The sequence below is a fragment of the Bradysia coprophila genome, unplaced genomic scaffold (genome assembly GCF_014529535.1).
Source record: "Bradysia coprophila strain Holo2 unplaced genomic scaffold, BU_Bcop_v1 contig_70, whole genome shotgun sequence".
NCBI classification, from domain to species: domain Eukaryota; kingdom Metazoa; phylum Arthropoda; class Insecta; order Diptera; family Sciaridae; genus Bradysia; species Bradysia coprophila.
In genome coordinates this window covers 1421876-1565114 of record NW_023503941.1, presented here as the reverse complement: position 1 = coordinate 1565114, position 143239 = coordinate 1421876, and the positions used below count along the sequence as shown (strand labels likewise).

General features: G+C 37.9%; 10 protein-coding genes and 2 long non-coding RNA genes across 20 annotated transcripts in view; 8 read left to right on the top strand and 4 right to left on the bottom strand.

The window, feature by feature from the left end:
* The window catches only part of LOC119083705 (putative tRNA (cytidine(32)/guanosine(34)-2'-O)-methyltransferase), a 4406-nt gene extending 1987 nt beyond the window's left edge, over window positions 1–2419 (bottom strand). Inside the window, exons 1-4 of the mRNA XM_037193493.1 lie at window positions 2209–2419; window positions 2008–2148; window positions 1626–1946; window positions 1382–1566 (exon numbers count right to left, since the gene is read on the bottom strand). Of these exons, the coding sequence (XP_037049388.1) occupies window positions 1382–1566; window positions 1626–1946; window positions 2008–2148; window positions 2209–2329 (768 nt within the window). The 5' untranslated portion in view covers window positions 2330–2419. The remainder of the gene's footprint in view (window positions 1–1381; window positions 1567–1625; window positions 1947–2007; window positions 2149–2208) is intronic.
* Window positions 2420–5900: 3481 nt separating this feature from the next.
* LOC119083641 (3-hydroxyacyl-CoA dehydrogenase type-2) lies at window positions 5901–7137 on the top strand. The gene is made up of 3 exons (XM_037193382.1): window positions 5901–6074; window positions 6205–6534; window positions 6593–7137. The coding sequence occupies exons 1-3, from the start codon at window positions 6066–6068 to the stop codon at window positions 7019–7021; spliced, it is 768 nt and encodes a 255-aa protein (XP_037049277.1). The 5' UTR covers window positions 5901–6065; the 3' UTR covers window positions 7022–7137.
* A 3150-nt stretch (window positions 7138–10287) lies between these two features.
* On the top strand, window positions 10288–11413 carry LOC119083640 (cold shock domain-containing protein CG9705). Its single transcript, XM_037193381.1, has 3 exons — window positions 10288–10502; window positions 10670–10792; window positions 10866–11413. Exons 1-3 carry the CDS (start codon window positions 10396–10398, stop codon window positions 11032–11034), a joined length of 399 nt encoding a protein of 132 aa, XP_037049276.1. The 5' UTR covers window positions 10288–10395; the 3' UTR covers window positions 11035–11413.
* An 8883-nt stretch (window positions 11414–20296) lies between these two features.
* On the bottom strand, window positions 20297–43570 carry LOC119083639 (glutamine--fructose-6-phosphate aminotransferase [isomerizing] 2-like). Of its 4 annotated transcripts, XM_037193376.1 has the most exons (10): window positions 42578–43570; window positions 29580–29777; window positions 29189–29505; window positions 28962–29103; window positions 28012–28032; window positions 25533–25556; window positions 22161–22318; window positions 21210–22049; window positions 20887–21150; window positions 20297–20808 (listed from the first exon to the last, which is right to left on the bottom strand). In XM_037193376.1, the coding sequence occupies exons 1-10, from the start codon at window positions 42582–42584 to the stop codon at window positions 20698–20700; spliced, it is 2082 nt and encodes a 693-aa protein (XP_037049271.1). In that variant the 5' UTR covers window positions 42585–43570; the 3' UTR covers window positions 20297–20697. The 4 variants fall into 4 exon arrangements, with proteins under 4 accessions (XP_037049271.1, XP_037049273.1, XP_037049272.1 ...); XM_037193378.1 differs by lacking the exons at window positions 25533–25556; window positions 28012–28032 and adding an exon at window positions 24120–24143; XM_037193377.1 differs by lacking the exon at window positions 28012–28032 and having other exon boundaries at window positions 42578–43022.
* Window positions 43571–58913: 15343 nt separating this feature from the next.
* Window positions 58914–59687, bottom strand: LOC119083637. Its single transcript, XM_037193375.1, has 2 exons — window positions 59366–59687; window positions 58914–59299 (listed from the first exon to the last, which is right to left on the bottom strand). Exons 1-2 carry the CDS (start codon window positions 59651–59653, stop codon window positions 58964–58966), a joined length of 624 nt encoding a protein of 207 aa, XP_037049270.1. The 5' UTR covers window positions 59654–59687; the 3' UTR covers window positions 58914–58963.
* Window positions 59688–64141: 4454 nt separating this feature from the next.
* On the top strand, window positions 64142–92356 carry LOC119083636. Its single transcript, XR_005088910.1, has 3 exons — window positions 64142–64153; window positions 68289–68294; window positions 91938–92356. It is a non-coding gene; the product is annotated as an uncharacterized LOC119083636 (long non-coding RNA).
* On the top strand, window positions 65771–90253 carry LOC119083635. 5 transcript variants are annotated; one of them, XM_037193373.1, is made up of 13 exons: window positions 65771–66457; window positions 66568–66878; window positions 80276–82598; window positions 82678–82840; window positions 82908–83027; window positions 83111–83271; window positions 83378–83668; window positions 87803–87953; window positions 88014–88296; window positions 88363–88500; window positions 88779–88961; window positions 89027–89457; window positions 89527–90253. In XM_037193373.1, exons 3-13 carry the CDS (start codon window positions 80436–80438, stop codon window positions 90084–90086), a joined length of 4644 nt encoding a protein of 1547 aa, XP_037049268.1. In that variant the 5' UTR covers window positions 65771–66457; window positions 66568–66878; window positions 80276–80435; the 3' UTR covers window positions 90087–90253. The 5 variants fall into 5 exon arrangements, with proteins under 5 accessions (XP_037049268.1, XP_037049267.1, XP_037049266.1 ...); XM_037193372.1 differs by lacking the exons at window positions 65771–66457; window positions 66568–66878 and adding an exon at window positions 71090–71115; XM_037193371.1 differs by lacking the exons at window positions 65771–66457; window positions 66568–66878 and adding an exon at window positions 71092–71115 and having other exon boundaries at window positions 79909–82598.
* A 3184-nt stretch (window positions 92357–95540) lies between the features above and the next one.
* On the top strand, window positions 95541–109212 carry LOC119083631 (calcium homeostasis endoplasmic reticulum protein). 2 transcript variants are annotated; one of them, XM_037193365.1, is made up of 16 exons: window positions 95541–95720; window positions 95854–96018; window positions 97831–98102; window positions 98572–98734; window positions 103044–103116; window positions 103600–103674; window positions 106132–106208; window positions 106282–106480; window positions 106550–106925; window positions 106992–107189; window positions 107273–107421; window positions 107486–107653; window positions 107722–107940; window positions 107998–108163; window positions 108229–108329; window positions 109027–109212. In XM_037193365.1, exons 1-16 carry the CDS (start codon window positions 95696–95698, stop codon window positions 109052–109054), a joined length of 2454 nt encoding a protein of 817 aa, XP_037049260.1. In that variant the 5' UTR covers window positions 95541–95695; the 3' UTR covers window positions 109055–109212. The 2 variants fall into 2 exon arrangements, with proteins under 2 accessions (XP_037049260.1, XP_037049261.1); XM_037193366.1 differs by having other exon boundaries at window positions 97860–98102; window positions 109027–109190.
* LOC119083632 (trimethyllysine dioxygenase, mitochondrial) lies at window positions 109201–120091 on the bottom strand. Its single transcript, XM_037193367.1, has 4 exons — window positions 119093–120091; window positions 110427–110630; window positions 109572–110202; window positions 109201–109513 (listed from the first exon to the last, which is right to left on the bottom strand). The coding sequence occupies exons 1-4, from the start codon at window positions 119904–119906 to the stop codon at window positions 109243–109245; spliced, it is 1920 nt and encodes a 639-aa protein (XP_037049262.1). The 5' UTR covers window positions 119907–120091; the 3' UTR covers window positions 109201–109242.
* Window positions 119037–135727, top strand: LOC119083634. The gene is made up of 4 exons (XR_005088909.1): window positions 119037–119048; window positions 121003–121007; window positions 125779–125783; window positions 135495–135727. It is a non-coding gene; the product is annotated as an uncharacterized LOC119083634 (long non-coding RNA).
* Window positions 124349–125219, top strand: LOC119083633 (CCAAT/enhancer-binding protein gamma). The gene is made up of 3 exons (XM_037193369.1): window positions 124349–124554; window positions 124638–124845; window positions 124914–125219. Exons 1-3 carry the CDS (start codon window positions 124474–124476, stop codon window positions 124964–124966), a joined length of 342 nt encoding a protein of 113 aa, XP_037049264.1. The 5' UTR covers window positions 124349–124473; the 3' UTR covers window positions 124967–125219.
* Window positions 135728–141174: 5447 nt separating the features above from the next.
* On the top strand, window positions 141175–142908 carry LOC119083629 (aldo-keto reductase family 1 member B1-like). Its single transcript, XM_037193364.1, has 4 exons — window positions 141175–141342; window positions 141449–141591; window positions 142030–142447; window positions 142511–142908. The coding sequence occupies exons 1-4, from the start codon at window positions 141259–141261 to the stop codon at window positions 142712–142714; spliced, it is 849 nt and encodes a 282-aa protein (XP_037049259.1). The 5' UTR covers window positions 141175–141258; the 3' UTR covers window positions 142715–142908.
* Window positions 142909–143239: the final 331 nt, after the last annotated feature.

Genomic DNA, 143239 nt, shown 5'->3' with positions numbered 1-143239 from the left:
GCTTTGTTGAGTGGAACCCACAGTTAATTTTCATATTTTAAAAATAAAAAAATTGTTTGAAAGGCTTTTATGCGTTGTAGGTCAGATGATAAAAGCCCCGTGGAAATGCTCTGTAAACAAATTCGAAAATTCGACTAAACTTTCACAAAATTTCACCAACTTTCACTCAATTTCGTTAAGTTTCGTTTAATTTCTCAAAAAAAAAAACGTTTTCTAATATTAGACACTGGAAGATTGTCTGTTGAAACATGAAATAAATTAGCCTCGAAATTGGACTGTACATTTTTCTTTTCGTGGTAAATTAGGAACTCAGGGCGCCCATTCTCGTGAATTTAAGAATTCGTAACTTGACAGTTAAGGGTCCATACGATTTTCAACTTTGAAGTATGATGTCCACTCAACAAAAAGTAATATCTGAGCGAGCCGTGAGAGAGCTAGCTGTCAAGTAAACAAAACAAAAATTGAAAAAAAAAAACAATTTTATCTCTCTTACTTTTTTGATAAGTGGAAATCAAGCACTAAGGTGACAACTGTCAAGTTAGGAATTCTTAAATTCACTGGAACCGGCGCCCTGACTAACGAATTGATATCTCTACTGATTTTTCATCACTTTAAATAAGCCAGGAAAGAAGAGAAATATTGAAATTTGGTGAAAAATGGTGAAAATGAGAGAAATTAGTGAAATTTAAAGAATCAATGAACATTTGTGAAATTTGGATAATTTATGAAATTTATATCAAATATAAGGCCCTGTTGACATGTCAGAGAACGGCCATCTATCGTAGATAGGGTATGAGATTACCTTTCCAAAAACTCTACATTCATCAAAATTGATTAGTAAGTGGCCAGGGAAATGAGTCTCAAAGTTAGCGGTATTTTAAGACCTTTTTCCGGGAATCCTCGCTAACCCGGGCTATTCTGGTCCTGGAACTTATTCTATGAGTTTTAGTAATTGAATCAAACTTTCAAAATCGGTCAAGATCATCAAAAATTATTAAGATTTGACGGAGATATTGGAGTTGTAGGTTTTACCGAAAAACCGATTTTTATCTGTTATTACCGGTTCATGAGCCCCGAAAAAAGAATTCATTCGGAAACTTTGATTCCCCAGTCAAAATATATTAAAACTCCCTAGCGAGCTCGACGAAGTTTTTTGACAAGCAGCCCGGACTATATCGCAACCATTTGAATTTCTGAGAATTTTTGTCTTTGAATTTGTAAAGCGAATGGTAAACCTGATGTTCAAGTAATAGATCTTCTATCATTCGCATGCAAATACTCAGTTCGAAGTGACACACTCGACAAATATGCTGGTGAAAGGTCAAGACACCTTGGAGACGGGCGATTCGTTTCAAGTAAAAAGGAAGAAACGTAAACTTACCGCCAAACTGTAAGACATATCCGAATCATATCCCCGCAAGTCACCGCACACCACAAACGGAATAATTTGTTTATTGACCGGCGACTCTGTTTCACCAACAATCACCTTCACATCAGCCAAGGGATTTATCATTTGCGGAACGTAACCATCCGGTGGATGGTAATTTTGGCATACGACAAACGCCTCTGGAAAGACAAGACACATCGTGAATCTTTTCGAAAGAGCATGGTGTCTGCACAATTACCAATGCTCGAGTTCCGCGAACTGGCCGGTTTTGTGATGGAAACTTTTCGGAAAAAGATCTTCAACTGTGAGTACAGCAGCGTGGTGTCCTTTCCGCGAAATATTTTCGCTACAAATGTGCCGCCCAGTTCGAGGACATGTGTCGTGATACTGAGTGCAGCCAGAAGTAGTTGCGATTGAATGTATTCGTCGATGTCGTGGAGTCCGGTGACGTCTGGTGCTCCGTCGCAGATGACAAGTTGAGCTTTTGCGTTATCAAAGTAGTCGATAATCTCGCGGGCCGTACTGATTTTCGTTATGTCGCCTTGCAGTTGTTTGACTCCTAAAAGTACCCTCGGACGTTCTCAATAATGATAGAATGTGAAAGGAAAGGCGACACTCACCCGGTAATGGTGCCATTGCCTGAAGATCGACAGCAACGATTTTAACATCATCCGGACTCGAACTGCCCTCGTACAATTTCTTCGATAAAACTTGACTCCAGCTACCCGGTGCCGCACACAAATCAACCACTCGAGTCACTCCTAAAACGACGTTACCGTTTGTACACAAACACTCAAGTGACAACATTGCTCTCTTCTCACCGTCCAAAATATGAAACACCTGATCGATGTGAATCAATTTGAATGCACTTCTTGCTCGCCAACCCTCTTCTTTTGCCAATCGGTAGTATATGTCGCGTTTGTCTTTCGATGTTTTGCCCATTTTCTTTGAATATGGATAACTAGACGGAGCTCGAAGAAGTGACACTCAGGCCAAAGGTGGAAACGTCATCGGATCCTCGTGTAAATATTTTTGTAAACAAATATGGAATTCTACGTTCACGGATTGCTCTAGGTCTCGTGTTACCATATGGTCTGCATTGTGGGTTTTTAAAGCTCGATTTTGAGTAGTACATGACTAGGGATAAAAAGATGAAAAGTACAGTTTTCGTGTGAATTTTGTTGATCCGAGGCGTAGCCGAGGTCAATAAACACACGAAAACGAGAATTTTCATCTTTTTATCCCCAGTTATGTAATGGGTTTTACATGCTGAGGGCGCCGAAAGTAGGACTTGAAACTCGGCTTCGCCTCGGATCAACAAAATTCACACGAAAACTCTACTTTTCATCTTTTTATCCCTTAGTCATGTAATAGTACATTTTTCGTACCTAGTACTAAAAGTCTTTTTTAGCGTGTGAGAAGTTTCCAGACAAAGCCGAAGGCTCTGGAATCGAATACGCTAAAAAAGACTTTTAGTCCTAGGTACGAATAGTATTTTCCATATTGGACGGAGAAAAAGTGCGACGAAGTCCTTCGGCTCTGTCTGGAAACTTCTCACACGCTAAAAAAGACTTTTAGTCCTAGGTACGAAATGTACTATTACATGCTTTTGTTTTCCCAAAGGTCGTAAGTGGTTTATTACATACCCAGGGCAAACAAGAAAATTGGCTTAGGTTTCAAAACGATGTAATAGTAGATTACGTTGGATGCTGCGAAAGTAATTCATTACACAAGGACACAATTTTGTGGTACGAGCAAACTCACGAGTAAGTTTTTGAGCAACAAGCTTCGGTAACTGTTTTCGAGGCAAGTGTAGGGTTTGCATATCCGAGCCGAAGGCGAGGTATGCCACTACACTTGTCGAGAAAACAGTTACCGAAGCTTGTTGCTCAAAAACACGAGTGAGTTTGTGAGTTCTACAAAATTGTGTCCGAGAGCAATGAATTACGTCGCAGCATCCAACGTATTCTGGTTTATTGCCTGCTCATGCGAAAATTGACTATTACACGGCTGTTCTGCAGAAATTCTACATAAATTCAGTATCTCAATAAACCAACATCAACAAAACAAAAATAAATCTGTTCTTCCGATAAAACGTTTACAAACAAATCTAGTGTATTGACGAAATCAGCTCACACGCTACACGTCTCCTAAAAAATTGATCCCGAAAACAGCACTCGTGTTACATTAGTATTGTCGCAACAGTAGTTACAATTGCGTTGGTGACATGTTGATATTGAATAGTTTTTCGCAGTTAGTATCGATGAAGACGCATTGTTTGTGCAATTGTTTTGTTAGTCCTTTTTAATGTTTTCAAAGAAATGTGCAACAAAGTGCAGTGTTTGTAAGCAAAAGCCTTTAGTGTTACAAGTGAAAAATACAACGAAATGTGTGGCCATAAAGTGTTACTTCGGAACATCAAAATTATTGTTACAATAAATATGGCCGACAATTCTGTGTGTTGCGAATTCTTCTAAAAGTATGTTGTAACCAGATTACTTGCGTAACAAGTTTTTCTGAAATAACTGTTCATCGATCAATATTTCTATCAAAAAAATGTTATTTTACCGACATTTCTTACATTCTTTTTCGATCGATCGATTCATTCAACAAAAAAGATAAAATGAAAGCAAGACAAATTTTACTTGAAAGAACTGTCAACTTGAAATAAACCCCAAATATCCCTAGTGTAATGGATCACTTTCGCAGTGGATAAACAGCCGTGTAATAGTCAATTTTCGCATGGGGCAGGCAATAAAATCCATTACAAAACTCGGAATAAAAGTTGAAAAGTCTCGTTTTCGTGTGATTGTTGACCTCGGCTTCGTCCCGGATCAACAAGAAACATTGCGTCTGAAAGGTGGTAACAGTCAGTGGAAACGGTTCGTCGCGAACAGCTCAGGTTAGTCAAATGAACCACAACAATTAAGTTCCAAACAAAAAGTTTTTATATTTTTTATCGATTGAGAACGTTATTACAAGAGACTTTGTTCAGTATCATATGACAAAAAAAGTCAAATCTTTTTTAACAAATCATTTTGAAAGTCAACTGAAAATGCAAAATTTGTGATGTACGCTACATCATTTGTCTTGATTTATGTATCGTTGACACGGCATGATTTTGACGACGAGCAAGTCTTACTGCAAAAGGTCGTTGTGGTTACAGATCAGATATACGTTTGTCTCGCCTCGAATGGCGAAAGAATATGCATTATCAAATCCGTTGAGGGTTCAGATTGACTGGCCATTCGAATAGGCAAATTTAAATGTGGAATTTATCGACAGCGGAATTGATTGTAGAGAATAAACCGATTAGAAGAAAACGCTTTCAACGTGACTTTTATACTGGAGTAAATTAAGTGGATTCGTCAAACATAACGAGCCTAGTCTGCCTTCTGAATTATAATATTTCTGGACCGAAAACACGGGTTCACATGTCATATATGTTTCTCAGCAAGAACTATTTACGATAAAGATTTTGCATCGAGGTCGGGCTACTAGCGTCTAATTGTCTTCGGAGAGTTATCAGACGTATAATGTTTGCTTATGTTTGCTTATACAAACATGAAAATAGAAATTTCGTTTACCATTGCCCAAAATTTGCTAGTAGCCCGACCTCGATTCAAAATCTTTATCGTAAATAGTTCTTGCTGAGAAACATATATGGCATGTTTGGTATCATTGGAAAGCTTAGACTTCATTCAGGCTATATTTAACAAGGTATGTTGTGTTGAAATATGTCAACTGGCAAAAGTTATGGAAATAGCCCAAGTTCACCGAGGGTAGCAAAAAAGTGTCTTTTTCGAAAATGTACCAAACGAGACCACTTTCGAAATTTTGTTATTGCCATTCGAAAGAGCACATTAAGTTCGTCTAGAATCGCTGTTACAGTGCTACGTTGGGCGCTTTGTCGTGGAGTCATCACCCCTTGAAGTAGGTAAAATTGCGACTTTCAGCTTCTATTGCTCTGCGACCAAGTTACCGAGAGAAATAATTTTTACATGGTTGATCCTAGAATTTGTCCCCCTACCGATTCCAGTTTCATCCACTGGTCCAGCAACTTCCACGGGACCAGGCGACGATATTCCTAGTTCTCAGAAACGGCTCAGCGGTTGCGCCTGAAACATGTGCCGTTGGATAGTACATGCCTACCCTAACTCAGCTATGAAAAGAACCAAGATGGAAGTTGACATGTTTATTTAAAATTCGTTTAGCCCCACCGTGGTAAACAAGAATTTTCACTGGCCGAACGAATACGATTTCATCCATAGAGATCGGTTCTCATATAAAATATTGATGAGGTTGTGTCTCTATGAATGACATTTGACAATTCGTTTGGCCTTGGAACCATCTTACTGATGTTCCCGGTTCGACCCATTCTACTTACACAGACTTGACCTTACATTTCATATTCGTATTCATCGACTTTTCATCAGTAGTTGCTTCAGCGCCACCTTACTCTATTTTTGTTTTTTTTTACATTTTTGGTTTTCTTATCATCCGAAATTGTACAAGATTTTCACCGGCTACTGTTTTCAGTAGAAACCTTGTGTCACTTCGCACACATCGTCCCGAGTTTTTTTTTTAGACTACAGTTCATCAATAGTGCGGCTTAAAAACATTGCAACATTTTAATATCTTATTGCATTTGCGTTGATTTAATTATCCGAGCCAAATTATGTTTAAGGTAATGTGCACCAATTTCATTAAAATGGAACCAAAAGGGTCGTCTGTTGGTTCATCATGACGAAGCAGTTGAACTTTGTGCTCTTTCATGTGACAACCAAAAGCCAATAATCCAATACGTTTGCCATTAGGGTGCTGTAGCGCTTGTGACTGGTGGTGCTAGCGGTCTAGGCCGGGCAACTGCCGAACGATTCGCTCAGAATGGAGCCAGAGTCATTCTCTGCGATCTACCATCATCGAACGGCGGCGATGTGGCCAAATCACTCGGAGACAATGTTGTATTTGTTCCAGTTGATGTGACGTCAGAAACGGATGTCGCTACTGCCATTGAAACTGCAAAATCAAAGTTTGGACGACTGAATGTTTCGGTCAATTGTGCTGGAACGGCTGTCGCGTGTAGAGCATACAATTTTAAAAAGAACGTGCCCCACAAACTGGCAGATTTTAGCCGTGTCTTGACGGTACCGTTTGGGTCAATTTGTTAGTCCGATCATATGAAAAGACAGCTTTGAGTTGCAGGTGAACACTGTTGGTACATTTAACGTAATCCGTTTATCAGCTGGACTTATGGGACAGAACGAACCAAATGGTGATGGTCAACGTGGTGTCATTATCAACACAGCCTCAGTGGCAGCATACGATGGTCAAATTGGCCAAGCTGCCTATTCGGCTTCGAAAGCGGCCGTCGTTGGCATGACATTACCTATTGCTAGAGACTTTTCCACGATTGGCATTCGAGTTGTGACAATTGCGCCCGGTTTATTCGATACGCCAATGTTGTCATCACTTCCTGCCGACGTTCGACGCGGATTAGCCGAAACAGTACCGTTCCCGAAACGTCTGGGCAATCCCGCAGAATACGCACAATTGGTCGAGGCGATTGTGAACAATCCGTTGATAAATGGTGAGACAATTCGCCTTGACGGAGCGCTGAGAATGCAACCGTAAATCGGAAAATATCTTTTCTTCCGCTCGTTTTACATTTGGAGGTGGCTTTCCGGTGATGCATTTAAAAATGGTGATTTAATGAGAGAGAAATAAAAATGTTAATAGGAAACGTTAGAGCGGTCGCTTTTACTTGTTAAAATTGGTGCTGATTGTGGGTTCGCCCAGGTGACGACGGCCTATAAAGTATAATTGCTACGAAATCAAAATACAAAAAAATCGTACTGGGTGAGTAGGGTATACGAGTCACATGTCGACTACTAGTCACCGAAAACGTAATTAGGACAATAGTTGGGAAAGGAACCGGAATAAAAAACACCGACTCGCCGACAGCGACAGTACTGAGAAATATTGCTCAAATCCACACTCTACAGCACATTACTGTGGATTCACAACAACGATGCGAAATTTTTCTTTTGTCCTTATGTCAAAGGACAAAAGAAAAATTTCGCATCTGTCACTTTCGCGTCGATGGGTGTAGGCACAGTTAGAAGTATCACAGAAACAACTGATGGAAGAACAAGTAAACTAAGTGTAGTGATACATTGCAGAGGAACCGGTAAAAGCTCGCCGAAATAGCTAAATTTTTCCCCAAATATTTTCAACTAATCATTTCTCAGTGTAGTTGAATTTTAATCTGCCCCAAAAGTACTTTCAATTACTTTTCCAATGACATTCTGCTCGACTACGTAGTTTCTTTTTAAATTAAAAATAGCTGTCCTAACATCACTAGTAGCTGGAAAGAACTTTACTTGCCGTACCCTGCGAAATAGTACATTTCGTACCTAGCAGGCATGAGCGCCGACGGAGAAACCTCGGCGGCGGCTAGCCGAAAAAAATTTCACGGCGGCGGCGAAAAAGTCGGCTTTAGCCGGCTTAAAACGGCTCGGCTGGAGGTTCCTTTTACCTTTTTTTTTAAATAAAAACGTTTCGATAAATTCATGGAAAATGAACTAGTAAGCATGAAAATGAAATTGTACGGAAAGCGAAAATGTAGGTAGATTAGGTTGTTCAAAGTGCAAGTGGAACTGGTCTTGTTACAAGCAAGTCTCTAAGTCTAAGGTTCACTAACACGTCAAGTTTTATTGCCTCAAAACTTGAACTAAATGGAAAATCATGCTCCGGTACAATCATTTAACTCATTAAGAAAATGGTTTTCGAGAAGAAATCGAAAGCTCACGAAAATCAAGTAAAAATCCTTTTAAATAACTTACATTATCCACTCTTTGCCTTGTTATCATATACAAATAAATTGCCGGAGGCAATATAGACAGCCCCGTACGAAGACAAATTTCATAAATTCCTATTTAAACAGCTATATACCGCTATATTTACCTATATTTCACTGTAAATAAACATTTCACAGAGGAATATGCTATTATATAGCTCTATATGCCTGTATATAGCTCAATATAGCTGTATATAGGTATATATAGATGTCCATATATGGAATCCCTGAAACCCCTCACACTTAACACATTATTTCCATGTTAACAGAAACTATCTAAGCATCATTTTTCCCACTTTATATCACTTTTAATAAAATCCAATATGGCCGCCGGCAGCCATTTTGTTAGGAAACCGAAAATAGTACCGACGCTTTACATTCGTTAATACCTTTCAAACAAAAAAAAATTCATGAAATTCGGTCAAAATTTACTCGAGATATTGTCAAAATACACCACGTTCACTGTACTTCCGAGTAGCCAGATAAGAGCTCACTCCAAGAGACCTAGCTCACGCTCCGGACAACATAATTTCATAAAATTCCATAAAATCATAACCCTGATTGGTACAGTCAATACCTATCTAATAAAGCTAAAACAGACGAAATATGTTCAAATGTGGCCGACCTACAAGCAAAAACTGCTTGCCGCCCTGTGCCTGTTCCACACCAAGGGATCTAACTCACGAGTCGGTCATCCGATTTCCATAAACTTTTTTTTTGTCGATCGGTATTGTAAATGCCTTTTATTTGACGTATCACTTACAAGTTTAACGTTTAAATGTCCGGAGATATCTTCGAAAAACCGTAAAGCACTTATTGGGCCACAGCTCGGGAGGGGTCGATCCAAAATCACTCATCTTCGAACTTAGCCTGTCTTTTGACATTACCAAACGGGAAAAAAAAGAATTTTCAAAATCGGATGCGTTTTACTCAAGTTATCGTGCAGACAGACAGACGGACAGACGGACAGACAGACGGACATTTTTTTTTCGCGGATTTGGCATCTCTAGACAACCACAATAGGTTTCCCCTTACTCAGGGAGTCCAATTCGACGTGTTACAAACGTATGCGTAAACCTATAAGACCCCAGTACTTCGTACGGGTCTAAAAAATCGAGAAAATTCGCAAAGATCGAAAAAGTTTTCTCAAATTTGTGAATTAACTGATTGTGCGCCTTCGGCTCGTTCCGCAAAGGTCATACTTGCCAAAACAACAAACTTAGAAGCGAGGACGTAATATACCATTCTGGAAAATTCATGAAAATTCAAGAAAATTTTCAAAATTTTCTTAATTTTGTAAAAAAAATTCAAAAAGTACTTGAGCTGCTTAGGATCAACAGGAATCGCGGTTTTCAAAATTATTTCACCCATTCACCTTTCGAAATCTTTATTTCATTTTCCCGCCGTTTCAAGCCGGCTTGAGCCGTGTTTTTGGCACCGGCTCGGCTGCGGCGCAGCTTGCTCAAAAATGGCCGGCGGCGGCTTATCGACGGCTTATTTTCGGCGGCGCTCATGCCTGGTACCTAGGACTAAACGTCTTTTTTAGCGTGTTAAAAATGTGACGTACAGCCAGGTACCAAAAACAAAGGTTAACTTTACTCTGTCGTGGTACTATTATAAATTGAATTCATGTTACTTTTCGTAAGTTTCGTTTATTTGTTCGATCTACATCGCTCCACAACCAAAGAAGCGTAAAGAGAGTCGTTTCACTCACACATACTTGTAGAATTGAAGAAACAAAACGACAAACGCTACTGTGTGATGGAATGCAAGTGGAACGAAAGAAAAACGAAACCCATGAAAAGTAATGCCTTATGTTGAGGTTAGTTTAAGGAACGTGCATGTTTTCGGTTTTTGATCATCTATCTAGGAATTGTTTTGATGGTAGTTTTTGCTTCTACAGACCAGTCATTTAGAGAACCCTTGAAAAACATAGAAACAAAAAACCCGCCAAATTCACAAAGTTTTTAGAGTCTCCCTCTGTTAGTGTAGTAAGAGAAAACATTTGTAAATGCATTGCCGCCAACGTAAGATGTTCCATACGTTTCAACTTCTCCTTCAATCAAAACATAAACGCAGTTTCTGTATACCGAAAGAAAAGTTTCTTCTTCGCATTTTTGTTTAATTTAAGAAAATTCAATCCCAAACAATGTCCTCAAATTCACCGTCACCATCCGAATCGCCCAATCGAAGTTCCAATATTAATTTATCACTTCCCAGTCCAATAATAACCAGACGAACACGAACATCTAGCACGTAAGTAACATGCAAATCAGAAATGAATAATGTTACATGACCCACTGTTTGGTTTCAATAACAAAATTGAGGTTATGTGTACTTTTGTACGACCACTGATCGAAGCGGCTGACGTATGGACATCTGGCAAATAATTTCAAAAAATAAATCAAAAATCTTACTTCCAGATCGGCTCGGGCACTCGAGAACCCCGTCGAGAAGGGAATGATAAAAATATTTTGTCGATCAAAAGGTCATGGTTTCATTACTCCACATAGCGGCGGTGACGACATTTTCGTTCATATTTCCGAGTGAGTTCAGGATTCATAAATGCTTTGGTTGCGTCAGTGACTAATCCTTTGAATTTTGGAATCTTCGTTACAGTATCGAAGGTGAATATGTGCCAATGCCGGGCGATGAAGTGAAATACCGTCTGTGCATCATTCCGCCGAAATACGAAAAACATCAAGCGGTCCACTGTCAAATTATCAATTTCTGTGAAACGAAACACAAGAAATGGGAGGACCAGTACTACGAAAGCGGCAACAAATAATTTCCCAACAATTTTCCGTTTTTCCTAAAAAATCTCCTTTCATGCGTGCTGCAAATGCTCGACTGTTGAATAGTTTTTTTTTTGTTTTGAATGAATGAACGAAGAGAAACCGTTAATCGATCTAAGTTAAGCATAAAATTGATAGAAATTATTAACAACAACAACTCCAATGACTATAGTGGTATTCTATAGTAGGGAACAGGGAAAAAAAGTATTTTGAAATTGTCATTCCGCGTTCGATAAATTGATTAATAGAAAAAAAAAACGTTTTTGCATTAAAGTCGCTACTGTAGCAGTGTTACCGGCGCCAAATTCACATTTTTGTTTTTGTATTTGTTAAATAAACCGGTTAAATTTGACATATGCCAAATCAGGTAAAGCAGAGCGTTTTTGTCACCAGACTTGTGCATTTACATCTGTTTTTTTTGAGCTCTTGTCTGGACACAAGAAATGGATCTCTAGGTCTCTAGACGTCATTGTTCAGTTTCACGAACTTACTTGTATCCAGACAAGAACTCAAAAAACAGATGGAAATGTTTGTCGTCCTTGATTTCCAGATCAGGGAAGAAGATGGACCCTTAAGAACGATGGAATTCAAGAAACTAGCCTCTAGATCAGACTGGAGAGCCGCCAAATTTCAGCCGCCGAAAAACGGCGGCTAGACCCAAAACGACCCGCCGCCGCCGCCGGAGATTTTGGTCGGCTAATTGCAGCTAGCCGTCGTAAGCCGCCGCCAGAGGTTTAGGTCGGCTAACTCAGCGGCTGGTGCATATTTTATCCAAAAAAGACAAAAAGACGACACAAACCAACAAAATTAAATTCGTTTTTTGGGACAGTACCGTCACTTGAGAATGTACCCCTACTTTTAATGTCCCTTGCGATGTCTATCTTTAAGATATTTACACTATGATTTTCGTAAGTTTTTTATTTTTTCTTCAAAACAACATTCCAAGAAAAATTGAGAAATTTAAGAAAATTTTCAAGAATTTGTAGAAAATATTGTCGATGGACATGGTCTTTTGCTTGTGAAAATCCTAAATTTTATGAAAATCGTAAAAATTCGTAAAAATTGCGAAAATTCGATTCGTAAAAGATTTAAAATTTCATGAAATGCGCAAAAATTCGTTAAAAGCGCGAAAATTTGTGAACAGAGCGAAAATTCGTGAAAAGCGTGAAAATTTGTTTAAAAAAATCGCAAAAATCGTGAAAATTACAAAAATTTGTCATCCAGCCGCCGCCAGCCGACCTTTTTGGTCGGCGGCTAGGCCCAGTCGCCGCCTGAACTTTTTTAACGGCTAAGCCGTACTTAGCCGCCGCCGCCACACCTTTTTTGGACGGCTAGACGCCGCCGACGCACAGTGTTCTAAAACGTTACTAACTCATTCATAAATCTATTTTTGACATCAGTTCGTCACTTTGCGACCCCTTTATGTACCGAATTACCCTACAGTAACAGTAGACTTTCGAAAAACCAAGAAAAATTTTTCTCGGTTTTTTGGGTTTTGGAGCCCATTTTCCCCTTGAGGGGTTTGTAAATTTTCCTTGTTAAATATAAAAATCCTAAGGACGTTGCAATTTGCATTGAGACACCTCAAGCATACACCTTATGGTATTGTCTATGTTCCCGAACCAACCTGCTCACCAATCGCTGTAAAACAGATCTCTTATTCCACACTTTCATCAATAACCAAAAAATGTCAAAAAAGCCTCATGAAATAAAATCGTTGTCTCTAACATTTCTGCAGCAGTAAGTGAAGGCGAGAGGCAGGGGAACATAGAAAATACCATAAGGAATATGCTTGAGGTGTCTCAATGCAAGTTGCAACGTCCTTAGGATTTTTATATTTAACAAGGAAAATTTACAAAACCCTCAAGGGGAAAATGGGTTCCAAAACCCAAAAAACCAAGAAAAAATTTTCTTGGTTTTTCGAAATTCTACTGTTACTGTAGGGTAATTCAGTACATAAAGAGGTCACAAAGTGACGTAATGATGTCAAAAATAGATTTATGAATGTGGCAGTAACGTTTTGGAACACTGTGCGACGTTTATTTTTCGGCTCTCCACTCTGCTCTAGATACCTCAAAAATTTCCAAAATCCAGGAGAAAGTTCAAAAAAAAACTGATGGAAGTGCTTGATATCCTTGAGTTCTAGAACTGGGAAGAAGTTGGACCTTCTGCAGTGATGGAATTATTTTTCATGAAGCGTTAGCTTCTCGGAAAACACTCTACATCGAGTTTATCAACGGGCGCGAAATTCCTAGCAGACGTAGAAGAAGAAATTCAGGTTGAGTTCACAGATGGATAACATTGGAGTATTGAATTGTTTATTAAAAAGCGAAAAAAAAGGTTGCAAGGCGTAACCAGTAACAAAAGATCTTTTCAAAAACAAATAAATAAAATTCATCAGCTCTATTACGTCCCAAAGTCCCCAAAATGCAACTAGCGTCCCTCCGTTGAATTGCTCTAGAAACCTTTTGTAATAGGTAATCCATTGAGCGTGGTTCACCAGAAGCTTTTTGCGTTAATGAACCCAATTTCTTAAAAAATGTACTTGTTCCGGGACCCATGCAATCTAGTGATTCGAAAGCAGTGGATGTAAGATTTTTTGGATGATTGATTTATATAAGATGAAGGTAGTGTGTCTCTAACGTTAGTGAAGGGCCGTGACGCAAGTCCGTTCACACTGAAAAATTTGACAAAAAAAATTTTCCGCAGGACTGAGGACACGAACTTTTTGACTTTTCCCCCTTTGCTCCTACTACCCCAAAGTATTTTATTCGTAACCCAGCTATCACACACCTCAAAAGGTAAAGATTTGGCCGAGATATTAAATTGCAAAACTTAGAAATTTGTAGAAATGTGTATGAAGAAATGGATTTTCATACATTTTGAAATTGATGAATTTTACCAACCTTTTGTCACTTTGTTGCTTTGTTACAACGAAATTTTTGAATTTACCGGCGGATTTGGCTGAAATTTCCAGGGTATGTCAAGGACGTAATTCTAAGAAACTAATTTGAAGGAATTTGCATGAAAGCTTATAATTTCGGAGCTATGAGCGTTATAAGCTATTGAATTATAGGACCAATAACTCTTTTACCGTCGTCTCTAGAGTCGCCCGAAGGTTGTAGCAGATTCGGAAAACGTGCAGAGGAAAATGTATGAGAAAAGATTTTATTAACTTCATCATGTTCTGGAATCCATCCTCCGCTTTTATTGCAAGATAGACCGTGTAAGCCATCCTTCGTAACCTTCTTTCCACGAATACATTTATGTTCTTCGCATAATTAGCTAGTAAGGCTAACTAACTGGATGGAACCACCTGCAGCCACTTTGAAGACTCTTTAGTTGATGACGCAAGTAGTCGAGCACGAACAGTCGGCTCACTCGAATCAAACATTTCCGAAAATCTACCTTTGTTCCTTGGGAGATCCCAATTCTTTTGCTCTATCCTAAGGATATCATTGTCTGGAATATAATCTTGAGGGATTGCCTCAATCATACGCAAAATGTCGTCATCAATTATTTGTAAATTAAATTTCTGAAGTAATTCATTGGAGTAGCGACAGTTATTTCATCAATTTCTTCTATGTTACCTCGTTTCGTAAAACAGAAGAAATAGAAGTTTCCTGACTGGAAATTCATTTCCAAAAGACGGAAGATAACACGAGGGCGAAACTATGCGAGGAAATACTGGTACAGCTGCTATTTGCTATCGGTGACTTTGGTAGTCAACTACCACTTTGGTAGTCAACTACCACTTTGGTAGTCAACTACCACTTTGGTAGTCAACTACTACTTTGGTTAGCAACTACCACTTTGATAGTCAACTACCAAATACTCTATTTACAAATAGACCAGCAGGCAGAATAATTTCATCAGTCGGTGTGCATCTTTCGAGGAAGAAACATCTTTGCTGCAAAATATTTTGGGGGTCCAACTACCAACAACTACCAAACTTTCAAGTTGCAATGTCTGCTATGAGCGATCGGTTACCAGATAACAAATAATAATTGATTTGCCTGGTGTTGGTTTGCTCATAGTAGCTTTGCAATTTACTACCGTGGTAGTCAACTACCAAATATTTGAGTTATAAATAGACAAGCAGGCAGAATAATTTCGTCATTCGGTGCGTAGCTCTCAAACGGTAAACGTCTCTGCTGCTAAATATTTTGGGGGTCCAACTACCAACAACTACCAAACTTTCAACTTGCTATGTCTGCTATGAGCGATTGGTTACCAGATAACAAATAATAATTGATTTGCCTGGTGTTGGTTTGTTCATAGTAGCATTGCAATTTTAACTTTTATCAATCACATTTTATTTGTGACACAGACGGACGGACGGACAGACAGACGGACGGACAGATGAAGTGCCCACAATAGGTCTTTTTTTCCTATGGAAAAAAGACCTAAAAATGTAGACCGAGTCGCAGATCTTATGTATGAGGGACGAATATAGTGAATGGAAATAAAACTCACGATTCGCGGTCGATATTATTAAAAATTCAAAAGTCTGTTGAAAACATTTTTAGTCATGGGACCTCACCCACCCAAGTCGTGGAACCTAATTTTTGGGAATTTCAGTTCTGGAAAATCTGAAAGTTTCTTTTCGGAATTAAAATTCAAAACAAAGCTCTGCTTCAAACAGTAGACTGTCGATTTCCCTGAAGAATCGCCAGAAAAATCAAAAAATCAGCAGAGACAGAATCGGCAGAAACGCCAAGACAAATCAACAGAGTGTGAAGTAACGCCAAAATGTGATGAATCGCCAAAAAATAAAATCTTGGCGATTTGACTTCACGCCTATGGACTAAACATTCTTCGTTTGTAATCAACATTACTTTGCAACCTCCATGCAAAACTTTCTGCAAACGTTTGTAACATCTACAGAATGTCTACATGGTGGTCACAAGAAACACTTCCTGAGTGAACAAGGCGAATTATCAGTGGTAGGTATAACAGGTGAGCACCAACAGCGGCGAACAGCGAAATCAGACCAACCCCTAACGTCTAAGTGCATCGCTGCACAAAGCTCTTCAAAACCAAAATCAAATCAAACGTCAGGTCGTCCGTCACATCTGTTTTTCTTTTCTTCACACTTCCTAAAGACACCGTTTCGTTCCACTAGTCACAAAAACCTCAGTTTTAAACCCGTCCTTATAGCATCGACCAACTATAAGTTAAAACAGGCACACCGAGGAACTCGTCAGGGACAACAGTGGCGCAGGTTTTTGTGACTGTATATGTTCTACGGTTAGGGTGGGTTATTACTCAGCATTGAAACAGAAGAAGAAAGAAAGAAAGACAGAAAAGACAGACAAAGCAAAAAAGAGAGAAAAGAAAAAACGTTCGAATCACTTCTGACATACCTTATTCACATTTTTTTGTATTTTAAAGTCGGATTAGTTCAGTTTATTCTTTTAATTTGCCAAATATTTCGACTTCAAATCGAAGTCATCATCAGTGGCTGTAACAAAATTCATCAAAAAAATATCAGCGCACTGGACACAATACAACTTTTGTTTAAATGTAAAATTACCTCAAAGTCAAAAATCAAATTCTAAAGTAAATTACATTATCGTCACAGTATTTCCAATTCTAAAATAAATTGACAAATTCCTTTACATTAGAACTAAATAAAAATCAAATTCGGTAAATCGACAATCTTACATAACATCGGTGGTCAAAACGAAATCTTCTCTTATCAAAAAGAGACCGAAAACAGTCAAACGACTATAGTTAAACGACTAAATGACAATCTAAAATCATATAAAGTCCAAGCAATTAGAAAACATCAACACAGCAACAGAAAATTACAAAATCATCATTCAACAAAACGCATCACACACCGATAATGTTGTTATACGTTGCAGACAACATTATAGAGTCCGTTTGTTTGTTAAGACAATTCTTCGTTCTCTTTATGGCAATCATCTCCAGCACTTCTCTTTTCTTCTTGTTACTCTCTCGATGAACATTTTTTGCACGATTCCAAAGCGGAGTATGATTACATTCAATAGCATGTTCACACAACGCACTATGTCCTTTGTTCTTAATGCTGATATTATATTTGTGTTGATAAATACGTTCTTTCAAATACTGTTTAGTGGTCCCGGTATAGTTGAAACCACAAGTACATGGAATACGGTAAATCAATTCGGATTGCAACAGTTTCGGAGTGCTGTCTTTAAGCTTGCTAAACAAGGACATCTTCAAATTGTTGTTACTTTTGCCAACTAACAATAAGTCATCTTTGCAGACCGATTTCAGCTTTTCGAAAAGGCCTTTAACATAAGGTATAGCAACAATTGGTAATTTCTCTTTTCGATCTAATTTGTCAATAGTATGAGCAGCAAACTTATCTCGTACAGACTTGACTAACTCTTCTATTAGTTTAATCGGATACAAATTTTCTCTTAACGTCGTTTTTAGCAAATCGAAATTCTTGTCATGATATTCAGGCTCGGATAAATCCAAAATTTTCTTAGCAAGTAATGTAACGGTGTTTCGTTTATAACTCATTGGAAGATGCGATTTGAAGTTTAAATATCGACCGGACCAAGTAGCTTTGTGAAACCAATCAGTCTTGACGCTTCTGTCTTCTCGAATGCACATGACTTCCAAAAACGAAATTTTTCCATTATTTTCCTTCTCTACAGTAAATTGTAGATGTTCATTATACTCGTTAAATTTTGAAACAATTTCTTCGACTTTGTCAACGGGAACCGCAGTGAGAATGTCATCGACATAACGCCAGAAAAAGGGTAATTTGAAACCCAGTTTCTTGATGACATCATCTTCCAAGATTTCGAGTACTAAATCTGCAAATACTGGACTGGCAGGCGAACCCATTGGTGAACCAAATATTTGTCGATAGAATTGATCATTAAATTGAAAACAGCATCCTTATTCACATTCTTCGCCCGTTTCGCCATACTTTCATCCAATTTCATTCATTCAATTTCATTCATTCAATTTCATTCATTCAATTTCATTCGAGTTCATTCAATTCAGTTTTCTTCCAAATCACAGTCAATCTGCCTTCTTACTTCAGTTCGTGACAAAAACCAACTCAAACGAAAACTGAAAACTACGTTTTTTTTTTTTTTTTTTTTTTTTTTCAACGCATACACGTTGGAAATTGAATTCGTAAAAAAAGCTGCTCGAAGAGATTCATATATCCAAGAATTACTACAACAAATCAAAAAGAAGAAATCCATGTCGATCGAAATTGAACTGAAGCTACTTAAGAGAGGGATGGAAGGGTTAACTAAAACCATGGAAAATGTGAAAGAAGAAGTTAAATCAATAGCGGACAGTGCATCTTTCAAGAAATGGACTAAACATACCGATGACATTGCGATGAAATTCAAGATATTCTATTCCGAAGAAGCCAACAACTTGTACGATCGTTTTTATAAAATGGATGGAAAATTCGAACAACTGATTAGCGGCATCGAAAGGGACACAAATCTCATTAAGCACAACGTATCCACTCCACTCTCGAAGAAGAAACGAGAAAATTTATTAATGGAAGACTCATGGGTAGAAGAAAATTCATGGATAGAAGATGGAAAAGAAATGAAGAAGAAAAAGACCAGTGATTCAGGATTCATCTCCAATGACTCAGGATTCATCTCAAATGACTCAGGACTAATTTCCAATAATTCTGAGCTTATCGATCCTGGACCAAATGATGATGGTAATGACAATACCAAAAACCGAACGTACGTCATAGTAGATGCAGTCGGGGAATTAGACGTATCTGGATTTAGCGAGATGTTAGAAAAAATGACAGGTAGAGATGAGTTGAACGAAAATTGGATGAGTTGAACGGAAATTGAGTGAGCCATGAACAGAGAAGTCGAACGAAAATTGAGTGAGCCATGAACAGAGAAGTCGATTTTTTCTACGTAAAAGTCAGGGATTTATAATTTCTAAAATTTGTTAACTACCGAAAAGAATTTGTGAACCACCGAATGAGTGAATAAATGTTGGACTGTTAAATCGGAGCGTTTGAAAGAGAAAACAATCGGAGCGTTTAAAAGAGAGAACATCAAGGACTCTGATAAGATGGATCAGGACGCTGATAGGATGGATCAGGTAGCAATTTTATTGATTACGAGTTTTGAGTTCCTGTGTATTGTCAATAGAGGACGCCAGCTTTTTTGGACAAAAACGATAATTCCCCACAATAACAGTAATTCCCAACAATAATGCCCCGTCAAAAATGGCGACCATTGTGAATGCATTCACATGGACAAGTCAATTTTCTATTTATTTTTGATTTTTATTCTAAAAGTTCGTCCGGATCTATATTTTATCACAGCAATCCATAGATCTAATTTGTAGCGAGCTAGCGACAATGAGCTGGAAAAAAACTATTCACTTTACAACGCGCTGTTCGACGACAAACATCATCCACTACACAACAAACACGTGCTTAACCTGCAAGCGGAACACATGATGTTTGTCGTCGTACAGCGCGTTGTAAAGTGAATAGTTTTTTTCCAGCTCATTGTCGCTAGCTCGCTACAAATTAGATCTATGGATTGCTGTGATAAAATATAGATCCGGACGAACTTTTAGCATAAAAATCAAAAATAAATAGAAAATTGACTTGTCCATGTGAATGCATTCACAATGGTGGCCATTTTTGACGGGGCATTATTGTTGGGAATTACTGTTATTGTGGGGAATTATCGTTTTCGTTGAAAAATGCTGGCGTCCTCCAATAAGAGAGTTCGTATCGTCGTGAGGAGAGTTCGGATTTCATTTGTGTGAATTTATCTCAAATTTCGTTTATTTTGAGTTTATTTGAGTTTGTTCAAAGTTAGCGTTTACTCCGTGCTGTATTGGGGATTTTTCTAAGCACTCTCAATTTCTATCACCTTCATCATCTGATGAATAAGTTCCAAATTTATAAAATAGTCAACAACCTGTTCAACGTTGTAAATTTATGCTGTCTTGTAAAGGAGTCGGTGGAACAACTGATGATGGACAGTCCTATACTGTCCTAGGGCCAACACCGGACTCTGAGGCCGAAACAGTACTTCCGTTTCGATAGAAGTCTCTATCAAATTCACTGTACGTGATGGTCGGTTGAGGAGGGAAGAGCTAATACTCTGTTAAGGTTTGATTGAGTTCAGTGATTGAGTTCAATTTTTTTGTGGAAATCTTATCGTTATCATCGAAGTGTATCGTTGTTTGTAGAATGGAATGGACTACGCCGGCCAATTGCAAACGAAAATTTGTTGGTTTTTTTTTCGAAAGAAATTTTTTTTATTAAAAAACCATTAAAGAGATAAAAACAAGTTCATTCTGTGTGTGTGTTCGTTTAATCGACTTACCCTCATACCCATATTAAAGTGCTCTCGTGTTTACAGGCTACAAAAATAATTTATCGTCAAAATTTCCAATAAAACAATGACCAAAACGATGACTTTTACGAATAAATTAGACATTTTACTTCAACGCACCGAGCGTCAGTTTTTGAATTTTAAATTAACAAAAAATAAAAGTTTCGAAAAAACAGAAATGGGAGAACAACATTCCCGACAACATCAAGCAAAATCTTTCATTTTGATATTCCAAATTCTCGTTTTTACGCACGCGACAATAATATACTCCATTTCGATAGCAACCACTCACAGCCGGATTTATTCGGTTGTAACTGACTTGGCCAGATTACGCGGACAATCGACGTTACATCCGCGCATAACTGCAATGTGATAGGAGAGTAGCTGCATTGGAATGACTGTAAGAACACCCTGAAAGACACCAAAAACCGTCATATTTAAGATCGACCGCCAGACATTAGGACACTCTCTGTGTCTCTTTCTCATTACCTGCAAGCAGTCCACTGTTTTTGGCACTTCTAATGACATTTCGGAATGTGATAGTGTTTCGGTGTCGTTTTCTTCGCAAATTAAAATCGGTCGCCCTTGGCGAGCTTGCACTTGCTTCAGAGCGTTAATGCATTTAACGTAAACGGGATCACGTACGACAATCATCAATACTGGCATCGATTCGTCGACCAGCGCCAATGGTCCATGTTTCAGTTCTCCAGCCATTATACCCTCGCTGTGCATGTACGTCAATTCTTTGACTTTCTGTAATTAGTGTTCATCCATCAGTCGTCGTATTCCGGATACGGAACCGATGTACTCACCAATGCTCCCTCCAAACATGTGGCGAAATTGTAGCCACGTCCCATTATCAACAGCGATTTGTGTTTGTACAAGTCCTTTGCCAGTTCGCTCACCTTTTCGTCCAATTGCAAAACTTTTTCGATTTGATCGTGCAAGTTTCGCAGACCTTCGATGATTTCCAGTCGTCGTGGCTGCAGCGACAAACGATCTTCGCTCATTACCAGACCGAACATGACCAGGGAGATGAACTGTGACGTATAGGCTTTTGTTGATGCGACACCGATTTCTGGTCCAGCGTTTAAGTGAACACCGCAATGAGATTCACGGCATATCGAACTACCGACAGTGTTGGTGATGCCAACAATGAGGGCTCCGCGCTGTTTGCAGTATCGCAGAGCCATCAATGAATCGGCCGTTTCACCGGACTGTGAAATGAAGAAGCACACATCGTCACGGAAAATCGGAGTTCCTCGATCTAAGAAGTCCGATGCCAGTTCAACCATAACAGGTAGTTCGGTCAATTCTTCTAGCAGTTGGCGTGTGGCCACTGCACTGTGATATGAAGTACCGCAACCGATAAGCATCAATCGTCGACACCGTTTGATCTCAGGAATGTAATCCTTGATACCGCCCAAAGTGATGGTCTTATTGACAAAATTTACACGACCACGCATTGTGTTCACCACCGATTCCGGTTGCTCGAAAATCTCCTTTTGCATGAAATATTGATATTTGCCCTTCATGATCTCCTGGATTTCCATTTTGAGCGTTGTTATCTCACGAGCATGTGGATCATCTAAGGTTTTGCGTAGACGATGAATGCTCAGAGCACCATCTTTTACAGCCGCTACATCATCGTCCTAGTAGAAGACGGAAAATATGTTTAGAAAGAGAGAACGAACGAAGCTCCTTCCATCGTTAAATGGCAAGGCAATGTTTATGCCACAGAAGCAACGAGTGAATTTCCTTACCTCCAAATAAATGACTCGGTTGGTGTGCTCTATCACAGCTGATGCATCCGACGCAAAGAAATATTCGACTTCCTTATCTCCAACGGGCATAAATTCAGAAGTGCTTTCGTTGCGAGGTAACAGCGGCAATTCATGTGGCGCTCCATGTGGCCGATGTTCTGGTTGAGAAAATTTCGTTAAATTAAAATTCTGGTTTCTGATATTTAAGACTGGTGAGAAGCGTGTGTGCCTCCCCAGAAAACCATCAACCAAAGACGTTTTTATTTATGAGTTATGTGTGGTGTCAACGCACTTCAAGCAAAAGTGGTACTCTAAATAGGGTACTAAAACTTGACAGTGCTCCATACAAAATTTTACACTGTAAAAAGAGTGGGGATAAAATTTCATACAAAATAGTACTCTATTTGACAGCTGTCATTAATAGCACATTTGCTTGAAGTGCGTTGGTGGTGTGTGTGTGTAAGCGTATTATGGTAAGACAATACGTTGTGAAGTCGAAGCACATTTCTATTTATTTAAACTCTCAACACAACCACCGTTGCTGTAATAACGGTTTGATTTGGTCGTGTTTCTAAAACATTTGACGCTAAAGATGATTGTAGGGTAGCTATGCAGGACATGATTAATTAGCTAGGAATGAATAGCAAGAAGTCATTCGGTCAGTTGTTCAGATAAGACTTGTAAAGCGAGAGCCTAAGTGCCTATCATTCCCTCTTGACAAAGTCTGTAAGGATTGAAGGCATGCTATCTTGTTACACTATCCAAGACGAAAAATGTTTTTTTTTCGGAGCTATTGCCTTTGAGTGTTAAGAGCAATGTGAGCAAAAAATTAAAATTTCCAAAATACAGTCAAGTGCAGTGAAATTTCAGCATGAATTTGCTTCAGCTGTTTTCCAGCTGATCCACACATACCATTAAAACCACCCGCATGCGCTTTTTCACTTTGCGTATAACGACGGCATTGAATTTTATGGCATTTTCTGAACCGTACGGTTCGACCACTAAAATTAAATGTAAATTTTTAAAGCCAATTCTAGCCGTACCTGATTCGATATGGCCTGAACCTAGCTGAAATCTGTAAATCATCGAAAATTCACATTTGAAAGGTTATCCTGATTGTCAGGGATTTAAAATGACCTGGTCAGCTGATCTGCTTAAAATATAAATGTGATGCAACTTGCTTCAGCTGTTGTTCAGCTGGCCCAGTGATACAAACACGTATAAAGTGTTTAAGTGATAGAGATACCGAAATAACAACCAATTGTTCCATCTCGGGTCTTCTGTCAGATTCTTTTGTATTATCGATGACAGAAGACCCCGAGTTGATTTTCCATCTTGCTCTACTTAAACACCGTATAAGGCAATGTGTTTGTATCAGTATGACCAACTGAAATGGTTATTTGTTTACCAAGGGAAGAGAATTAGGAAATTTCAACAAGAGCGAATTCGCTCTAGTTGGAATTTCCCACTTTCTACCCAAGCTGAACAAACAATTTGTCATCCGTGCATGACGAGAATAACCGGTTTTCAACAACTCATCAACTAGTTGCACCATTTTTCAAAACCGAAACAGAGTGACAGGAGAAACAAGAGGCGAGAAAATAAAAATTTTCTCACCGGAACTGTCATCGAAGAGAGCGTCAACAAAACGCCATCTTATCGCCGCATTTGAGTGGAGAAAATAAGGTTATTAACGCCGCACGAATGAAAAACACTTTTTAAATGATTGTACATATGGAAATCGGGATTTTGAGATCTTTGAGTTGGATTTTGTAGAATTTTAATGATTTATAGGACGGCTAATAGTTGGCTTTCTCGTTACGAACGTCGACACAAAAATGAGTATACGAAAATGTGTAAAATGTTTGTTTTTTGTACATTGTCTGTCTATAAAGCAGAACTATAATGCGGGCACAAAAATTAACTTTTTTTTGGTTCTATACAATTTTATAAATTCACCTTTCATGTCCAACACCAAATAATCTGCGCAATTTTCAAAGAAAAAATTAAAATTAATTATTGTGATTAGTACCAGGCTCCAGCTAATATTTCAAATGGATTATAAATTTCAGATTTTATTCAAATGAGATGACTGTGATCAATCATTATACGTGTATGTACAGAGCAGACACATTTTATCCGTCCATCAGACATTGCCTCTGACATTGCAAACTTCACGAAATGTAAACGAAAGTTCATTCGAAAGAGAGGCACAGCCCATTTCCGTCAACTTCTCTATTTGAGTAACTATCACAATCGAGTTATATCGACAATTTGAAGGTGTCAGCGTTCACAATTTTAATGATGAAAACACCTCAGCAATGTAAACGCTGGAAACTTCAAAAACATCGAAAACTAAGATGTGCCAAAGCTTTGGAAATTTTCCATTGGAAAACGTTCATTTGTTTCAGGGTTAGATTAATTTGCGTGCCAGTCTTTATTGCGTAAAATTATCTGGAAAATTTAGGTATACTTGTCGCAAAAATAGCTATTTGCACAATGCAAATGACGAGCTGGTGCTTCGGAAGGCTTGGTTGTGAAAAACGCTGCGCTCTGACCACAAGCAACAACCTCAAAACAATAGTTAGTTGTTACCATAGGGCAAAAACTGGGAAATTTCATGTGGAGAGTGTTGTCACCGAAGATATGAAACTTCCTACTTTCTTCCCGATGTCAACAGAACGTTTCCACAACAATGACATCCGAAGTATCAGCTGAGATGAGAACATAATCAGCCTGCGTTGTTGAAATAACTATCTCATGTGTGTATGGTGTGATTAACCGTTTTTCTACACGAAGAGACAACATAATAAGGTTGATAACACCGCACACATGAAATAGTTTTATGATGTGCAGCAACAAAGGTCCTGAAGTTTTCCGAAAGAACTTGACTTTGAAAACCTCTTCTCCCAAAAAAGGTGGAGTTTTTCGGGGACATGATTGACAGGTGACACACTTCTCGATTTAGCGCATTTACAACATTTAGTCCAAGAAGTGCGTCACCCTATCGCTTAAGACATCGAACGCTTATCGGATAAAGACTAGCACAGCAATTAGCACATTGTTTACATTTCACATTTGCTGCAACAGAACGGTGAGCTGTAATTCGTAAATTATTTCCTTATTAGTATCGTATGTACAATTCTTTAGATTAATTTATAAATTTTGCGGGTAGTATAGAGTCCGTCACCTAATCTTTTGTAATATAAATAAACCACCAAATGTCCCAATGTTTCCCCAAGTTGAATGTAAGATAAACTTTACAGAAACATCCGGATGAATTTTGATTAATAAAATTTTGAGTTAAGCCTTTCACTTTAGGAAATTATTAGAAATTAAAAAAAATAATAATTTTTAACCAATTTCGTTTACCTGGATGGGTGGCAGCATCCGATTCTGCGCACACGGTTGATAATTAATTTAAAACAATTTATTCAAACATAATTGCAAGAAAGAGAAAAAAAATCACAAAAACGATTAGTTTTACGAAAAAAAAAAAAAAAAATTAAAAAAATAATAAAAATCAGCAAAAAGGAGTGGTTATGATGATTATTGGGGAGTATCTACATGAAGTGCAGTTGAAAAAAATTAAAATAATTGTGACAGGAAATGAGATAGTCCAGCATCTAAAGTAAGTTTGTGGTCTGAAAAAATTCGAGAAAAACGAAGTGAAACGATCTACCAGAATGATGAATTTCCGTTCTCTACCACTAACGTGAGCGTCAGTCCTTTCAAAAAATCTGTAAAAGTTGACAGAATATGTTGAAAGCTTTTTCCCCTTTCTTATCGTTTAGTCGAACGTCTGCTGGTTGATTAGACTAACGGATGTACAATTTAGACTGCCCACAGACAGGCTAGTCTTCAAAATTCTTCAGCAAATTAAGCGTCACATAGAGAGGAATACTAAATAATGTTGGAAAACGTCAGTTCTAGGAACCGTGGAAATTTTGGCTTATATCTCGACGACCAGTAAACGGTGTAAAGCCTGCCATGCAGCATGCAAAAGGCACTGACTCCAAGCTTTCTAAAAAGGTTTATTGAAATCGGTTTCGAATTGACGCAGTGAGGTCAACTAAAAATTTAGGAATTTTCCGGGTCACATTTTGGGAAAATCCCTACATCGACCGAAGCCATTTTGTTTCCCATGAAAAAACGTTTTCTCGCACGTTCGGTAGATATTTGACCTTAAATTTCTTCAAATAAACCACTTTTCCGGCCGGAAAACAGTTTTTCATGCTCAATCACATGAAAAACTTAAACCGAGCGGACTGTCAGAAGAGCCTCCTGGACCAGTAAATATTGTCTTTATTTCGAAAACGTCCAAAAACCCCACGTCAAATTATCCGGTCAATGTAACAAACTGTTCGTCTGACTCTAGTCGATGTTAAGTGGGGCGTATCGAATTTTTAGAATTTTGAGGGTCGCGATAGCCTGTGTGCGGAAAACGTAGATCATTGAAAACTAAGTCCAGGCATATGGTTGATGGATCCGAAGGTGCCCGGGAAGAAGTCCCCCCGGACGACTTTAACTTTCAAATGGTCATAACTCGGAAAGTTGAAAGTATTTCTGAAAACAATGTTCTAGCAGGATGTAGAGCGTTAAAAACTCTACAAAACTGCCAAAGAAACCGATGGTCCAAAAGGTGTGTCTGTCGAGGTTTTCTAACATCGAAAGTTCGACATTTTAGTTTTTGACTTTTATTTCCTGAGAGACAAATTATTAAGTTTAGCTTTTGGCATGAGGTTGTAGAGGAGGTCGAGTACTACCAGTACACTAGGCATTGTCCCGGTCGGCGATCCATCCGAAACCACTTTTTCAACATTAATGAATGAACTTTTTAAGTGTACCCACGTCGCCCACGAAGCCAGTGCAGACACTGTAACCGGTGTTGCTGAGTCGAGGTAACCTTGGCCAGTAAGTGCACATAATATTCCATAACAGTAGCTAAACTCTTTTACAAAATATTTGGGATCTCGATGTTGCACATTATATGGACACGGTATACCACGAAGTTCAACCTTTTGTAAAAATATCGAAAAATGTGTATTTGCAACGAAATCGACTTCTTACTACTGTTCGTGGGTCAAATAACTAATTAAAACGATTATTTGTTGTTTTTCTCACAAATTTCACTTTCTCAGATTTTGTAGTACAAAATGGGCTACATCGAGATCCCAAATATTTTGTAAAAGAGTTCAGCTACTGTTATGGAATATTATGTGCACTTACTGGCAAAGGTTACCTCGACTCAGCAACACCGGTTACATTGTCTGCAATGGCTTCGTGGGCGACGTGGGTACACTTAAAAAGTCCATTCAAAAATGTTGAAAAAGTGGTTTCGGATGGATCGCCGACCGGGACAATGCCTAGTGTACTGGTAGTACTCGACCTCCTCTACAACCTCATGCCAAAAGCTAAACTTAATAATTTGTCTCTCAGGAAATAAAAGTCAAAAACCAAAATGTCGAACTTTCGATGTTAGAAAACCTCGACAGACACACCTTTTGGACCATCGGTTTCTTTGGCAGTTTTGTAGAGTTTTTAACGCTCTACATCCTGCTAGAACATTGTTTTCAGAAATACTCTCAACTTTCCGAGTTATGACCATTTGAAAGTTAAAGTCGTCCGGTGGGACTTCTTCCCGGGCACCTTCGGATCCATCAACCATATGCCTGGACTTAGTTTTCAATGATCTACGTTTTCCGCACACAGGCTATCGCGACCCTTAAAATTCTCAAAATTCGATACGCCCTATTGTTAAGTGGTGGATTAATGAAAGTGAATGGGGTGAAAGTGGCAAAAATTAAATGAAAAAATAAATTTAAAAAAAAAAGTGCAACGAAATCTCTACCTTTTTTGACGGTGTGGTCATCTGATTAGGTCAAAGAATTTTATTGGAAATGTGAATGTGAAATAAATTTGATTTTGTTTATTTATTGGTAACAGCACAACAACACAGTATTATCAGTTGTTTTGTTGTTAATTTAGTTTTTTTTTTAAACACATTGGTGTAGATAGTGGTACAGATAATCAGGATTCAAGTTGACAGGATGTGTGTTTGTTTTTTGGATTATTTTTTATGGTAGACAATTCGAAGACATAGAACCAAGATTGACGAGGAAAATAGAAAAGATAAAAAAAAAATTTGGTTAATAATTGGTTAAGATCACACGCTGCAACGATCTAATGCTTTGAACGAATTTTCCGAACGTTGCTATCGCAAATATTGAGCAATTGTTTCCACTTAGAGTGTGGGATATTAATGTCACCAATCAAATAGATTGGGGTCCACAAGCAAATGGCTTTCAACCCGTACAACAATACTTTAACGAAATGTTTGAATAGAATGCAAAGAGTCTCACACTTTTGATTTTCAGCACTAGAATGGCTCTAACGAGGTTACTGTTACCGTGGCATTACAAATAGTCTATTTGCATTCAAGCAAGAATTGATTTTTTTACCATGCCGACACCACCTCACATCTGTTGCGAGAGGAACATTAAAACAAATATTTTCGGAGATGGCTTATCGCACAACCCTTTGTTCGATTAGTCGCGATAAGTCACTTGACTCTTGCGTTCCAAAGAGGATGCATTAGATCGTCGCAGCTGGTAATTATTCACAGAATGTTATGTTTGAACTTAAAATAGTAAAAAATCGAACATCAAACTCATTATCAACACTATTCACATTAAAAAAACGAAAACAGCCTTGCAAACCGATCGGAATATCATAGTCCCAACAGAGACTCTTCCGAGACTTTTTCCCTGAAACGGGGCGTTCGCTTCGTTAAACAATTACCTTTTCCGTACAAAATTGGAATGTGATCAGTGGCCAAGCGCGTCTTAGTTTTGATAGCCACCAACAACGGTGAGCCTCGACGAGATGCAACACATTCGCCGGGGAAGTGACGCGATTTGAAAGCTAAGGCAAAAGCTCCTTCCTGTGTGAGACAATAAAAAAGGAAAAGAAGTGCGGGAGATCAAAAATCGTCGACCAGAAAACGTTTTCTTTTTTAATTGACTTACCAATTGCTGAATGACCTGCTCCACCAATTCCCTGAACGAGTACGTTGGATGCTGTTGATGTAAATGATGTATCAGTTGGGCAATGATTTCTGTGTCCGTGTCCGATTCGAATCGATGGCCTCGTTGTTCCAAGAATGTTTTGATGTCTTTGTAATTGGTGATGATACCGTTGTGCACGACAACGAACGAATGATCCATATCGGAACGTTGTGGATGCGAATTAACTTCGCTGGGTACACCATGCGTTGCCCATCTTGTGTGCGCGATGCCAACATGGATGTCAATCGGTTCGTCGTTTTCCTCAATTTTTGCGTAGGCTTAAATTGGTGCGATGGAAAAGAGCTTAGGAAGTTCGAAAATAATAAACAGAATCGGGGAGATGTGCACTCACTTTCGCTGATTGCTTCGACAAGGACATCTACTTTGCCGGATCGTCGGACCAATGTCATGTTTTTACCGTCAATAGTATCGAAAGCAACGCCAGCTGAGTCATATCCACGATATTCTTGACGTTTAAGTCCAGCAATTAGATGGTCCAAGATCTCCCGACGAGTCTTCGGCGTCAAGTAATTTAAGTAGGCAAAAATTCCTGCAAAATGAAAATTCGAAATTCTAATTTTATTACTGAAATCAATAAGCAGAGGATGGAGGATAAGTGGGATGAATCTCTCCTTGTAGAAAAATCTATGTTAAAACTAATGAAGGGGCAGACTTAACGTACTGCCGAAGTAGCTTCTAAAGGCCGTTCATAAAGTATGTCACGCAAAAATTCACTTGTCACAAAAATGTATGAAATTCTATGGGACACGAGCCACATACGCCTCCCCTTCTTGCGTTACTTTGACAATTACTGTGTAAGTAGATTGGTGTCCTGTAATGCATTAATTGGTAAAAGAATGAAGCATGGCCAATCCCAGCTCTCATCACGTAGTTTACCGCTTGTGTTTGAGACGTTTTAACACATTTTTAGCCCCGTACGAAGTACAAAGGGGCTTATAGGATTACGATGCCGTGTGTAATTGATGGAATTCGAAGCAGACGGTAAGGACAAAGTGTTTGCCTATGTTCATAGATGACGAATCTGCAATAAAAATTTTGTGTGTCCGTCTGTCCGTCACGTCGATATCTTGAGTAAATCAAATCCGATTTCAATTTTTTTTTCCCCTGAAAGATAGTCAAAATAGTGAGACTAAGTTCGAAGATGGGCATATTCGGGTCGGCCCTTCGTGAGTTAGGGCCACCTAAGTGATTTAAGGTCTTTTGGTGATATTTATGGCAAAACAAACGATGGAAATGTAAATGACATGGCAAGTGATAGGTATTGTCAATTAAAATCCAGGAAAAAAAGTTTTTTAAAATCGGGTGAGTGGGCCTTAGAAGTGAAATGCTACTAGGGCCCTATGTGTATTTTACATAGAACTCGAGTAAATTTCATTCATTTTTCGTAATTTTTGTTTGATTTGGAAGGTAATCGAAGGCCGAATAGAATGTTGTTGAAAAAAATTTTAAATTTGGGTCCTCGGACTAAGGCCACTACTAGGGCCTTTGTGTATTTATACTCAAAAAAATAAAATTTTTAGGGCGATTTGAAATTTTTGTTCCATTTGAAAGGAACGTCGTACGGGGCTTTGTAATTGCGCTATGCGCAATTTGTAAGATGTACTCATTTCATAATAATTTTACTTTAACTACATTAACCGGCGCAATAGGCTTACGGTCAAAGTAGGGTGACAGACGCGATAGGGTCACGTACGCAATGGATGTACGGGTTTGTACGGGGCTCAGTCGCAGCAAACGCTCCAACTGTTCTGATGGCTCGTTTATTAGCTAATTAGACAATATGTGTGGAAGCTTGAGAGTAGATGACAGATGAGTAGCATTAGGATGCTTGAGTAGCGTCAATACAAAAGTGATGCCATCCAAGTCACGTAGCAAAGGACCTTCATACGAGTTTTATAAATCTTGAAAAAGTTTCTGGACCGCACTACGTAGCCATGGAGTGCTAGAGCAATACATGCACATCATAATGGGCATGTACAAAGATGTAACCACTAACAACTAGAACTTCGGCGCCTTTCTGCATGCTACTCAGAGTACACCAAGGCAGCGTACTCAGCCCACTGCTCTTCCACATTGTCACATTGTCATTAACTTTCTTACATCCGAAGTAATGCAAGAGCTTTTGCTGAGCTTACAATTCGCTGACGACGTCGACATAGCAAGTAAAAGAGTAGCAAAGCTCCAGAAAGTATTTGACAAGTGGAAGAATATCCTCGAAGATTATGGGTTAACAGCTAGTTAGACTGAGCACATGTTCTACCATTCAGTGACCCACAAGCCCCATCGCCAGACATAATGATTAAAGGATTAATGGTTCGAAATGCACCAGTATTCAACCAAGCGAGAAATGCTGGAATATGAAAAGTTTGGAAGAGATCTAACAACTACGTTGACCCTGGATGTTAAAGTAAGTAAGCAATGATAAAGCGAGGAAGACAAATCCAGAGTTCCCACTCCTCCTAAAATTCCTAAAATGGACCAAATCCTCCTAAAATCTCCTAAAATCTTCTAAAACTCCTAAAATTCCTAAAAATAGCCCACACTATCAAAGAATTTTTTTAATTACGCTGCAATGAATTTGAAAACAGTCCTTTCTTTGAGTCATGCAAACAGCGATCCTGAACGTGGATTTAGCGAAAACAAATATATTCTCGAGGATCTCAGCTTGTTAGTAGATGCGACTATCGTCGCACTTCGACCAAAATTATGGTGAATCTTGTTAACTTGAAAGAAGGGTCCAGTCGACAAGAAACAACTGATAAATACCAAGTTGCTGGTCTTAACTGGCGTCAAAAAAGTGTAAACCATAAAAGTTTCAATTATTGAACTACATAAGGAAAACGATGCTTTGATAAAAAAAAAACTTTTTGTCAATTAGGGGTGTACGATGGAGAAAGGATCGAGACTGGCGTAAATTTTAAAAATTCATTTACAACCTGAGACAAATCATAGAAGCTAAATTTTTTAGTTTTCGGTCTTCCACCTACTTTGACTTCTACCAAAAACATTCTTTGAGATCTTTGTTAGCTGCATTAGTCTTATTCTACTAATTGGAGTCCAGTGCTACAAGAAAAAATTAAATCCAGGCGAAGTTTGTCGAGAAGGTATTTTTGGTGAGTCGTCAAAGTTTGCCGACTATGAAAAATTGAGTGGAAAAATTCGGAAATTCTATCAAGAAAATAATTCGATCTTTGCTCAAGTGGGCTTAAATTCTTGCGAATGTTGTAGGCTATTCAGAACAAAAAAGTTTTTGAAAATCATGTGAGAAATGTTTGTTTCGTGAGTGTTTGTTTGGTCTAAAATTGAGGCAAAATGGCTCAATTGAGAAAATCGAGTTTTTGACATCTAGGGATGATAACAATTTTTTGTGGACTATGCCTGTCTCGATCCTATATCCATCGCACACCCCTAATTGAAATTACTTATAAAACCTTTATCAAATCTCCTAAAATACTTTAAAATTACTTGCAAAATCTCCTAAAATTACCGTTAAAATTTCCTAAGTCGTGGGAACTCTGCGAAATCAGAAAAGTTTCAGCATTAGTGAGTGAACAGTCTGACGCAGAGCCTAATATTTGGGAATTAATTCTCTAAATTCCCAAAAATTCCCAAAATTCCCAAAAATTCCCTAAAATTCCCAAAAATTCCCAAAAATTCCCAAAAATTCCCTAAATTCCCAAAAATTCCCTAAAATTCCCAAAAAACAACAAGAAATATTTCAAAACATATTGAAAATATATATTCAGTAAATACATCTTAAGCAGTATATCGCCAAAACTGCAGGTGATAGTGATAGGGGAACAAGCGGTCTCCGATTTTAAGGAGTGATAGCTCGTTAGATTGGTCTTTCAATTCTAGAGAATCGTATCTTTCATTTTTTGGAATATTTTTTTCAATTTTCGGTTAAAGCGTTCAAAGTTGCATGTAAGATGGTCACGAAAACCTTTTCTCGGCAATAACTCAAGAATAATTACTTTAACTTATTGTAATGTTGTACTGATGTCAGCTTTGGAGAGGCCTACAAAAATGGAAAAAATAACTAAAAATTGCTCACCCCTGGCTGGTGCGAGTACATCCACGAGAATTATACCCTTCAGAGCCAAGTATTTAGGAAATAATTATCAAAAGTTCCCTAAAATTACAAAAAAAAGTTCCCAAATATTTTTCTTTGCTTGTTCATAGTTTTTATAGGTTTTTGAACTTTTCCTGATGTTTTACGAGCATTTAAGAGGATACACATGGCTAAATTGTTGCCTACATTTCGGGGCGAAATTTTTATTATTTTAATGATAATTTTGGACTAGGATTCGTTTTAGAAAACGAACGACCATCGTTTGGTGTTAAAATGTGCTAGCTTTCAGCAAAAATATAAATGTTTGCGGTGATGCAACCTACCTCCGAGAAAACTCAAAATATGTGTCAATTTTCGTGACTCGGACTGAGAGACATTTAAATTTTTACTAAAAGCTAGCACATTTTAACACCAAACGATGGTCGTTCGTTTTCTAAAAAGAATCCTAGTCCCAAATTATCATTAAAATAATAAAAATTTCGCCCCGAAATGTAGGCAGCAATTTAGCCATGTGCAGATTCTTTTAATTATAAAACTGCAAAAAAAAAAAAGAAATTTTGGAATTTTTTGGGAGTTTTAGGGAATTTTTGGGAATTAGTTCCAAAAATTCCCAAAAATTCCCTAAAATTCCCTAAAATTCCCTAAAATTCCCTAAAACTCCCAAAAATAAACGATTCCCAAATATTAGGCTCTGCTGACGGCCCAACGTCTAACTTTAGATCTGCGTCAATGACTCAATGCAATAGACTATCAATTTTGACAAATAGATATCTTTCAATGACTAGCTTTACTAATTGGCTAACAAATTGAGATAATTGTTTTCGAACTGTAATACACATTGTCCACACATTCGAAAAGTGTAACACACAATTGCAATGGTTGAGAATTTAAAAAAAATTACCGGAAACAATTTTACGAGATAAAAAAAGTTGTTTATCGTAAAGTGTCGAGTGTTTGTTGTTCCTTTTCGTTTTTAATTAATTCTTCGTGGAATCAGCCAGATTGATATAAAAATGAAATGTTGTTCACCAACAATTATTTGGCGAAACCATCAAAATAATGGCAATGTGGCAGTGGCAATGAAGTGGATCGACAAAATTTTAATTGAACGAATGCAAAATCGGTATTTTTTTTCCAACTTTATCTATCGCTGACGAATTATACACCGACAAGAAAACGACCATAAAGATACCATTTTCTAGGTAAATGATCGAAGTACAGGTACGGTACATGTATTCAGTTGATGCTCTTAATCAGCAGACTTTATGACTTCCTAGCATAGAGCAAAATGTTTTATTGCCGTAATTTTGGTAAAATAAATCGTACGAAGTCTTTAACTTTACAATCAGACAATTGATTAGCATAACGGTCGAATCAATTGTTGTGATAATGGAGCAGGTGTATTGGATAAAGATAAACATAAAATTATTCCTACGATAAAGTTGAAACTGTCCTGCGGTGAAGGTTTGCGGTTGGAATTTACATTCATCTTCCGTGTTGCCTAACAATGTACCAATTTAAATCTTCCTTAGATGTCACCTTTCATACTTCACAAAATATGAATTTTCTTCTGGGATAACCCGAACTAAGTTTTGGATACGGTGGAAAGAACCAAAGTTTATATCGATCACTTAACTCTGCTATTCCTGAACCTCATTCGTAAAATAACGACACTAAAAAGGGAATAGAAACTTCGACAAAACTCTATCAAAATTTCACTAATTCAGCAAATTTGTAAGAAATAGACCAGGTTCACTGTTCGTCCGTCTCATAAGAAGAAGATTTATATCAAAAATTGCAATCGGTGTAATTTCGTTTTCGTCGACAAATAGGCTGATGGAGGAAGTAAATAATTTCATTATTTTGACCTGGTATCTACCTCATTGTTATTTCGATCTGCATTTACCGTTTGTTTCCCGTCACACACACGAAAAGACAACGGTAAGATAAAAACAGACGTTACAATGTTAACCAGATGTTGCCAGATGTGCAAGAAAAAATCGTTGACCCTCCTAACCAAGATCATACTACTGCCACACTGACCACTCCCCTCACCACACTGACCACTCCTCACCACACTGACACTCCTAACCACACTGACACTCTTAACCACACTGACACTTTTAACCACACTGACCACTCCTCACCACACTGACACTCCTAACCACACTGACACTCCTAACCACACTGACACTCTTAACCACTCTGACACTCTTAACCACTCTGACACTCTTAACCACTCTGACACTCTTAACCACACTGATACTACTAACCACACTGATATTCCTAACGACACTGACACTCCTAACCACACTGACACTCCTAACCACACTGACACTCCTAACCACACTGACACTCCTAACCACACTGACACTCCTAACAACTCTGACACTCTTAACCACTCTGACACTCTTAACCACATTGACACTCCTAACCACACTGACACTCCTAACCACACTGACACTACTAACCACACTGACACTCCTAACCACTCTGACACTCCTAACCACACTGACACTCCTAACCACACTGACACTCCTAACCACACTGACACTCCTAACCACACTGACACTCCTAACCACACTGATACTACTAACCACACTGACATTCCTAACCACACTGAAAAAATTCATGAAATTTACTCGAGATATTGACAAAATACTCCACGTTCACTGTACGGCCGAGTAGCCAGATAAGAGCTCACTCCAAGAGACCTATCACGATCCGGAGAACATAATTTCAAAAACTTTTTTTCCCTGATTGGTACGGTCAATACCTATCTAATAAAGCTAAAACAGTCGAAATATGTTGAAATGTGGCCGACCTACAAGCAAAAACTGCTTGCCGCCCTGTGCCTGTTTCACACCAAGGGGTCTAACTCACTAGTCGGTCATCCGATTTCCATAAACTTTTTTATTGTCGATCGGTATTGTAAATACCTTTTATTTGACGTATCACTTACAAGTGTAACGTTTGAATGTCCGGAGATATCTTCGAAAAACCGTAAAGCACTTATTGGGCCACAGCTCGGGAGGGGTCGATCCAAAATCACTCATCTTCGAACTTAGCCTGTCTTTTGACATTACCAAACGGGAAAAAAAAGAATTTTCAAAATCGGATGCGTTTTACTCAAGTTATCGTGCAGACGGACAGACGGACAGACGGACATTTTTTTTCACTGATTTGGCATCTCTAGACAACCACAATAGGTTTCCCCTTACTCAGGGAGTTCAATTCGACGTGTTACAAACGTATGCGTAAACGCATAAGACCCCAGTACTTCGTACGGGTCTAAAAATGAAAATCCATTAGAAACCGGTGGCGATCCGCTTGTCAACGAACAATATATGAACAAATGTCTTAATCCATTGAATCGTGATTCCTTGGTAATCGTCATTCTATTCCAAACGAAGCTTGGTGTACCTAAGTGAAGCTTACGTATTAAGACCTTTCGGTTTTATTATGCTAGATCAAACTTCGATACCAGAAGATTAAACATAGTAATTCATGATGCATTGCTAGCGTTTCACACACGACAAAGGCATATCAGCAGTTTTACTATCGGATCTACTACTTCATTTTCAAGAGGTTCATTTCAAATCTTTTACTTCAATTCTTTGAACACACATTTTACTATACGTAAGGCCTCATCAGCCACAGTGTGTCGTTTAGAAATCTAAATTCATTTTCCATAATAGACGATAGCCGCCCGCAACAGACTAGATGTAGACACTCCTTTCATATGCATACGTCAGCAAAAAGAAAAAAAATCATTTGCCTACATACTCGGCTCAACGCGAATGTCTAAACCTATCTGTACTACACATGCATTCAAATGACACTCTTTAATACGCCTTGAACCAATGTTTTACTGACTTTCATTACGTCGATTTGTTGTTGGGTGCATGGGTGCTATAACATTACATCGCTAGATATTAATCAAACAAACGGATGAAATTGAAAATGGATTTACAAATGAGAAATTGTCATTTCATATTTTGACAATAAAAATGGTTTCCCAAACCTGATATTTGCCCACATTATTAACATTCTGTATGTAACGATATCAATTATTTATTTGTTATGAACGCGTTCAACTTTCACTTTTTGTTTAGCTTTATTTCAGGTTTTCAGTCTTGTTATTTTGTGGCGTTCGATCTTTGTATTTCTCTTAAATTTTCGGTTTTTTCTTTTCTTCTTAAACCACATTTGCCTTTGAATTGCAATATTTGTGCCAGTCGACGACCGTAAGTCGTTCTGAGCAAATTTATTGTTTTTTCTTGTCGACACGATCACATCGAATATGGGATTTATCGTTGAATTAACGATTTCAACCAATCACCGACCAATTATATCACACACTCTGTTACTACATCCTCGGTTGTGACCATGACATTTTTAAGCCAAACGAACAAGAAACAGAGAAAACGCACAGCCAAACTTTTGAACATAAAATTGGTTTAATGGTCAGAGACTAGAGCGTTACAATGTATAGACTGTAGACATGAGATGAGTTTTGAGCTCATGTTACGAAACATGAACTTACTTGATCAATGATCATAGGTCATGCATTGGAAACGAACGAAGAGTGACTTTTGCGCTTTTTATTTTTCTATTTTTGGATCGCATACCGTTAGACACCACCACTGACGTCAACGTCAACATCAACGTCAGACAGTGGAATGGTAATGAGATTGGACGGGTCTGTCTTCTGATTGCATGCTTTTATCTGGCTTATCTTTCGAAACGTACGGGTCGAGTTGATTAACACATTATTGAATGGAGGCAGCGGTGTTATCGACATTCGAATGTTTCTTTGAAAGAGTCGGTACATGCGTGACCCAGATAATGAAATCGGTTCATGAGTGCGCCTTACCTCAACGGATCGAGAAGATCTAATATGAAAAAGCCAAGCCACAACTACGCATTGAACACAGTCCTGTTCAGAAATGGATAGCTCATTAGATCGGACTCCGTTCAGTTGGTCTCCCTGACAGCAGATTTCCATAGGATCATAGGATGTACCGGGCCCGAACAAAAATAGAGATTGGTAATCAGGGCAGTGGATTCACTAAACATGTACATTAGGGCGTATCGAATTTTGAGAATTTTAAGGGTCGCGATAGCCTGTGTGCGGAAAACGTAGATCATTGAAAACTAAGTCCAGGCATATGGTTGATGGATCCGAAGGTGCCCGGGAAGAAGTCCCCCCGGACGACTTTAACTTTCAAATGGTCATAACTCGGAAAGTTGAGAGTATTTCTGAAAACAATGTTCTAGCAGGATGTAGAGCGTTAAAAACTCTACAAAACTGCCAAAGAAACCGATGGTCCAAAAGGTGTGTCTGTCGACGTTTTCTAACATCGAAAGTTCGACATTTTCGGTTTTGACTTTTATTTCCTGAGATCCAAATTATTAAGTTTAGCTTTTGGCATGAGGTTGTAGAGGAGGTCGAGTACTACCAGTACACTAGGCATTGTCCCGGTCGGCGATCCATCCGAAACCACTTTTTCAACATTTTTGAATGGACTTTTTAAGTGTACCCACGTCGCCCACGAAGCCATTGCAGACAATGTAACCGGTGTTGCTGAGTCGAGGTAACCTTGGCCAGTAAGTGCACATAATATTCCATAACAGTAGCTGAACTCTTTTACAAAATATTTGGGATCTCGATGTAGCACATTATATTGACACGGTATACCACGAAGGTCAACCTTTTGTAAAAATATCGAAAAATGTGTATTTGCAACGAAATCGACTTCTTACTACTGTTCGTGGGTCAAATAGCTAATTAAAATGATTATTTGTTGTTTTTCTCACAAATTTCACTTTCTCAGATTTTGTAGTACAATGCCGGGACAATGCCTAGTGTACTGGTAGTACTCGACCTCCTCTACAACCTCATGCCAAAAGCTAAAGTTAATAATTTGTCTCTCAGGAAATAAAAGTCAAAAACCAAAATGTCGAACTTTCGATGTTAGAAAACCTCGACAGACACACCTTTTGGACCATCGGTTTCTTTGGCAGTTTTGTAGAGTTTTTAACGCTCTACATCCTGCTAGAACATTGTTTTCAGAAATACTCTCAACTTTCCGAGTTATGACCATTTGAAAGTTAAAGTCGTCCGGGGGGACTTCTTCCCGGGCACCTTCTGATCCATCAACCATATGCCTGGACTTAGTTTTCAATGATCTACGTTTTCCGCACACAGGCTATCGCGACCCTCAAAATTCTCAAAATTCGATACGCCCTAATGTACAATTGTCTCGATGTGCGCTCTCAGTGAACGGGGACAAACAAAGGTGTGTTACAGTCTCATTGCATCATACCTGGCATTTAGAAAATCGTTTGATTAATATGCTGCTAGAAATGCAGGCCCATTCAATTACATAGCAAGATTAAATCAACTTCACAAGCCGCCCACTCAATGGATGTGCTGGGTAAATGGCCTATAATTTAGTAGTGCGACAATCGTAATCGTATTCTGATAAAAATTAATGAATTGAAGTTATCGGACCTATGACACACTCAGTCATAAAAATACCGGCGTTTCGTTTCAGACGACTAACGTCTAATAAATCATGAAGGTGGAGTGGAACTACTGCGTGAACAAGTTTTCCTCTTAACAAGTATAAAACGCAACAACTCTGAATTCAACATACATTGAATGGTATAGGGTACCTTTCACTTCAATTGATGTGTTTAAAACCATATTGAATACCATTCAGGAACAGCGTGGCAACCAGATTTATGAAGGTAACCTTTGCAAGTAATTAAATTCGATTTGTCTTCCTTGTTGTGCTTAGATATGAGTCTGATGGTCTATACCCGGCGATTATTGCACAGTTACAATTTTTATGATTTCTGAACGACGATAACCACCAGTTTGTGGATTTATAAACGAGAAACCGCTACAAATATACAAAACTTTTCCGCATTGCATTGCCGATTTGTTATGTTAAATGAATTGATTTGCATGTTGCGTTGCTATTTAAAATATTATTGATAAACGAGCTAGACCACGTCGTTCAATTGAACAATGCAGAAGACAAAGCGGATATCGGTCCAAAGTAGTGCTGATTAGGGCGTATCGAATTTTGAGAATTTTAAGGGTCGCGATAGCCTGTGTGCGGAAAACGTAGATCATTGAAAACTAAGTCCAGGCATATGGTTGATGGATCCGAAGGTGCCCGGGAAGAAGTCCCACCGGACGACTTTAACTTTCAAATGGTCATAACTCGGAAAGTTGAGAGTATTTCTGAAAACAATGTTCTAGCAGGATGTAGAGCGGTAAAAACTCTACAAAACTGCCAAAGAAACCGATGGTCCAAAAGGTGTGTCTGTCGAGGTTTTCTAACATCGAAAGTTCGACATTTTCGTTTTTGACTTTTATTTCCTGAGAGACAAATTATTAAGTTTAGCTTTTGGCATGAGGTTGTAGAGGAGGTCGAGTACTACCAGTACACTAGGCATTGTCCCGGTCGGCGATCCATCCGAAACCACTTTTTCAACATTAATGAATGGACTTTTTAAGTGTACCCACGTCGCCCACGAAGCCAGTGCAGGCACTGTAACCGGTGTTGCTGAGTCGAGGTAACCTTGGCCAGTAAGTGCACATAATATTCCATAACAGTAGCTGAACTCGCTATCGCGACCCTTAAAATTCTCAAAATTCGATACGCCCTACTGGCCACTGTTTTCTCGTAGAGTGTGTAATGAGGCTGATTACGAAAGACCCTTCCCATTAGTTGATTGTAAATGTTAAGCATGACGTTCATCGACGATTACAACTGTCGAAGAACAATAAATCGTCGCATAAAAGTGAGCACGTCATCCGCGAAAGGAACTGGTGTCCCAACAATTGTTTTGCGCAAATTCACAAGAATTAACATTCCAATATCACGTTGACGCGACCGTTTTATGTCGGAGTTCTATTTCACCCATCAGCTAACCAACGTTTCGTAGCAACGACACTAGTTTGAATTTTAATTTCTAATATGTTACACTTGTGTCTGAATCATTCACCAGTCTACGTCGTCGCTAGTTGATATCACTTTGATTACAGTTGAACAAACATTAACAATTTCTAAATTACAATTTACACGTAAGCTCGGCAGAAATTGCGTCATTCAAAGGTTTAAAATTCAAAAGCTAAATGGGACGCCCATTCGTTCATTTCGATCTCAAAGAAAAGTGCTAGAAACTTGAATTGAGTGTGATAACGGAGACAATTTTTTTTGTTTTTTTGATCAACAGTATTTACACTACGGTGTGACGGAGACATAATGGGTGGTATGAGCTTTTCAAAAGCTTCAAAGTTTTTTTTTAATTAAAATTCCGTTTGAGCAACCGAATTATCGAAATAAAATGTTTCAAAGAATCCACACAACAATTGCTCCTCAAAATGGTAAAACAACAACAATCTGTATAAAAATGCCATCAGACCAACCAGAATTCCAAATTATTTCGACCCAACAGGGATGTAACTTAGAACATTTTTGATTTTTGTACCAGCCCTGTTTGAATGTCGTTCAAAATGATCGACTCGTTTTTTAATTTTCTGAATGTTATAGTTTTCGGCAACAACGATTTTCTGTTATAGTTTAATTGTCTTCGGCAATTGCCTAAAATCTTTGGCATTTTACGACAACTTTTATGGTAAAGTGGTACACACGGGTTTTCTTTCTGACGAATGCTCTTTAAATTTGAAAGAATTCATTGAGTCAATACCAAATACCATAAAGGGTAACATCCGAAGTTCAATTAAACCTTGAAACGTACCGATAATTTCGATTTAGTCAAGATGTGGAAATTTTCGAATTAAAAATGCAGAGAGAGAGAGAGAGAGAGAGAGAGTAAATATTTACTGATTCGAATGTGATAAAGGAGGTTCATCCAATCGCACCTTCGTGTACATTTTCATATGAATTTTCCCAAGTGTGTAGTATACGACACGATTCAAATGTTCCATGTAAAAAAACGCTTTTGATTTCATGCAATTTCATCATGGTCGATGCAATTTAACGACAGTCAAGGCCAAAACATATTGTTGTCCTGGGTCGAACAGACAGACCATTATTATTATTAGCGGGTCTATTACTACCATCGATCAAAGTAATTTTAATTTAAAGGACCACATTACACGGAGCGTGTCATTACTTTTGTCGTCGTTATCGATAACAGATGAATAGAATGAGAACTTGCTACCTTGTTGCCTTAAAATGTTGACATAAAACATATTCAAACGCTTTACTCACCGCACATTATGCTGTTTGTTTTGATGGATTTTTCGCTCTCTAGCTATCAGACACGTTCTATTTGCTGTTCGCTGATTTTTTTTTTAAAGAAAACTTAATAACAAAATCTATTCTGAGATGTGCCACGTATCTTTTTCTGCAGAAAATCTTCAGTTTTCAATTTGTTTTTTTTATTGGTTCGTTTTTGATTTTGTTTATGCACTGCAGTCAACACAATTAAGTCGAATTTTATTCACTTCCAAACACACTAGTTATTTATCCCGAATGAATCAAATGATATTTGTGCATAGAAAATGTGCCAAATGAGCAAAAAAAAACGAAACGCGAAACTGTTTGTGATGGTAAACAATACACTTGTGAGTGGAAAATAATATCCGAACGAAACCAATTTGTTTTAAGCCAAAAAAGGTGTATTTCCAACGACTTCTGATTAGCGAATGTGAATGCCGTTCGATAAACCTCTTACTATATATGAAGGTATCTCGCACACACACCAAAAAACCGAATGTATACAAATGTTGGCCGCGCTTAAAACTTTTATTGGGTAAAAATATGTAAAATGGAAAGAGTGTGTCGGTGCATTTAATAAACACGGAATGGACAGAGCTTTCGATTTTTGTCCACTTCTTCACTCTATCATTCTGATTGCTGAGATGCAATCAAATTCAATAGTTTGGTGTAACATACACTTCGCACCTAGTTTTTCGTTTTAGTTTTAGTTAATGAATTACCGCTAGCGAACACTGAATTAATTTCAATTAAACTTCGCCGACGTGAAAACAACGATTGTTCAATGTTTTTCTTAATCAATTGACTTAGAATACGTAATCTACGCTAAACACTAGCAACGATAATACTTCTTTTGACGAATTACATCACGGTTGTCGGAAAAAATCTTTTTGTTTTTGTTAAAAAACTGAATTTTTTGGACTAAAAAACATGACCCGCATGAATTTACTGTGTGTTTCTTATCGTTATGTCACTTTGACGTTCTATGATGATGAACGTGATGAACTACCAAATGAACGGAAAGTGTTTTCGTTGAAAGTGGAAAGACTGATCAGCGGTTTACAATTTCCGATGAACATCTTGGCGCAAAAAATTTAAAATAAAATCCTCTGATAATGTAAGAACTCAAGTGCGCTTCTCCTTTCGGGTCAATATTTGTTCAATGTGTCGACCAAGGTTTGGGTCATTTTATTAGATATGAGGTAAGACAACTTATCCTTCCTTACACATAAAATTCACCAAATGCGAATTTGTACCGCACGCACACGGTTAATTCTTGCATGGAAAGATACATAAATGCAGCATTTTCATTGACACACGAACAAGTTAGGATTTTTTTGTTTGTTTCATTAAAATTGTTATTTTTGCAACAAGTGACGAAAAGTAGGACCTTCCGTTGCTCTTTATTGCGGAAAACGTTGTATCAAACTCGATGACAAATGTTTTTTTTAGACACACGATGTGTATTGTCACACTCGACCTACGACCTCGAGTGACAGTCTACACATCTAGTGCCTAAAAAAGCATTTATCACTCGGTTGTATAAATAACTATTATGCCACCGATTAATAAATGCTTCTTTAGGCACTAGATGTGTACACTGTCACTCGAGGCCGCAGTCTTCATGCTCAAAACAAACGAAGCATTGAAAACGTGTTTTGGTCCTAGTTTTCATTGACAGATGCAGCAGTCGCGATTTTGAATAGAAAAAGTTCTAACTTCATTTGACAGTTTCGAAAATTTCGTCATGAAAAGTAGGAACAAAACACGTTTTCAATGCATCGTCTGTTTTGAGCATTACAAAGCTTTCAGCTACGTTTCAATCTCGAAAATGTAGATGAATTGATTGGAGCTTGTCATTCAATTTTTGATCGGGGGAATTACTTTTGATGTGATTTTGAGTGATGCTGAGGCGAGGCCGAGATCAGAATAAACACAACACACGAAAATCAGTGAATTTATTTATATCCAGAGCTACTTATACAATGAATATTTTATATGCCAGAGGCTCTCATTACAGTTGTCAAGGTCGATAGACTTCTTAAATAAGAAATCATGGGCGCGCGTTAGCATAGCGTTAGCATAGCGCCCGTGACGCAAGTCCTGTTCAGTCATGAGAGCCGCCAACTTTCAGCCGCCAAAAAACGGCGGCTAAGGGCTAAAACTGCCGCCGCCGCCGCCGAGGTCTTAAGAAGGCTAGACACGGCTAGCCGCCGTCGGCCGCCGCCAGATGGTTAGGTCGGCTGACTCGGCGGCTAAAGGAAATTATAAGTAATAAGAATGGTATTTTTTCTTCATAAATATTAAACACCAAATATCAACTACCATACCAAATAAGTAGTTGATTTAAAAAAGATAATCTTTTTTATTTACCTGTTGTTGATTATGATCATAATAATATTGCATCATAAACTTTTGAAAAAAGCGCTAAAATTTGTGAAGAAAACGGAAAGCAAAAATGCATATTGCGATGCCGTCACTTAAAACCTTACCCGTACGCTGCAATCTTCTGCCTATTGCATTGTAACAGTATAATTTTTTAATTGTTAAAATCAATCGGTATCGGTATCTAATTGTATGTGTGTCATATGTGTTTCATCTTTGATTTGGTTGTTAATAAAAAATGAGTTTCGCTCTTCAGTTTGGTGTCGTTAAAAGTGTTTAAATTTAAACAAATTGAATCGAATTTAAAAAAAAAGGATTTTCGATGATTTAGTGCCCTGTAGTGCCCTAAAAACATTTACGAATTGGAGTCAGACATTCGAAAAATTGAAACGATAATTTTAAAAAGTGAAGACAAAGACTTAGTTCGGTTGTGTAATCAATTGAAAATCAAACTTTGTGGTAGAAGAGATTTTTTCCAAATTCAATACGCAAATATTCAGTACAATATCCGAAATCATAGAAAGGATAAATTTGAAGAGTATAACATCGAAAAATTTTGAATTCCTCGAAGTCCTTTGTCGTGCTTATTATTTCAAGGTCAGTGAATAATTGTTTGAAACAAAAAATTGCTTTTTCAGTGGTCAGTGTATAAAAAATAATTTTCACTTTGACATTTAAAGGAAAGTTTGAAGCATTCACTATGGCTACTTCGGATGAACCTGAGAATTTTGTTCACGACGAAAAACTGTCCGTAACAGTGTGCAATGTTAAAGAAGGTGAAAATGCGTCGATTAAGAATTACTTTGGGTTCCTGATCCGATCAGCCGCCGCCAGCCGACTTTTTCACCGGCGGCTACTCCTGGACGCCGCCAGACTTTTACTAACGGCTTAGCCTGTATAGCCGCCAGCCGCCAGTCTTTTTTAGTTCGGCGGACGCCGCCGACGATTTTTTGTCGGCTCTCATGACTGGTCCTGTTACTAGAAAAAATTTAATTTATAAAAAAAAAATTTGTCGTAGACTGCGGAATCAACCATATATACCAGCAAATATTAAAGTTCTACAATTTAAATCCAAATGACTCCAAATTAGCTTTAAAAAAACTAGGCGTCCGTACAAGTTCAAAGTGCTATCAAACGTTCTTGTAGCTTAAAATTTGGCCACGCAATAAATCTTCCAAGAAGCCACATTTCCATATTGGTCTAATACTATACTTTAAACGAAATGAAAAAATCCTACGTTACTTTGTGGTTCCGTCCGTCATTTTGGGATTACAGATGATATAAGTGAGGTGTTCCAACGTTGGTTCCTAACTTTTGGGATGAGAGATGATTCCTCTGACACTTCCTAACTTCCATCGGAATTTTAGATAGATTTGGGTTATTTTCGACATGAGTGATGTGTTCCATGGCTGGTTCCTAAATTTTGGGATGATATATGATTTCTCTGGCACTTCCTAACTTCCATCGAATTTTTCGATGAATTTTGTTATTTTCGATATAAGTGAGGTGTTCCCAGATTAGACCCAAAATTTTTAATTGCAGATTCGGATAGAGTATCTTCTGACACGTCGAGCAAACACTTTTTTGGAAAAAGTATGTTCGCGAAGTTTCGCGGTTTTCTCGTTTTCGGATGGAAGATAGAGAGGATATAAATTGCGACCAAATAACATACCAGAAAATGAAACCAAACTTCCAAAACAACTGATATCAGTCAAAAACACTCAAAGAGTAAATGTGACGCAAGTCCCTGTGCATGCTTCCAAAACAACTGATATCGCTGTGGGTGACGCATTGTACGCAAAAATTTTCAAAGCAAAAATTAGGCCGAAAAAATTCTAGAAGAAAAATTTTACGAAAAAATTTTTGCGTCACAAGTGGCAGACTTTCCTTTCGACCTTCTTCTGACCAGCTTCCCAAAGTTTCGACGGCAATCGGAACGAAATGGAAATATTCATTTAACGGTTCATATCATGTTTTCTTATAATTTTCTCTCATCCTAGCTGCTTCACCAGCTTTTTTGCTAGTTGCTTTTACATAAGATTTGGCCAAAGTGTCTGCGCACGTAAAATCCCAGACTAAAGGCTTACCTTTATGCCAATGTATCAAAGTTGGCCCGTCCGGCTGTTTGCCATCAGATCGGTTGCATCCAACCGGTTCGCGAGTAGCCGGAACACCACCAGTAACGAGGGATCGCTTTATCAAATCGTTAAACATTTCATGTCTAGCTCTTCGACCCGCACTCGATTTACAACAAAGACCGTGGTAGCCAAATTTATCAGCCTCAGATCCACATCGACAAGTATGAGCTGGTGACGGGTATTATCACCCGGGGAATTATCCCCCAGACTGAAAAAACTGAAATTAAATTGGAATTATCACCCGGGGAATTAACGCCCAGGCATTATCACCCAGATCAATAGGAATTATCACCCGGGGAATTAACGCCCAGGCATTATCACCCAGATCATTTGGAATTATCACCCGGTGAATTAACACCCAGGCATTATCACCCAGCTATGTAAGAATGATTTCCCAGCAGTTTGTAGCTTAAAAATTATTAGCAACTGAATTGGGAATTATCACCCGGGAATTAACACCCAGGAATTATCACCCAGATCAATAGGAATTATCACCCGGGGAATTACCGCCCAGGCATAATCACCCAGCTATCTGAGAAGTCATGCTTAATTAGTCTAGTTAATTGTGTATCGTCTGAGAGACATGCACAATTAGGTAATAGTGCATCGCCTAAGATGTATGCACAATTAGTGTAGTTATTTGTGCATCGTCCTAGAGACATGCACAATTAGTCTAGTTAATTGTGCATCGTCTTAGAGACATGCACAATTAGTCTAGTTGATTGTGCATCGTCTTAGAGACATGCACAATTAGTCTAGTTAATTGTGCATCGTCTTAGAGACATGCACAATTAGTCTAGCCGATTGTGCATCGTCTTAGAGACATGCACAATTAGTCTAGTTAATTGTACATCATCTTAGAGACATGCACAATTAGTCTAGTTAATTGTGCATCGTCCTTGAGACATTCACAATTAGGCCTGTTAATTGTGCATCGTCAATAAGACATGCACAATTAGTCTAGTTGGTTGTGCATCGTCTTAGAGACATGCACAATTAGTCTAGTTAATTGTGCATCGTCTAAGATGCATACACAATTAGTCTAGTTGGTTGTGCATCGTCTTAGAGACATGCACAATTAGTCTAGTTAATTGTACATCATCTTAGAGACATGCACAGTTAGTCTAGTTAATTGTGCACCGTCTTAGAGATATTCACAATTAGTCTAGTTGGTTGTGCATCGTCTTAGAGACATGCACAATTAGTCTAGTTAATTGTGCATCGTCCTAGAGACAGGCACAATTAGTCTAGTTAATTGTGCATCGTCTTAGAGACATGCACAATTAGTCTAGTTAATTGTGCATCGTCTAAGATGCATGCACAATTAGTCTAGTTAATTGTGCATCGTCCTTAAGACATGCACAATTAGTCTAGTTAATTGTACATCATCTTAGAGACATGCACAATTAGTCTAGTTAATTGTGCATCGTCTGAGATGCACACACAATTAGTCTAGTTAATTGTACATCATCTTAGAGACATGCACAATTAGTCTAGTTAATTGTGCATCGTCTAAGATGCATGCACAATTAGTCTAGTTAATTGTGCATCGTCCTTAAGACATACACAATTAGTCTAGTTAATTGTGCACCGTATTAGATACATGCACAATTAGTCTAGTTAATTGTACATCATCTTAGAGACATGCACAATTAGTCTAGTTAATTGTGCATCGTCTAAGATGCACACACAATTAGTCTAGTTAATTGTACATCATCTTAGAGACATGCACAATTAGTCTAGTTAATTGTGCATCGTCTTAGAGACATGCACAATTAGTCTAGTTGATTGTGCATCGTCTTAGAGACATGCACAATTAGTCTAGTTAATTGTGCATCGTCTTAGAGACATGCACAATTAGTCTAGCCGATTGTGCATCGTCTTAGAGACATGCACAATTAGTCTAGTTAATTGTACATCATCTTAGAGACATGCACAATTAGTCTAGTTAATTGTGCATCGTCCTTGAGACATTCACAATTAGTCCTGTTAATTGTGCATCGTCAATAAGACATGCACAATTAGTCTAGTTGGTTGTGCATCGTTTTAGAGACATGCACAATTAGTCTAGTTAATTGTGCATCGCCCTAGAGACAGGCACAATTAGTCTAGTTAATTGTGCATCGACTTAGAGACATGCACAATTAGTGTAGTTTATTGTGCATCGTCTAAGATGCATGCACAATTAGTCTAGTTAATTGTGCACCGTCTTAGATACATGCACAATTAGTCTAGTTAATTGTACATCACCTTAGAGACATGCACAGTTAGTCTAGTTAATTGTGCATCGTCTTAGAGACATTCACAATCAGTCTAGTTAATTGTGCATCGTCTTTAAGACATGCACAATTAGTCTAGCTGATTGTGTATCATCTTAGAGACATTCACAATTAGTTTAGTTAATTGTTCAATTAGTCTAGTTAATTGTACATCATCTTAGAGACATGCACAATTAGTCTAGTTAATTGTGCATCGTCTAAGATGCACACACAATTAGTCTAGTTAATTGTACATCGTCTTAGAGACATGCACAATTAGTCTAGTTAATTGTGCATCGTCTAAGATGCATGCACAATTAGTCTAGTTAATTGTGCATCGTCCTAGAGACAGGCACAATTAGTCTAGTTAATTGTGCATCGCCCTAGAGACAGGCACAATTAGTCTAGTTAATTGTGCATCGTCTAAGATGCATACACAATTAGTCTAGTTAATTGTACATCATCTTAGTCTGGTTAATTGTACATCATCTTAGAGACATGCACAGTTAGTCTAGTTAATTGTGCATCGTCTTAGAGACATTCACAATCAGTCTAGTTAATTATGCATCGTCCTTAAGACATGCACAATTAGTCTAGTTAATTGTACATCATCTTAGAGACATGCACAATTAGTCTAGTTAATTGTGCATCGTCTAAGATACATGCACAATTAGTTTAGTTAATTATGCACCGTCTTAGATACATGCACAATTAGTCTAGTTAATTGTGCATCGTCCTTGAGACATTCACAATTAGTCTAGTTAATTGTGCATCGTCCTTGAGACATTCACAATTAGTCTAGTTAATTGTGCATCGTCCTTAAGACATGCACAATTAGTCTAGTTGGTTGTGCATCGTCTTAGAGACATGCACAATTAGTCTAGTTAATTGTGCATCGTCTAAGATACATGCACAATTAGTTTAGTTAATTATGCACCGTCTTAGATACATGCACAATTAGTCTAGTTAATTGTGCATCGTCCTTGAGACATTCACAATTAGTCTAGTTAATTGTGCATCGTCCTTAAGACATGCACAATTAGTCTAGTTGGTTGTGCATCGTCTTAGAGACATGCACAATTAGTCTAGTTAATTGTGCATCGTCCTAGAGACAGGCACAATTAGTCTAGTTAATTGTGCATCGCCCTAGAGACAGGCACAATTAGTCTAGTTAATTGTGCATCGTCTAAGATGCATACACAATTAGTCTAGTTAATTGTACATCATCTTAGTCTGGTTAATTGTACATCATCTTAGAGACATGCACAGTTAGTCTAGTTAATTGTGCATCGTCTTAGAGACATTCACAATCAGTCTAGTTAATTATGCATCGTCCTTAAGACATGCACAATTAGTCTAGTTAATTGTACATCATCTTAGAGACATGCACAATTAGTCTAGTTAATTGTGCATCGTCTAAGATACATGCACAATTAGTTTAGTTAATTATGCACCGTCTTAGATACATGCACAATTAGTCTAGTTAATTGTGCATCGTCCTTGAGACATTCACAATTAGTCTAGTTAATTGTGCATCGTCCTTGAGACATTCACAATTAGTCTAGTTAATTGTGCATCGTCCTTAAGACATGCACAATTAGTCTAGTTGGTTGTGCATCGTCTTAGAGACATGCACAATTAGTCTAGTTAATTGTGCATCGTCTAAGATGCATTCACAATTAGTCTAGTTAATTATGCACCGTCTTAGATACATGCACAATTAGTCTAGTTAATTGTGCATCGTCCTTGAGACATTCACAATTAGTCTAGTTAATTGTGCATCGTCCTTAAGACATGCACAATTAGTCTAGTTGGTTGTGCATCGTCTTAGAGACATGCACAATTAGTCTAGTTAATTGTGCATCGTCCTAGAGACAGGCACAATTAGTCTAGTTAATTGTGCATCGCCCTAGAGACAGGCACAATTAGTCTAGTTAATTGTGCATCGTCTAAGATGCATACACAATTAGTCTAGTTAATTGTACATCATCTTAGTCTGGTTAATTGTACATCATCTTAGAGACATGCACAATTAGTCTAGTTAATTGTGCATCGTCCTTGAGACATTCACAATTAGTCTAGTTAATTGTGCATCGTCCTTAAGACATGCACAATTAGTCTAGTTAATTGTACATCATCTTAGAGACATGCACAATTAGTCTAGTTAATTGTGCATCGTCTAAGATACATGCACAATTAGTTTAGTTAATTATGCACCGTCTTAGATACATGCACAATTAGTCTAGTTAATTGTGCATCGTCCTTGAGACATTCACAATTAGTCTAGTTAATTGTGCATCGTCCTTGAGACATTCACAATTAGTCTAGTTAATTGTGCATCGTCCTTAAGACATGCACAATTAGTCTAGTTGGTTGTGCATCGTCTTAGAGACATGCACAATTAGTCTAGTTAATTGTGCATCGTCTAAGATGCATTCACAATTAGTCTAGTTAATTATGCACCGTCTTAGATACATGCACAATTAGTCTAGTTAATTGTGCATCGTCCTTGAGACATTCACAATTAGTCTAGTTAATTGTGCATCGTCCTTAAGACATGCACAATTAGTCTAGTTGGTTGTGCATCGTCTTAGAGACATGCACAATTAGTCTAGTTAATTGTGCATCGTCTAAGATGCATTCACAATTAGTCTAGTTAATTATGCACCGTCTTAGATACATGCACAATTAGTCTAGTTAATTGTGCATCGTCCTTGAGACATTCACAATTAGTCTAGTTAATTGTGCATCGTCCTTAAGACATGCACAATTAGTCTAGTTGGTTGTGCATCGTCTTAGAGACATGCACAATTAGTCTAGTTAATTGTGCATCGTCTAAGATGCATTCACAATTAGTCTAGTTAATTGTGCATCGTCCTTGAGACATGCACAATTAGTCTAGTTAATTGTGCATCGTCCTTAAGACATGCACAATTAGTCTAGTTGGTTGTGCATCGTCTTAGAGACATGCACAATTAGTCTAGTTAATTGTGCATCGTCTAAGATGCATGCACAATTAGTCTAGTTAATTGTGCACTGTCTTAGAGACATGCACAATTAGTCTAGTTAATTGTGCATCGTCCTTAAGACATGCACAATTAGTCTAGTTGGTTGTGCATCGTCTTAGAGACATGCACAATTAGTCTAGTTAATTGTGCATCGTCCTTAAGACATGCACAATTAGTCTAGTTGGTTGTGCATCGTCTTAGAGACATGCACAATTAGTCTAGTTAATTGTGCATCGTCCTTAAGACATGCACAATTAGTCTAGTTAATTGTACATCATCTTAGAGACATGCACAATTAGTCTAGTTAATTGTGCATCGTCTAAGATGCATGCACAATTAGTCTAGTTAATTGTGCACCGTCTTAGAGACATGCACAATCATCTAGACTAATTGTGAATGTCTCTAAGACGATGCACAATCAACTAGACTAATTCTGAATGTCTCTGAGACGATGCACAACGAACCAGACTAATTGTGAATGTCTCTAAGATGATGTACAATTAACTAGACTAATTGTGCATGTCTCTAAGACGATGCACAATTAACTAAACTAATTGTGAATGTCTCTAAGACGATGCACAATTAACTAGACTAATTGTGCATGTCTCTAGGACGATGCACAATTAACTAGACTAATTGTGCATGTCTCTAAGACGATGCACAATCAACTAGACTGATTGTGAATGTCTCTAAGACGATGCACAATCTACTAGACTAATTGTGCATGCATCTTAGGCGATGTACAATTAACTAGACTAATTGTGCATGTCTCTAAGACGATGCACAATCAACTAGACTGATTGCGAATGTCTCTAAGACGATGCACAATCTACTAGACTAATTGTGCATGCATCTTAGGCGATGTACAATTAATTAGACTAATTGTGCTTGTCTCTCAGACGATACACAATTAACTAGACTAATTAAGCATGAATTCTCAGATAGCTGGGTGATAATGCCTGGGCGTTAATTCCCCGGGTGATAATTCCTATTGATCTGGGCGTTAATTCCCGGGTGATAATTCCCCGGGTGATAATTCCCAATTCAGTTGGTAATAATTTCTAAGCTACAAACTGCTGGGAAATCATTCTCACATAGCTGGGTGATAATGCCTGGGCGTTAATTCCCCGGGTGATAATTCAAAATGATCTGGGTGATAATGCCTGGGCGTTAATTCCCCGGGTGATAATTCCTTTTGATCTGGGTGATAATGCCTGGGTGATAATTCCCCGGGTGATAATTCCAGTCTGGGGGATAATTCCCCGGGTGATAATACATGTCGCCGTATGAGCTTGAATTGCGGTAATACCCAGGCGAAGTGAAATCGATATGCGAAAGCATTATCCATCAATTAACCCAGTGACGTACAAGGGAATGCATTTAGCCAGGCGCTGGATTCTTTTGATGAAACCGCTAAAAGTCTTGCCTTATCGGTTAAAGTGGAAGCACACTCCAGTAGTTCCTCGTGAATTTTCTGGCATACGACCTCATCCCAGTTCTTCTGGAAATTCGACTCCGGTGATTCCAAAGGAAGTTCGTCCGTGATTGAAAAGCCAGTTGTCAATGGCTTCTGTCAATAAATTATCAGATGACGTTTAATATGTAGGAATAACGCGTTTCAACAAATCAGCGACCGAATGGATTGATCCCAGAAAACTAGAAAAACATAGATTTGTGATGTTTCTTAAGCCCAGTCCACCAAGTTTCACTGATAGTGTAGATTGTTGCCGTGCCAGCATATCCAATTTGCAATTGATAATTTCTTCCAACGACGATTTCAATGTGTGATCATATTCTTCCAAAAGTTCCATTTCATACCAACAGGGGGTTGTTCTCAAATTGTCGTTGTTCTGGTTGTCAAAGTTCGTGTTTACAGTTACTTGGAACAAACCTATTGTAATATTTTGTTTGTTAGTGTTGGTTTTTTGGTTAACTCGGTGATCACAATTAAAACAAACTGTCAACAAATAAAACATCCCATTTTGTTAAGTCACGAAATTGTTTTTTTTTCAAGCCGAGATTTTTTGAAAATTGGAGCGGCTTTTTAAACTGAAATTAAGAATTTCAAATTCCACTTTTCCAATATCAATAGTTATTTGAGTATCTGTTTTGGCCGTTTGATTTTAGGCAATTTCGCGAGTGAGGGCTACATGCGAAAGTGCCTAAAATCAAACGGCCAAAACAGATACTCAAAAAATTTTTCATGTAAGGGGTCGAAAACCCGAGAAAAATCTCGAAACTCCCACATTTTCGGCCCCGACACATGAAATATACATTTTCAGTGTGTTTTTGATGTGTTCATTGAAATAAAAATGATATGGACTAACGCTCGCGGTTTATTGTCAAAATTGATGCAGTCTACGCCGAGAAAACTCAAAAGTCCAAAAAATATCACAAAAAACACAAATTTTAGGAGTTTTGAGTCTTTTCTTAGTACACTACATCAATCTGGACAATTCCAGTGGCTATCGAAACCTTATATGTTCAGGCACCAAACGATGAGGCCACTTTTTTCAAAAAAAATTCGAATAAAAAGTTATCATCAAAAATGTATTTCATAGGGGGTCGGAGTGTAGATTGCTCTTAAACTAGTGGGGATTGACGCGGCAGGCGCGTTAGCAACAGACTCGCACGTTCCTAAACTAAAATTTTCGCAATATTTCCACACATTTCGTATAGTTGCTATTACAATCACAGTAGTCCTTATTACATAAATTCAATTTCGAAATTTTTGGTAAAATTGTGAAATCACATAATATGACGAGTACTTACTATTAATTTTTTTTTTTTTTTTTTTTTTTTTTTTTTAATTGTTCACTAATTGTTTCGTATAATAATAATTAATTTACAAATAAAATATTTCGCTCAAATCTCTCGTGGGTGGGATTGTTCCCAAAATTGAAGCTACATTTCCTTTCTGAATGGCGATGCTGACTCTTTGAATTAAATACGATGTAGCTCGTTTTTCACCAGTAGCATCAGTAATTTTACTTCCAATACTTTTTATCAAATCCATTCCAAGCTTTCCTATGACCCCTGATGTTTCAGTAGCAATAGGAATGAAAATGAAATGATGGGCCAAATCCGAATAATGACTGATTTTTTTCCTCTCGGCTTGTTTCGCTACATAGCCGACATGATTGGATGATCCATTCAGATACGAAGGCGCAAAAGTGTCCCTGCATGTAAAATCCCACAGCAGTGACCTCCCTCTCGCCCATGGGATTAGAGTCATTCCGTCTGGAAGTTTTCCATCTGGCCGAGAACACCCAGGTGGTTCGAGAATAGCCGGCACTTGACCTGATTTCAATGCACGTTGGAAAATACCGTTTGCATTTGCATGTCGTGAATTCGTGCCTTTAGCCTTAGCACACGATAAACCATGATGTCCGTATTTGTCAACTTTTTCTCCACAAATGCATACATGAGGTTGAACGATTGGTAAGCCGAGACGTAGTGATAGTGCCACTCGGAATTCATCATTGGATAGAAATGTCCCAAGTTGTGGCGATGGTAGTGCATGCAACCAAGCACCTGTTTCACGTGCAGAGTTTGCTTTAAATCGTGCCTTATCCCACGTTTTTTCCAAAGATCCACTCAGAAATTCGATTTTTCGCTCTATGTCAGTAGACTCCCAAACTTGTTGAATGTTTCTTAGATCTTTTTCAGGCAGCTCACCAAAATTTTCGCACCAAAACTTTTCTGCTTCCAACAATGCTGGATCAAGCTGTCGGTAAGGTTCAGATAACAGCTGGTCCACCAAATCGGAAACTTCATGTATTGATAGTCAATTGTCAAATGTCGAACAACGTAGGCGCTAGAGGATCATACATATTAATCAGTCAAGTCTTGACGCTCGTCTAGTTAACATCTCCGTTAAAACATTCTCTTTCAACTATCAACTATTGATAGTTGACTATCAATAGTTGAGGAAGAATGTTTGAGTAGAGATGTTAACTGGACGAGCGGATCATACATTTTAATCAGTCGATTCGTGACTTTCATCCAGTTAACATCACCGTTAAACATTCTACCTATCCAATATTGATAGTAACTATCAATAGTTGATAGTTGAGGGAGAATTAGGAGAATGTTTTAGCGGAGATGTTAACTGGACGAGCGTTATAAATTGACTGATTACAAGAATCGACCGGCAAATGCCTGGTAAGGTCTTTTTTCTTTAGTAACTATCAACTTGATATTCAACTATCAACTACCAATTTGATAGTCAACTAACAACTATCAAATATTGGGGCTATAAATAGAGAAGCAGGCAGGATAATTTCGTCAGTCGATACGTAGCATTCGAAGAGTGAACATCTCTGACAACTATCAACTTGATAGTCTACTATCAACTATCAACTACCAATTTGATAGTCAACTAACAGCTATCAAATATTGGGGCTATAAATAGAGAAGCAGGCAGGATAATTTCGTCAGTCGATACGTAGCATTCGAAGAGTGAACATCTCTGACAACTATCAACTTTATAGTCAACTACCAATCTGACTAAATATTGTAATATTAACTCTTGGCTATCAATTATCAGATAACAAATAATTATTATTTGCCTGGTGTTGATATGCTAAAAGCAATATTACAATACAAGCTTTCATTTTTATAAAAATAGAAAGGTCGGTTTCGGTCCACGCTTCATTTTTGGAACGCACACACGGACACACAGACAAAGTGTCCACAATAGGTGCCTTTTTCCTATAGAAAAAAGACCTAAAAATGTATGATCCGCTAGCTACTAGATTGTTCGTCATTTGATAGTCAACTATTGAATGTTAATTATCACACCATTATGTGATTTCGCAATATTTCCATACATTGCGTAATTGAATTTATTACAGAAATTTACAGCAACGTTAAAGCATACTGCTGGCAAACTTTTAAATATAAATATTTGAGTCCTGATCGAAAAGGCTCACCCTCTATCACATATCAGACATACGTGAGAATGGTAGTTGGGCAGAGTGAATTCGATCGAGACTAAAAATCTGAATGGAGTGATGTGTGTCGTTGCGCGAGAAGCTGTGACCTATCAATTTTTGAGTTCTGATCAAAAAATCTCACCCTTCTATCAATTTATCAGACTCAAGTGATAATTGTAGATTGGCATAGTCAATTAGATCGGAACCAAAAGTTTTGATAGTTTGAGTGTGTCGTTTCAGTCGTCTAATCATATTTTTCGAAATTAACGACACACGGACATACAGACGGACGGACGGACGGACAACTGTGGGCAAAACCAAAAGACTCTCACGATGTACTTCATCGTTACATCGTTACATCGTTACATCGTTACATCATTACAATTTGAGTTCTCATCGAAAAGGCTCACCCTCTATCACATATCAGACATACGTGAGAATGGTAGTTGGGCAGAGTGAATTCGATTGGGACTAAAAATCTTAATGGAGTGATGTGTGTCGTTGCGCGAGACGCTGTGACCTATAAATTTTTGAGGTCTGATCGAAAAGGCTCACCCTTCATCAATATACCAGACTCAAGTGATAATTGTAGATGGGCAGAGTCAAAAAGATCGGGATCAAAAGTTTGGATAGTTTGAGCGTGTCGCTTCAACCGTCCTTTCATATTTTTCTAAAGTTACGACACACGGACAGACAGACGGACGGACGGACGGACGGACGGACAGACGGACGGACGGACGGACGGACGGACGGACATGGCTCAATCGTCTTATAATATCATACTGATAATAATTGCCCACTACGATATAGGCCGTTTTCGATTATTTCACTTACTTACACGATGGTGGGCAAAACATAAAGACTCTCACGATTTACTTCGTATCGTGCGAGTCTAATTATTGTAGTGTTGTACTAATGTCGGCTTTGGAGAGACCTACAAGTAGAGTATACGCCCTGGCTGGTGCGAGTACATCGACAAGAATTGTATCCTTGAGAGCATAACATTTGGGAACCAATTCTCAAAAGTTCACTAAAATTCCAAGAAAAAATCCAATTTTTTTTTTTTTGCTTGTTCATAGTTTTTAAAGGTTTTTGAACTTTTCCTGATCTTTTACGAGCATTTAATTATAAAAATGCAAAGAAAAGAAATTTTTTGGGAATTTTAGGGAATTTTTGGGAATTAATTCCCAAAAATTCACAAAAATTCCCTAAATTCCCAAAAATTCCCAAAAATTCCCTAAATTCCCTAAAATCCCAAAAATTCCCTAAAATTCCCTAAATTCCCAAAAATTCTCAAAAACGATTCCCAAATATAAGGCTCTGATAACGACTATGCTCAGCGTTGAACTACCATATTTGTGAGCCTCTCTTTATGCTCGATGCTTTCCGGGGCGAAATGTCCACAAAGAAACTTTTAATAGCTCACTCTTCGAGGAAAAATATTGGAAGTGAATTCCTATAGAAGATTAGAACTTTTCAAAGGAAGCTGAAAGCTCGCTAAAACGTTCTTCAGGCACACAACAGATGATTCTGCGAACCTAAAATGAACCTCTCGTCTCGATGCAATGGCTCTTGAGCTCACTTTTACAATAACACAGAACTAATGCAATTGAATATTTAATTTCACTCAAGATGTTTAACGCAATCTGATCTAATTGATTCTGATGTCGACACAATTTCTGAATGTTTGAGTTGGGTTCGGGTTAAGGCATGGATCGGGATACGGAGAGTATGATGTTCTATAGGTCCAACGGAGTGTACATCTGGTACATCTTACATTTGACGGAAGCTGAACATGTACATTGATACGTCCGTTTTGGTTCATTTCCCCAGTACACATCATGGTGTTGTTATTAAAGATTCGCCGATCTCCTCCAACGATTCTAAGTATCTGGAAACAAGTGTCTGTCTCAATCACTTGCGGACAAAGTTCGAATGTGATATGGCCACGATGGTTAGCATTGATATCAACAACAGCCGGGATGATCTGAGTAAAAAAAAAGTCATTTTAGACATGATTGCTGACAAAGATGGTTATGAACTGCAAATGTACCTGACCAGCGGTGAAAGTTGCGGTGATGATTCCTTTATCGTATCTTCCACCTTGTTGAGCATGAGTTTCTCCTAAACGATCTCCACAGCGACCGCAAGTGGAGTACTGCAAATCTTGCGGTGCATGTCCACATTCAATGCCAGTATCGTTCCACCAAAATGGTTGTTGAGCACCAAAACTGGGATCACGGAAAATAGAGGTTCTGGCTAGCGGAAAACTTACGTGGCCGTGAGGCTGCACACGAGTAACACATGCCAACACTAGCACTAAAAGTATAGCTCTGTTCATTTTCAATACTCTTCTGAAACTAGCAAAGGTGAGACGCTACTTTAAATAGCAATATTGCAATAAGAGGTTTTCGATAGTGGTAATCTGAAATGAGATATTTTTTTCGCTAGCAGGGATTGCGTTTGCATGATTATCATGTAAACAAACAACAGATACCAAAACATTTTAAGTTGCCGATGATTCCAGCAAACTTTCACGCACTAACTTAATGATAGGGTGTAGGGCCTATTTCAGACAGTGATTGCTTAAAATTTTATTTTGAATCTTTTTGGATTTTTTTAAAATAATATAGAGCTCTGGGTAGTGATTTCGATTGTACGAAGTTTTTCAATATCAAACTTAGCTCACCAATATATCGAATCCGGTCGAAGCTGGCAATCAGAAAAACCCACAAAATCAATCCAGTTGTTTTTAGTGGAAATAGGACACTTTTCGTCAACTGAATAAAAAAAATCAAAGCTCGCTTCGCTCGCGTTTTTTACTTGTAACATAATTTAATCACAGAAACTTTTTACTTTACTGATAGGTTCCCTGACGAAAGAAAGTTGAGTACACTAGACAAGGCATTGATATCGGAATAATTGGAAAAAACAACGACATCTGTTAAACAAGTCAAGCCCCCTGTAGGAAAAACAAATAGAGACAGATAGGAGTAAAACAAAACAGAGAGTCTAAACGGAGAAGTGGGATTCATGTGCCATAATAGTATTTTACATGACTAGGGATAAAAAGATGAAAAGTAGAGTTTTCGTGTGAATTTTGTTGATCCGAGGCGAAGCCGAGGTCAATAAACACTCGAAAACGAGACTTTTCATCTTTTTATCCCGAGTTATGTAATGGATTTTACATGCTAAGGGCGTCGAAAGAAGTGCTTGAAACATGAAAAGTACGGTTTTCGACGCATGTAGCATGTAAAAATTATTAACTTTTTTTGTATTCGTGAATTGTAATACCTTTCGACTCGAAAGTTTCGAGTCTTGCCCTCGGTCTTGCCCCCAGTCAAGTGGAATAATAATAATATTAATAAAATGTAGTACGAATAGGTAGCTATGATGGAACCATCAGCCAGCCAAACAAAAATTAGACCCAAAAAATTTTAGAAAGAAAGTTTACCAAAAAAATTGTGTCCCAAAGTGGCAGATTGAGATTTACTCACTAAGTCAAGTCCCCGGAAAATGAGTCATCACTTCATTGACATGAACGTTAAAACCCATTTCCCGGGGTAATAATTTGATAATTGATAATAACTTACAGTGTGTTCAACGCTTAAACACTTAAGATTTTTTCAAAAATCTTAAAAGTCATCAATGTTCCCAGAAAATTAAGTTCCAGCTTAAAGAAACCATGCGATATGATTCGTCTAAGCTTCCCAGTCTATGATATTCTGACGGAAAATTTGAATTCGCTGAACATCGATGACTTTCAAAACTCTTACAAAGCTGTCAAACCCTTTTTTTTTTAGAATGAAACATCTTACGGATCATTCGATGAGACAGTTGATATTGATAAAGAAATATTCAAAAGAAATAGGATTTGAAGAGAGATACTGTATGCCGGTTGTAGTTTTCTAGTTTCTAGTTTTTCTATTACGCCAAAAAAACAGGCAACAGACATCGTTATGTACATCATTGTACATTTCGGGCTGTGTCTTTGCTTGGAGCGGTTGTCTAGAGGGTGACATTCGATGCTGGGACATTATAGCTAAGCACACGTGCAAACGCCACATTTGGCAAAATAAAAAAAAATAAAAAGTACCGAACAATGACGTAATCTACTATACTTGGACAAAATACACTACTAACATTACTGTGATGTCAGCCTTGTCTACTACGCAGGGCTTATTTTAAAGAATTTTATTTTAGCAAAACTCTGAAAACTTCGAAAAAAGTTTTGGCGATTTTTCGGAATTATTTCGCTGATTAATGACCAAAAAACGTAGCGTAGATTAAACGTCACATAAGGCATAATGGCAAATGTACACGATAAGTTGTTAATTTCTTTATTAATTATTTGTCACAGAATTGTCCAATTTTATTTTGTCAAATTATTTGAAACATGGATGCTATTGGCTCTCAAACGTTTGTTTGATGTAAAATCAAAAAATTAATTCGACAATTCTATTGGCAAATAATTACAGTGAACGACATCTCAAATGTCTCACTGTCAAATTTTTCTGAGAATTTTATTGTGTCATTGCAAATTCACAATGACATTCTCTGAAAAAAATGACAGTGAGACATTTGAGATGTCGTTCACTGTAATTATTTAATTAGTCACGAAAAAATTACTAATTTTTTTTGCCATTAATACATATGTCTCATAATTGGTGAATTATAGGGTAATACTCACAAATAGAGACTATGAGGTGTTATACTGCTCACATTGCCCTACCAGTATTTATTGTAGATCTATTCAAACTATGTGTGTTCCATCAGGTAAGGGTACACCAACTAATCGACGCGATGACGGTTATAACGTAACAATGAAAATATCAAAAGGAAATCCCAACCATACAATACGATACAAAAAAAAACAAGCCGATCATTTCAGTATACAGTAAAGCGTCCATGTATTGCTAAAATGTCCGTTTCTGTGCAATGCAAAAGTAACTTTGCTCAAGATGATAAATTACATTCTTTTGCTGGGAGCCAGTAGGAACTATAATCACAAAATTACATATTGTGGAGAGAACACTGGTCAACTAATTCTCCGTTCGGAAAACAATCAAGCTGCAGTAAAATTGAAGAGTATCATTTTCACATTGTCTGTCTATATCGTGTAAGCCACAGGGGTGTAACTTAGAACAATTTTTATTGTCGCTGCTTAGAACATTTTTGATTTTTGTACCACCCTGTCGTTCAAAATGATCGATTCGTTTTTTAATTTTCTGAATGTTATAGTTTTCGGCAACAACGACTTTCTGTTATAGTAACTTTTATTGTCTTCGGCAATTGCCTAAAATCGATGGTATTTTACGACAATTTTTATGGTAAAGTGACACCCGTGCTTAAGAACCAATATTATTTTGCCATGTGTTGAAATATGCTACAGGAACTAACATACGACGACGACGACACTTGGGAATATTCATTCCATACTAATGAAAACCGTAGAATGAATATTCCCAAGTGTCGAATGAATGTGGTATAACTATTGCCCGAGGCATTATAATTATTTCCTATAATTCGCACAGTCGCACCATTAATTGATAAAATTAGATCGGTGCGCATATTTATTTATCTAAAAATATCTATCAAAATCAGCGTTTTTCGCTTGGTTTCTAACCTGTGTGTGGATATGAATTTCGTATCTAGTTGGTTACTATGGCAGTGTGTGATTGGTAATCTATGTGTGTGTATATGTGTGTATAAGTATTGGTATACTGATGTGAATGTATGCGATCGTTTAGTAAGTTTAGTGTAGTTAACCGAAAATATTTTGAAAATATTTTTTTTTTCGTGAAAATCTTCTAAAAATAGATTTTTTGATTTTTCTTTAATTACCCAGATTATAAATTGTGTATACCATGATGTTCGTTACACATGCAGAATATAAAAGTCGGCTAAATCGTAACCTATATGTATAAATTTGTGTTCAAATGTAATTCACATAACAAGGTAACCTATGTACATTACATAGAGCGCGGGGTATTTGGTGAGCGATTACATATTACAATATTTAGATTCACTCTTGTACCATACACAACTCGTTTTTATAATATTGAAAATGATGTTGGCATTAGTTTTCTATTTATAAAAGGGAAAATCTATTTCTGACGATAATTCACACGACCAATTTAGATATTATAGGTTGAATAATAACATTATTTGTATTGTGAATATAGAAATCCATCCATATGATGCTGTGACTGTGTGTGTGTGTGAGTGTGTTGGGATAGATGCAGATTACATAGTAAATTTATAGCGAGATGCGTAATGGGTATTTTTAGCGAAGTATAACGTGTAGCTACCCGACTATGCTTGAGAATTGATTGCGATTAAATGTGAAATCACGGCTTCGTGAAACTTCTCTTTATCAGCGTTTTTGAAGGACAAATAGTACATTATGTCCCTGATTACAAATGTTGCATTTGGACTCATGGGATGTTTAGACGACGAGCCAAAGGCGAGTTTCACAATATCACGAGTCTGAACAGACATTCGGAAGCAATTACATGCAGGTACTTCACATGATGAATCTAGATTTCACATTACCGGTCCTGTTATCTTGTTCCGTAATAATTTATTGCAGAAGATCACAACTGAAGCATGTAAAATAAGTAAATGGTTTATGCTCTGCCGCTATGTGTGCGACTTATCACCGACTTGCATGCAAAGTTTTTTCTTTAAAAAATAGCCAACGAAAGGTGTACTTTTCGTCTCTGCGTTGAGAAAATTTATTCTCAGCTCTCAACTCAGTGGAGCTTTCTTTGGCTTTTTTTTCTTTGAAGTAAAACATTGTATGCCTCGCTGGTGAATGCTTTGCAATATGATTTGTATTGTAATTTACATGCTTTTGTTTTCTATTGGTTCGAATGTGGCCTATTACACATATCGGGAAAACAGGAAAATTAATTTGGAATTCAAAAGCATGTAAAATACTATTATGTAACGATTAAGTAGGCCGAAAGAGTTACTTATAAAGTTTAACTATTAAGCTTCGCTTTCGCCCCTTGGGCTAGCATATTTCAACTTTCGTCCCCAGTAGGCGGCATATAATAGTTATTTGTGTATCTGTTTTGGACGATTGTTTTTAGGCAATTTCGCTTGTTGTAGCCCGAACGAAGTGAGGGCTACATGCGAAAGTGCCTAAAATCAATCGTCCAAAACAGATACTCAAAAAATTTTTCATGTAAGGGGTCGAAAACCCGAGAAAAATCTCGAAACTCCTTCATTTTCGGCCCCGACACATGAAATAGTTATTTGTGATTGATTTTAGGCAATTTTGCGAGTATTTGAGAAAATGTCTAAAATCAATCGTCCAAAACAGATACTCAAAACTAGAGCTTTCGAGTGCTTATTGACCTCGGCTGCTCCTCTGATCAACAAAATTCCCACGAAAACTCTACTTTTCATCTTCTTATGTCATCGTGGATTAACCGTCACCGGAATACGTATTTTGGTTGAAATGAGACTGGATCAATTATAATTATAAACATTGATAGGAACTAGTGGCCATTACGTCAAATTCTTTACGAAAATGCAAAGAAAACATTTTTTTAATACAAGCATATGAGCACTGATATTTGATTGTAGTTAAGATTAGTTCAAGTATCATCCGAATCCTGTTCAATATTGCTGATTTGATGGAAACATTTTTCCCCTCTTCTTAGTCTTACGAAAATCGAAATTCATTCCTCTTTCTAACATTGAACAGATGGACGAACATTGTTTATAAAGATCGCAACTCTTTCGAGTATTAGACAACGTTTAACCGGTTGATGAAATTCAGAAGAAGCAAAAAAAAAAAAATTATTGACGTCAGCTATATATTCCATTTCGAATCTGAAACAAATTGTTTCCTTTGAAAATCGGTGTTCTTTTATATATTTAGATGAATAACCTCGACACTCATTGAACTTAATAAACATATATATCGCGCATATGCCTCTGCAACGAAATAAGGCAAGCAAATAACAATACGAAAAACGGGAGAGAAATTTTTACATTTTTTTTCTTATTTATAACCAAAAATTCGTTTTTCTTGTTTTATTCAATAATTTTTCCCATACGTTCGATTTCATATCATTTCACCCAATTTGTAACGTGGTCGCCGTCATTGATGTTATGTGTAACGGTTCCGTTCAAACTTAAAAACGTTAAATCATTAAAATACTAAACGATACGATCGTTACATTTCATAACGATATTCCAGTTTCGAATGGTATCCGTCCCCTTAAAAAATGTCCAAATAAAAGGTGGAAGAATTTTTTTTTTATCGAAATAAAGAAAAGAGGAAAATTTTTTGTGCGTTTTTCTCTCGACGTCTCGTAGATTAAACAATCGTCGATCGGTTCAGCTGAATCAGTTTCATTTCGAAAAAAGAAAATGTAAAAAGCGAAACATTTTATTTTCTTTGGTTGCACTCTGAATGTCTGATTATATATTATTGTGTTAGCTTGTGTAAAAACGGACGTTTTATACCGAAAATGTTGGACGTGTAGCTTTTTTTCATTCTTTTTTTTGTGTCTTCTCTCGATTATAACACTGTGTTCACACACATATAGTCACCCAACATCATGTGTGACCATATATCCATATGCATTACGTGATGATGATCATTTTCGTTTACACATTAAATAGATTTTTTTTTCATAAGAAAAATATCGCGGGGGAAAATGATTTTTCCAAAGTGAAGAGGAACTGAAAAAAAAACACGGCGACAAGCAAAAAAAAATATTATTTTATTAGTGATCGTGTGACAACCGTACCTCTTGTTTATTAAATTAAAAAGAAACCAAAACGAAATTGTGATAAACTATCGACAGTCTATACGGTCTAACGTTGAAATACCAAACGTTTTTTTTTTCTATTATTTCTTCTTTCGTGTCGGGTAAAATAGACAAACAATTTTCTGCGGGACAGTTGATACTTAAGTGATCGGGAGAGTGGAGAATATAAGTGATCATGAAAAATGAACTTGTGCGTGTCAAGCAAAAGTTAATTAGTCAAGATTGTTGATGAAATATCTTGAAAAAGAGTGATGCTGCTTTTACGTATATATTTACGTGTATGACGTCAGTGTTCCATTACCTTAAACGAAAAGGATACAAACAACACACATATCATATCTATGACATCATCGGTGTGTGTGTTAATACATTTTTATTGTTTTACTGAATGTGCACTGCATATAGGTTCCGGCACACAGTGATACCCACTCTGGTATTTTCAATTAAAAAAAAATCTTTTTAGATGTTGTTCCAATATGCATTGTAATAACGGAACATTTACATGAGAGTGTTGGAATTAATTTTAATTGGTGAGACACCAGTAGGAAGAAAAAAGAACCAAAAAATTCGGAAAAACAATTGTTTTTTTGTGAGACATGTTATGCCACCCATTCAATTGTGTTCAGCTGGAATGTTGATTCCATGATCATCAAATTAGAACGAAAATTCACCTGTGTGCGAACAGTCATGACCACGTTTTCCAGTTTTCTCGGATAATTAGCCGTTAAATTATTGCTGCCATCCCGACAGTCATTTATGGAAATTAGAATTTGTGTAAGTATGTCGACTGTAAGCATTCTCCACTAAAATCGCTTGAATCGAATGGATCGAATGGTTTCGTTTGTTCGCATAGAACGCAGGTCATGAAGAGCTAGTATTATCCATGTTCCTAGTTGACTCCAAAACCTTTTTTTTTGCTTCCTGACACTAGTTTCACATAGTACTTGAATGTGTTTTTGAGCGACCTTCCTATTTTCAAAACACGAGAGACAGGGACGCCGACTTGTGTTTGGGGGTAGTGGTGCTAATACAACAAGCGAATCTGGGAGTAGTGGTGCTTGAAAGAAAACTGGAAAGATGTAGTGGTGCTCATCATTCGAGTAGTGGTGCCCGAGCCTCGCTTGTCCTTAGAAGTCGGCGCCCCTGACGAGAGATGAATGTCCTGGAAAAACCATATATTGTGTAATGCACAATGAGAGAGCCAGCTGTCAAGTAACAAATTCGCATGCATCGGTCGCGTTTTGAAATTAGGTGCATACTGGTGCTTGCCGCGAGCAATAAAGGTCTAACTAATTGGATCGTGGTCTTTGCTTCTTTCTTGCAAAGATTTTCTACTTTACGTCCTCGGCAAAACATTTACTGAAGTTATCGAGTCAGTAGATAGAAAGCTGCTGTGGGAAGAGAGCTTTAGGCAGTTCCCACATTTTGATAGATTTCCTCGCATTTCACTAGATTTTCTAAAAATAATTTTTGATGGAAATTTTTCGGAAAACTAGGAAAATGTTAGGGGTCGTACAGAAATGACGTCACGCTTTTTCAGTGCTGTAATCAGATTACAATCACTACTAACTCGACAAGTACTGCACTTTTTTTAAGTCAATAGTGTTTCCTACCCCCCAAATACATCCTCTAAATAAGTTTTTAATGATTTCATTCTAAGGAGAGCACTGAAAAAGCGGCCGACATTTTTGTACGACCCCTCATCTTAGATTTCTTTTATTTTCGTTGAACCGCTAACTTCCTTGAGACTGGTCATTTCTTTGCCACTGTCGTCATGCCCTAAGTATCATTTTTGAACCGCATTGTGTAATACAAAGCATCTAACGATGCATTAATCGTCTCACAGACTAGCTCAGTCAGCGGCAGAAACCGCAGAAACCCCGTTCGCTAATAATTTTCTATTGCTTTACTTTATGTAACTCATCAGAAACCCCTTGAAGTTTACGGAGAATACGAAACCATTCGAATCATGATTTTAAACCGTTTGTTCTCTTGTTAAATAAGAATATTGATCACATCCTGCAAGAATATCCATCCAAAGCATGATGAAATACATTTGATATATACTTAAAAGGGGCGGAGACACTTTCTGTGATATCGACAACAATTTATGTTTTGGACGTTACATTGTTGTTTATAAATAAATTTAATTATTTGAAAAAAAGGGGGGAGGGGCAGGTTTAGTTCATAGTATATCTTAGGTCCAATTTAGCGAACTAAGTATTTTCCTGGACTAGTGACAATTGTTTCGTGTCAATAAAAGAATTTTTGCTCTAAGGTTTGGTAGGTATAGTCTTACTTCAAATCCAGGTGACCAGAGCCTGATTTAATTTTTTTTCAAGGAACTTCGACCATTTGAAAACTCGCGATACCGTGACACTTGAGAGCTCTACTTGAACTGCAACACTAGTGCAAGAACGAGAACAAAAATTGGAAGAGTAGGAAAAATCGAGAAAAATCGGGAAAAATCCACAATGTAGACCTGATAGATTTAACCTTTTAACTAAATTTACCCTGAATAATTCAAATCTTCTTCTTCTTCTTCTTCTTCTTCTTCTTTTTCAGCCTGTTTCTATCCACTGCTGGATGTAGACCTCTCCAACTTCTTTCTATTTCGTACGATCCATTTTGTACCTGCAATATTCTTAATTCCGTTTGTCCATCTCTCTGGTGGTCTACCTATAGCTCGTCCTTTATATGGTCGCCAGTTCATGATCTTTTTGGTCCAACGTTCGTCTGTCCTTCTTGCAATATGTCCCGCCCAGCTCCATTTCAGAGATGCTATTCTTTCCATGACATCAGCGACCCTGGTTTGTTGTCGAATCCATTGATTCGTCATTCTGTCTCTGAGTGTTATTCCAAGCATACTCCGTTCCATGGCTCTTTGTGTCACTCTCAACTTATCTTCGGATGCTTTCGTTAAAGTTAACGTTTCCGCTCCATAAGTGAGCACTGGACGGACACAAGTGTGGAAAACTTTGCGTTTCAGACTGTTATTCATTTTGCTTTTGAAAATTAGTCTGAGTCTTCCGAACGCTGCCCATGCAAGACCAATCCTACGTCTTATTTCTGCAGTCTAGTTGTCCAGACCTAACTTCAGTTTATGTCCTAGATATACGTAGCTGTCGACTCTATCAATGACAGTGTCACCAATTTTGATTTCTCTGTCGCCCCCGATGTTAGTCATGACTTTTGTTTTCGATGAGTTCATCTTGAGGCCAACTTTGCTTGCCTCTTCACTTAACTGTTGTAGCATAAGCTGAGCCTGACCTAGATTCGCTGCTATCGGTACAATGTCATCAGCGAAGCGGAGATTGCTCAGGTACTCTCCATTTATCTTTATTCCCATTTTACTCCAGTTTAACTTCCTCAAAACACTCTGCAGAATCGCCGTGAATAATTTCGGTGACATGGTGTCACCCTGCCTTACACCTCGGCCGATTCTGAATTTCTCCGTGCTCTTATGAAGTTTTATACATGAAGTAGCATTTTTGTACACATATCGAATTGTGGTGGAGTACCTTGAGTCTACTCTACATTCGTCTAATGCGTCCAATATCGACCATGTTTCCACTAAATCGAAAGCTTTTTCGAAGTCTATGAATAGCAAGACTATGTCGATGTTGTAATTCACGACACTTCTCAATAAGCGTTCTCATCACCTGCAAATGGTCGTCTGTGCTGAAACCAGATCTGAAGCAGCTTGTTCAACAGGTTGGTAGAAGTCGAACTTGTTAGTGTTCCTCTTCGTAATGATTTTCATAAACAACTTGTAGAGTGTTGACAGTAGGCTTATGGGTCGGTAATTTTCCAGCTTTGTTCAAATCTGGTCAAAATTAATTCGGTCCAAGTTCAAAACAGGTTCAAGTACCTATTTTTACGTCAAGTTCAGATAAACTGACCTTCAGAGCTTTAGTACTATAACGTCTTAAACGTCTCATTGTAGCACTGTGTTTGAAACGACATTTCCCATTGGGATACTAGGAAGGGACTAGAAAGGTCGATTCATTTCGAATAGGAAAGGTTGTGAGATGATCTAGCTACGGTCAAGAGGGATCAAGATTTTCGAAATGTCGAGACACTGAAACCGGTAAATGAGAACAGAAAACTATAGGAAAGTTGACAATTCGGTAATTTCCAAATTTGTGTACGTTTCGGTATTCGGCTTTTCGGCAAAAAAAAAACTCCTGGATACACTTGCACACTCGTCACACTTCTCTGGGCACAATTAGCCTGGCCCCTGGCATAAATCATCGAAGATTTCAACACAGAAAACTCCGAAGAGTGATTTTGAAACACGTTTTTTTGAACGAGAAAAAACCGAAACCGTCTTCGGTAAACCGACTTGCATTCCCTATTTATGAAGTAATGATTGATTTCCACTTACGCCGTTTAGCCTCCGCTGAGCGAAACAACGCCTCCTTTATTTCGTTCAAATAGAGCAAATGGAGAGCAAACGCAGCGTAAACAGTGTGGAAATCAAGCATAGGCGTGATAAGTACAACCTCGTTTAGCAACTTTTTGCATAAATATCTATTTTTGAAAGGAAGGAAAAATGGAATCGAATTTTTAGGTAATGCATGCCACACAGAATCCGTCCATCAGACACTTCTGAATTTTATTTCTCTGAAATAAAAAAAAAATCCGCCAAAGAAAATGATAGTTTTTCATGAACGAAAACCTAAAATTTCCATCCGTACGTGAGCCGGACCGATCGGCGTGAAAAATCAAAATAATTAAAAACATCATCTCTTCGCAAAAGCAAAAAAAAAAAGAAGAAAATTATTCAAACGCAACTCTATAAATACCCACAAAGAAAAATATAATCGCGCCCAAATGATTAGAATTTATCGAATATATACAATACACCTGCTGAAATTAGCATCCACAAAATAGAAAAAATGTCGAAAAAAAAATCGTTTTTTCATCATACTTCAAGTGATTTTTAAAATTTGTAGCTATAACAAATCACGGCCCAGTAGAGTGTAGAGTGTGCAGTAAAGATGTTCACGTAAAACAAAAATTTAGAATTTTTTTTTCGTCGTGTATTTTCATTTTTTTTTGTATTGTCGATTGTCTGCTTACCTTTTCTCACTATATGAATAACGTCGTCGTCGTCGTCGTCGCCGTCGTACACAATAATTCTATAAAATCTTGGACATTGTTTTATAATATGTGTCATTAGCGTGGAATCGTGCGTGTGTGTGTGTTTTCCTAAACTAAATTACAGAAAAAAAAGTTCACAAAAAAAATCTATTCTCAAGACTGTGCTGATATTAGTTCTTCTATCTATAAAAATGACATAAAAAATGAAAATTGTGTTATAATTTTATCGACGAAAAATTATAATTTTTTCTTTCTCTCGACAGTCTTTTTTCTTCTTTTCCTTCCTTTCATTCGTTTCAATTAAAAGAGCCACTTCACTGTATGTATGGTGTCACCAAAATAAACGAAAGAAGAAAAAAATATTTTGAATTTTCTTTTACGTTCGATTTTCATCAAAAATTATCTTTTCACGTGGGTTTTTCGTTTACTCTGTGCGTTTTTCAGTCGTTGTCGCTGTCGTCGATTAGTAGCTTGTTAAAATTATTTTGTTTTTTACCTAAATAATTCAAAGTGGTTTCATATCTCAACCTCAATATTTCGGTTCAAAATATGGTTTTCGATTCAAATTATTTCCCGTAACGGTAGTGTTCACGTTCGGATATGTTGATCCATGCAACGATCGATGAACAATCGGAGTTTTTTTGTTGTTTGTTTCATCTTCAAAATTTTTAATCAAAAAATCAAATGATGAAATACGAAAATATAAAATTATTTGGTTGCCGAGGAAAATATGTAAAGAAAAGTGATTGTGTGGCTCTCGTCTAGATGAAAATATCTGTACGAATTTGCTCAATCTTTCCATCTATTATTTACCGTTTTATTTTAATTTTTTTTTTGTTTCTCTTATTTTGAATCGCGGTTAAGTGGTTCTTATTCTTAGCTTTCTATTTTTAACGAAAAATTATTTTTATTTTCAATTCACAATGTTCGAATTGTTTAGATATGGATACAAATAACAATTAGATGTGGTCGGATGATGGCTAATAAAATTCGTAGATCTCTGTAGATCCTCTGGAATTGTGTGCTCTTGAGATTTGGCATTCAGAACAGTAGGTCAGTGAAAGATTGACAAAATTCCGTTGTCCTCCAAAACCAGAAAAATTTTCTTGAACACAAGAGTTGGATTTTCAGAAAAAATGTAGAACGACCGGGAGAAATTCCAAATTTGCGAGTAAATATCCATTCCGCATGCCAATTTCCAACAAGAAATATTTCAATTTGAGCCTGGGAACGTCTATACTTCAATGAAAAATTAAAATTACAAAGAAAATGGATTTTCATTTCAGCACACCGAGTTCAATCAGTTTTCTGTTTTACTCGAATTCATTAATCTATTCTAAATTCTAAATAAAAGAAAAAGAAAAATAAATCGAAAAAAGAAAGATTTAAATATCAACAATTCGAAGGTCAATTCTGTTGTATACTGAAACGAAATCAACATGTGGTGACGATAAATTTTAAAATCAACAAGATATGTAACGGATAATCAGCATAGCATTTTGATTACACTTATAAGTTTCGTTGTTTTTTCTTCTTCTTCTTCTTTTTTCTTATTTTCGTCGGTATGTTCATTTCCCTGGATCAATAACGATCCGAATATTTATTTTGATTAACTTTTTTCTCCTCCGCATTTATTAACCTTTTGGAAATGGGAACCGTATGTCGGATATAATTTGATAGATCAATTATTTCGCTATATAAGAACACAATAACCATGGAGGTCATCGTTGAATCTAGTCGTATCTTCCCATAATGTACACCGTCAGATCCTCTCGAAATTTATTTTGAAAAGCAAAAAATCCAAATCGTTAGCTTTCATTCTCAATTATCCTTGCAGTAGCGGCAAGCGATAAAACGATGAAATCTTTTACGTTTTACCTCATAGTCCGGGCTCTTATGTCATCCTGCTCAATTTGAATCGACTTTTTTGACCTCTGGAGAGTTTAAACTATCCTTAAAAACAAGATACAATCGAAAAAAAAACTGATGGAAGTTCACTTTATCCTTGAGTTCTAGCGTTGGGAGCAAGATGGACACTGAGTAGTGATGAGATTTTAGGAACTGACCTCTGCAGAGCTTCAACTATCCTTAAAAACAAGATACAATTGAAAAAAAACTGATGGAAGTTCACTTTATCCTTGAGTTCTAGCGTTGGGAGCAAGATGGACACTGAGTAGTGATGAGATTTTAGGAACTGACCTCTGCAGAGCTTCAACTATCCTTAAAAACAAGATACAATCGAAAAAAACTGATGGAAGTTCACTTTATCCTTGAGTTCTAGCGTTGGGAGCAAGATGGACACTGAGTAGTGATGAGATTTTAGGACCTCTGACCTCTGTAGACCTTCAAATATCCTTAAAAACAAGATACAATTGAAAAAAAACTGATGGAAGTTCACTTTATCCTTGAGTTCTAGCGATGGGAGCAAGATGGGCACTGAGTAGTGATGAGATTTTAGGACCTCTGACCTCTGTAGACCTTCAAATATCCTTAAAAACAAGATACAATTGAAAAAAAACTGATGGAAGTTCACTTTATCCTTGAGTTCTAGCGTTGGGAGCAAGATGGACACTGAGTAGTGATGAGATTTTAGGAACTGACCTCTGCAGAGCTTCAACTATCCTTAAAAACAAGATACAATTGAAAAAAAACTGATGGAAGTTCACTTTATCCTTGAGTTCTAGCGTTGGGAGCAAGATGGACACTGAGTAGTGATGAGATTTTAGGAACTGACCTCTGCAGAGCTTCAACTATCCTTAAAAACAAGATACAATCGAAAAAAACTGATGGAAGTTCACTTTATCCTTGAGTTCTAGCGTTGGGAGCAAGATGGACACTGAGTAGTGATGAGATTTTAGGAACTGACCTCTGCAGAGCTTCAACTATCCTTAAAAACAAGATACAATTGAAAAAAAACTGATGGAAGTTCACTTTATCCTTGAGTTCTAGCGTTGGGAGCAAGATGGACACTGAGTAGTGATGAGATTTTAGGACCTCTGACCTCTGTAGACCTTCAAATATCCTTAAAAACAAGATACAATTGAAAAAAAAACTGATGGAAGTTCACTTTATCCTTGAGTTCTAGCGATGGGAGCAAGATGGGCACTGAGTAGTGATGAGATTTTAGGACCTCTGACCTCTGTAGACCTTCAAATATCCTTAAAAACAAGATACAATTGAAAAAAAAACTGATGGAAGTTCACTTTATCCTTGAGTTCTAGCGTTGGGAGCAAGATGGACACTGAGTAGTGATGAGATTTTAGGAACTGACCTCTGCAGAGCTTCAACTATCCTTAAAAACAAGATACAATTGAAAAAAAACTGATGGAAGTTCACTTTATCCTTGAGTTCTAGCGTTGGGAGCAAGATGGACACTGAGTAGTGATGAGATTTTAGGAACTGACCTCTGCCAGAGCTTCAACTATCCTTAAAAACAAGATACAATCGAAAAAAACTGATGGAAGTTCACTTTATCCTTGAGTTCTAGCGATGGGAGCAAGATGGGCACTGAGTAGTGATGAGATTTTAGGACCTCTGACCTCTGTAGACCTTCAAATATCCTTAAAAACAAGATACAATTGAAAAAAAACTGATGGAAGTTCACTTTATCCTTGAGTTCTAGCGATGGGAGCAAGATGGGCACTGAGTAGTGATGAGATTTTAGGACCTCTGACCTCTGTAGACCTTCAAATATCCTTAAAAACAAGATACAATTGAAAAAAAACTGATGGAAGTTCACTTTATCCTTGAGTTCTAGCGTTGGGAGCAAGATGGACACTGAGTAGTGATGAGATTTTAGGAACTGACCTCTGCAGAGCTTCAACTATCCTTAAAAACAAGATACAATTGAAAAAAAACTGATGGAAGTTCACTTTATCCTTGAGTTCTAGCGTTGGGAGCAAGATGGACACTGAGTAGTGATGAGATTTTAGGAACTGACCTCTGCAGAGCTTCAACTATCCTTAAAAACAAGATACAATCGAAAAAAACTGATGGAAGTTCACTTTATCCTTGAGTTCTAGCGTTGGGAGCAAGATGGACACTGAGTAGTGATGAGATTTTAGGACCTCTGACCTCTGTAGACCTTCAAATATCCTTAAAAACAAGATACAATTGAAAAAAACTGATGGAAGTTCACTTTATCCTTGAGTTCTAGCGTTGGGAGCAAGATGGACACTGAGTAGTGATGAGATTTTAGGACCTCTGACCTCTGTAGACCTTCAAATATCCTTAAAAACAAGATACAATTGAAAAAAAAACTGATGGAAGTTCACTTTATCCTTGAGTTCTAGCGATGGGAGCAAGATGGGCACTGAGTAGTGATGAGATTTTAGGACCTCTGACCTCTGTAGACCTTCAAATATCCTTAAAAACAAGATACAATTGAAAAAAAACTGATGGAAGTTCACTTTATCCTTGAGTTCTAGCGTTGGGAGCAAGATGGACACTGAGTAGTGATGAGATTTTAGGAACTGACCTCTGCAGAGCTTCAACTATCCTTAAAAACAAGATACAATTGAAAAAAAACTGATGGAAGTTCACTTTATCCTTGAGTTCTAGCGTTGGGAGCAAGATGGACACTGAGTAGTGATGAGATTTTAGGAACTGACCTCTGCAGAGCTTCAACTATCCTTAAAAACAAGATACAATCGAAAAAAACTGATGGAAGTTCACTTTATCCTTGAGTTCTAGCGTTGGGAGCAAGATGGACACTGAGTAGTGATGAGATTTTAGGACCTCTGACCTCTGTAGACCTTCAAATATCCTTAAAAACAAAATACAGTCGAAAAAAACTGATGGAAGTTCACTTTATCCTTGAGTTCTAGCGTTGCGAGCACTTGGGAGCACTTAGAGGACATTCAAGAATTGTCATATTGTGGGGAATCATTCAAAGACACTTTGCTCTAGTAATTCATTCGGGTAAAATGATAAAAAAAACATTCGAAAAGTTCAGGTAATTTCTCATTTTATTTAGAGAAAAATGTCTGTGGGAAGGGGGTGCTTCATAGCGGTATGTCTTATGTTCTTCTGATACGTACATACAAGCTCGGCCGGCTAGATCTGAAAGTACTAGTCACCAGCTTTCCAACGCGTCCCCTAACGTCAAATTTTATTTAGAACTGGCCAGGGAAATTGAGTTCAAAGTTAGCGGTTTTTCCGGTACGCTTTTCAGGGAACCCAGGATAACTCACTGAACTTTTAATTTTCCAAAAAAAGCCAGCCTTTCAGATTCCGGTCCAACTATAAAAAAATATTCAGTTTTGACCGAGATATTTCACTTTTAAGTTTTACACTAAAACCGGTTTTTACCGGTATTTACCGGTTCAAAACACCAAAAAAAAATTTAGTTAGGAAAGTCTGGCTCCCAAATCATATCCAATCGTCAAAAATCAAAAAAGTTCTGAATCGAGCAGAACGCTTTTTTTCGACATAAGAAACCAGACTATCACACAATGATAGTGATTAACACAGAAATATGAAGCCGTGTCCTTTCTACGGTGTGATTATCGTCTCGGAAGAAAATATCGACCAGAAGACGAAAAAATGCAGTTCTGAAATATATTATCGCTCAGAGATGATATTATTGATCGAAAAAGCGATCAAATTCGCCCAGAACACGATAACATCTACCAGAAAGAGATAATGTCACCCTTTGGGCAATGTTTTTGCTCAGAAATTATAACACCCGGGCCAGACACACACAATTGTTATCACCTTCTGAGAGTTCGTAATGCTAAGAATCCGTACCTTGACAGGTGCATGTATAAAATCCCATAGTAGGTGTCAAGTTACGAATTCTTAAAGTTACGAGTGTTACGAGAATCGGCGTCTTGCGCAATATTAGCAGGGTGATATTGATCGCTTTTTAGATCTATAATATTTCCCAGAACTGCATGTGTTCGTCTTCTGTGCAACATTATCGTCCGGGACGATAATTAAACAGTATCAATATCATCGGAAATATAATTGGCGTGTACTCTTGCCTCTCTTGCGGCTCTCGTGGCTCTATCGTTCAACATAACTGCATACGTATCATTTCTAGTGAAGTTTAACTCAAGGACGTACCACATTTTAACATTGTGCCGTGTCTCAGCGACTACTCAACCGATTTTGATAAAATGTATCTTTCCTGAAAGCATATGTGGAATTTGAGCCCTAAATGAAGTCAATCCGACAAACGACGCGGAAGATATAGTCGTTTCAATAATGTTATCAAGCCTTTCCTCGATTTGATATCTTGTATGTACCACGGTAAGGAACTCTCGCTCACTGTTTTTCACGTGTGCAATAAATAATTCAAATTGTGGTCTTTTTGCTCCTTTGACGGTTCCTTTTTCTGACTTTGATTTTTATCGACAACAGTGACAAAAATTAGCGAATAAGTAGCCACTGTCGTCAATCAAATGTTGAGATAATCATTTACTGCATCCTCACAACACCAATATATTCAAGAACGTACTTCCTTTGCGTTAGTTTAAAATAAGCCTCCGACCTTGGAAGCTTGGAAGTCTAACGAAAGATTTCCGTTGACACCTGTCTCGAATATGACCAATTTATTTTCGTATTTGACTTTTAGTAGACCATTGAATCGTTCGTACAGTGGTCGTCAGTGAAATTTAGATAGGAGTCCGTTTCAGCTGTTTTTCAGCTGAACCACTCATACAAACAAAATTGGTATTTTGTTTCTACGGGTAAATAGTTACTTAAGACTTAAGGGCAGATTTGCTTGGTGAAAGGACGAGCTGAAGCAAAGATGAGGCGACATAACTACACGGTCAATATCGTCAGGAACGATATTATCGTTTTTTAGACGATAGTATCGTCTAAAAAATGATATTATCGTCCAAAAAAATTTCATCGTCTAAAATTATAAATTTTAAAATATTTTCAGGACGATATTATCGTTTTCTTGACGATATTATCGTTTTCTTGACGATATTATCGTTTTTTTGATGATACTATCGTCTAAAAAACGATATTATCGTTCAAAAAACGATAATATCGTTTTTTGACGATAATATCGTCCTGGATGAAAATATCCGCTGGACGATATTATCGTTATTTTCTTTTTCTGAACAAATTTATCGTTATTTTGGACGATATTATCGTCCTGGGCGATAATTTTTGGGACGATAATATCGTTTTTAATTAATTAATTTTTTTAAATTTGAGACGATAATATCGTCCAGGACGATAATATCGTTTTTAATTTATTTAAAATAAAAATTCTAGACGATAATATCGTCCTGTTTATAGACGGCAAATATATATTAAAAATTGGTTCATTTGGTTCCGTAAATTTAAATTTTATATAGAAAAATTACACAGACTAATTATGAGACGATGCGAGAAAAAAAAAATCAACTCCTAAGTTCCGACACCGTTCCGGCGCCCGGCTCGCATTGTCCCGGAGCGAAGCGGATCGCTCGGCGTGTTAAAACTCTTTTTATGTACAATCAAAGTTGGTATTCATTACGTAAAAAGATGAATTATTTATGGACGAACTAAACGCCTTTTTTAAACACTGATGTGTAGGTGATTTCTTCTGATAATTGTTTTTCGATATTTTGGAAGAGAACTCGGTTCTTGCTGCACCTCTGAGTAAAATTGAGTCCTGGACAATATTACCACCCAAAACTAAGCGATAATATCGTCCTGGGCGTACAGAAAACGAAAATATCCATTAGATTTTCTAGAACGGTAATATCGTCCAGAAAACGATAATATCGTTTTTTGAACGATAATATCGACAAGAAAACGATACTATCGTCCAGACAATATTTTAGAATTTTTCAATTTAGACGATATTATCGTCCTGGATGAAAATTTTTTGAGCGATAATATCGTTTTTTTGTACGATAGTATCGTCTAAAAAACGATAATATCGATTTTGAGACGATACTGTCGTCCAAAAAACGATATTATCGTTTTTTTGGACAATACTATCGTCTAAAAACGATATTATCGTTTTTTAGACGATATTATCGTTTTTTAGACGATATTATCGTTTTTTAGACGATAGTATCGTTTTTTAGACGATAGTATCGTCCAAAAAAACGATAATATCGTTCCTGACGATATTGACGGTGTGGAAATGTCCCGCCACCGAAGCAAATTCATGTCTTTTCACTCACGCCCGCTGCAATTAATTAATCATCGTCGCTATAAACTATATCATGATTAACTGCATAGCCTAATATTTGGGAATCGTTTTTGAGAATTTTTGGGAATTTAGGGAATTTTTGGGAATTTTGGGAATTTAGAGAATTAATTCCCAAATATTAGGCTATGATTAACTGCTAGTGTCAGGTAAATCCCTGCTTTTCAATATCATTTTTTGGGGGCAGATAGAGTTCTACGTTACACCATGAGCAATTGTTGTTATATCGAACGTTTCATCAAGCTTAAAGTTTTCGTTCTTAGACAGAAAAAAAATTGAAACTTTCTCTCAGTTTTCCGATTTAGAATATTTTTAAGAACCCATGCAGCACCTTTTTGAGAAGATTTTACCGGTCAACGGTGTAATAAGTAATACCAATGCAAGTGATCAATATTCCTGTTTACCACTAGAATTTCAGTTTTAGTTCGAATCGTTTAACATGAATATTTATCGACGTCTGCACACACTGTACACACTCAAACACTTTTAATACTTTTTAATACAACTTTTTGGTTGCTTTTTCGTGTGATATTTAAGAGAATGAAACCTTCGAAATTGGAGACTTTTGAAAATGACAAAAACCAATAATTAGAATGTGTCCCAAAATGTGCATTTTGATCCTCGATTATTAAACCATCAAATGAGAACCACCAAATCCAACCAGTTCCAGAGTTATCCAGAATGAATAAAATCCTATACCATCAGCACCACTTCCAAACAAAGCACATAATTGATTGAATTTTTGATATTTAACAACCGTGCAGACGACACCTCATTTTGCGGTGATTGCAACAACCCTTAATCTGAAGCGAAATTTTCCACCTATATTTCCCACAATTGAATGCAAAAACGAAACAAAAAAATTAATTTAATTATTTGAAATCGAAAAAATTATGGACAAAAGTCGACGTCGGCCAACAACACGAACAACGCGCACCAATTTTGTTGGCGAATACAACAACTCCGAAAACATTAACAACAGCCGCACTATCGATGCCATCGATCCCAGTGACGCCAGTAAACCATCATCATCAACAGCAACCACAGCAGCAGCAACAACAACAATGGCCAAAAAATCGATGCGAACGAAAGAAAAAGAGAAAAAAGTGAAACGTGCACCAACAAAAGAACGTTGGCTGTTGACACGCAAAACATGGAAGTATATGGCCGATGCTGGACGCAAATTGATTCCGGATGGAGTGTCGAATCGACCGGAAGATATACCAAAGATTGAAGAATATTTTCAAAATGTTTGTCGTAATGAACCGAAATTCTTGCATTGGAGGCGAAAACAGTCATATCCCGGTGCATTGACCAGTCTACGGCGGAAGCGACGGCCGAAGGTGTTGGGCAGTCCGCCGAAAGCTAGTTCGGCCGATGAGGCTGAGGACGAACGAGATGAAAATCACCATTTGCTGGTGATGATCCGAATGCTTGAGAAATATTTAAATATAAAAGAAGATGTCGACGACGTAGACAGCCAAACAAATAGTCATTCCCCACCGTCTTCGATGGAACTTCAAAAAAGCTCTTCTTCATTCGCAATGGCAGGAATGAAATCGAGTGGTACGGATCACCCATCACGTTCGGATGCATCGGGTACAGTTAGCGAAAGAAAAGACCAACCGTTGTCCACCGCCAACAAGCAGACAAATTTCGAAGCAACCAAACAGCTTTCGGGTTCAAACTACAGCTTAGCTCGGTCTAACGAACTGCTCAAGCAGACGTGGCTAGCACAGCCAATAGACATCTATGATCGCAGCACCGACAGTTCGAGGAAAACGTTTTCACCGTCACAGCAATTTTCTGACAACAGGACATCAGATCCATCAACATCCGCACCACCCGAACATTCTACTCGCGAACCAAATCTGCATCGATCTATGGCAAGCATGCACACCTCGTTGCTGTTGGACGTTCTGAAAAATTACAGTCGAACGAGCAAAAATCCTCTGCTGTCTTACGATCGCATCAATACGGATGTGCTAAAAGACAAACGCCTGTTGCGCCAAATACGCGATGAATTGAAACAGCAACAATTGGATCGCATTTTAAAGAGACACACATCTCGATCGACTTTCAATCTTTCCAACGAATCAACAACCAGCACCATCCCGTCGTCAACGTCCCTGACATCATCAACGAATAAGCTGTTTCATTTTTGGTGTCGGGAACCGAGAGACGACAGACAGCCACACACATCATTTCCAAACGTTGAACTGACCACCTTTCAACCGTCACGTATCAACGACACTGCAACAAACAGTAGCAAAAAAGATGATCGCTCGGCCGTGCCACTTATATCGGTGAAAAGTCCGTCGCATGAAAGGTATTTCTATTCATCAGGCATTCAAACTGACCCAATTCCAATAACATACGTGCATCAGTTGTACAACGAATACGAAAAGAAAAAGCTGGAAGAGAAACGAGAGAAAGAGGAAAATGAACAGGGTGGTAAACATTCCAGAAGAAAAAGCAGTATTGATAACGAAGATGTTTCCCAATCAGTTAGCGACACAATAAAACGGTATCTCCGCATGGCGCGTAAGAAACCAAAAGACAGCGATGCCAATCGCTTCAAACGGGTGAATTACGACCAGAATTTGCGCAATATCAAAGCCAAAGGTGAAATAACACTACCGGGAGATGATGACGGCAACATGAAAGGTTGCCAAACAGACGACGATTGGGTGGATCATGTGATGCAACACATAAAGAAAATGGAAAGGGAAAATTTCTCACCGGACAGCACCGATGATGATCAGCTAATGCGAAAGCAGCGAACCCATTTCGACTATACGCAGCAGGCAACAAGCGCTGCAGCTCTCAAATCCAAATCATCGTCAACGTCTCCGAATCATTCCTCTCCATCGTCTCCGTCTCCAACCGGACTGTTTCATTCAAGCACACAGTTTTTGTCGAATTTACTGTGGCATAGCCATGGGAACAGTAGCGATAAACCGCAGCAGCAGCAACAACAACAACAACAACACCCACAACAGCAAATGTTAAGCGATGATAATAATTTTCCTAACACATCAACAGCACAACCGCACACGATTGCGACGACGAAGACGACGATGCAAAAATCCAAATCATCATCCAATGTTGGTCAGGTGTTCTCGAAGAAAATATGGAAGTCCAGATCGAAGAGTCAGACGCGTACAGCCTCACCAAGTGAGTCAGACGGTAGCGGCGCAAATATTAAGCCGAACTGGATGCCACAGGTGAGTGAACCGTTTTCTCTGATGTGTATGGCGTTGAATCATTTCCGGTTTGAATGTTAATTGTGATTTGTACCCGAAGGGCAACTGCATTTGGACATCGTCAAGCGGTAAGCGTGTTCGATTGAACAGCACCAAGCTACTCGATCTCAGCGATGTCGAACGCAAAAGCTTACATCGAGTTGCAATTCAAAAATTATCCGAAATCTTAAAATCATGCAAAGTTCCTGTTAGTGTTCCGATCGGTAAGTGAACGGTAGTCTAACTTTGGCCGAACGATCAATACAATTTCAAACGCAAATCCGTTTCCAGATTTGTCGGAGACGGCAAATAAAGTCAACAGTAAGCCACAGAAACGAAGGGCACCGCTGCTGATGAAGCGGAAAGCGTTGACCACCAGTTTTTTCGATTCATCCAAATCCAAAGACTCCAGTGAGTGCACTAATCAACAAAACTTTCGGACTTTCCTGCTACGCCAATCCATTTTCAATTCGTTTTCATTGTCCTCTTTTCAGGTAGGGCGCGTCAGAGTGGCCTAGTTTTTGGACTGACGCTAGAGAAATGTATTGACAATGATCAAACGTGTAATAAGTCTCCATCCACGGATGCGTCACAAACGCAAGGACGAGTTTCAAGAAATTCCATTAGTTCACTAGGTGATAGTAACATCCGAAGTGTAAGTCGGACAAAGAATTTTTGAGAGACGTGGTTGTCTGTTTGTCTTTTCCAAATCACTCAAAATATTTTCCCATTTTCCCTAACAACGACACTCCCGCCCTCAGATACAATTTGGATCGTGTGAAAGCCTACCCGCGAAAGGACTACAATTTATTGGTCAAGCGTATCAAGACATTATTGGCACATCGAGCAATGTCCCATCATCGTCTAGTCAATCAGACATCCGTACTGATAGCGAGAAAGCCGATGATTCATCTTGCACATTCCCAGCGGTACATCCAACGTTACAGAACGTACCTGGTTTCTTTAATGCTTGCATCAGTTTTCTGATGCAGCATGGGATGGATGTTGTTGGTATATTTCGTGTTAGTGGATCGGTGAAGAGAGTGATACAGGTAAGGTGTCATTTACTAATAGGGCGTATTGAATTTTGAGAATTTTAAGGGTCGCGATAGCCTGTGTGCGGAAAACGTCGGTCATTGAAAACTAAGTCCAGGCATATGGTTGATGGATCCGAAGGTGCCCGGGAAGAAGTCCCACCGGACGACTTTAACTTTCAAATGGTCATAACTCGGAAAGTTAAGAGTATTTTTGAAAACAATGTTCTAGCAGGATGTAGAGCGTTAAAAACTCTACAAAACTGCCAAAGAAACCGATGGTCCAAAAGGTGTGTCTGTCGAGGTTTTCTAACATCGAAAGTTCGACATTTTGGTTTTTGACTTTTATTTCCTGAGAGACAAATTATTAACTTTAGCTTTTGGCATGAGGTTGTAGAGGAGGTCGAGTACTACCAGTACACTAGGCATTGTCCCGGTCGGCGATCCATCCGAAACCACTTTTTCAACATTTTTGAATGGACTTTTTAAGTGTACCCACGTCGCCCACGAAGCCAGTGCAGACACTGTAACCGGTGTTGCTGAGTCGAGGTAACCTTGGCCAGTAAGTGCACATAATATTCCATAACAGTAGCTGAACTCTTTTACAAAATATTCAAGAATTCGATGTAGCCCATTTTGTACTACAAAATCTGAGAAAGTGAAATTTGTGAGAAAAACAACAAATAATCGTTTTAATTAGTTATTTGACCCACGAACAGTAGTAAGATGTCGATTTCGTTGCAAATACACATTTTTCGATATTTTTACAAAAGGTTGAACTTCGTGGTACAGTTTGTTCAAAAATGAAATGCACAGTTTTTAGTATTTCGAGACATTTCAAAATTGCAATCTGTCAGATAGTAAAGGATGCGTTTAATTAACCGGCGCATTAACAGATTTGAAATTTGAATGGTTTTTTCCACAGCTACAGATTTTTGCATGTTAAGTTTCTTACATTTTTTGCAAATAGCATTTTAATAGTAGGAAACTTAGATTTCGTCAGAAGAATTTGCGAACGGAAAAATGTAAATTTATTTTTAGTCTGAGTATTGTTCTACATCTATAATTTCTCTTAGATCGTGTCTTTATTCAAAGAAATCGATGGTGTTGTATTTATGACAAATAATTTCGAATTTATTTCTAATAAATAATTTAAATATTTGTTGCAAATTTATAAAATATGTGTCACAAATAATTTAAATATTTGTCACAATAAATTTGGAATTTATTTGTCACAAATATTTAAAATATTTATAACAAATAATTTAAAATTATTTTATATTTTATATATTTGTCACAAATAAATTGCGAATTTATTTGTTATAAATATTTACATATATGTGCCAAATATTTATATATTTGTAGAAAATAATTGTTGACAATTTTTTTTTCCCTGATGCTTATTATCGTGTTTCCAATATCGTCACTTCAAGTGCTGATAAAACTTCTTGTAAAAAATTTGCTCAATGTATGAAGCAAACGGTCTTTCTACAGATTTGAGTATTCAAAGACCATCGATTTGTTTGAATAGAAACACGATCTAAGAGAAATCATAGATGTAGAACAATACTCAGACTCAAAATAAATTTACATTTTTCCGTCCGCGAATTCTTCCTACGAAATCTAAGTTTCCTACTATTAAAATGCTATCTGCAAAAAATGTAAGAAACTTAACATGCAAAAATATGTAGCTGTGGAAAAAATCATTCAAATTTCAAATATTTTAATGCGCCGGGTAATTAAACGCATCCTTTACTATCTGACAGATTGCAATTTTGAAATGTCTCGAAATACTAAAAACTGTGCATTTCATTTTTGAACAAACTGTATACCGTGTCAATTAGGGTGGGTCGATTTTAACAACTTGAAAATCCACAGCCAGTGGCATGTGTAGCTTGCCAAAACTAGTCAAACTGCATCATTAGTTTTTCTTTTCCGAATACTTTTGAGTACCGCACAATTGATTGAATGGGTTTGTCAGGCTACTCGTATTTCCTTTCAAAATTTCATAGACCATTTTCTTAAAAAAGCTTTTATAAGCCTTGCAGAGGCTGTAATAGACTGAAACGAACATAATACAACTTAATTTGGAAAAATCGGTGCATTCGACGTGAAAATATTTACATTTTCTATGTAATATTGGGGGTCTGTGAACTTTGAACCACCAAATGAGCGATAAACTTCCTCAAATTTGGTTAGTCCTATCTGTTAGGGTTAGAATAGGTTAAAACGACAAAGATATCGAATTGTCGGAATTTCTCAGATTCAATCTGAAATTGATTATTACCGATGTTGTTAAAAACGTCATTTTTTTCGAAGTAGTAGATTCTGATGGAACGAAATACGTAAATACAGTAAAATTATGAATGTGCTACTACTTCATGACAATAGAATAGCAACAAAGCAATTAACGTCTCGGGGAACGTTATCATCAACGTGTTCAAATGTAAAACATTCTACTAATTCTATTCCTGTAGAAATCTGTAAATCTTCTGTAAATCTGTAGAAATTTCCGTTTTTGGCTCAAATAGTTCGCCATTAGCGCATTTGCAACAATTTCTGACACATTTACAGCGAGCGATATCAAATAGTTTTTCGCCATCGTCATAGAATACTTTAAAGCGGCGTCGATTCTTCTATCTTTTATTTTTCTTGTAATCCTCAATCATATTTTTAATTTTCAATGAGACGCCTTTCTCCGGAAATATCGGATTCGTGTCTTTTTCCAAGTTCCAAGTTCTTATGTAACAACATCAAGAACAAGTAACTCCAACAGTTCGCTTTTGTTTTCATCTGCAAGTTTGTCGTTGCAACCCAGACACACTCTCCTTATGATGTCAAGTTTTGTTGGCGGGCGTTCCTCACTTAAAAGACTTGGCAAGATAAAGTCAAATCGGCCTTGGCAAATATCAAACTAAACTGAAATGCATTTATGTAGCATCTGAATAGTAGGAGATTCATAATTCTACGGTAGAAGGAACGTATTTCGTTCCATCAGAATCTACTACTTCGAAAAAAATGACGTTTTTAACAACATCGGTAATAATCAATCTCAGATTGAATCTGAGAAATTCCGACAATTCGATATCTTTGTCGTTTTTAACTATTCTAACCTTAATAGAAAGGACTAACCAAATTTGAGGAAGTTTATCGCTCATTTGGTGGTTCAAAGTTCACAGACCCCAATATTACATAGAAAATGTAAATATTTTCACGTCGAATGCACCGATTTTTCCAAATTAAGCTGTATTATGTTTGTTTCAGTTTATTACAGCCTCTGTAAGGCTTATAAAAGCTTTTTTAAGAAAATTGTCTATGAAATTTTGAAAGGAAATACGAGTAGCCTGACAAACCCATTCAATCAATTGTGCGGTCCTCAAAAGTATTCGGAAAAGAAAAACTAATGATGCAGTTTGACTAGTTTTGGCAAGCTACACATGCCACTGGCTGTGGATTTTCAAGTTGTTAAAATCGACCCACCCAAGTGTCAATATAATGTGCTACATCGAGATCCCAAATATTTTGTAAAAGAGTTCAGCTACTGTTATGGAATATTATGTGCACTTACTGGCCAAGGTTACCTCGACTCAGCAATACCGGTTACAGTGTCTGCACTGGCTTCGTGGGCGACGTGGGTACACTGAAAAAGTTCATTCATTAATGTTGAAAAAGTGGTTTCGGATGGATCGCCGACTGGGACAATGCCTAGTGTACTGGTAGTACTCGACCTCCTCTACAACCTCATGCCAAAAGCTAAACTTAATAATTTGTCTCTCAGGAAATAAAAGTCAAAAACGAAAATGTCGAACTTTCGATGTTAGAAAACCTTGACAGACACACCTTTTGGACTATCGGTTTCTTTGGCAGTTTTGTAGAGTTTTTAACGCTCTACATCCTGCTAGAACATTGTTTTCAGAAATACTCTCAACTTTCCGAGTTATGACCATTTGAAAGTTAAAGTCGTCCGGGGGGACTTCTTCCCGGGCAGCTTCGGATCCATCAACCATATGCCTGGAATTAGTTTTCAATGATCTACGTTTTCCGCACACAGGCTATCGCGGCCCTTAAAATTCTCAAAATTCGATACGCCCTATTTACTAAGCCTCTTGTGTCTATCAATCGTTCAAAAAATAAATTTTCTTCTTGTCTTAGTTACGTGAAGATTTTGATAGTGGCAATATACACGAAATTCATCCAGACGCAAGTCCGCATGACGTTGCCGCATTGTTAAAAGAATTTTTACGAGAACTTCCTGAACCACTACTATGTCGCAGCCTCTACCAAGGTTTTGTCGGCACACAAAGTAAGAGCATAGGATTTCGCGGAAACAAGCTTCTCAAAGTTGTCGATTAACTCTTTACAGGAGTTCGCAACCGGCGACTTCAATTAGAGGCTCTGTCACATCTCATTCAATTGCTACCGGTTGCTCATCGTGACACTCTGTACGTGTTACTGCATTTCCTCTCCCACGTCATAAAATTTTCCCAAGATACCACATCCAACAGCAACGGTAACGTTATAGCCACCGGCAATAAAATGGACGCAATGAATCTGGCCACGATAATGGCCCCAAACATTTTGCCCACTGAAACGGATCCAACGCTAGAAGAACTGGACGAACGGCTGGATGTCATCAATGTTATCAGGTAACGATGGACAGTTTCGATGTGCAGCTGCTTCAGGCGTTGTTAATGTTTGTTGCACTTTTACAGAACATTGATCGATCATTACGAAGAAATGTTCACGGTGCAGGCCGAGCTAATGGACGATGTTTATACGACAATGATGGATTCGTTCCCGCAGCAATTAGATTTTCTGCTTGAACGACCCGACATGTTTTCTCGTTACGAGTAAGAATTTCTGTCCAACTTGAACTCATCCCTCAAGTTCGCACTGGCTATTATAGTGGGCAATCGGGCCCGGTTTTATCACATCCATCCGTAAAATTGTTAGGCTTAGCGTTAGTCATCCTAAGAATATCTCATTACGGAGTCTATTAACCGCCCGATGCGCCCTACTAGTAGCCAGCAGTGACCTGTATCCCTCACAGTCTGCTGCTCTTAGTTCAGTATGCAAAACGTAGAATTTCTTCTAAAATATTTTTCTGTTGCAAATCATTCCCATACAGAGAGGACTACGGAAACTCACAGCCAAACAGTCCACCACCGTATCAGGTAGCAACAGCGGACAATACCGAATATCGGCTGGTAAATGATGGATCGGATAGTAATGTTCCACGACGCGTGTACGTCCGCCAAGAATTTACTCACGAAAATGCGGCCAAAGGTGACACAAATGGGGGAGTCCGAAGGTAACACTTATTTTGGTCAAAAATTCCGCCTTTACTGAAACTTCTCCACCGACAATCATATTCAGAAGAGAACGAACCTCAAAGATGAAATATCAAGAACCAGAAAATGAGATATCTCGGCGGCGTAGACGTGACAAGCCAAGCAGTCAAACGTCAGCACCGCTTTCTCTGTTACAGAACCAACAGCCAACGACTGCAGTTGTCGCTACGATAACAACCAAACCGGGTACACAGACAATCAGTTCGTTGATTGGTTCCGGTAAGGGGCGCAGTTCAGTTGGTGAAGCCAATATGAATCCACCGGATTCGCCGACGCGTCGACTATCGTCTCCATTTGTAACGCACGGTGCTGGTGTTCTAACGGCAACATTTCAACTACCGGTTCAGGTACAAATGCAGGATGTAAAGTCAACATTAAGCTTAGCCACAGATTTGGCGGATATACCGTACATTGAAGATGGTGTTTACGGTGGTGATATGGCCTCCGAAATGACAGGTTTGACTGATAAAATTAGCAAAACCAGAAGGATGCATCCGACAAAGTTAATTCAAAATTGAATTTCAGGACGTCTGACCAAACGTGGAAGCGTGGGATTAGTACCGCAACGAAGTCGCAGCCAACGACAATACAACGAACAAATGGTGACAGGTTCCTTATCACTCGGCGGCGGTTCCGTTTATTCATCCTCATCGACTCAACCGCAAGACGATCCCAAACAATCTGGCAAGTATTCAGATCGCGACGACCGACCGACTAAATCCATCGAGAAGAGTAGTTCCCTGTTCACAATGCCTACGAGAAAAGATAGTCGAAAGTCATCCACCGATGGCACAACAATGCCTATGACCATGCCGTTGGCATCGTCGCATCACAATGAGCCCCAGTTGACGCCCAGCATATCGAATATCGGCGGAGCAGTGCTACGATCGAAAACAGCCGACTTTGAGCGCTTGCTGATGCAGAATAAAAAGTCGGGCAGCGGATCAGGCGAAAGTGGTGTACCGATGTCAGCTACAGAAGCAGCCCACACAATCACAGACCCGAATGCTGGCGGACAGATCAAAAAGCAGCCGATTTACAAGCGAAAAGAGTTAATTTCGAGTGTTCAAAGTTCCAAAAAGTGACGGAATTCGTTTTGTTGACAAATTATTGTTTAAATTGTAAAGTTGTTCAGCTTTAAATTAACGCGAATCTTCCGGATGTTAGAGAGAAGAAGGGAAAAAGGACTTTCGGAATGAAAACGGCCACATTATCGCACATCACGCAAATAAATTTGTATATTGATCACGTTGTCAGTTGTCGAGCGTTGTTTTTTATGGCCCTTTTTAAAAATGCAATGAATGAATGCACTGCAAGCATAGGGGTAGACTACCTAGAGGAATTATGACCCGAAATTCAACTGCACGAACACGGACTCCGTGTTACAGACGGCTGTCATCTGTTATTGACAACTACAGCAAGAATAAACGGCAAGCTTTGACTGGTAAGGTCTTATATAGCAAAAAGCATGTTCAAAACAAATGAAGTAAAAGATTTCTGAAATCAATCTCTCAAAATCTTCGATCAAATGAAGTAATAGATTAGATAGTAAAACTGTTAACGTGCTTGCCGTCTGTGACAGGTTAAGGCTGCCCATATATGAAGAGAACGGATGTGTGCAACACTTTTAATGAAAGGTAATCGCCCAAAACCACTTACAGTGGAGGTGTGACGCAAGTCCTGTTATCCACTTACAAAAGAACTGATATCGGTGTGGGTGACGCTTACAGATTCGACACGCAATAAGATATGCGTCACAAATGGCAGCTGATGAAGATAGTACGCGAACGTTTTATCAACAAAAATCTAATTTTCCAGAAAAATTTTAGGAAGAAAATTGGAGACGTTTGGCAGGTAAGGTCGCGTGTTATAATGTCAGGGATAATTTAGTACGGAAATTGAAGCCTTTTCAGTTAGGATTTGGTGTGAAAGGAGGTGCTGAAGCTTTGGTTCATGCGGTACGTGCTTTTTGTACGGCTAAGCATGACAAGCCCATGGCATTAGTTAAGTTTGATTTTGGTAGTGCTTTTAATAATCTTTTTAGGAAGTTTATGCTAGGCGAAGTTGAGGATATCTGCCCAGAGTTGCTTCCTTTGTTGCAACAGTCTTATAGGCTTTTTTCGAATCTTTATTATCTTGATGAGACATTGTTGTCGAAGAGGGTGTTTCAACAGGGTCCACCTGGTTTTTGTATTGGCATTATGAGAATGACGCACTCTCTTTTGTCAAGACTTAATGGTTGGTATTTAGATGATGGTTCAGTTGGTGATGTTCTTTCAGTGGTGATGGAAGATATTAGGAAAGTGTTAGAGAGTCAGGGTTAGAGAGGATGTTTTCTTCTAAGATTGAAGAAATAAAGGTGATGTGCGAACGTTTGAAGTTGATGGATGTCCATCCGGCTTTGTGCGTTTTTAGGAAGTCTTTAGGAAGCTGTAGGTTTAACTATTTGTTGCGTACTTCTAAGGCATTTTCTCTGAGTGCTTGTTTGAAGAATGTAGATGAAGCTTTTCGTTCGACGCTTGAGGCGATTACTAATGTTAGGCTGTTAGATTTTTCTTGGGATCAGGCTACCCTGCCGTTAGCTCACGGTGGATTAGGTATTCGGAAAGTTGAGGAATTGGCGCTTCCTGCGTATCTGTCGTCTGTATATTCGACGTCCAGTCTGTCTGATGAGATTTTGAGTAGGTTTAATATTAAGGTGGTCGATGATAGTATTTTGGGATTAGTAAGTTCGATTCCTAGTGAATTTGTTCCAGGTAGTGATGATGAGAGGAAGGTACAGAGGAATTGGGACTCTCCGTTGGTCAATAGCAAGTTTAGTGGGATGTTTGAATCTGGTGAATCTGTTGATCGTGCGAGACTGCTTGCGTCATCTACTAAAGAATCTTCAATGTGGCTGCAAGTTGTCCCGTCGAGTCAGCTAGGTTTGTTATTAGATAACAATGCTGCGAGAATTGCTGTTGGTCTGCGCTTAGGATCCCAATTATGCGAGGAGTATAGGTGTGTCTGTGGTGAGTTAGTTAAAAAGGACGGTTTGCATGGATTATCATGCAAGCTTAAGACAGGGATAACGCCGCGACATGATTCTGTAAACAGAGAGTTTTCTCATGCTTTTTCTGCCGCAGATTTTCCAACTTTGTTACAGCCACCAGGAATTTCTAGAGATGACGGTAAAAGACCTGATGGTATGACTCTAATTCCGTGGAGTCATGGTAAATCTCTTTTATGGGATGTGACAGTGCGTGATACGTTGGCTCCTTCATACATTGGTGAAACTTCTAAAAAAGCACGCTCAGTTGCAGAAAAAGCGGAGAGATTAAAGCATAATCATTATAGAAAACTTAAAGAAAATTATTTATTCACCCCGCTTGCTTTTGAATCTTTAGGTTGCATGGGCCCAGAAACAAAGAAATTTGTCACGAAATTAGGATCTTTGATTTTTCAGCATGAGGGGAAAAGCGTTCAACAGATTACTTATTGCAAAGAATTTCAATTGCTATTCAAAGAGGAAACGCAGCATGTATTCTTGGAACGTTGGGACGATTTTTATTTATTGTAATTTCTGTTTTTTGAAAAGATCGATTTTTTACTGGCTGTGCAATTTGAGCAGTCTTTTTTTTTTCGCTTATCTTAAAATAAATTATTTTCTTACAAAAAAAAATGTTTGCGTCAAAAAGTGGCAGATGATTCGGCTTTCTTCCGTTCGAATTCCATTCTTTAAAGCAATATATTTCACAATTATAAAAATTTTCCTTCCTCAACATCTGCCACTTATGACACAATTTTTTTTTGTTATAATTTTCTTCCTAAAATTTTTCGGGCTAAATTTTTGTTGATCAAACTTTCGCGTGCTTTCCTCAACATCTGCCATTTGTGGCGCATATCTTTTTGCGTGTCGTAGGATCTGTAAGCGTCACCTACACCGATATCAGTTCTTTTGTAAGTGGATAACAGGACTTGCGTCACACCTCCACTGTAAGTGGTTTTGGACGATGTCAGCTCTTTTGTAAGTTTTGAATTTTTAGAATTTGGTCGCAGATAATAGACAATCATATTGTGCAGTTTGAACGAAAATATTCTTCTTACAAAAATGTATAACTTTCGCTTTCATCTCAACCTTCCAGCTTTCATTTGACAAAAATCGAAAATTTTACGAAATTCAAAAATTTGACGAAATTTAAAAATTTAACGAAAATTGAAAATTTGACTAAAATTCAATAAGTTGATGAAATCGAAAATTTGACGAAATTCAAAAATTTAACGCACTTAAAACGCTCATAGCTCCAAGATAAGCGACTTTTTAGGGAAACCATGAAACACGCATCGACTAGAATGTGAAACTCTAAAAATTTGTCTTTTAAACGAACTTTCTACCTGCCATATTTTCTGAGTTATGGGTCCTATAGCTCCATAGCTTAACACGCTCATAGCTCCGAAATTATAAGCTTTTATAAAAATTCCTTCAAATTAGTTTCTTAGAATTATGTCCTTAACATACCCTGAAAGTTTCAGCCAAATCCACCGGTAAATTAAAAAGTTCCGTTGTAACAAAGTGACAAAGGTTGGTAAAATTCATATAATATAAAAACCCAGTACTTTTGGGCTGCAAGCCTACAGAAGTCTTGAAAAAAAAGTTGGTGCCAAAATGTAGATTTTTTCCTTCTTTCTGAGGGCCCAACTGCCAGAAGAGCATCTGGAACGGTACTACGGCAATCATTTTTTATTGTCTACTATTCTTTCACCTTATCAATAGAAAAACGCTTCGCTATGTCGCGAATATATCAGATCCACTATTAGTAATATCAAGAGAAAAATCATTAAAGTTTTCTCCGAGGATTTTAGTCAAATAAAGTGTTAGCGTATAGCAAATGACCTCAGGACTACGGAACAGTAATTAGTTTTTCAATTGGACCAATATTTGCTACGTGACAGGAGTTTGGAAAACCGTTTGCTCCCACTTGATCGTATCGTTCCGGACTCCTGAGGTCATTACATTTGCTATACGCTAACACTTTATTTGACTAAAATCCTCCGAGAAAAATTTAATAATTTTTCACACGAATTACTAACACTGGATATGTTGTAACGGGTGTTGAGGAATTTCGCGCCGCGTCATTCACAAGAGCCCCCAAAGTGACATTTTCCTTATACAAAATGTGTCATTTTTTGAATTATTGTGAATGACACGGCGCGAGATTCCCAGCAGTCGTTGTAACGACCTATATTCGAGTCAAAGTGAAGCGTATACGGTAAGGGAATAGTAGACGATACAAAATTACTCACGTAGAACCGTTCCAGACGCTGTTCTGGCAGTTGGGCCCTCAGACAGAAGGAAAAAATCTACATTTTGGCACCAACTTTTTTTTCAAGACTTCTGTAGGCTTGCAGCCCAAAAGTACTGGATTCATTTATATGTGCAACGATAGTGGGTGAGGCCAGCTACAACACCTCATACTCAGCTCCGTGGTACATCGAAGCTGCATAAAATGCGGACTCTCCGAACATTCACTATATTTCTAGTCATAACTCTAGTGGATGAACTAGCACCAAGCGGTGCGTATACTCCACCTGTAGGTCTTTTCAAGGCCGACAATCGTACAACGTTACAACAATTTAAAATAATTTTTTCTTGAGTTATTGCCGAAAAACTGTTTTCGGTACCCTCTGACATGTCTTCACTTTTGAGCGCTTTTCAAAGAAAACCATTTTTTTTTAAGAAAAAGTGAAAGACACGTGTTTCCTAGAATTGAAAGACTAATCCAACGAGCTATCACTCATTAAAATCGGAGACCGCTTGTTTCCAAAGTTAAAAAAATCACCTGAAGATTTGGCGATATCACTCTTAACATTTAACTTTTAAAAGCAATCTGTCGATACGCACCATCCGTCTACACACCAACGACTCAAACAACTTTCCCAGAGTAGTCAGTATCGCAATACCTCTGTAGTTGGAAACGTCTCTCCGAGAACCGTTCTTATGAACCGGCGTCAAATAAGAAGATTTCCACAGAGAAGGAAACGTACGAGAACTAAGAGACAAGTCGAAAATCCGATGCAGAGGCGAACACAGCGAGGCAGCACAACTTTCAATCAGAAGCGGCGAAACGTCATCTGGACCATCACCCTTATTAACATCAAGGCTCTGCAAAGCTTTAAGCACTTCGGCTTCATCCAGCCGGTAACTGAAAACATCCGCCATCTTATCAACACGAAAGGCCGATGGAGGGTGAACGTTAGGAACGTAAACTGACTGAAAGAACTTACTGAAAAGAGAAGAAATCCCTTCAGGATCATCGGCCACTTCATCACCTAAGTACATCGAAGGTGAGCTTTTTTATTTGAAATCGCTATTTCTTCCGGTTTGTATGGACAGACCCAACGCACTCTTGGAGTGCGTTAACAGACCATACCTGGTCTGTACCGTCTGTACTTTCATGGCATAATAAATTTTGCAATGGCGATTTCGATTTCAAACTTGACAAAAATAAAATTTCGATAATTTGATTCGCAGTCGAAATGTCAGAAACTGTCAAACTGACGGACGTAATAAGAGTGTATGTGTGTAATTTAGAATATGGCGAGAAAGCGTTTTCTGTCTGCGATCATTCCTACACTTGATAAAAAAAAGAGTTTCATTTCTAGTTGTAGCATTTAATGCAATTCGTTCATTTTGTGTAACTTCATTAGGATTAGGATGGATCTACCACCACCACCAAAAGGTAATATTTGGACGACGAAACACTCAAATATGATCCGCTTGACATCGGAAATATTACATCTCCGCTCTCCGCAAAATATACAGTTTTATGCAGAGGCTAATGTCTAAACAATTCTTTCTATCACCATCAACAGATACGGGGCTTCGTAACATTATCGATAAACTAGCTGAATTTGTGGCCAGAAACGGTCCGGAATTCGAGTCAATTACCAAAGTGAAGCAACAAGGAAATCCGAAATTCAGTTTCTTATATGGCGGCGAACACTACCATTACTATCAATGGAGAACCGAACAAGCGAGTAAGAGAATACTATACAGAATCCATATATGACATTGAAATGCATTTTTTCGTTTGATCTGTTTTTTGTTGTTGAAATTCTCGTCTTTTTTTCCATTGACGTAAATAACTAACCCATTTCCATCATTCGCATTAATTTTGTAACGTAAAAATTCGATTGTGTGTGACACGGTTGTGTTGACAGTCGGTGGTGTAACCGGTCTCGAAATTTATAACTGTCCCGAAATTGTGCTTACATTGATTTAAGTATGGTTTCTACTCAACGAAAAGTTCTCCGTGTGAGAGCCGTGAGAGAGCGAGCTGTCAAGTAATCAAAGAAAAAATTGGAAAAATTCAATTTTGCCTCTCACACGAAGTACTTTTTTGGTAAGTGGAAATCAAGCCCTACGATAATCGAATGAACTTTCAACTGACAGCATGTAAACAATCCTATTGCTCAAGCAATAAAATATAGCAATAAATAATAGAAACTGTCATCGGTTTAATGCCAAGCAAGCAAAGTACTTGTGGAGTTATTACATTGACCAAAAGGTTTACTCCAATCCAAGTGTGATTAGGCCTTGAGCTCAAACACAAATTCAGTGAGATCGATGTTATGCGTCGGAATGAACCTTTAAGGTGGCCTCACAGTCATCTGTTTTCATTCCGTTTTGCCTCCGTGACACTTGTCATTTCAAACAATAGAGCACATTGTCGTACACGGAGGCAGAACGGAATTAAAACCACAGTTTTTAACGCTGCTGGAGCATTACGGAACGCCAGTGCTTAACACACCTTTTGTTAGTAAAATAAACGGATACCCTGCAGCCTTTCAATTTTACTTGTCCATTAGAAAACCCTTTCCTTGAAGCAAAGTAATTGCATACCTACGTACAGGCATGAGCGCCGCCGAAAATAAGCCGCCGATCAAGCCGTCGCCGGCCATTTTTGAGCAAGCCGCGCCGCAGCCGAGCCGGTGCCAAAAACACGGCTCAAGCCGGCTTGAAACGGCTGGAAAATGAAATAAAGATTTCGAAAGGTGAATGGGTGAAATAATTTTGAAAACCGAGATTCCTGTTGATCCTAAGCAGCTCAAGTACTTTTTGAATTTTTTTTTCAAAATTTTGAAAATTTTCTTGAATTTTCATGAATTTTCCAGAATGGTATATTACGTCCTCGCTTCTAAGTTTGTTGTTTTGGCAAGTATGACCTTTGCGGAACGAGCCGAAGGCGCACAATCAGTTAGTTCACAAATTTGAGTAACTTTATCGATCTTTGCGAATTTTCTCGATTTTTTTTCTTTTCAATTTTTACTTGATTTTCGTGAGCTTTCGATTTCTTCTCGAAAACCATTTTCTTAATGAGTTAAATGAGTGTACTGGAGCATGATTTTCCATTTAGTTCAAGTTTTGAGGCAATAAAACTTGACGTGTTAGTGAACCTTAGACTTAGAGACTTGCTTGTAACAAGACCAGTTCCACTTGCACTTTGAACAACCTAATCTACCTACATTTTCGCTTTCCGTACAATTTCATTTTCATGCTTACTAGTTCATTTTCCATGAATTTATCGAAACGTTTTTATTTTGAAAAAAAGTTAAAAGGAACCTCCAGCCGAGCCGTTTTAGGCCGGCTCAAGCCGACTTTTTCGCCGCCGCCGAGAAATTTTTTTCGGCTAGCCGCGCTCATGCCTGCCTACGTATACCACTGACCACGTCACACATCCAGTTGCAACGAAACGCCAATTAAAATTGATTCATTTCATCCATTAACCCTTTCTCCAACCATTCTTACCCGTTCAAAGTCATAGAAATAATTAGCGAGTTTAATTGCAGTTTTGAAACAACAAGGCTCAATCTCACAGGCACAAAATCTGCAGCAACCATCACTAGCTAGTGGAACGAATCCGATGATGACCACCAGTATGCCCAATCAAGTAATGCCGAATCAAATGTGGAACAACGGACCGGTGAATCATGGCACTGGCACTGGCAATGCCAATCCGATGGGCACATCTATTGCACAATTGGAATCGCTTAATTTGCAACAAATAACGCTACGTGAACAGATTGTTCAGTCTGAACAGAATTTGACCGCACAGCATGGGGTAAATATTTAGCAAGTAAAAGACAAAGAAACAAAAGTGTCCCATTTCCATTTTTGAAACGGCTGTCCCCCTTCGAAATGTGGTCTCTGGTCACAGCCTACCGAAAATCGTTTGACAAATCAATCAGATGATCGGGATTTTCGGAACTGCTTAATTTTTAAGACAGTTTGTTACGGGAACAGGTCAAGTCAGCGCTTGACTCCGTTTCCTTTTTTTTTCTTTTTGCCTTGGCACAGCTCATTTCTTAGAAAATGTTTTTCTTCAAAATCTTTTTATCGAAAATTTCCGGTAGGCAAGCCGTCACCGGTTGAACAAGATAGTTGATGAAATGTAGAATCGAAGACTGCAGTCATCTTCCTCTTATTTCAATTTCTGTCCGTCAGTCGGACCCTTCTCCGTCGCCCGACTTTTAATCCTTACTTTACTAACCGACGTCCTTGCATTTTGCATACAACTCATTGGTCCATAGGTTCTGCTGCAGCAACAACAATCCCAAATTGATGATGCAATTCTGAAAGCACAGCACGATGCTCTGGTGAACTTGGCAGACGATAACAATATCCGGTTGGCCGAATTCGATGCGATATTACAGCCAATCATTGAGTCATGCACGAAAGACAGCATATCAGCAGGTAAATTCTAATTCGGTCGAGGTTTCATTGCGTTTTTGGTGATTGTTCCGATTGAGATGCATTGTTCCGAAGAGTGTGACGATTAACGGTTTGAAATTGAACGAAAGGATGAATAGTGAAAGTAGTTCTTATGGTCTCGTTAGTTCCGCTCACAGTTCGAACTGTGTGTTACATTAGACTGGTATTCCTTGTACCAGCTTGTTTTGTTGAAAGTTTATTTGATGACAATGAAAGATGCAATCGCTAATTATATAAAAGGAGAGAGAGAGAGAGAGAGAGAGAGAGGGGGGGGGAGATAGTGGTAACCACGCCATATGCAAGCTATTCACAAGTTTTCACACTTTAAAACAGTTTTTAGGGGTAGGAATATTTACATCTCAATACGCTGATGATGATACAAGACAACGTTTGATACAAAACATTAGAGTGAGAGGTGACATTTCTACACTGCCAATATCGTCAGGAAGGATATTATCGTCCAAACAAAACGATAATATCGTCCCTTACGATATTGCCCGTATAGAAATGTCCCGCCACCCTTTAGAGAGTGCATGCTGATTCGGAAAACCATAAATATCGATCAAATACATCGGGAAGAGAGCCTAGGTTTCAATGAAAATTGAGCTACGCGTCCGTAGAACAATAGATGTTGCGTAGAGATCTAATAAGGCAAGTGCAAATAACGGGAAATTGATATACCGTAAGGCAGCTACTGTCATCTGATTGGCTAAAACTCACTACTGTAAGGCAGATGGCGTTGTTTGAATGGATTGCTTATTATCTGCACTTGTCTCATAATATTTTACTGAATTTTGGGAGGCTTCGTGATGTTTCTGAAAGTTGTTCGACTCGATCGTGCCATTCGATAATTTTACTGGCTTCTCCGAGTGATTTGCTTAATGTTAAAATCGACTAAGAATTGTCATCAGATTAATTATCAATTTACAATTTTTGCACACTCTTCTGAATGATCCTCTTCATCGGCCAATTATTCCGTCAATCAAAATTATAGACTGAACACACGAGCTTTCCATTCTCTCATCGGTCGATTGTGCCATATTGTTACATTCCCTACGGCGATTTAAAGCATTTGTCTTACTATTAGCCGCTATATATGGGCGAGAGTTTGCTGTAGACACACGGCTGAGAAATATATGAGTAAAAGACGGTCGCTTTTCGATTCCATTGGAATGTGGAATATTTTTTTTTTTGATACCAACATTGAAAAATGATACTTTCGCCCCGCATATGAGGGGCGAAAGTAAAAAAATGCATCCCACGGGGAGAAAGTACTTAACGAAGAGCGAACGCAACTGAACGAACAGCGAAAGTGACTGACGTCACAGAAAATGAGAGAAATGAGTCGAGTTGTCAACAAAATCCGCTCATATTATGCAGAATACTTTGATCAAAATTGTAAAACACTGTGCGCCAGTGTTCTTATTGAAATTAGCATACAAAGTTGATACTTTTTGTTACTGAATGATTTGTTAGTTATATCTTAATTTTTGTGTGTGTTATTGTTGTGATGGCTAAATTATTAAATTTTTCATATACCAGGGGGCTGCCTTCGGCGCGGGCTCCAACTCTCGCACACGGTTGAATTTTTTTACTTTCGCCCCTTGTCATTCAATGGTTATTTGGATCACAAGGGACGAAAGTAAAAAAATTCAACCGTGTGCGAAGTTTGCAGCCCGTGGCCGAAGGCCAGGGCGGCAATCGCACAGGTTGAATTTTTTTACGTCGTGCCATGTGATCCACACAACTTTTCATTACAACAACTACGAAAATTGTAATTTGAGCTTCCTTATAATGTTCCAACTGATGAAATTTACCGAAATAAGCTGAAATATGCGGGGGTTCAGGGGGCGGCAGCCCCCCTCGAAAAAGAAAAATGTATAAATTATTGGCGACGTTCTTTTCTATCACAACAATCACAGTGATCACAACGACACCAGACGGAACACATGTTGTTGCTGTCATTTACTTTCGTATCCTCGTTTGAGGGGCGAAAGTACTTTCGCTCCTCTGTTGGGAGGCGAAAGTATTTTCGCACCTCTTGTGATGTCGTGGCTAACTGAGAGTTGAATTTTTATACTTTCGCATCTCATTCGGGAAGCGAAAATTACAACTTTCGTAGTTGGTGTAATGAAATGTACTATTTTGGAATCCAAAGAAGCTCAGAAGCTCTACAAAGCTAATGTAGGGCTCTCTAGTTGAACAAAAAACATTTTTTGGTGAATTTTGGTATAAAAGCGTGAATTGTTTACCATTGATCAATATGCATTTGGGGATTCCAAAACGATTAGGAGACTTTGAAAAAGTGACCTCTAGCGCCATCTACATCCGGTTGAAGTTTTCGATGCAGAGGTAACTTTGATGAATTTCTATGTAGCGGGAATCGAAGCTACGCAGGTGATATTGGTCTCAAACGAAAGCTGAGGGTTCAAAGTTTTTTTTAGTGCAAAAAAATTTCACGAATTTTCCGATTTTCCCGCAGTTTTTCCGAATTTTCTTAAAAATGATATTTTAAAACTGAGGTGAAAGTTAAGTAATTTTTAAAATTGATTCAAAAAAGTTTTTTTTTCTTCGCTATTATCGTTGCACGTTCAGTTTCCAAACTTTTAACGATGAAAAAGTTTTTTGGATGTTCCGCAGCAATGGTAAATAGTTTCAGTTTTCATCGAAAATTTGAACCCTTTTACATGGCGAATTTTTTTCGGCGAAATTTTTTTCGTAAATTTAATGAGACTAGTACTGGGAATGCTAGGCATGATCTAAAAACAAAATAAAACCAGTTTTCCGATTTTTAAAAAATTTTTGAGTTTCCGAGATCTTCTAAAATCTGTAAATTTTCCTCCTTCGGCGAACTTTGACAGACCCTAAAAATCCATAAACGTTTAAAACAGCACAAAAATACGCTTAGCTGGGACCCTCAGCTTTCAAACGATACCAAAAACTCCACAACCGGATCAAAGGATGTGTGCCTTGTGATGTGAGATATGTGGTTGGACCCAATTTCAAGCAAATTTCGAAATATATGAGAGGTAAGTGGAAAAGGCAAAACAAAAACGATTTTAATTATTTTGGGAGAGCCAGCTTTTGACAACTTCCGTTTTCTAATCAATATCCCTTTGAAAATGATTTTTGCGGCTTTTCCACTTACCTCTCATATATTTCGAAATTTGCTTGAAATCGGGTCCAACCACATATCTCACATCACAAGGCATACATCCTTTGATCCGGAGGTAGAGTGTTTGGTATCGTTTGAAAGCTGAGGATCCCAGCTAAGCGTTTAAAGTATTTTTGTGCTGTTTGAAACGTTTATGGATTTTTTAGGGGCTGTCAAAGTTCGCCGAAGGAGGAAAATTTACAGATTTTAGCTGATTTCGGAAACTTAATATTTTTTTTTAAATCGAAAAACTGGTTTTATTTTGTTTTTAGATCATGCCTAGCATTCCCAGTACTAGTCTCATTAAATTTCCGAAAAAAAATTTCGCCGAAAAAAATGCGCCATGCAAAAGGGTTCAAATTTTCGATGAAAACTGAAACTATTTACCACTGCTGCGGAACATCCAAAAACTTTTTCATCGTTAAAAGTTTGGAAACTGAACGTGCAACGATAATAGCGAAGAAAAAAAAAACTTTTTTGAATCAATTTTAAAAATTACCTAACTTTCACCTTAGTTTTAAAATATCATTTTTAAGAAAATTCGGAAAAACTGCGGGAAAATCGGAAAATTCGTGAAATTTTTTTGCACTAAAAAAACTTTGAACCCTCAGCTTTCGTTTGAGACCAATATCACCTGCGTAGCTTCGATTCCCGCTACACAGAAATTCATCGAAAACTTCAACCGGATGAAGATGGCGCTAGAGGTCACTTTTTCAAAGTTTCCTAATCGTTTTGGACGTAAACAATTGACGCTTTTATACCAAAATGCACCAAAATGCAGCTAGTGAGCCCTACTAAATGAGCAAATGTGTTGTAGCTTTAAGCATGGGGGCTCGCTTGTATTAAAGTGAAATATTCCACACATTCCACATGTAGATCAAAGGTGTCTGACGTGAAGAGTGTCTGCACGCAAACTTCTAACCGTGAAGCAAATGCTTTTCATCGTAGGAAATGTCACAGAGTACGGGTTCCATCCGTTGACTGGTGAGATAACAGATAGAACGTGGCATCTCGGTCTTCTAGTTTTTAAGTTTAAAGTTAACAAAAAAAAGAGACGAAAACAATCAAAAACTTAGCTTAAGTTTAAGCCGCAACAAAGATGTTTATTTCATAAAACTTTTGTCGTTAAATTTTTAGGAAAAAACTGGATTTTACAGCATACAACTGATCCATCAAAATGCAATGTTATATTGCAATACCTTTTAAAGAAGTATGCACAATTCACATTTAGATTGTACTTGTTTTAGTGTTGTAGAAACGAAACGAACGTACTGTCAACTACTAGATAACTTACTTGTTGGTTTGTTCGGGTCTGAGTCTGAACATGCGCACAAAAGAAGTAGAAGGAGAAAGCTTTCCAACGTTTTCACTTTAACTTGCAGTTCGATTTCATAGAGAAACACACACTCGAAAGAAATGGAAGGAATAAAAGCTATTTACTCTCGCAGCGCCCTACGGAAATAATTCATTAACTGATAACGATAACATTTGCAGTAATTGTCATTCCCGCGTTGCTGCACGAGTAAAATAGCTGACGTCTCTGTTTGAACGTTGGTGTATTGACGAGTTGGATTCCAAAACTTCCCTCTCGTCAACAATGTGCAAACAAGGACGTAGTCTTCCATTCAGTTCGTTTATTTTCGTTGTGTGGCTGCATTTGAAAAACGATTTTTTTTTGCAATTTTATTTTTAGGGCATTGGCTACTGGCGCACCATTTACTCAAAAATTGTATCTGATCTATTTAGTAAATGATGTACTTCACCATTGGTAAGAACCCTTTTCTTTTGGAAACGTTGTGGATTAGAGTCGATGTTACAATAATAATAAGCCTTCTAAAGTAGTACTAACATAACGTAAAATGACTTAGTATCAACCCTTTACCTCGTCTAATCAATCTTTCGCTTGCTCCCTTTGCGGGACTTTTTCAAAGTTGGAATTTTAAATCTGAAAGAGTGAGGCATTTCTCGTCCCATGATTCTTATTAATCGCAGTTATTACGAAATCCCAACAAAAATCTCTTTGAGAAAAGTGTGACGCAGTCTTTGAAGTACAATTTCTAAAATGAATGATATCGCTAGAGTTGACGCTTTCAGCTTCGTTACGCAAAAATTAAATTTTACACCCAATTTCAGTTCAAACAAGCTGGCTTAGTTTTTCTCATCATCTGCCAAATAATTTTTACCAAAAAAAAATTGACTGGAAACAACCAAAATTTTACCAAAAAAATCTGCGTCGCAAAATGTTCAGGAACAGACCAGCAAGAAAATTTATCTGTCAAATTTTTTTTTGGTAAAAATTATTTGGCAGATGATGAGAAAAACTAAGCCAGCTTGTTTGAACTAAAATTGGGTGTAAAATTTAATTTTTGCGTAACGAAGCTGAAAGCGTCAACTCTAGCGATATCATTCATTTTAGAAATTGTATTTCAAAGACTGCGTCACACTTTTCTCGAAGAGATTTTTGTTGGGATATCAGTCGTTTTATAAGTTTTAGAACACTGCTTTTTATAACAGTTTATAACAGAAATTCGGAAATTTGGCAAAATTTGAAAATTTGGCGAAAATCGAAAATTTGACGAAATTCGAAAATTTGACGAAATTCGAAAATTTAATGAAAATCGAAAATTTGACGAAATTCGAAAATTTGACGAAATTTAACGAAAATCGAAAATTTGACGAAAATCGAAAATTTGACGAAATTCGAAAATTTGACGAAATTTAACGAAATTCGAAAATTTGACGAAAATCGAAAATTTAACGAAAATCGAAAATTTTACGAAATTCGAAAATTTAACGAAATTCGAAAATTTGACGAAATTTAACGAAAATCGAAAATTCGACGAAAATCGAAAATTTGACGAAAATCGAAAATTTGACGAAATTCGAAAATTTGACGAAATTTAACGAAAATTTGACGTAGAAAGTAATTCTATATCTGCCACCATTCAAGAAATACCTCTAAAAACATAATTGACCCACCCATTTCCAACTTTCGACATTTTTCACATCTCTCCCTCTGTTCTACTCGTAAAACTCTGAGACTTTGCCGAAGAAAGTAATTCTCTATCTCTCATAATCGCAAAAATATTAGTCCTTTCATCCTACGCTCGAGTAGTTCAAAATTTGGTCACTCTAATCACTCTCGCTCAAACGAATCTGACCCGATTTTTTTAATTATTTTTTTGTTCGAATCGTGTTACGAATACCTTTCATTTGATGGGTCGCACGCCTCTGTAGGTTTCAATACAGCTAAGCTACAGCCGAAAACGCGTTCCCGACGCTCGAAAACCACACTCAGAAACCACTTCGAGGCCAATAAAACAAAATTCTGGTTTTTCCTGGGGTAATGGCGTATCACAATTTCATTTGTATGCCCACCCTGAGGTTCCTGCAAAATTTCATGGAGATTGGCTGACTAGTTTCCGAGATCGTCCGTCGATAGATAGATAGATAGAAACATACAGAGTAAGTTGAAAGATTTTGATTGTTTGGGAAAAGTCAATTTGGTGCATTTGCTATGAAAAGTGTTAATTTCAAAACGATGTATCTCCGGCAATTTTAAAGCTACATAGTCGAGTGATAGCTCGTTTTGCTCGTATTTGAAGCGCGAATAAGATAGATTATGTTTTGTGGTGATATAAACCAAAGGGTAGAAACTGAAATGTTCGGCTATATATAGTTGCCGCGTCTCAAAAAATTTTCTTCGTTCTTTTTTTGGAAGTTAGACTGCGTCAAGTCCTCCGCTAACGCTCCGGACATGATATCGACCAGAATTTATTTCTGATTCTTTGTGAAGGTGGCGGGACATTTCTACACGATCCGTACCGTCAGGAACGATAATATCGTCATGTGGAATCCAGGACGAGTTTATCATCCCAAAAAATTGTCGTCCAGGACGATGTTATCGTTCACAGGACTCTATCGTTTTTTGAACGATAATGTCGTTCCTGACGGTATTGACCGTGTAGAAATGTCGCCCGCCTTTCCCTCTGTGAAGGCGTAACTTGGGAGCAATTAGCCGGGAAATGTTTATTCCTATTTCTACGGCGGCTTTTGGATTGTCAGAACTTACTAATGTACTTTCGAACCGGCCAGTCCGTACTAAATTACAAAATATTGGTTTTTCTGACACAGTCGACCACTAGTCAGAAACTCGTCGAATCTAGTCCACAATTTCTCAAAAAGTTTGACACGAAACCAAACTCAAATTTTCCTTCTCAACCAGCGCCCGTAAACGAGCTGACGATTTAAAGAACAATTTGGAGAATATCGTCATTCCGATGTTCTGCAGCGGTCAATTAGGTACAGTGCAGAGTTTCCACTTCCCTTGTTTCGATTCATCTGAATTCTGATTTCTTTTATGCGGGCCTTTCAGTTGCGAATGACGATCAACAAGCTAAATTAACCAAACTGTTGTCGCTGTGGGAATCCAAAGCGAATTTCTTTGACGCGTGTGTAATATCGAAATTACAAGCGCCCGCTTCGTCGATGCAAGAGTACAAAGAGAATCTGAGGAAAACGTATGCAACGGTTGTGCAAGGGATCACACAAAATACAACCACAACATTCGAAAGGTACAACTCAGCCACATTTTAGAGAATGTTTTTGATTGGGAACTGATCTGACCAATTGTTTGACCACAGTTATAAACAGCAACACCAAGCGTTTGTTCAACATGCCACACAGCAAATAGCTTTAATTGAATCACAGAAACAGGCACTCGAACAGCAAGCCGGCCAGAAAGTGGCCCAAAATCAAATACCTCCGTTAATGCCTCCCGGCGTCGATTTGAAGCCGATAAACAATCAAAATTATCCCAACAATAGCCTGAATAATGGCAGTTCCATCGGGCCGGCAAATAATCTGATTGCGAGTCGAAACGACCGATCGTCCGGTCCGCCACCGCTGATGAGTCAGCAAGTTAGCATGCCCGGAATGAATATTCCAGCACAATCGCCAACGATGAATACGTACAATAACAATGGAAACAGCAGCAACCTTGACCTGAGCAGCTTTACGGTAAGGCCTCTCAGTAGGGATATGTTTTGTTAGGAACACTAATTCGAGAAATTTTCCCGATTTCAGAACCCTGATCCACCGTCAAGTCTGTTCAACATGCAACAAAATTCAAACTCATCGAATTTTGCACTGCCACCACCAAGCTTTCTCATTCCTGATTTGTCGAAACCACCGCCCGGATTCTCGAATCCTCCAGCACCAGAAGTCGTTATCGAAGAAGTTGTTCCTTCAGCTCCATATTACGAACTACCTGCCGGTTTAATGGTACGGTAACTAATTTTTAACCTCGTTGCCACACGTAAGAGTTCGAGAGTCGGAAATGTCAATCAATTCACTCACTCCTATAGGTGCCGCTGATTCGACTAGAAGACTGTAACTATCGACCGTTAGATCCGGACGATTTACGATTGCCGCCACCAATGCAGCCGAGCGAACGATTGCTCAGTGCCATTGAAGCATTCTACTCGTTACCGAGTCACGATCGTCCGCGAGATGGGTAAAAAATCAATTTAATTTTGTCTCGTCGTATCAATGCGACCAATTTGTGGTTCCCATTTCAGTGAGGGATGGGAAAAGCTCGGACTCTACGAATATTACAAAGTCAAGAATGCCGCCAGAAAGGAGAAAGAAGAAGAAATTGAGAAAGGCATCAGAGATCGATCACGTTCGCCCAGTCCAATTATCATAGAAATTCCAAAAATGAATAAACTGAACAAGAGACGCTATCGGTAAGCGAAATCAGGCAGCCATCCGATGAACACAATTTGCTCAACAACAAAATTATCCTCCCCGACAGATCAAAGAGTCGCAGTAAGAGCAGATCAAAGTCCCGATCACGTTCTAAATCTCCAGAAATGGTACGGAGAAGTCGCAAATCGAATCGATTTTCTCGTTCACCGAAAAGATCCAGCCCAAGCCATTCGAGACGCAGTAGCATAAGTCCTCCACATAAACGTGACCGAGACAGAGATCGCAAAGAACGAGCATCGTCCAGATCTCCTCCGCCGAGTTTTTTGTAAATTTTGGTGCTCAGTCATTCAATGTCCAAATCTGACTCAAATTTTTTTTTCAGTTCTGGAAAGCAGCCGAACGACTGCATCGAAGAAAGTAACAAAGGACATCAAATGTTAATGCGAATGGGTTGGGGCGGATCTGGCACAGGACTTGGATCGCATGGACAGGGTATTGATACACCGATTTCCGGTGGAGAAGTTCGTGATCGACAAGATCAATTCAAGGTGACGACTCTGACATTGGAAACACATTTTTCGTTTATTGTTCAATGCTTTCGTTGCAATTGCAGGGCGTCGGTATAAATCTGAATGATCCGTACGAGAATTTCCGGAAGAATAAGGGTGCCGCCTTCATTCACAGAATGCGTTCAAGGGATCACGATAGGAAGAGGTGAGTCAGAAGTTTTATTTTCGATCAGCGGAACATCGCGGCGGGCTTGAAAAGGGACAGTTAAACTGAGACCATTCTGTAGGCTACGATTAGTTCGCAAGAACCTCAAAAACATCGCCGGAAGTCGCTCTATCTTTTAAAAATTTCATTCGTGGTCCGTAGTAACTCAGCTCCTAGTTCTCCACGGACATTAACTCTTCTTCTTCCTCCTCTTATCTGTATCAACAGACAATGAGAGAAACGTCGTCTGCCGTCTGCCGCGCTAGACTGCACAGAGAATAGAGTAACGTACAACAACAACAACAAACAGAGCGTTGGGCTCTTCCCTTACCCAATGGTTCACGTTAAGTGAGGGTACAGAAAAGACAAAAGCTGTTTCGACCTCGGGTATCAATGGCGGTCCCAGGCCAGTGTGATCTGACCATCCTCAGTTGTTTCCACTGATACCCTTCCCAAGACAGCAAGAACCTCAAAAACATCGCCGGAAGTCGCTCTATCTTTTAAAAATTTCATTCGTGGTCCGTAGTAACTCAGCTCCTAGTTCTCCACGGACATTACCTGGCTCCGTTCAATCAAGAGTACTGACGCCTCTCAATCTTAAACTTTTTCAAGTCCGCCGTTTTTGAAATTATTTCGAGGCCATAACCAGCATAAACCCTATTTGCGGGGCACAACTAACCGAAGAAATTCTTTCCAGTAAAAATCATTCACCCGAGCCGAAATGAGAATGTTTTGGTTCTGGACATCACACATCCATATGCTTTGCAACTAATGTCACGGAGCAAGTGCAGTGTGCCAGAGAGCCAACCCAAGATGGCATCCAATAAAACTGTTGAAAACTAACACAAAAATTGAAATAAAAAGAAAATAATTTTTTTAGAAACGAAACGCCACTTTACTCTACACTCAATTTTCAGCTGATTAAATTCATTGTCCTAGCCACACTCATAAATTCGGTGCGCGCAACATAACCACCGCCCATTTTCCTATAGCCCGTGTACGACGACCGTCCGTGCAGTATGCGCCAATTATCGAAAAAGACAACCGTGCCCGGCTCCAATTTAAACCACCATTCATTGTCGGCCGATTGAATACTCCGGACGAATGTTTGCATATCGCTGTAGAATGTACCCATTTCGGACATCGGTATCGATCGCATCGGTGCTCGGTCGTATGAATTGAATCTGTGGACATCGATCGAATGAGAATGGTTGCGCACGGAATGCGATCGATGCAACTCACCTGATCTGTTCGGGCTGTTGTGTCAACGAATTCAGTTTAACCAATGGTGCTGTGTACGTGTGATGTCGGCCATCTTCAATGTACTCCGACTCCACGTCCGTTGTGCATAGTCGCTTAAACAGGGCCTCGTTGCTCATCTTCAAATCGTTTAACACATTGAAGCCATCGACAAGTAAGGTTTCACCGCCGCGTCCAGTGTGTATCAAACAATGCAGAGCCTGAATGCCGGCCGCATCATTGAAGTACGTGTTGTCTGTGTGAGCAGCCAGAAACTCCTTGGTATAAGCGTTGTCGTTGTGCACTTTGTCGTCGTTGAATGACCACATTTCGCCGAAAAACGTTTTCTGCACATTGAACAGTCGCTTGATGGCCAGTTCGGTGGTCAGCATATTCGGTGGCACATGTTCGATGAACGCAATTCCGTATTGAACCAGACTGGAAACGAACGTTTTTGCTACGTTCTCGTCGCAGAGGTAATCGGGAAATGAGACCCGCGCATAGCCCATCGATTTTATCGACTTGGCATTCCACAGTGTTTTCTGGCCGCCGATCTGGACAGACGTCTTGTAATTTTCGAATGTATTTGCTGCCAGATTGTCGATGTCGTAGGACGATTGGTGATTGTCGGGCCCTGAAAATTAGATTTTCATCATACTGCAGCCAGTGACTGAGAAATTTCGTTTAGTTTAGTGTTAGCCTAAACGTGAAATCTCTGTGAGCCCGAGCCGCCACCTGGTGAATGAGTTTTCGCGAAATTTTAATTGTCACCACAACATCTACCATTCGTAACAAATCTATAGCTCACGAGACTACAAAAGCAACTTTCGACAGGCTGCAAAAAATCGACAAACTTACAAGTTATTTGCAACTCATTTCCGTCGATGCTGTAATGCGATGGCTTAATGTCAATTGGTATGTCGAGTAAACCAATTTTTCTCTGTTTCGTATCGTGATTGTAACATTCTGAACAGCAGCAGTGATCACGAAGCCAGAAATTGTTAACCGTAAAGGGTTCCGGATGATCTGATGAATGGATTGTAATGGAATCTTCAGCCATCGCTGAAAAACAAAACAAAAATAATTAAAAAAAAAAAGCAGCCACAGCCAAGGCAAGTAGACTTTGGTTGTTAATCTGGTGGCGGGACATTTCTACACTGTCAACATCGTCCGGAATGATATTATCGTTCAAAAATCGTCATGCCAACGATTATATCGTCATGCGGACCATAATATCGTTCTTAACGTTCGACCGTGCGTGTAGAAATCTCGCCACTCCGAATTTTCAAATTTTATCTGGCCCAACGGCTGCCCTACAATTTCGAAAATTTGAAAAATTTTTGAATTTGTTTAAATTACTTCCGCTCTAGCGCTAACTCAATCAGGTCCAACACAAAGCGAGAAAGATCATGGGCGCGCGTTAGCATAGCGCCCGTGACGCAAGTCCTATTACTAGAAAAAATTTCAAAAAAAAAATTTTTTGTCGTAGACTGAGCCATATATACAGCAAATATTGAAGTTCTACAATTTAAATACAAATGATTCCAAATTACCATTAAAAAAAACTAGGCGTCCGTACGAGCTCAACGAGCTATCACACGATCTTGCAGCTTAAAATTTGGCCACGCAAAAAATCTTCCAAGAAGCCCCATTTCCATACATTTTGGTCAATTTCAGTACTTTAAACGAAATGAAAAAATCCTACGTTACTTTGTTAGTCCGTCCGTCCGTCCGTCCGTCCGTCCGTCCGTCCGTGTTTCCTATCTTCTAAAGTCTTCTTTAGATTTTGTTGAAATTTTGGGAGTAGATTCTAGTCGTCATTCTAAGACATTCCAGAAAAAAAAAATTGGGGGGAACCGGCCTCGTTTCGGAGCTAGGGCTTCTCGAAGTTCCCATATAAGCCCCATATAAGAACACCTTTAAGTATGTGTGTGTGTGGATGGATATGGTAGAACAAATTTGTTCGCTTTTAATAAAGTGGAAGCATTATAATTTGATCGATTTTATTCATTTTTAAATAATTGTAGTTTTACAGTATAAAAGCTTACACATGCGCATTAGAGCTGTTTACTCGCGGTATACCTGCGGGTAATCCGTTCAAATGCACGTGTCTAAGCTTTTATACTGTAATGTTTTCGAAATGATTTCTTCGAAAACTACAATTATTTAAAAATGAATTAAATGAGTAGAATCGATCAAATTATAATGCTCCGACTTTAAGCTCTGCTCGCCTCAATTTTTTTTCCCTAAATTTAGTATTTTCCAAATTTTTCAAATTTTTAAAATTTTCCAAAATTTTTCAAATTTTTCAAAATTTTTCAAATTTTTCAAAATTTTTCAAAATTTTCAAAATGTTCAAAAATTTTCAAGCTTTTCAAAATTTTTTAAAATTTTCATATTTTTTTAATTTTTCAATTTTTTTAAATTTTTCAAATTTTTTAATCTACTAATTCTCGCTAATTCTTCCAAAACAACTGATATCGCTGGATGTGACGCATTCTGCGCTTGTACGCAAAAACTGTAACAGGAAAAATTTGACCAAAGAAATTCTAGAAACAAAATTTTACCAAAAAAATTTTGCGTCGCAAGTGGCAGATGTTGAGGAAAGTACTTTTAAGAATTTTTTTTAATTAGACAAGAATACGTCCTAATACGTCCGAATCATCTGCCACTTTGTGACGCAAAATTTTCCTGTTACAGTTTTTGCGTACAAGCGCAGAATGCGTCACATCCAGCGATATCAGTTGTTTTGGAAGTATGCACAGGGACTTGCATCACTTTTACTCTTTTGAGTGTTTTTGACTGCTAACATTAACGGCTACAATGTTTGTGTCTATATTAAGAACACCAGAGTAAGAAATCATAAATAATTGCCATCACGTCATCACGGGACAAAGTTCTATGTCAGCGATAACCAGCAAGTATGACTGGAAATATCGTTGAACTTTTGATGATTAGCCGATAAAGGGAAAAAGATTTTTTTTGGCTAAGTCGAATTCACAATTTTCGAAGAAGACCGCAGATTGTGCACAAACAGATATCTGCCTCTCAAATATCGTCCGACGTCAATACAATATAATTTCTGATAAGTACCATTTACGGAACGCGGTTTCTTATTTGATAACGCTTTTGAATTGATGAACTTTGCATCAATGCTGAGATCCACAGCCGAGTGTCGTTCATACACATCTGAGGGGTAAACCCATACAGTTCCGACACAATTTCATGCTAACTAATAATGCGAGAGCGAATTCCATACTCTAAGGAAATTGCAGGTAACGAATCATTTACTTCGGTTGCAACGTGTAAAAAAATTGCTGGTATTGGTAAACCGTTCGCAAACGGCAAACACGTCACCACTATAATTATTATCGAGACGGTTACGTCTTTGGGCTTTAAGTATTTTTAGTTGATTACAAAGTACAAAATACAAGAGCTTCTACTTCTTCGATTCAGGGCTCATCCATGAATGATTTTTTCAGTGCTGCCAGCACATTTAATTAATGAATAACTAGTTCAATATGCGTTTTCGTAGTCAAATGTGATTTTTACCCTCCTAATAGGGGTAGAAGAAGAGAAGAAAAGAATATTGGAATGTAACACACATTTCACTCACGATAACGCGTATTTGACGAGTTACTAAAATGAATTAAATCTACTGGCAGCACTGAAACAAGTGGACGTCATTCATGGCTGAGCCCTCAAGATCTGCCTGATATAATCAATTAAAATAGTTATTTATGTAACAAGAATCGTATGAACGCACTAGACTAACCCGAGGGGAAGCCGACATAGTTTGAAGAGGTTTGTCGTAGGCTAGGGGAAAACCGCTCTTCCTTTTCTGAACATGATTAACAAGTGATGACTAATCAGTGATTAAACAGTCGCAAAGCTGTAATTAGTCCATGTTAATCAGAAAAGAGTGATTTTCCCCTTCTGCCTAAGGTGTTTCGACGAACCTCACACATAGTGGATAAAATATCCTATCGTTACGAAATATTCCTTCCGTATGACTATGAGACATCACTGTTAGTCACTGACATCACTCTAAAGTTACACTCTCCGTGATAATAATAATCTTCCTCATTACGATATTACAAAGAGGCAACAAACAGATCGATTCCGTCACAGAATTGCGTAAAAGTCATTACTGCACATTTGGTTCGGTCTTTTGCCGTCCAATCGATCAAGCACTACAAAATTTGTCACCACGTGAATTTAAATATTTTTTTTTGTACTAAAAAAGAAAAACGTGAAACGCTACATCACTGTGGGTATTGTACTATGGGTTTGCATTCTCTGGTCTGCTCCCATTTCTATTTTTCATTAAATCATTCGGAAACGAAAAAAAAACGTTTTACAAAATTCAATCGAATGGACCCTCTTTAGACCCACAACTTTATTTCTCCATTACCTCCAACCATACCAGGCATCAAAGTATTATGATCAAAAACGGGAAAAAGAAATTAACTTGTACAATTGAACGCAGACACAAAACAACTGAATTTATCAGTTGGATTGACGGTTCTATTTATACCATTTACGTTCAAAGAAAAAAAAACTTTTGTTAACTCAGTTTATTTGATGAAAAATCGAAAACATTTAGAATGGGAACCACGCATTTCGTAGTGTGTTATGGGTAGAAAGTAAATTTTATAATTTTCGTCAATTCATGTCTCGGTTTAGGTTTTGTCGGTTTGGCGACATGGTCGAAAATGGAAACTCAGCTCCGTATTTAAGGTGCTGATGGACATAATACTAAGACTTGGATAGTGTAAACCAAATTTTGATTACAGCATTACGCTGATGGTGGGATATAGTATGTTACGTACCTGCGGGAAAATTTTCTTACTCACGAGGGAGTAAGTGAATTTTCCAGCAGGTACGTGACATATTCGCGTCCGGTTAGCACTTTTTCATAGTCACAATGTGACAGACTGATGTAAAGTGAACTTTAACGCTCGCTGGCAGTAAGGACTGTTAGAATACCAGAGTTTCCGAGTGGTTTAACAGAAATGATAAAACGTCTTAACGCAGGAAAGTATTTCATTGGAGTGAAAACAATTTTCACGCCCCTTCAGCTTTTCGATCCAAGAAAGTATGTTATTTCCACCCATTCTTGAAATGACGATTCAATGTTTTCCACACAGTAAAACTTGGTTTCGCAGACAGCTTCGTCCCTCAGAAGAATTTTCTCGCACACAGCTTTTCCTCACACAGAAGAATTTTCTCAAACAGAAGAGTTTTCTTTCGCACACAGCTTACTCACACAGAGTAAATGATTCCAATCAAACGAAATCAGCTGGGGCCATAACCTGTTAGAATACCAGAGTTTCCGCGTGGTTTAACAGAAATGATAAAACGTCTTAAAGGAAGAAAGTCTTTAATTGGAATGAAAATTTTCTTTTAACGTATACTATGACCAAGTCATAGGCTATTTGGATTGTATAATCCAACAAGGACACTCTTATTTTCCTTAGGGTCGAAAGTGGCTTATTACAACCCTAGAGATGAAAAGTAAATTGACTTTATGCTCAAAAGCATGTAAAATCCATTAGGTTGAGTGTACCAATCCTTGGACAAGAATGAGTCCTCGTACACCTATTGTTCTTTAATTCATAAACTTTTTTTATGAATGAGAGAACAATAGGTGTCTGACGACTCATTCTTGTCCGAGGATTGGTACTAGAGATGAGCGGGCCGACGTTTTTTCAATACCCGACCCGACCCGGCCCGATCCAATTTTTTGAACCCGAGCCCGACCCGACCCGAGACTTTTCTCTTCGCGGCCCGACCCAACCCGACCCGAAAAAATCATCGGCCCGACGTGGCCCGACTTTCTTTTACTATAAGAAATTTAATGAAAAATCATTTTCTACGCATAAAAGCTTTGCAATAATCTTATACGCGAAGTAAAATAATAAAATAAGTTAGTGTTTCATGCTTTATAGGCTTTTATAGGCTTACTTTAAAGTTGTATTTCTAAGTCGGGCCGGCCCGAATTTTTGTTTTCAAAGCCCGACCCGACCCGGCCCGAATGAATTTTCAAAACCCGGACCCGAACCCGATCGGGCCGGGTCGGGCCGATGTATTTCGGGCGGCCCGCTCATCTCTAATTGGTACGCTCACCCTACATAACTTGGGATAAAAAGATGAAAATTGCCGTTTTCGCGTGTTTGTTGACATCAGCTACTCCTCGGACCAACAAGGTACATACAAAAACTCTACTTTTCATATTTTTATCCCTTGTTATGTAAAAGATTCCATAGCGACTCTAACTGAAACTACTACAATTTATACGACCATTGCCATTAGTATGACTTTACCTAGTAAATGCACATGATTTTCTCAATTCTGGAATGACTTCCAGTTATCGACAACGAATGTGAAGATGAGATATGAGCTCTGGGAAACGTACTCTTTTTCTAGCAAAATGCATGTTGAGAAAAATGAAGTAAAAGATCTTGTAGCAAACAAAAAATGTGAAGATGCTCGCTACGTTTCCGAAGTAACATGGATTTTACAGCTTAAGGAAATTAGAAATTTGCGTTGGTGCGACTTATATTATCGAAATCTTCAACCGTTTCTTTTAACATACGTAAAAAGGCATTTGTTGACAACGGCAACAACGACGAATATTTCCCATCGGAAAATCAGAGAATGAGACGACATGGGAACCAACATTTAATCTGCTAAAAATAATACGACGACGGTAAGTTGTCGTTTATTTAATTTCCATTCGAACCGAAAAAAGAGCCAAAAACAAATATTGAATGAACCGACAGAAAAGACACATTGAGAAAAAGGTGCAATTGTCTCTTCACGTCAACGATAAAACCTATATTAACATTAGGATCACTGTAATATTTGTATATTTGGGTAAGCAGCAACTGTGGCGATGTGTAGGAAAACAATTGTCCAAACATTTAAGCAGAAAAATAAATTTTATATTTTCGGCAATAAACACAAAAAGCGACAAGCTTGACTGTTTTGATCGATTTCTACGAACATAATTTGAAATTTTTAATTGCGTGTGTTCGAAATGATGGAAAAAAAAACTGAATTTGAATTGACGAGAATGGACTTTTTTATTTGATCGAATATCGTTTAATGAGGGAAAATCAATGTCTCATTTCACGTTTAGCTCTGAACTGAATCAATAGAACACTCATTCATTCATGACGTTATCAGTCTGGTCAAAACAGATTTTAGAAATTGCATGTTTTACGTTGTTGAATTGAATGTCTTCTCCATACCAGATCCTATGTGTGTCCATTGAGTACGTACGTGGCTCCTCCTCATTAGGGCGTATCGAATTTTGAGAATTTTAAGGGTCGCGATAGCCTGTGTGCGGAAAACGTAGATCATTGAAAACTAAGTCCAGGCATATGGTTGATGGATCCGAAGGTGCCCGGGAAGAAGTCCCCCCGGACGACTTTAATTTTCAAATGGTCATAACTCGGAAAGTTGAGAGTATTTTTGAAAACAATGTTCAGGATGTAGAGCGTTAAAAACTCTACAAAACTGCCAAAGAAACCGATGGTCCAAAAGGTGTGTCTGTCGAGGTTTTCTAACATCGAAAGTTCGGCATTTTCGTTTTTGACTTTTATTTCCTGAGAGACAAATTATTAAGTTTAGCTTTTGGCATGAGGTTGTAGAGGAGGTCGAGTACTACCAGTACACTAGGCATTGTCCCGGTCGGCGATCCATCCGAAACCACATTTTCAACATTAATGAATGAACTTTTTAAGTGTACCCACGTCGCCCACGAAGCCAGTGCAGACACTGTAACCGGTGTTGCTGAGTCGAGGTAACCTTGGCCAGTAAGTGCACATAATATTCCATAACAGTAGCTGAACTCTTTTACAAAATATTTGGATCTCGATGTCGCACATTTTATACTACAAAATCTGAGAAAGTGAAATTTGTGAGAAAAACAACAAATAATCGATTCAATTAGTTATTTGACCCACAAACGTGGGTACACTTAAAAAGTTCATTCATTAATGTTGAAAAAGTGGTTTCGGATGGATCGCCGACCGGGACAATGCCTAGTGTACTGGTAGTACTCGACCTCCTCTACAACCTCATGCCAAAAGCTAAACTTAATAATTTGTCTCTCAGGAAATAAAAGTCAAAAACCCAAATTTTGAACTTTCGATGTTAGAAAACCTCGACAGACACACCTTTTGGACCATCGGTTTCTTTGGCAGTTTTGTAGAGTTTTTAACGCTCTACATTCTGCTAGAACATTGTTTTCAGAAATACTCTCAACTTTCCGAGTTATGACCATTTGAAAGTTAAAGTCGTCCAGGGGGACTTCTTCCCGGGCACCTTCGGATCCATCAACCATATGCCTGGAATTAGTTTTCAATGATCTACGTTTTCCGAAAACAGGCTATCGCGGCCCTTAAAATTCTAAAAATTCGATACGCCCTACTCCTCATAGTGTCACGGTTTGATATCTATGTCATATATCTTTATCGAAGACGAGAAATTGCTCTCATTTCCGTATTTTAGTGTAATAACTGACATCGGAGATAAGATTCGAAACAGGTCGCTTTTGACCTAGAAGGAAACCTGAAACTGTAGACCAGAAAAGTTTCAGGTCAGGTTCCTTACTAAAATTATCTGAACCTGACCAGATTTACTGCTAACCTGGCGTGAAAAATTTTAGATAAAAATTCAGGTAACTTGAAAAGCCAGGTCAGTCAGTTCAGGTTATTATTTGGCAGATCAAATCGATTTCAGGTTCAGTCAGGTCAGGTGAAAGTTCAATCAATCAGGGTTTAGGTAACCTGGCTTCAGGTTGAATACAACCTGACCATATTCCGAGCCTTAATCGGTGATATACTTTATTGGTGTCAAAATTGAGGTGCTGGTGGAACATTGAAATTTTGAAAATTACATCTTTATTCCCGACTGGACTTCCTGACAAAATGAAAATTCAAATACTTGGCATATTCGTATGCCAGACATGAAATTAAAAAAAAAAATCTAATTTCATGATTCCTCATGTGGTCTTTATGCCATGGAAGGTGATTGAAAGTCCGAGAGTAAATGTGTTTCGTCTTGGGCGAAAGCCTTTATCAACCGTGGCTTGATGACTGAAGCACAGAAATTTGTTGAATATACAATCCGAATGAACAATGACTTAAATGTTAGCATTAGTTTGACTTGAACGAAATGTTTTGTGCATAATTGAGTTTGTCGTGAATGACATTCGTATTAAGTCTTTTATAGAATAAAATCAACAGGTTATGGGCCAAGGAGACATTAGGCCATCACAGTTGCTAGCCTGTAGATGTAACCCAATTACTTGCTTACATTAAATGTTATTAACCTGCTAAAAACGGCAAGTGTACCGTTACTTCTGTTATTCAAAGTGTCGCCTAATCTTTGACACAGAATCCAGTACTTCAATTGTTTAAACAAACAATTTAGCTTTATCCAAACCTTATTGCTCGAGTATTTCGTATCGTAAATCGGAAAGTAATGTCAATTGCGTGCAAATGTTCACTTACTCAGATACGATGCGTTCAGCTGTTCGACCATTTCGGTTGCATATGGGTCGGCGATTATTTCGTTCGCATATAAATCCGCATCTTCAATGTAATTGAGCGCAGTTTTCGTCGCCAAAAAATCCAGCTGAGACGACTGATCGATTATTGTAATTGGATCATCATTCACATCGACCACCGGCAATAATGTCACATTTACGTACTGGCCGTCTAGCGTTTTTAAATCGGTTTTGGACGATATCAAAGACAAGTCATCGCATTGAATGTTTATGTCTGGCACTCGATTTGATACGACGACACGACGTTTGGATAAAGGTGCTGCGTCACTGTATGTAGTTGCTGCATTGTCTGAATTGGGCACGAGCTTAAACAACTGTTTGCGCTCCACATTCTTTCTCGATGTTGTTCCTGAACCGTTACTGTCCATCGATCCTGCTGGTTCCATTTTATCTTTCATGAGGCACACATCTCGACGATGAGCATCACTCGACACACCGACCATTAAGGTCTGGCCCTTTACCGTTTCATTCGAGCTCTCTGTGCTTTGCGCTTCTCTGAAATTTAACGAGGGGACAGCGGTTTTGTTTAGGCTCCTTGATTCGACGTTTTTGTAATCCTCTCTGCGGAAGTGCTTGCTGCATATGGTCCGTTTTCTTAGCACATCCAGAGGGAGGCTGTTAATTTCTGGAATGTTGATTGCACGACGCCATTCCTCCGCCCGTTGATTGTCCATCGGAAATTTGTGGACCAAATCGAATCGTTCATTTTTGCACAATGGAATCAGGCACAGACGCTTTATGTGTTCCTTTTGTGCCATTTTTTGCGGATATGCGAAATAATTATTTGCTATAACGACCGTACATCAATGCGATTTTATGAGCCAGGGCAGAGGACGAGCCAAACCGTTGGAAATTTAAACTGTTTCATGCTTAAACTGGTTAAAAATCGCGGACTGTTCACACAAAAATATGTTTACCAACAACAATCTTAAATGTCAAACCGGTCAAACCTCTACAAGCAAAGGAGTCAATGAAGTTAGAAGCGGTTAGAATAACGAAGCCCAGTTTTTTTGAAGCGGGATTTTTTTCAAAAACACCAATCTCAAACTGACAATAGGTTTCTTCCATCGTACGGTAAAAATGAATTTTGACAGGCCGAAAACAACCGACCGTCATCCACAGAAGCAAACATAACCGCAACTTAAACAAATTTGTTCATTAAAACTTCAAAGTGAGGTTGTGTAGGCTTCTCTGTGGATGACGATTGACATTTTGAACGACCTTGGAAGAGACCTATTACGAAAAGTTGCAAAAGTTAAGTAAAGTAGCAAAATACAACCTTGGCTGTAAGTTGAACATAGCTTGTGCAATAATAATTGTTGAATAAATTATGATTATGTAAGGATCGATTCAAACCTTCAAATCCGGGACAACCTAACGAAGGGAATACTTGTAACATTAAAAAAATTATATTCATCCGAAAGTAGGGCTCCATGTGTTGGTAAATGTGACGCAGGTCTTACGCATTCTGCGCCGTAGGCAAAAGTTTTACCAACAAAAAATCAGTCAACAAACACTTAAAAGAGTAAAAGTGACGCAAGTCCCTGTGCATACTTCCAAAACAACTGATATCGCTGGAGGTGACGCATTCTGCGCTTGTACGCAAAAACTGTAACAGCAAAAATTTGACCAAAGAAATTCTAGAAACAAAATTTTACCAAAAAAAAATTTGCGTCACAAAGTGGCAGATGGTTCGGACGTATTAGGACATATTCTTGCCTATTAAAAAAAAATTCTTAAAAGTACTTTCCTCAACATCTGCCACTTGTGACGCAAAATTTTTTTGGTAAAATTTTGTTTCTAGAATTTCTTTGGTCAAATTTTTGCTGTTACAGTTTTTGCGTACAAGCGCAGAATGCGTCACCTCCAGCGATATCAGTTGTTTTGGAAGTATGCACAGGGACTTGCGTCACTTTTACTCTTTTAAGTGTTTTTTGACTGATATCAGTTCTTTTGGAAGAATTAGTAAATTGAAAAAATTTGAAAAAATTGAAAAATTTGAAAAATTTAAAAAATTTGAAATTTTTTTAAAAAATTTTAAAAAATTTAAAAAACTTTGAAAAATTTAAAAAAAATTTAAAAATTTAAAAAATAAAAAATTTTGCAAAATTTATAAAATGTAAAAATTTTTAAAAATTTTTAAAAATTTTGACAAATTTTGAAAAATTAAAAAAAAATTGAAAAATTTTAAAAATTTTAAAAATTTTGAAAAATTTAAAAATTTTAAAAATACTAAATTTAGGGAAAAAAATTGAGGCGAGCAGAGCTTACCAAATACCAAAAGCGAACAAATTTGTTCTACCATACCCATCCACACACACACACTTAAAGGTATTCTTATATGGGGCCTATATGGGAACTTCGAGGAGCCCTAGCTCCGAAACGAGGCCGGTTCCCCCCAAATTTTTTTTTCTGGAATGTCTTAGAATGACGACTAGAATCTACTCCCAAAATTTCAACAAAATCTAAAGAAGACTTTAGAAGATAGGAAACACGGACGGACGGACTAACAAAGTAACGTAGGATTTTTTCATTTCGTTTAAAGTACTGAAATTGACCAAAATGTATGGAAATGGGGCTTCTTGGAAGATTTTTTGCGTGGCCAAATTTTAAGCTGCAAGAACGTGTGATAGCTCGTTGAACTCGTACGGACGCCTAGTCTTTTTTAATGGTAATTTGGAGTCATTTGTCTTTGAATTGAAGAACTTCAATATTTACTGTATATATGGTTCTGCAGTCTACGACAAATTTTTTTTTTTTACATTTTTTCTAGTAATAGGACTTGCGTCACGGGCGCTATGCTAACGCGCGCCCATGATTGACTCAAGAAATTTTCGTCACAAATAGCAGATGATTCGGCCTTCTTCCGTTAAATTCTTTCAGTACATTTTTCAACCACACTTCCGACCCATGTATCAGGAAATGATTTAATTCAACGAGCATTCCGATCAGCCGAAATTCCTTGCAAACGTGAACCTACTGATTGCTCCCGACCAGATGGTAAGACTCTCGTACTTTGGGCGAAGGGTAAATCCGCTAAATCGACACGCATATCTTAGAATTTGTCCTTCTATCAATTCCAATGTCAGTCTTAAGTCCTCAGTGTCTCACTAGCCCTGGCTCCTGACTGACGCTGATGCTGGTTCTCAGAAACAGCTCAGGGAATTTTGCTAAAACTTGTTTATTTGAATAGCACTTCCCTCCGCCGACTCTCGACTCTCTTATGAAAAAACCCGCAGAGTTCCCACTCCTCCTAAAATCTCCTAAAATCTTCTAAAACTCCTAAAATTCCTAAAAATAGCCCACACTATCAAAGAATTTTTTTAATTACGCTGCAATGAATTTGAAAACAGTCTTTTCTTTGAGTCATGCAAACAGCGATCCTGAACGTGGATTTAGCGAAAACAAATATATTCTCGAGGATCTCAGCTTGTTAGTAGATGCGACTATCGTCGCACTTCGACCAAAATTATGGTGAATCTTGTTAACTTGAAAGAAGGGTCCAGTCGACAAGAAACAACTGATAAATACCAAGTTGCTGGTCTTAACTGGCGTCAAAAAAGTGTAAACCATAAAAGTTTCAATTATTGAACTACATAAGGAAAACGATGCTTTGATAAAAAAAAAACTTTTTGTCAATTAGGGGTGTACGATGGAGAAAGGATCGAGACTGGCGTAAATTTTAAAAATTCATTTACAACCTGAGACAAATCATAGAAGCTAAATTTTTTAGTTTTCGGTCTTCCACCTACTTCGACTTCTACCAAAAACATTCTTTGAGATCTTTGTTAGCTGCATTAGTCTTATTCTACTAATTGGAGTCCAGTGCTACAAGAAAAAATTAAATCCAGGCGAAGTTTGTCGAGAAGGTATTTTTGGTGAGTCGTCAAAGTTTGCCGACTATGAAAAATTGAGTGGATTTTAAACTTGAAAATTCGGAAATTCTATCAAGAAAATAATTCGATCTTTGCTCAAGTGGGCTTAAATTCTTGCGAATGTTGTAGGCTATCCAGAACAAAAAAGTTTTTGAAAATCATGTGAGAAATGTTTGTTTCGTGAGTGTTTGTTTGGTCTAAAATTGAGGCAAAATGGCTCAATTGAGAAAATCGAGTTTTTGACATCTAGGGATGATAACAATTTTTTGTGGACTATGCCTGTCTCGATCCTATATCCATCGCACACCCCTAATTGAAATTACTTATAAAACCTTTATCAAATCTCCTAAAATACTCCTAAAATTACTTGCAAAATCTCCTAAAATTCTCCTAAAATTACCGTTAAAATTTCCTAAAATTCCTAATTTTAGGAGCCTTCCTAAGTCGTGGGAACTCTGAACCCGGGATGTTAACTTACACTTTTATTTAAAATTCGTTCAGCCTCAGTTTCCACCGTTAAACGTTGGCCTTGAAAATCGGTTCGGTTTCGGATGACTTTGTTCGACTGCAGCAGCTGGTTCACTACTTTTTGTTGAGCTCGCTTGAGTACGCAATCGGAAACTGTTTCTTCCAGCCGTGCACTGAATTGGATTGGGCAGCGAAAAAAGCAGAAGCTGATAAATTTGATCATTAGACCGATTTGATGAGCCAATTTATATTCGTTCCAAACGGAAACCTCCGGTGTGATTGGCAAATGCGGATTAGATTTAATCAAAAAAATTGGTAGAAAAAAACACACGAAAAACGAGCGACGAACTACTTAATTCAAAGATTAGGGTTGGTCATTCAACATGGCAATGTTGCGTAACTTTAAGTTACACACCACACATGATGATAAAATAGCGGATTTCACATACAAAAATTCACGTTTTGTGATGACATTGTTACCAGGAAGATGTGAATTTTGTTTACATGTGCCCGCGATCTGCGGGACCTCCCAAACGTTTACAGCCTTACAGTCCTTGGTCTTGTATGTACAGCCTTCATCTATCTTCTTTAGACTGTTCATGCGACGGGACCAAAAATGAAGACACTTTCATACATATTCTCTTTGGGACGATTCATTGACTCAATCGTCCAAACCATGTACGTCAATTGATTCGGAGTGTCTTTCCAATCAAACCTCGTTTCAAAGAATTTTAAACAATTTTCGCCGCCAAATATCATCAAATATCGAAGCAGAAATTCTTACTGGGACTTTGTGAGAAGTTGTCAACACTGGCTGGCGAGCCCTGCGAACGTGTCGTCTGTACGACCCTGTGTTGAATGTCAAGTGTCAAAAGAATTTCGCAATAAAAAGATAACAAAAGTGAATCACAAGTGTTTTACTGTAAATTCGGTAATTTGCAATTTCTATTCGCGTTTCATTAACATCACAATCGACAAAATTATGCCCTCAAAACGGAAAGGAACAAGTGTCACATCCGAAGATGATGAGGATTATCGTACAAAGCGAGACAGAAACAACCAGGTGAGTTGCAATCCGATCGACTTTCATTTTGTCATTTTGTCTGAACCAAAAATAAAAACAAAAATCGTAATCCATCCAAAAAGGCAGTGAAACGCAGCCGCGTCAAGTCCAAGCAGCGTACACAATTGACACAAGCCAAAGTGAAGGATCTTAAGATCAAAAATCAGGTGCTGGAGGAAAAGATAAAAAATCTCACAAAAGATCTGAAGTTCTTGAAGGATCTGTTTCTGGCACAAGCACAGACAAAGGCGGAGAAACTCACCAATGCAGAGCTTCGTAGATTACTTGCTGGTACGGAAAATACAGCTCGGTTACAACTGAAATCATTTACCTTTTCTAACGATTCCTTCTGCTTTCAGATGACGACGATGAACAAAACGATAACGAAAAACCGACAACCAGTAAGGGATGATGTAGGACCGTAGATTAACAGAACCGAACCGAGACAGCGGAATGAATTTAATTTTACGTAAAATTTCTGACTGCATTCCAGGCGTGTGCTCAATAAGTGGCCGAAAAGTGCAATTTACACGTAAAGTACACTCACCATTGAAGCGCCCACGCAAGTTTGTACGCGCCTGAACACAATTTATATTTACCATTGTTACAATTTTGAACATTGCCACACTGAGCAGCAAATACAGCAAATATTTGAAATTCTAAAATGGGTTTTCAGTTGGATGGACATGGTCATTCCTTAGTTAAAAGCCCCCTATGGCAAGAAAAAATCATTGAATCAGGTGGAGTATTCGCCTAGTCGGTTGGACTGTAGAGGCGCCACATTTTTTCATAGTACTTTAATCTCACTGGACTATTTTTTCGTCTAACAACTTCACATTGATTCATTCCCATGGAATGTCACAGCAGTGAAGTTTGTTCATGAAAAAATAATTCAGTGACAGCAGAATTTTGATGAATAAAAGTACTAAATTGTAATAGATTTTACCTTTAGTTTCAAAACTCCATTCCCCTCAGAGACTTTAGAGAATTTTAATTCTGAAAATTCCGAAAATTCTGAAAAAATTCCGAAAAAGTTCCGAAAAATTCTGAAATAATTTTCCAGCTGATCCGCTCATCCAAACAAAACTGTTCATATGTCTCATAACGTTGCGTCGACTGTACCAAGGTATTTACCTTGGACTGTACTTCATTTGTTTGATACAAAATCTATCGCTTCATCATACAGTTTGATATAATAGGAGAACAAGAACGCTATTGCCAGAGCTGATGTGATTGCAACTACTTGTAAAAAGGACTCCGAAGTTTATAATGAAGCGTGACTGCATCTACCAATTTTGATTCGCAGACAGTAGACCTGGCGACATGATTAAATACATCATTTTCATGACCTTGTAAACGTCAGACACGATCCCAGCTGTCAGACATTTCGAAAAACATCGAATGAATTTAACGAACGATTTTCATGTAAAAACCAGTAAATTGAACGCAGTTAACGTCAGATAAATGAGGTTAAGGACTGCTTGACGAAAAAATAAGTGGGTTACGTTGACGAGTACCGTATAATGAAAATGATCTATAGCAATGCAATTGAACCACCTGATCAGGATTTCTTGAACTTGGTCCTGACCTGAAAGCGAACATAAGATTTCAGGATCACCCTGAAAGAACCTGACGTTTACTTCAGTATGGTTTGGTAACCACAGGTCGAGATCAAAACAAATTCATTTTAATCGGAAAAAATGCTGCGAAAATATCGGGTTAGCCCAATCAGGATTTTTCATTTCAGCCACGATTTAAAAGGAAAAAGGAATTGAGTCTTATCTACTGCTATCTGATACTGTGTGTACTATATTATGTTCTTCACTTGTGTCTTGAGTCGCGCTTCAATCTTTCGTCTGTTGACGACGGAGAGGATATTTCGATAAAGCGCATGCTTCATTTTCGAATCTTTCGCCATTTTTGTGTACGGATGGAGAGGCCAGGGCTTATTTTTGGAAATTTTTTCCAAAATTTCCAAAAAATTGCCAAAAATTTAAAAAAAACTGCGAACGAATTTTTCCACCATTTCGAACGGTTTCGGCAACTGCTGAATCAGCCTTGCGTTTTAACTGACTCTCGATTATTTCTTGACACTATGAGGTTTCAAATGAAGACGAGCTTATGATTAATTTGAAAGATGAGAGCGTCAATAATCAAATATGAAGGCTGAACTCCGGAGTTGCCAAAACAGTTCGAAATGGGAGAGGCGTTCTAAAATCTGTGTTGTGTTGTGCCAACACTCTTCCTAGCAACCAAACTACAATTATTAAGGTGGTAGATACGTTTATGAATCACTGCTACTTTGTTCGCTCGTGTTGTTGTTGTTGGTTTTAAGTCATATTAAAAATCAGCGTTTCTCAAACTTATTTTCCCCCCTACATCGATTTTTTGAGAGAGTTTGGATGCTAGAGAGAGTATTGGTTGTGCTGTTGTGCATACTTTGTAAATGGTCCCTTACATTGCAAGTTTTGATGAATTACTGGAACACTGAAACGATGTAAAAAATAAGCGATGAACTCTCAGTCCTGTACCATAGCAAAAAGTGTGCTAAAGCAAACGAAGTAATAGTATCTAAAGTATCTAAAACGCTAGACGATACTTAAAACATTAGAAGAAGCAGTTTCGATGATTATAAGGGAAAAATCCACTTAATTTGTGACATGGCATCTAAGTCAGAACCCTGATCTCATGTACCGTCAAATTCACATAAGACCATACGTATAGCGCTGCTCCTAGCATTGACATAAAAATTATTTGGACGCGGATGAAATCAAAATTGGCATTTATCTTGTTAAGAGTCAAGCATTCACCTATAATGCATATAATTGTACACGCAAACATGGATCAACTAGGTCCCACCTTTTGGGTGGGTCAGGTCCCTTGACTGACAATTATTGCAATGTAATTTTGATCAGCTTATTTTTCATTCTTAAACTTCCTAAGCATCTTAAATCACTATCAGCGATACAATAATTTAGTTTTTGATATGCTATAAACTAACTTCAATATGTGATGAGCTGTCAAAGAGTAAACATCTCTGCCAAATCAAGGACATTCAGTCGATGATTGGCTCTCAAAGAGTAGACATCTCCGCCAAAACAATAGTATACTTCAGTCGATGATTGGCTGTCAAAGAGTAAACATCTCTGTCAAAACAAGGACATACTTTAGTCGGTGATCAGCTGTCAAAGAGTAAACATCTCTGCCAAAACAATGGTATACTTCAGTCGGTGATTGGCTGTCAAAGAGTAAACATCTCTGCCAAAACAAAGACATACTTTAGTCGGTGATCAGCTGTCAAAGAGTAAACATCTCTGCCAAAACAATGGTATACTTCAGTCGATGATTGGCTGTCAAAGAGTAAACATCTCTACCAAAACAAAGACATACTTTAGTCGGTGATCAGCTGTCAAAGAGTAAACATCTCTGCCAAAACAAGGATAAACTTTAGTCGGTGATCAGCTGTCAAAGAGTAAACATCTCTGCCAAAACAAGGACATACTTCAGTCGATGGTTGTCTGTCAAAGAGCAAACATCTCTGCCAAAACAATGGTATACTTCAGTCGATGTCTGGCTGTCAAAGAGTAAACATCTCTGCCAAAAAAAGGACATACTTTAGTCGATGATTGGCTGTCAAAGAGTAAACATCTCTGCCAAAACAAGGACATACTTCAGTCGATGGTTGTCTGTCAAAGAGCAAACATCTCTGCCAAAACAATGGTATACTTCAGTCGATGAGTGGCTGTCAAAGAGTAAATATCTCTGCCAAAACAAGGACATACTTTAGTCGGTGATTGGCTGTCAAAGAGAAAACAACTCTGCCAAAACAAGGACATACTTCAGTCGATGATTGTCTGTCAAAGAGTAAACATCTCTGAAAAACAATTGTTTACTTCAGTCGATGATTGTCTCTTAAAGAGTAAACATCTCTGAAAAACAATGGTTTACATCAGTCGATGATTGGCTGTCAAAGAGTAAACATCTCTGCCAAAACAATGGTATACTTCAGTCGATGTCTGGCTGTCAAAGAGTAAACATCTCTGCCAAAACAAGGACATACTTTAGTCGGTGATTGGCTGTCAAAGAGAAAACAACTCTGCCAAAACAAGGACATACTTCAGTCGATGATTGTCTGTCAAAGAGTAAACATCTCTGAAAAACAATGGTTTACTTCAGTCGATGAGTGGCTGTCAAAGAGTAAACATCTCTGAAAAACAATGGTATACTTCAGTCGATGATTGGCTGTTAAAGAGTAAATATCTCTGCCAAAACAAGGACATACTTTAGTCGATGATTTTCTGTCAAAGAGAAAACATCTCTGCCAAAACAATGATTACCAGTCGATGATTAGCTGTCAAAGAGTAAACATCTCTGAAAACAAGGACATACTTAAGTCGATGATTGGCTGTCAAAGAGTAAACATCACTGTCAAAACAAGGACATACTTTAGTCGATGATTGGCTGTCAAAGAGTAAACATCTCTGAAAACAAGGACATACTTAAGTCGATGATTGGCTGTCAAAGAGTAAACATCTCTGCCAGAACAATGGTATACTTCAGTCGATGATTGGCTGTCAAAGAGTAAACATCTCTGCCGAAACAAGGACATACTTTAGTCGGTGATTTTCTGTCAAAGAGTAAACATCTCTGAAAACAAGGACATACTTAAGTCGATGATTGGCTGTCAAAGAGTAAACATCACTGCCAAAACAAGGACATACTTTAGTCGATGATTGGCTGTCAAAGAGTAAACATCTCTGAAAACAAGGACATACTTAAGTCGATGATTGGCTGTCAAAGAGTAAACATCTCTGCCAGAACAATGGTATACTTCAGTCGATGATTGGCTGTCAAAGAGTAAACATCTCTGCCGAAACAAGGACATACTTTAGTCGGTGATCAGCTGTCAAAGAGTAAACCAATCAAAGCAAAGTACTGCTGTTTTTGTTATCCGGAGAGCCACTCATGTATAATAAGGATACAGAAGAGAATTGTTGCACTGTGTGGTATGTTTGGTTGTGCTGATATTGTTTGCTATGCTAGTTGATATGTGTTGTGTGCATACTTATATTGCGATCTAGGTTTTAATGTCGGTCGCTTGAATGACAGCAATATCTACTAATGCGGCTAAATAGCACGCTTCACATGTTATTTAACGGTCCCAAGCCCGTGAAAACGCAGAGGGGTAGAGTAGGGTAATTGTAGGGTTTAGTTTGTTATGAATAATTTAGCGAAGGATAGGACATCACGTTAGGGAAATTTGTCACCCTTCGATGTGTAACAGCTAATTTTGCAAAGAAATTCGATTCTAATGTGAACTTTCCACTGGTAAGACAGGTGTCCTTACTTGATCCATTTGCATAGCACAAACATGTGTAGCGAATGTGTCTTGTTTTACCACTCATTGCCGCCGGTATACGTTGTAGTATATAGTTCGCATTAGTTTTGAATTTCTTTCGGGTTAGCGATCATTCGATAGGTGATCAATTAACCTAACTCCTTGTTAGGCAATGAGAAACTGTTTATACGATCATTGTGTATCAGTTATAAGCAAACTCTCCTTAAAATTGCCGCATTGGGTGGGGTAGATAGGAAGCAACGTTAGGTCAATTGTAAGCCATCAGAGAAATGATAACGGATGTCTGGGCCGGGACAACACCATCTGTTGTCATTTCTCTGTCACCCATCGATGTGTAACAGCTAATTTTACAAAGAAATTCGTATCTAATGTGAACTTTCCACTGGTAAGATAGGTGTCCTTACTTGATCCATTTGCATAGCACATAAGTGTGTAGCGAATGTGTCTTGTTTTACCACTCATTGCCGCCGGTATTGGTAAGATAGGTGTCCTTACTTGATCCATTTGCATAGCACATACGTGTGTAGCGAATGTGTCTTGTTTTACCACTCATTGCCGCCGGTATACGTTGTATATAGTTCACATTAGTTTTGAATTTCTTTCGGGTTAGCGATCATTCGATAGGTGATCAATTAACCTAACTCCTTGTTAGGCAATGAGAAACTGTTTATACGATCATTGTGTATCCGTTATAAGCAAACTCTCCTTAAAGTTGCCACATTGGGTGGGGTAGATAGGAAGCAACGTTAGGTCAATTGTAAGCCATCAGAGAAATGATAACGGATGTCTGGGCCGGGACAACACCATCTGTTGTCATTTCTCTGTCACCCATCGATGTGTAACAGCTAATTTTACAAAGAAATTCGTATCTAATGTGAACTTTCCACTGGTAAGATAGGTGTCCTTACTTGATCCATTTGCATAGCACATAAGTGTGTAGCGAATGTGTCTTGTTTTACCACTCATTGCCGCCGGTATTGGTAAGATAGGTGTCCTTACTTGATCCATTTGCATAGCACATACGTGTGTAGCGAATGTGTCTTGTTTTACCACTCATTGCCGCCGGTATACGTTGTAAATAGTTCACATTAGTTTTGAATTTCTTTCGGGTTAGCGATCATTCGATAGGTGATCAATTAACCTAACTCCTTGTTAGGCAATGAGAAACTGTTTATACGATCATTGTGTATCCGTTATAAGCAAACTCTCCTTAAAGTTGCCACATTGGGTGGGGTAGATAGGAAGCAACGTTAGGTCAATTGTAAGCCATCAGAGAAATGATAACGGATGTCTGGGCCGGGACAACACCATCTGTTGTCATTTCTCTGTCACCCATCGATGTGTAACAGCTAATTTTACAAAGAAATTCGTATCTAATGTGAACTTTCCACTGGTAAGATAGGTGTCCTTACTTGATCCATTTGCATAGCACATAAGTGTGTAGCGAATGTGTCTTGTTTTACCACTCATTGCCGCCGGTATTGGTAAGATAGGTGTCCTTACTTGATCCATTTGCATAGCACATACGTGTATAGCGAATGTGTCTTGTTTTACCACTCATTGCCGCCGGTATACGTTGTATATAGTTCACATTAGTTTTGAATTTCTTTCGGGTTAGCGATCATTCGATAGGTGATCAATTAACCTAACTCCTTGTTAGGCAATGAGAAACTGTTTATACGATCATTGTGTATCAGTTATAAGCAAACTCTCCTTAAAGTTGCCACATTGGGTGGGGTAGATAGGAAGCAACGTTAGGTCAATTGTAAGCCATCAGAGAAATGATAACGGATGTCTGGGCCGGGACAACACCATCTGTTGTCATTTCTCTGTCACCCATCGATGTGTAACAGCTAATTTTACAAAGAAATTCGTATCTAATGTGAACTTTCCACTGGTAAGATAGGTGTCCTTACTTGATCCATTTGCATAGCACATAAGTGTGTAGCGAATGTGTCTTGTTTTACCACTCATTGCCGCCGGTATTGGTAAGATAGGTGTCCTTACTTGATCCATTTGCATAGCACATACGTGTGTAGCGAATGTGTCTTGTTTTACCACTCATTGCCGCCGGTATATGTTGTATATAGTTCACATTAGTTTTGAATTTCTTTCGGGTTAGCGATCATTCGATAGGTGATCAATTAACCTAACTCCTTGTTAGGCAATGAGAAACTGTTTATACGATCATTGTGTATCAGTTATAAGCAAACTCTCCTTAAAGTTGCCACATTTCGGACCTAACTCCTCGCCGATTCCTACGGGAAGAAAAGAGGGCACAGGCAGGGCCTTGGGGGCAGTTCCCAAGTGCGCTCAACTGTGAACAATCTTTTTCAGCATCAGTACATGAAATATTTATCTCATAAAAAAAGCGTCATAATTGTCAATATTATATAAAATCAGGGTGAAGGTGACGCACCTCTTTGTGTTATAACTTACAAAGTAACTGATTTCTCTTGTGGTGACGCATTCTGCGTGTGAAATAAATAATTTGAGAAAAAAATACTTAGTCGAATGTACTTAGAAAGGACAAATTTTTGGTTTAATTAAAAATCCATTAGACAACAATATGTATGAAACAGCGATGTAAAGCTTTAAGCTTAACCATTTCTTTTGTTCTAAAATAACATTTTTAGTGAAGTATGAGTAGGTCCGGAAGGAAAGGACAATTGAGGACATATTTTATGTTTAATTAAAAATTATTTATTCTTTTTTTCTTGAAATTTTATTTTACCAAAATTTAGCTTACAAATAACTTTGAATCATTTAAATATTATGGACGGATGACTTAACTTAACTTAACGAACTTTATTATTCAAAAAATACAAATTACAAATATAATATAATATTTCACTTGCAGCAACGGACGGCTTTCCAACTTAATTTAGCGTTAGTGTGTTAGATGCTTATTTACATGGCGACGGACGAGCGAGAAGGCGAAAGGAATTATGGACGGATGATTACTAATTAAGGATCACTAATTATGGACAAATTGAAGACAGTTGATTGAAAGAAGAGAACTAAGCGATTTAGCACCAAGGAAAATTATTTAATGTGTGGACACAAATTTGCAGATCTTCAACTATTTTTTTTTGTCTAATGCACCTTTTGAGTGACTGATATTTTCTCAATAGATTTTTGTAATTGTAACAAAAACGTAAGCAAATAAGTTCAAACTTTGTAGGATTGAGCCATCTCTGTCAAAGTATGGTCAACTTTCAAACAGTGCTGTACTTCTGGGCCGCTGCTATTTGCTCGTCGTGCATAAAGTACCTCTTGATCATGAAACATTGTTTAGCCACATCTCTGCTTGCAGTTGTTTAGACGAAATGATGCTTCCGTTGTAGTTTTGAATGTGTGGCATGAATCAATCACAACAAAAATCAAAAAAAGACCTAGCTGTATTTACAGCATTCTATTTGCTTACCCTGTATATGTAATTTTAGGTATCTGCTGCTTGTTAATTATCAATTATCAAATCGATTATTTTGTTGCATTTATATTTTCTGGCAAACCTTTTGACGAATTGTTCACACATAGTTCATCGTCGAACTTGACCTTCCAAATGTCAAATCGATAATTTTGGGAACCTAAATTGTTCACTATTTTCTCCAGTCACTGGAGAATAACACATTAAATTATCAATTATCAACAGAGTAAAATCCTGTTTTTCTGGAATAATTTCCAGAACCTTATTCCGAGATGGCCCATTTTCGAACTTAACCTCAGGAATCCCATTCCTCGTCGATTAAAAAGAAAATCATCAAAATCGGTTAAGAATTACTCAAGTTATCGTGATGACAAAAAAAAATGGTAACAAACAATTACGTTTTTGATAACATTTCATACATTATTAGGATCTAATAAGTTATTAAATCTTTTGTATTGCTTCGATTAGACCAAAATGCGTTGAAAAATTCCTTTTCAACATGAAAAATGAAACGTTTAACAGTTTACATTTATAACGACGAATACAAGAACGACGCGAGACATGCTGATTTCGGCGCATCACGCTTCATCAGTACACCTATGTCTTGCCAGGACCGTGTGTATATCAGCACAACACAAACTTGAGTGAGCAATCACATCAAATGGAATGGCTTATGTACACTTTTTCGTCAACTGTTTTGAATTTGTTTTAGTTTTTTGTGTCGCTATATCTCTCACATTTAGCAAACATTGTTGGATCTCTCACATCCGAACAATTGTGAAGTTTTTTAACGGTGAACTGTATAGATTTCGGGTTACAATGGACTAGCATTGACCATTTTTTGCTTTATCTCTCACATAAAGCATTTTGTTGGATCTCTCACTTCCAACACGTGTTCCGTCTAACTGTTTACTGTTTCGGACTTCGGGTTACAATAAACGAATATTATAACTAAAAGAGTTTTGCAGCTATTATTAAAAATGATAGCTGCGGTGTTTTATTTCGAAAAACACCAGTACAATTTATTGGAATTGTTGGCAACAATTTGTTGTATTGCTTGGCCTGTAATAATAAATTATTAGGAAATAAAACACCGCAGCTATCATTTTTAATAATAGCTGCAAAACTCTTTTAGTTATAATATTCGTTTATTGTAACCCGAAGTCCGAAACAGTAAACAGTTAGACGGAACACGTGTTGGAAGTGAGAGATCCAACAAAATGCTTTATGTGAGAGATAAAGCAAAAAATGGTCAATGCTAGTCCATTGTAACCCGAAATCTATACAGTTCACCGTTAAAAAACTTCACAATTGTTCGGATGTGAGAGATCCAACAATGTTTGCTAAATGTGAGAGATATAGCGACACAAAAAACTAAAACAAATTCAAAACAGTTGACGAAAAAGTGTACATAAGCCATTCCATTTGATGTGATTGCTCACTCAAGTTTGTGTTGTGCTGATATACACACGGTCCTGGCAAGACATAGGTGTACTGATGAAGCGTGATGCGCCGAAATCAGCATGTCTCGCGTCGTTCTTGTATTCGTCGTTATAAATGTAAACTGTTAAACGTTTCATTTTTCATGTTGAAAAGGAATTTTTCAACGCATTTTGGTCTAATCGAAGCAATACAAAAGATTTAATAACTTATTAGATCCTAATAATTTATTATTACAGGCCAAGCAATACAACAAATTGTTGCCAACAATTCCAATAAATTTCATACATTGTGTGGTAACCAACATTTTAGGGTATTTTCTGGCGTAAGACCCTTGACTTTCAGTCAAGGGAATAATTAGAGGCTTTCTGACGGTTCACTTACGAGTGTTAATGCTAGATAGGATCATGGCACCATGGACCACGACAAGAAATGTAACATTAAAATGAAGAAAGCAAGTAAAAACAATCACCAATTTAAAATTGTACACATCCGTTGATCTTCAGTATTGAGTTCGCGTAGGACTTACGTATGCACAATTACCGCACGCCGGAGAGAAGTAGAAGCCTAACTCCGCTTAGTCTTTCTTTTTACTGTCAGTCTTTTTCAGCAAAGAGATTTAGGGTGAATTTTGATAGATTTCGGTAAATTTTGGGGTCAACAATGCTTAGATCGCCATTGTCAACTATATTTGAAATCATCAATGCTCAGATTTTTCCAAGGTAAATATATGGGCGGAGGTAATGCCATTCAGACACGACGCGCGGCATAGCACAATAGTTCGATGCTAATGATACCTTTTTTTTTAAATGGTTGACTATGATTCACTTGTGTTTCACAAAATGTTGTGGCTATCACAAAACAGATAGCCCAGGTTTCTAAGCAGTTTTGTGATTTTAAAGATAGGTAGAGATGGCGTTTATAGTGAACTTTCGTGCGACAAAACACCTGATTCGGTTATTCGCCTAGGAGGTTGACCTCATTGTACTATTTTTTTGTGTAACAACTTCACATTGGTTCATTCCCATGAAATGTCACAGCAGTGAAGTTTGTTCATGAAAAAATTATTCATTGACAGCAGAATTTTGATGAATAAAAGTAGTAAATTGTAATAGATTTTACCCTTAGTTTCTAAACTACATTCTCCTATATATGGCATTACCTCCGCACATTTATTTACCTTGAGTAAAGTGATATTTACTTTGTTGTGCTGATATTTTTGAAGAGACAAGTTTTATTAAAATAAATGGGTAAAGAAAGTGCTAAAGGAGTAGAAATTCAACCAGAGGGTGACGACGTAAGTTCTGAAGCCTATATTGACTCAATTTTTGATAAACATTCTTGATAGCTATAAACATTCACATCAATTCTGTCAGTCTGTTTGATCTCGCGATGTTTGCAATTTTTATCTCGTAATTTTATGCTTGTCACAACACACAATAATATGTTCCAACCCCAATTAATCAATCTCTATTCAAAGAAGACCGACTCTACTCGCGAATAGTGTTTCATGGAGACTAATCGCAGGAGCTGCGAATAGTTTTTCATTGAGACTAGCATATTCGTTCAAAGAATCCGTTAAGATTACGATTTCTTCCGTTCCACATCTTTGTCGCATCAGAATCGTAACCAACTTTGAGTTTATCAATTTACCGGAATAGATTGAAATTATTTACTTAGAATCAGGCCATGGATCGAATGTTGTGCATTATCAAAGACGATCTGCCGAAGGAAGTGGTGACCGAAATCTATGAGCCATTAGCGCAAATTCGTTGTGTTGAGAGTGTGACGGATATGGCCATACAAGTTGGTGCGAAAATCCCTTTAACGATTCGGGTCAATGTTCCAACGGGTTTGTAGTGGATAGTACTCGCCAATTTTGACATGGTCGACCTGCACCGACCCACACTGTACGTAGAACATGAAAAATCGAAAAAAAATGCTACTCCTTTTAATAGTAAGTCCAATAACTGTTCGTTGAGACAGATAGTCAAAGTAATCGAATCGTATTTGTTATAGGAGTTTAATACTGAGGTTGACGCGGATGCGGCGAAAGCGAAAGGATTTGAGTATGACTTCAATAAGTAAGTTTTTTAAAGTATTTCGTACAATCGCTAAAAGGAACTGGTGTGTATACGTTGGTGGCGGGACATTTCCACACCGTCAATATCGTCAGGAACGATATAATCGTTTTTTTTTGCACGATACTATCGTCTAAAAAACGATACTATCGTCTAAAAAACGATAATATCCTTTTTAGACGATAGTATCGTCCAAAAAAACGATAATATCGTTTTTTGGACGATAGTATCGTCTCAAAATCGATATTGTCGTTTTTTAAACATCGTCCAAAACGATAATATCGTCCAAAACGATAATATCGTCCAAAACGATAATATCGTCCAGGACGATACTATCGTTTAAAAAAACGATAATATCGCCCAGGACGATATTATCGTTTAGTTTTGGGTGGTAATATTGTCCAGGACTCAATTTTACTCAGAGGTACAGCAAGAACCGAATTCTCTTCCAAAATATCGAAAAACAATTGTCAGAGGAAATCACCAACACATCAGTGTTTAAAAAAGGCGTTTAGTTCGTCCCTAAATAATTCATCTTTTTACGAAATGAATACCAACTTTGATTGTACATAAAAAGCGTTTTAACACGCCTAGCGATCCGGCCCATTGCCCCGGAGCGAAGCGGAGGGCCGCAATGCGAGCCGGGCGCCGGAACGGTGTCGGAACTTAGGAGTTAATTTTTTTTTCTCGCATCGTCTCATAATTAGTCTGTGTAATTTTTCTATATAAAATTTAAATTTACGGAACCAAATGAACCAATTTTTAATATATATTTGCCGTCTATAAAAAGGTGTTTATCTACAAGATTTTGTGTTTTGTCTTCAACAACCATCCAGAACGATAATATCGCCCAGGACGATATTATCGTCTAGAATTTTTATTTTAAATAAATTAAAAACGATATTATCGTCCTGGACGATATTATTGTCTCAAATTTAAAAAAATAAATTAATTAAAAACGATATTATCGTTCTGGAAATTCCCAAAAATTATTGTCCAGGACGATAATATCGTCCAAAATAACGATAAATTTGTTCAGAAAAAGAAAATAACGATAATATCGTCCAGCGGATATTTTCATCCAGGACGATATTATCGTCAAAAAAACGATATTATCGTTTTTTGAACGATAATATCGTTTTTTAGACGATAGTATCATCAAAAAAACGATAGTATCGTCCAAAAAAACGATATTATCGTTTAAAAACGATATTATCGTTTTTTTTGAACGATAATATCGTCAAGAAAACGATAATATCGTCCTGAAAATATTTTAAAATTTATAATTTTAGACGATATTATCGTCCTGGATGAAATTTTTTTGGACGATAATATCGTTTTTTAGACGATAGTATCGTCTAAAAAACGATAATATCGTTCCTGACGATATTGACCGTGTAGTTATGTCGCCTCATCCATACGTTATTTTGCACCAGCTGGTCGCATACAATTACAAATGGGACCAGCTGGTGCAAAATAACGTATGCACACCAATTCCTTTTAGCGATTGTATTATACGGCCAGTATATATTCTATATTTTAGTCAGAAGCAGAAATTGGACTTCGTTAATTGCAGCATCGTTTCAATTTATATGAAACAGGCGTGCAAGCCGAACGTTGGGTTAGGCTACTAGCCGCAGGTCATCAGTGTATTTCAACGTTTAAAAACGAAAATACGTCAGATTTCGGTAGGGTGTTTATCAAAAGAATCCCTTATGTATTGTTGAATGTGGAGAGAAGTGGAGGCCTAATTTCGCTTAATCTTTCTTTTTATTGTCAGTCTTTCAGCAAAGAAATTTCGGGTAACTTTTGGTAGATATCGGTAAATTTTGGGGTCAATAATGTACATCCTCAGATCGCCGTTGTCAACTCTATCATCTCCGGATTGTCCAAGTCTTGCTTTCAATATTCTGCTACAATACTTACTTAGTATAGTCCATATAAATTAGCGAACATTGGTGGTTTGTGTGCACTTAAGTCGATCAATCTTAATCTTAAAAAGCAGTGAAACCTTCCCCTTAACCGATTAAATCACACAGATATCTAGATATCAAAAGATCAACAACTTTTTTTTACGCAAAACACATTTTCGTTTTTTTTTTCATTTGTGGAGAGGTTATTTTCAGGTTGATTTAATACAACAATTTTCTTTATTTACATTGAAATGCAGCGTAGTAGGACACCCGTGAATTTTCATTTTTTTTTCTCTCCAAATTTCACTGGTGCTGATGTCTTACCGCTACAAATTGTTCGTTTTGCAGGATTTTCGCGAGAAAAATTCTATCATGAAATCGGAGAAACGTTGTTGTTCTTGTTGCGAACGGCAAACGTAACTTCAAACTATAATCCATCAAGGGCTTACCAAGGGGAGAAGATAGAACATTCTAACAAGTCCGAAAGTTTGCGGCGGGAAACAGTGAATTACACAGACTGTTTTGTGCCCCGCCATAAAACAATTATGAGTTTTACGTTGTTCACATCTGATTTGGGGGCCCATCTAACTTTCGGCCGTAAAAAGCTATCGAAACTCAAGGGGAAGTTTTCCAAAACAGGGACAGAAATTTGGAGTCAAGTTGCAGGATCAGTGATTTTGTTTCGTTTGGCTTTTCAATACTCTCTCTTGCAAACGAATTTCGTCACCTTATTTCTTTGTTTGTAGAATCTTTGGTTGCTAGAGAGGGTGTTGGTGTAATATAACAAATGAAAGGTATTGACGGGACGAATCAGAATATCTGATGAGAAAATCGGATTTGTGCAACAGTACCTATTGGCTTCATTGGATGCTTGGACAAATTACACCTAAACTGGCATTTCGTACACTACCGAAGATTTTGTATTCCATGGTTGGGACCACATATTTTACGTAATTTTGTCTGAAATTACCTCTGCAGGTCTAATTACTCTTAGAAATAGTTACCGATGTAAAAGTGGCTGTTGTCACAATTTGAGTGTTAGAAAGTCTTTGAAGGGTATACTTTTGCTGTTTTCCCGCACCTCCCACTGAACACAAATGGTTCATTAAATCGTCGCCCCCAATCATTATATGGCATCGAGGTGGCGGGACATTTCCACACCGTCAATATCGTCAAAAAAATGATACTATCGTCTAAAAAACGATAATATCGTTTTTAGACGATAGTATCGTTCAAAAAAACGATAATATCGTTTTTTAGACGATAGTATCGTCTCAAAATCGATATTATCGTTTTTTAAACGATACTATCGTCCAAAAAAACGATATTATCGCCTAAAAAATTTTCATACATGACGATAATAGCGTCTAAATTGAAAAATTCTAAAATATTGTCTGGACGATAATATCGTTTTCTGGACAATATTATCGTTCAAAAAACGATATTACCGTTCTAGAAAATCTAATGGATATTTTCGTTTTCTGTACAATATTACCACCCAAAACTAAACGATAATATCGTCATGGGCGATATTATCGTTCTTTTAAACGATAGTATCGTCCTGGACGATATTATCGTTTAAGAAAACGATAATATCGCCCAGGACGATATTATCGCTTTGGACGATATTAACTTTTTTTCTCGCATCGTCTCATAATAAGTCTGTGTAATTTTTCTATTATAAAATTTAAATTTTTTAGAATTTTTATTTTAAATAAATTAAAAACGATATTATCGTCCTGGACGATATTATCGTCTCAAATTTAAAAAAATAAATTAATTAAAAACGATATTATCGTCCCAAAAATTATCGCCCAGGACGATAATATCGTCCAAAATAACGATAAATTTGTTCAGAAAAAGAAAATAACGATAATATCGTCCAGCGGATATTTTCATCCAGGACGATATTATCGTCAAAAAAACGATATTATCGTTTTTTGAACGATAATATCGTTTTTTAGACGATAGTATCATCAAAAAGATCCTGACGATATTGACCGTGTAGTTATGTCGCCTCATCGGCATCGATTTCTTACCTTTACTTTTTGTACCTTTATTTTGATTGTGATGAGAATAGCCGAGTCGTGGCATCAATCGTGGGAAATATTTGCAAATTCGTAAGGGTATTCGACGAGCGGTTTTCGTAAAGAAATCATTTTTTTTCCGCTGTTTTTATTATTTCAAAATAAAAAAATTTAACCATAAAGAATGGCTGTATATCTTTCATACAAATTGCATCAACAATGTAGCATATACATTGTTGTTTTCACGCTTCTTCTTAACTTGTATTGTGATAAGTCTAAAATTAAATTGAGTCGACAGGGAAACGATTTTTTTTTAACATCAACAACACACCCATTTTCTGGATCTGGATGCAGACTATATAAAGGAGTCGGCCGGTAAACAAGTTGATTAAAGGTGAAGTGGAAATTCAAGAGAATTGAACAAATCGTTTAACTAAAGAAAATTAATAAAAAGATGCCAGAAGCAACCATACCAACCGTAGTTCTCGGTAACGCTACAAAGATCCCAGTCTTAGGGCTTGCCAGTTGGGGATGGAGTGTAAGTTTGTTTCAGAAAGATTCGGGTGCAGTTTAACTGGAACAGTGCGATTTTGTCCGTTTAATTTGTGATTAAAAATTCTTCACTTTCTGATCCAACGATGTAGGAAAGTGCTCCTGACTCAATCACTCAATCTGTGAAAGATGCTATCGATCTTGGATATCGCTTTTTTGACACAACACCCGGCAAGAATGAAGAGGAGATTGGTGAAGCCATTTTTGCTAAGATCAAGGAAGGTGTCGTCAAACGGTATACTTAAACACAACCAACTTTAGTAAATTGAGAGCCCATGCACATAAGTCTCTTATAAGGCTCACGGTTTAAACCTGTGTCGTGACTACTTAAGGTGAAAAATGTTTATGTGATCCAAGGAGGGTAGAGTGCACATTTAAAAGGTGTTAGTGCCACGTGAAGAATGCAATTTTAAAAGAAAACATTTTTGAAAAGTTTGTCAAGGCAAACAAGTGAAAAACTCAAAAACTTCGCTTGACGAGCACAACAGACTTTCCAAGAGAAATTTCAATTTATTCTTCATGTGGACTGAACTCCTTCATATATCCCAACCATTTTTCGTCTTAGATACTTTACACTACATATTTCGAACCGTAGCGTTAATGCGGAGGCCATATGAACGTTCACTCTCGGCCTGTATAACATTGCTAACTGAAACTTTATTCTCTCAAACAGTGAGGAAATATATCTGATTGGAAAATTGGGCGACTCGAAGGCATTTCATAAGCCTGAATTGATTAAGGAGGCACTGATGACGACGCTAAGACACCTCAATGTTGCTTACTTGGACATGTACGTGATTGACTGTCCCGAAGGTAATTCAATGTTTTCCAGTGACGCTTTCGTTGACACTTGGTACGAAATGGAAAAACTTGTCGATAATTTCCTGGTCAAGAGCATTGGCGTGTCGAATTTCAACGAAGAACTTATCAAACACTTGATGAACAGTGCTCGCTTCGCACCGGCCGTAAATCAATTGGAATGTCCACCAAGCTACACACAACGATCGATTAGAGACTACTGTCGAGAGAAACGGATTTTCATCACTGGTTACAACATCACAGCATCGTCTTCACTTATTGAAGATCCGGTGGTAATTGCCAATATTTTGTGTTTCTTTGGAATTTACTGAGAATTCATTTGAAAAATCTTTTAGATTCTTGATTTGGCAAAGAAATATTCGAAAACTGCCGAACAGATTCTGCTTCGCTATCAAATTGATATGGGACACATTGCACTGTCCCAACTGCAAACAAAGATGCAAATGAAGAACAATTTGGAAATATTCAAATTTGAATTGAGCAAAGGCGATCTATTGGCAATGGAAAAACTGGATCGTCGCACAAAAATTTATACTTGAAGGGAATCGCGCTTGTCCGGTCTGATTCTTCCTGTTGATAATTTCCGAGAAAATTTATTTACGAACACTCAGCCTGCGGTATAGTTTCTTTGTGGAATCGTTTCACAGTCTAAATATTAAAATTTAAAACAATCTTAACTTGTTAACACGTCATAAAATTCATCGATTAAATGTTTTTGTTAAAGGCAAAACAATTTTGTTTAAATTATCGTAAAAAAATCATTATTTGCATAACAAGGGATAGAAACATGAATCAGTAATTTATGCAACTAGTTGCGAAAGTACCACTTTTCGGAACTTGTTGCATTCAACGTCTTCTGCAACCACCTGTTAGAGGTTCCAGTTTGCGATGAGGAATAAAAGAGGTGATACAAAAAAGTGATGTTTATTCAATCGCTGATTCTACATAATAAACATAAAAACTGTCTTTCCTCAAATGCCAACTTGATTGATTTAACTCAATTAGAATTTATAAGAATGCTAAGTTCAATCTTCAACACTTCTTCTCATTCCCATAAATTCTAC

What these genes read in the sequence shown, in the direction of transcription:
- LOC119083641 (XM_037193382.1), top strand. An exon ending in ATTTTAGCCGTGTCTTGACG is followed by an intron (nt 6,535 to 6,592) that starts GTACCGTTTGGG and finishes TTTGAGTTGCAG; the next exon opens with GTGAACACTGTTGGTACATT.
- LOC119083640 (XM_037193381.1), top strand. Translation starts at nt 10,396, where the DNA reads ATGTCCTCAAATTCACCGTCACCATCCGAATCGCCCAATCGAAGTTCC. An exon ending in CGAACACGAACATCTAGCAC is followed by an intron (nt 10,503 to 10,669) that starts GTAAGTAACATG and finishes TCTTACTTCCAG; the next exon opens with ATCGGCTCGGGCACTCGAGA. An exon ending in ATTTTCGTTCATATTTCCGA is followed by an intron (nt 10,793 to 10,865) that starts GTGAGTTCAGGA and finishes TCTTCGTTACAG; the next exon opens with TATCGAAGGTGAATATGTGC.
- LOC119083639 (XM_037193376.1), bottom strand. An exon ending in AGCAGGTCATTCAGCAATTG is followed by an intron (nt 29,104 to 29,188) that starts GTAAGTCAATTA and finishes TGTCTCACACAG; the next exon opens with GAAGGAGCTTTTGCCTTAGC. An exon ending in CATGTTTGGAGGGAGCATTG is followed by an intron (nt 21,151 to 21,209) that starts GTGAGTACATCG and finishes CACTAATTACAG; the next exon opens with AAAGTCAAAGAATTGACGTA.
- LOC119083637 (XM_037193375.1), bottom strand. Translation starts at nt 59,653, where the DNA reads ATGAACAGAGCTATACTTTTAGTGCTAGTGTTGGCATGTGTTACTCGT. An exon ending in CAACTTTCACCGCTGGTCAG is followed by an intron (nt 59,300 to 59,365) that starts GTACATTTGCAG and finishes TTTTTTACTCAG; the next exon opens with ATCATCCCGGCTGTTGTTGA.
- LOC119083635 (XM_037193371.1), top strand. Translation starts at nt 80,265, where the DNA reads ATGGACAAAAGTCGACGTCGGCCAACAACACGAACAACGCGCACCAAT. An exon ending in AGCCGAACTGGATGCCACAG is followed by an intron (nt 82,599 to 82,677) that starts GTGAGTGAACCG and finishes TTGTACCCGAAG; the next exon opens with GGCAACTGCATTTGGACATC. An exon ending in GTGATAGTAACATCCGAAGT is followed by an intron (nt 83,272 to 83,377) that starts GTAAGTCGGACA and finishes TCCCGCCCTCAG; the next exon opens with ATACAATTTGGATCGTGTGA.
- LOC119083631 (XM_037193365.1), top strand. Translation starts at nt 95,696, where the DNA reads ATGGATCTACCACCACCACCAAAAG. An exon ending in ATTTGACCGCACAGCATGGG is followed by an intron (nt 98,103 to 98,571) that starts GTAAATATTTAG and finishes ATTGGTCCATAG; the next exon opens with GTTCTGCTGCAGCAACAACA. An exon ending in ACAACCACAACATTCGAAAG is followed by an intron (nt 106,481 to 106,549) that starts GTACAACTCAGC and finishes GTTTGACCACAG; the next exon opens with TTATAAACAGCAACACCAAG.
- LOC119083632 (XM_037193367.1), bottom strand. Translation starts at nt 119,906, where the DNA reads ATGGCACAAAAGGAACACATAAAGCGTCTGTGCCTGATTCCATTGTGC. An exon ending in AAATGAGTTGCAAATAACTT is followed by an intron (nt 110,203 to 110,426) that starts GTAAGTTTGTCG and finishes TCTAATTTTCAG; the next exon opens with GGCCCGACAATCACCAATCG. An exon ending in CAACAGCCCGAACAGATCAG is followed by an intron (nt 109,514 to 109,571) that starts GTGAGTTGCATC and finishes CGATGTCCACAG; the next exon opens with ATTCAATTCATACGACCGAG.
- LOC119083633 (XM_037193369.1), top strand. Translation starts at nt 124,474, where the DNA reads ATGCCCTCAAAACGGAAAGGAACAAGTGTCACATCCGAAGATGATGAG. An exon ending in AGCGAGACAGAAACAACCAG is followed by an intron (nt 124,555 to 124,637) that starts GTGAGTTGCAAT and finishes CCATCCAAAAAG; the next exon opens with GCAGTGAAACGCAGCCGCGT. An exon ending in GCTTCGTAGATTACTTGCTG is followed by an intron (nt 124,846 to 124,913) that starts GTACGGAAAATA and finishes TTCTGCTTTCAG; the next exon opens with ATGACGACGATGAACAAAAC.
- LOC119083629 (XM_037193364.1), top strand. Translation starts at nt 141,259, where the DNA reads ATGCCAGAAGCAACCATACCAACCGTAGTTCTCGGTAACGCTACAAAG. An exon ending in AAGGAAGGTGTCGTCAAACG is followed by an intron (nt 141,592 to 142,029) that starts GTATACTTAAAC and finishes TCTCTCAAACAG; the next exon opens with TGAGGAAATATATCTGATTG. An exon ending in CACTTATTGAAGATCCGGTG is followed by an intron (nt 142,448 to 142,510) that starts GTAATTGCCAAT and finishes AAAATCTTTTAG; the next exon opens with ATTCTTGATTTGGCAAAGAA.